Here is a 144,179-nt window from a genome sequence, read left to right on the forward strand (position 1 = left end):
CGTGTAAATGTCCATCTAATATGCATCTTACGGGACTATGCTGTACCAACAGTTTCGTCTGATTAGCTGATTAGTTATTTAGAGCATTACATATCTGATAAAAGCTCTCCTATCTGCCAAATAACAAAGTCAGGGCCTTTAATACCAGTAAGTTTTTGGTAAGATTTCAGCGTGGAAAGGAGGAATGTGATTTCCAGAAAGTGAAAAATTTGAAATTTGACCCATTTATACACTCAGCTTGGGTATATTGCATAGCAAAGGTTTAAGTACTGATATTATTGCTCTCTGAAAAGCCCTGCAAGGGGCACTGAAATTTATTTTCTGTGATGTGGTACGCTGTGGGAGTTGCAGTTTCGCTATGGGTGATTTGCAAGGTACAAAAGTCTCACACTGACTGAACAATATTTTATTATAGAAGTGAAGTGAAAGACTGGAACTTACATGTTTAAATTCAGCATTTCTACTTTAAAGTGGTGAGGCACAATGCAATTTCAAGTGTTTATCTCACCCTATAAGGATGCTTTGAATTTATGTCTCATAAGCAGTTCTGCAGTGTTTGCACTTAGTAATTCTTGAAGTCATGGCTATTGTCAGATTGAAAGTCAGATATACAAAATGAGTAAATAACGGTTAAACAGTTGTAGGCCTGCTTTCAGGGAAGTCTTATTGTTTGCCAAATGAATCATACAACTCTACAAGCAAATCAATTCAACTTTATAACATACAAGCTGACATCGAGGTGAATCACCTCAGACAACTTTCCGAAAACAGCACTTGTGACTGGGCTTTGGTATTTGACAGTACAGTGTTTCAGCGTAATGTGGTGTAGCTCTATGGAGTTTGAAAGATGCACGCTAAGCAGTAAACTAAAAGCTTTGTTTTGTAGATAACTTTTCAGTTAAACATTGCACTACAGATTCTGTTGTACTGCATCTGATCCCACCACCTGGATTTGCCATCATTCAAGAATGAGACCCTGATCTTATTCTTACATTCCTTCACTTAATACATCTACTCCACCTCGACCCTATGGAACATTCCTCTTTTTTTCCCCCCACAAACAACTATCCCTTGGGATTTTGTGCCGATCCTTAAACCAATCTTGTCACACTCTGCTGCAAACCGCCTGAAGCTACAGTCTGATGAAGCTAGAAGGGCAATTTTCTCTGTAAATTGTATAAAAATTCGGATGAATTTCTGTGCATATTGTAGCATGAAGGGATGCCTCCATATTTATTTATTTATTTATTTTTTGCAGCTTACTTATGTAACCAAATCCTCCCTTACCCTCTCTAATTGTTTAGTTGCCTATCTCTTCCAACGTATGTGATTTCATTGTTTATTTCTTATACAACAATACTATTAAAAATATAAGACTCCTGTCATAAAAAAAGTTCAGTCTATTAAATTTTTAAACCACTAGAGCTGCTTTTGACAAGCGCATCTTAGTACTTAAAACTGTTGCCTTGTGTACGTGTTCTCCTCTGCACAAATGGTCAAACACGCTTCTCAGTAGCTTCGCTGCCTTTTGCCCCTTGCACCTCTTTTACACGGTTTACGGTAGGAGCGTTTCCTGCCATAGAGCTGGGGCTGACCTCCTAACAAAGAACAGGTTCAATCTGCCTCCCCTCCCCCAACGCAGGAAGCTGATGAGGGTCACATGACCTTTCTAGACAGCACTGAGGAGCAATGGTAATATGTAAGGGTGGGGGAAGGGAGCAGCTAGTCACACCAGTCTTGTGTTGTTATTAGGCTGGAGAAGTGTGGGGAAAGCCTAGTCAGTTGCAGGGGAATATCCAGTCGAGTATCTATTTCTCATCGTGCTCTGGTGTCTATTTACATACTAGATTTAGTTCCCTAAACCCTCCTTCTTTATTCACACTATAAAAGGAACACGAGCATTGGACCCGGTCTGGAAGAAAGGGCTCCCTTATTTATGATTTTTGTGTCTATATGTTGATGAATAGACAAACGTACAAGCTTGGGAAATTCAATAGTAGCAAAACAAAAGAAAACAAACAACAACAAAAAAACCTTGTGTATGTGAATACACTGTAATACACCTCCTCCTCCACTGTCTCCCTCCCCCAACCATCCACACCAGCTAGAGAGAAGGCTTTTTGTGGTGCACTGTTATGTCATAACCTACAGACCTATTTTTCAGACAAAGCAAAACAGACTGCGGGAACAAACATCTCTATTTGCAGCTGAAACACTTTGGTTTCACTTAAGAAAAACAGATGTAACAGTTGACAGAGCGGCACTCCGATCAGCCATTCCGTTTGAGATCTGCTCCAAACACGCTGCTTAAATATGCCACTTGCTCACTCAGCCGTAATAATTTTCACAAGAAAAACTGACTGTTTAAAAAAGAAAAATATTTGTGTTACTTTGGGAAGCCACATTCCTACACTCCTCAAAAATGAATTCAGGGAGGGGAGGGAGGCAGAGAAGGCGGGAAAGCAGACAGATATCAGAGATTCATGGATCGAGGACAAAGGTCAAGGGTTGCTGACCTGCAACCAACAGACTTGCCTTGCCTTTCCTCCCCCTCTAGCACAATAGCAGTCAATGGCTTTACAACGTTTTGTTCTTACAGTGGCATTTAAGCCTTTTTAAAAGAAATTCCCCCTTAAGCTCCTCAGACCATAATGGTTATGTTGTACCTTAGTTTCAATCTAGTTTTACATTTTAGACATATTAAAGTCTACATTTTAATAAAACTCGTACAAATTAAAAAATATATTTTATATTACACAACAATTATACAGTCACAGACACAAGACTCAACTACAGTCTTAAGTCTGAGACTTAGAATTAAGAGAACCATTTGTTCTCTTAACTGCCATTGCAGCTATTTGTGCGTTCTATGTTTACAGGATATACCAGCCTCCTTACCTTCTTTAAGGCCACTGATGAGATGACCAGACATAATGAACACAGCATCCTTAAGGTATAAATATTCTTGTAAATATGTCCCCAATATACACAGTTTGATATCAAAACACAGCTTAATAATTTATAGCAATTTTATGGGGGGCACTGGCTATTGGTCATGGACCCTTTGGGGTCCTGAGACCTCCATTTGAGAACCAATGAGCTGTACTACTTTTTTGTGTTTGTTATGTTAACCGACTAAAAATGTCAATAGCTAAAATATAATGTCATGTTATTTGATTAACCATGCTTTTTCTTGTTTTATTTATCCCCTCCTGCTTTTTATCATTACTATTTAAGTTAGTCTAAATAAAATCTATGGAAACCAGGCTAGAAAGCCCAGCATATATATGAACTCTTGCCAGGAGGTTCTCAGATGAGCTGTGTCTATCTATCCACTGTATTGTTAGCTTAGAAGCTTGTGGATGGGGATGTCTGGTGTGTAGTGTTTTGCTGGTTTCAGCCTCTTGCTTTGTCATGGCAACATAATGGCGTGTAATGAGCTACCACTCGCTTAGACACCCAATACACCTTTGTGACTTGTCATGCTACATAATTACTCTTCTGACCCACGGATTTCAGAGATGATGGCTGTTGCAGTTGTCTCTGCAGTTGCTGTCGCCTCTGATCTGCGCGAGACAAAGAGCAATTTAGAGAGTGATTGAATTGTATTTCAGACAGGAAAGGGTTTCACACGTCACAATAAAAGTCATTCATGTGAAGCTGATATGCAAAATCATAACTGAGTGCATCCCTAGCACCTCTCTACCAAATTAGGTTATAAAACTTTGATAAATCCTGTAGCATTGTGCGATAGTTGGGTACATAAAAAAAGCATTTAAACGTTTTAGCGCGTGTGCATACATGCATGTGTGACACAGACACAGAAAGATTACATTGAGTTTTGACAATGTGTTCTATTTTTCATCATATCTGATAATTGTTTGCCTCAGACAAGAGAACAAAATCCCCCCTGATAAATTCTCCATTGTTGGATATTAAGGCTGGATCATCTCCTGGAAAATATTGTGAGAAAAAGATAGATAGAGAGAGAAAGAGAGAGAGGTTGGGCGGGGGAGTGGATAAGAGAGAGAGGTCTCAAAGGCCTGTCTAGACCTCAAAACTTGCCTGTGGTAACATTGCCATCTAGTGGTACCAAAAAACCCTCCCACAAATTACAGATATTGAGACGTCCCTGTTTGGTTAACATGGGTTAAACACACAGGTTTCCTGAATGTGTCCTCCTTATGTCCTCTTAGTCTATTTATTGTATCCAGTCTGAAAATAAACACCACCCTATGCGGTTATTATCATCCAACCTGCTAACAGCTGCAGAGGGATGGTCAGCTGTCAGTCAACCATCACTGTCTAAACTGAGACCAAAATGCAACTTCAGCTCTGAGTGGGTGGTTTATATGTGAATAACAGTTTTTGCTGGACTATCACCCCCGAGTGATTGCACAATGCTGCATTGTTTTGGGATGTGGCGAAAGAAGGAAAATATATCATGTGGACTTGTGTTCAGAAGTCCTGCACGCCAAGTAGGTTTTTCCAACCTCATATACAAGACAAATATTTTCACTGGGAATGTTAGAAAGTCTTGTGAACGCACCAATGAATAGACTTGATATTATGAACAGACAAAAGGGTGGCTGTAAGGCCAATGGGTGTATTTGTTTTTATCAATGAGACGGACTATTTTTATTACTTTAAAAACATAACCATTTACTCGTGATTCACCAGAAAGAATGTCTTTGTGCATGTGTATCATGGGGAGATACTCGGGGCCAGAGACAATGCATAGATTTCACGTCCAAATTGTGAATCAATATTCGCCCCCTTTTTTTAATCTGCAAGAAGAAAACATGACATGACCTCTTTTGCATGTCATATCAGTATTTGGTGAATAAGAAATTGAATAATTCACATTCCTTTAATGCTGGGTAACCAGCTGCAGTTATCACAAGTAATATGACAGATCCTGAATTAATATACAGTGTGATAGTGATATTGTGCTGTGCTAACATCTTATTTGGCTTGTTACAAAAAATTAGAAAGGTGAATGTTTTTCTCTCCTCTGCTGCTTCTAGATTTATGATTTCTTTGCTTGACTTTGTAATGAAAGATTTTTTTTAATCAAAGGCTGGGTGAGTCTTACAGATAATAGCTCTTGCACTGATATCATTGTTGTAGCTTGCTTTTACAGATAGCCAATGTCTTTTTGATGAAATGTGGCAGCTGGTTTCCCTGGAGACTTGCTATCAGTTAGAAATTTGATTTATATTCATTTAAAGCAGATTAATCAGAAACCATATTAATTGGGGAACAAATGCAGACTCAGTATCAGCTAATATTACATAATCAAACTCCTCTATTATTCTATCTATTATGTCTCATACGCTCATTTATTCCGTGTGCCCTTTTTAACATACATTGCAATACACTGAGCATTCCCCTGATTAACAATGCTTTTAGATCATCAAGGACAATTTACTGTTTAATCACAAGTACCCAGGCAACACTGATTCAAATGCCTGCCGACATCTACAGCATTACTCCACTTCCATGTTCAAATGCTCCCTTAAGCTTAACTAACCTCCATCTCTTTTGTTTGCTAGTGATCACAACAAAAGCCGGTGGTCCCCTCTGATCCGAGTGCCTCCCCACCACCACCATCAAAAGCGTGAACCCTGAGTCCACCTGCCCCTTTACTCATCAAAGATAGGCAAGTGTTTGATCGTCGTGCACCTTCTTTGTCAGTGAGTTTGCAGGCTGAAAACTGACACTGGTGTGTTGTCTTCTGAGATGTTTTTGTGAGCTCATGTTACAGAAACCCTTTTTTTCCCCTCTTTGCTTCGAGACTGCACCCGGTCCCTCGCCACACCGGCATATCCAGTCATCTCTCAGAACAATGACTTAAAAAGAGAGCAAAAAGGCTACATTGTTACCAAGGGTGTTCTTGAACAAAAGGTTCCACTGTGAAGAGAGAAGTCATTTTATATAATAATTCTATGTGAAGGTGAGGTTATTGATTGGCTGTTCAGCACATAATGTTGATGTTATTGAGAGAAAGGACACAATGACCCTTAAGGGTAGAGTACAAAGATGAGAGGACTCTTTTATTAAAGGCAGTGTTAGGGTTGATGAAATGCTATTTACTTTAAGTTTTATCCTCTAAGCCAAGCATGACCTCATTAAGACTATGTGCCCTGAGTGCTATGTTGTATATGACTGATGAACATATACCTTGAAGTCTATTTGCGGAGGTAAACACATGTTGCTAGTGGAGACCCATTGTAAACATGGGTGTGTAAAACAATTGTGTGATATGTGTCAGAGATAAAATCCAGTCAGACAACCATGGCCTCTTTTAGATAGCTTTATGGTCTTAGTATGCGATTAGAAGAGGCTTTTCCCAGTCAATGAAAGCAGTGAGTTGGAGGAAGATGTGTCCCACAGGCTGCAGGAGACATCAGGACCGCACACAGACAGTGTGTTTCCTTCACCGCTTACTATAAACTCCCCCCCCCCAATTCATCACACATGGCTGTAATAAGCCAACAAATTAAGCCATTATACTGTTTTTAAGGTACACAGACATCCGCGTTTAAATGTTTTAAGAGTAGCAAGGGATATCTCACCCCAAGTTCCATTGTATGTCTGAGACCACCAGGGAAATGAATGCACATCCATCTTATCATTAGAGAACTGTGGGATGATTTTTATGATTACAAAGACATATTTTTAGCATGACAGGCCAGAGCACTCGATGCTGCAGCCTGCTTACGCTCACTGAACAGATTGTTGACTTTTTATCATTGTCAAGGGACCTTTTTTGAATGGGAAGAGATATTTTTTTCTTTACTGTGTTTTCATGATCCCCATCATTGCTCTATGTGCAGTGCCTGCTATTTAAGATGTGTAAATATGGGCATATTACTTTTTCAGTGGCGAAACGGGTCAAACTATTTGGCATGTATAACTGGCCCAAAGCAAGACAGTGATTTAAGCCAAAACTAATGATGGTGTGCGAGTGCGTGTTCACTCCCACTCTGCATACAGTTTAAGAGCAACAGCTATAAAAGTTCATTATGCTGTTGCTGTAATGGGGTTCAGGAAAGTACTCCAGGAGCTGACAAAAGCTGGAGTGTCTTGTAAACCCTTGAGGGAACTTTCTAATTAAATACTCACTCCTTAACTTCAATAAATAGCAAAGATTTCAAGCTTTTCCTACATGTCATACTTTCTCCATACCTGGGGCGAAGAAATGATGCCAGAAGTCGGGAGTCCATATTGAGGAATTTAGTCAGGATGGTTTTAATAGTTTTCCATGTAGAATTGTTTTTCCAAGCTACTGTGAAGCATGTAGGTGAGAGCTGGAGGGGAATGGGCTTCCCTGGGATGTTGGCAAGTGTGTCCAAGCCCATATGTGGTGGTTTAATACAGAAGACCATCTATGAAACAGTCAGATGAGTTGTATCATCAGTAAGTTTAACTCTTCTACATAATGTAGCGTAAACAGATTTATGTGTGCACACGAGCTGATATGCTGCCAAAAAGGATTTCATAAATGAATTTATAATGGCAATCCAGACCTGGGGTTGGATGGATGAATGGATGGATTGTTTGTATGGATGGATGGACAGATTGTTTACTTGTCACCGAGAGCTTCCAGGCAAGAGGAAAAGACCACAGAGAAGATTCATTGATGTGGTAAAGAAGGATTTGCAGAGGGTTTAGTGCAACGGAGGAGGACGCGAGGGACAGGTTGAGATGGAGGCAGATGATCCGCTGTGGCGACCCCTAAAAGGAGCAGCCGAAAGAAGAAGACCGAGTATATCTTGTAGCCTTTTAAAGTTGATGTCAAATGAGGTTATCTTTAAGACTGCTAAATTAAAACAGAAACCCTGCATTTCAAACTGGAGCTTTAAAGACTTGAATGTCTAATGAACATTCAATGATTCTGGGAGATTAAGTCAAGATATCCTGGCCTCAAGCTTGAGTCTTGATCATTTTCCTTTTAATATGTCTCTTATCCAGTTTAGCGATAGATCTAAAACCGCTTAAATACTTTAATTGTGTTTGGCTTTAAAACTTGTAGACTTGTTCTTATTATACAAAAAATATAATCAGATCAGCTGTCGTACACTTAGGCTACTGGTCAGAACTACAGATAGAATATAGATCTGTCATAGACTAGGAATCCAAAGCTATGTCCAGTACAAAAATACTTAGGTAGATGGAAGGTGCTGGATTGTGCTGATTAAATAGACTACAGTTTCCATAACATCTCTTGTCTGTTGTTTATTTATTTATTGATCTGCCCATTCCAAGTTTTGATTGCCGAGTATGACTTCTACTCAAGCCCTTCCTCCTCCTTTGCAGGCCTGCTCCCTAAAACAAACAGCCTTTGCTTTGGACAGAGTGAAGGACTATGCAGCAGTCTACCTGTTTTAACGCTCCTCGTGCCTGTCAGTCACCGCGGGATCCTCCAATAGCAGGGCTCGTGAGCCGTTGACTCCTCCCCAGTGTATAATTGAAGTTTCCTTAGTTTCTTCGCCGGAGCCTGCACGCAGTGTTGTCCGATCCGCGGAGGGGATTAAATGCAGAGCAGCAGGGACAATGTTTTCCAGGAGCCTGAACGTGTGTGTGACCCTGTGTTTGTGGATTACGGCGCTAACGAGCCCGGGGAGTGTGTCTGCGAGGAAGCAGGACGACTCTTTCTTCACTGCCAGTATTTATCGAGCAAGATGCGCCTCGAGATGCCTCAGTCTGCACATCACTCGCATCTCTGCGTTTTTCAAGCACTCCCAGGTATGAGCATGTGTTCACGGGAACTCCTGACAATATGCGGGGAATCAGAAGCGAATGCGATGCCGTGCCGCTGCATGAATGGGAAGATGTGCCGGTCGATGATTTCCACACAGCCTAAGTCAAACCTGTTTATCCTGAGCCCATTGTGAGAAGGCTGGAGCAGGTCACTAATGAAGCCCGTGTAGTTCATTAGTTTGGTGCTCTGTTAGGAACAATCACTGTCACCAAACAACCCTGTCACAAATTTGGAGATTGAGCTTCACATTAATTATGACAGCTTTGCTTCCTTACAAAGTTGCTATATACAGAGTGTGGCCGTCTGTGTGTGTGTGAACGTGTGGAGTGGGAGGCTTTAAGCTATATCAAGCCTAATTAACGCATCTCAGTGTTTTGAGACAGAGACATTATGAATGCCTCTCAGTTGAGCCAGCTTCCATTCATTACTTGCTAATTACTGGAAAATGAGATACCTCTCACTCATTTGAAATGTACTTGCTGCTGTTTCTTTATGTAGTGGGTAACTTTTCTCTTACCTTGCGTTTGGAGACTTTTGACATTGGTTGTCCCACCAGCAAGCGTGCTGTGACCCCGAGCGCGTTTGAAGCTCCTATATAAAATAGATGTATGCTTTGGATGATTTGGCATGTGGTGTCAGAAGTTGTTTTTCACCCTCCACCGGACACACTGTTCTCTCCCAGGACTCCAGAGAAAAGAGCTGGTCACTGATCCCTCTCCCCTCTGCTCCTTTTCACCAGCTATCTGTCTGCTGACGGCCTTTATATTCACTTCATTTGCATTTGCAAGGCATGTCTTTCTCAAGGTGCATTAATGAATCCCTGATTGTCAGGAAACATTCTGGGGCAAGGTAAATTTGTAATTAGGTCTAATGAATCAGCAAAGCCCATTGCTTTATTTCTTTGGTACCAATTACTTTTACACTGAAAGCACTTATTGATTTGGTGTAGTAATGCAGGTCCGTGGGACACAGAGCTTCTGCAGTTAATTTAAAGGAATTATATTAAGGGATAATAAGGCTGATGGATGAAGTGTCTTTATTCCAATGAAAAATCCCACACGGATGGAAAGTAGAAGACCCAGTTTGTATTTCTTAAAGTGCAACTTGGCAAATAGTGTCAGGGATTAATTTAGAGAATATACAGTGTGTTGCATCCCTAGCTTGCAAAGTTGGGGGGATTAAATTAGTGACCAGCCAGGAGGCCAAATAACTGATGGAGTCTCACCTCTAATGAACAGCTAACAGTCAGTATAATTGACTGCAGAGCCTCAGAGTCTGGGGCGCTCTTCAGCGAGGGGAAGATGAGAGGAAGGTGTTTGTCTAAAGAGAGGGGCGTTTTGTGGTTGGTGATAAGCAAGGGTGCTGGAGCAAGCTTGTGGGTCTAAGAATAGACGGCAATTGTTGATAATTTGCACGAACTGTCTTATGCACTGTTTTCTCAACAGTCCTTTTATGTGAGGATGGGGGGTCTGGTCAGCTGCAAAAACATATGCCCTGCCAATCTCCATCCCCCACCCCCAACCTCTACCCTCCTGGCCCTGCCAATAAATGCCAGCATCACACCTCATAGGCATGCACAGGATATATACATCAAGCTACCAAGTGCTGCTCCAAGGAGGTCACCTTCCTGCTAAATGCTGGCGCCCAATTGTGCTAAATGTGATAAGCTCTAATGTAATGTTGCCACAACAGTGGGGCATGCTCAGTCAGCACAACCCACAGGTGGATCTGCTTCCTCTGCCAGATCTTATTACAGCAACGGCAGCTTGGAGCTCCACTCCAAGGATCGACACGACAGACCTCTTAATTCATCTCGGACATCCTTCAGGGGTCATTTAATACTCAGTGGGAAAACCAAGACATGCAAGCCTTTCCATTTTAATGGAAATGAAAGACCTTGGCTGCATGTCAAACGTTTGCCTCCTGTTTCTTAATATTTTACTGTGTCTTCTCAATATCTGGTAATCTATATGGGCTGCTTATTTTGGTTAGGGTACAAGAGACAAATTTTCCTCTTAACACATTTTGCAGCTGGAATTTAAGACTGGAATGATACTTGGAGAATTTGGATGTTATTACAGATGTTATGAACACCCACGCGTCTTTCCTTTCTTTATGTGGCTGAATCAGAATGCAAATCAGAGACTTTGTTTTAATTGCCCCAGTTCTGAATTAGTGTGAAATGGAAACAAGCATAGAGTTGCTGAGTTAGGAAACTCACGGGTTGTCAGATTTATAGCATCACTAGATTTATTGATGCAATAGTATTTCCAAATAGAGATTTATCGGCATTTTACTCCACTTTTGGGGAACTTGTCACCCTAGTACAATAGACAGAGGGGAACACCCAACCATAAATATTAGCCTCGGACACTTTAAAATATTAAGAGCGAGCTGGGAGCCCCGTGCAATAATGTATTCTGAAAGCATCAGCCTTGTAGTGGATTATTTATGTGGGGACCTGTGAAGCCAAAAACAAGGTGTGTCCACGAGGTCTTGTTATTACATTCGGAGCAATAAAAATCTAACATCTTAAATTCAGTCATTCATCGCTTGTGTGCTGCATAGTAAAGTCTAAGCATCTTGCCTGAGAGGTTTGTGTTTTAAGTGAAGGCAAGAAAAAACATTGGCGAGTGGTTTTTCCATGTCCCCTTGTTTTCGCCTTTGATATTAAATAACCTGCGGTGGAATCAAACCTCAGCCAGTGCTCGTCTCATGTGTGGAGTTTTTCATTAGTGAAGACAGCGGATGAATAAGGGGTCTATGTAGCTTGGCCTCACCTCTCTCCATAAATGCTTTTAAACCATGACAGTCATGTCTGTAAATCTCAGCCCAGAGTGCTGCTACACCCTGAGCTACCTCATTTGACAAATAAGCCTCATTCCTAAGTGGAGACAACTTTACACTAGTGTTGCTTTACATTTCTGAAACACCCTTTAATGTTAACACTGAACACGCACTGAACGCATTAGCTCACTTTCAGAGCGTCTGACAAATTATTCATATAATGTGAATAATTAATGGGCAGAATGACCACAGCCCTCACACCCACTCGAGTCGAAGCCTAAATCTCAGGCTCCTATATTTTGCTGCTGCGTATGTTCCCTTAAGGAGAAGTTATTTTGGTGATGCCTGACAACTCCTGAGATGTCAAAGGACACAGAGAGAGATCGTAGTCTGTCCTTTGAAGTCCAGTCTCCAGTTGACTTGGCTAGAAAAGTACGGGGACCTGTAGACCAGCTGGATTAAATGCAATTTGAAAATGTGATTAGTGGGAACCGCAATGCTTTTAATCCAAATCAGACGCCCATAGGAGACAAAGATTTCCAGTTTCAAAAGCTGGATTGGACTACTCAAAGATCAAAAGGCCTTTGTACATGTTCGTCTCAGTTTGTCTAGACAATGCAACACGCCCTTGCCCACCTGCTTTAATTCTCAACTGACAATGCCCATAGTGTATCTTTGTGATAGATACCCTGTTTACATGCCTCATCTAGTCACTCCGCTGTCATCAACAAAGCATGGTTCACCTTCGTGCGTTTGTGCGCCACTGTCTGGTCTCCTCACACAGGAGAATATCTGGAAAGACTTCATTCACTTGAGTCCTTGACAGTCCTCAGGACTGCATAACGTTCAGACTGCAGAGGAATGTCATGGTGAGTCAGAGGGATGAAGTCCTGACCTATAATTATTCCCCCGTTGGTCCCTGAAATGGTGGGGTCAGGCCTGGACAGCTGGGGCAACATCCTGCTGAGCCTCTCTGCTACGGGGATGCTGTCACAAAGCAAAATTAGCTCCTATGTGGATCTGGCTCTGTCTCCATTGATGGATGGGTAAAGAAAGGTGTCAAAAACAGGATTGATGATTTAGGACATGGCCTTGAGTTGTGACAAACTGTATAAATTATCTGGAGGCATTGCCTGCCAGTGTAAATGTCAAAGTTTTATTGATGTGGTGACACTGATGGGGTTTGTTTGGTGGGATTGATGTTTAAAAGGGGAAAAAAACACATCCTGAAAATTCCACATTGATTTTAATCAAATTATTCAGACAAGATAAGGCATCTTTGAGAACTAAGTCGTAGTTTAGTCAACATTTTGACAAACCACGTCAAAGACTTCAGAAAACCCGCTGGTGCACACTAAATTTGAGCCAATTAACTCCCATTTTTTACTTCACATGGTAACAAAATTAAACTATTCCAATTGTCCTTAGTACTTTTTCATCCTTATCTGAATAGTTTTTTTCAAGAGATTCTCTGAAGACATGACTGTCCAATCATGGCTTCCTTTGAAGTCTTTTCAACCATTATCCTTGACACAAAAAGCAAAGCACCTACTGGTACTGGATGTCAAATTAAAGCCTTTAATGATAAGTTCTCAATGTCTCATGGGAAATTTCTTCTGGATTACATTGTGAGAAAATGCTTTGAACTTGACATTGAACTTAAGCAGACCTTTTGCCTGCAGACCCCTAAAGTTTGGCTTTATCTAACCGCTTCATTTCTTCCACTGGGATGCAAAGGGACCATCCAAAACTCAAGGCCAGATTTAAGTCAATGACTACACATTCCAGCAATGTAACTCTATAAACACAGTCTCCACTGAGAATACTGTCATGATAATCTGTCAGTGATCTTAAGTCTAGGAAATAATCAATGGTCAGATGATTATTTATAATGTCATGGGTGATTAAACCAACTGATGTTGCAGTTCCCGTGTGTGCTACACAACTTTACAGCTTCTTCGAGTTGAGCTGTAAGGGAGTTCCGGTTACGAACCAACCAAAAACGTAAATCCAGATGAATACGTCATTTGCATCTGCTGAATGTGGAAATGTATGAAACATTGTCATGTCAGTTTATAAGGTGATGACATGTCAATGTTGCTTTGCAAGTGTGCAGAAAATCAGCTGTTGCTGATCTGTCTTTCGCCATAATCACCAGGTCATTTATGCCAAAGCTCGAGCCTTCCTCTTGGTATCCAACCAAAATAATGTTCGCAGAGAAAAACAGCATAATTCTCAGTCCTTATGGAATAAGGGAAATGGCTTGAACAAGTCATTTACCTCCACTAGTCCTTCACTTGATAGTCCTCTGTATTCACACATCGAAGCTTTACAAAAACACGGCTCTATTAGGACCAAATGTTTACCTTGTCGGAGTGCCGAAGGTGGCACTTCGACCGCAATTAGAGCAAATTGGCTATATCTGCGGTCTGTGCAGGAGTGCTGACATTAGTTCCTCCTTCCGTGACCTCTGAGATGTCTGTTGAGAGATCAAACAAATTCACAGAAAAGCTGGGGTCACCATGCTCCGCTGAAACTGACCAGAGGTTTGCCCTCACCTTAGTGTGGTGACCCTGCTTTCCTGCTTGGGCTGCATGCACTCAGCACACAAAGCTGACTCGCAGTCAGCCTTTCAGATTTCTGTGCTGTTAACATTATTGTTAATCAAAAAGGCCTTGGCCACCGCGGACGTATATTGTGAGAGGGAGAGGAAAGGGTCAAAGTTGCACATTGACTTGATGAATTGGTTATTATAAATGTTCTTTCAGCAGTATGTCTGATGACTGATGATGTTTTTCCTTCTTTTCAACAGAATAATGGATCCTTGGTGTGGTGCCAGAATCACAAGCAGTGCTCCAAGGTAACACCGTTTCATTTCTTCCATGAGTGAGACGCATGCTACATACATGCCTCGTTATCAAAGAATAATACAACATAAAGTGTACGAGTCACGACAGGACTAGTTTTGTCATGCCTGCGGGATTCACAAGCTGTTGACATAGACTGTCATGAGATAAAAACCATAGTTGATTGCTCCTGCTTTCATAGATACCCATTTGCTCTTGTAATTGGAATACAATTGAAGAAGATCTGAAGAGATTAAAGGTGTGTCAATTTATGAAAGCAGAGCGTGATTGTTTTTTTCTTTCTGCTGTCATTTGGAGTTTCACTCGGATGCATTAAAGTATGTCTCCCGCAGGGCTTGTTTGAGTTCTGTGCCCTGTCCCAAAGAAGGTTGATACAAAGCCTGTGTTGACAGCTCCTCTGAAAAGATGGTGCTGACATATTCTATCAGACTCTCCTGGAGATGTTGACAAGGTCCTCAGAGATGCGCTGTATAGACTGTGGACAGAGAACATGATGGGGCTGAACTAAGGAGGATGTGCTAGCGGAGGTCCAAGTAGAAATGCTTGGAAATGCTTTTGGGATCTGTCAAATGCTCTCATTTCCCGCGCGCAGGCATTGAAACCAAGATCCAGCAATGTTAGACCTCTTTGAATCAAAATAGGGCATACACAACACGCATATTTGCAAGAAGACAGGTTTTCCTTTCATGAAGCATCAGATGTTTCTTTTTTTCCTCACTTATATGTCCGCCTTATATGTCAAGGTAGCTTGGTGAGGACAAATTCGATAACTTTTCCTCGCATGCCTTTATCAGTCTGCAGTTAGAGAGGAATGCATGCTGAGAATTTGTGTAAAACGCATTATTACAATGACTGTGATTAATTGAAAACTCATTAAAATACAGAGCGGCGGCGGTTATTTGTGCTTACTTAATGTGGCTTCATGTGGAGTACTTATTAATCCCAATCAGTGTCTAGTATCAACAGCCTTGCAAAGTGAAATTCCCTTTTTTGAATTTCAAATCGTTTCTCGAGCAATTTGAATTTGTCTTGGATAAAGCCGAGCTATTGCAACAGTGCTTTGTCATGTGTTCTGTACGGGTTGTTTCACGTGTCCTATTTATCATGCACTTACAGCACATTCTTCTGCACTGTTAACACCACTAAATCTGTACTAATTTGGGGGTGAAATGTCATTGTATAGTGCTCCCCCAGTTCCAACACAGGCACGGCCTTTCTGTTTGGAGTTTGCATGGTCTCCCGAGAGCTCAGGTTTCTCCTGCCATCGAAAACACGCCAGGTTAATGCTGCTCTGACTGTCCTTTCCTGCAAAAAGTCGCACATCCTCTTTGAATAAAGTAGTCAAATTACATTAGTTATATTAGTGAGTACAGTCTGAAGCTCGTGTGATCCAAGTTCATTCTAAAACGTAATGTGTGATTAAGAAAATATGTCATTTATTTTATTTTAAAACTTTGGTGACATTTTGCTTCAGTCAAGCAGGCGAACCTTCTTTGTTTTCACCATAATGCTGTGAAACTTGTTCCTCTCCTTTCCACTGCGATAGCCAACAACAGCTCTTGGCACCAGCCATCCCTCAGTAATTCAGAGTTTTATGTTTGAAAAAAAAAGAAAAGAAATAAAAAATCTTTTGCTGGCTGCAAGTCTAAGACAGCATACTGTTTTCATAATCAACCAGCTAACATTGCTGAAACTCTGCAAATATCCCAAAAAACTCTGTAATGAACTTCTTGGTCTCCCCGCTGAAACAAACATGCCAGTTAGCACTTCTTTATCCTACTTGTAGACTGTAAATACACGAGGCTGGATTTGATGTAAGCCCTTAAAAATAATGATATGTTTGTGTTGCTGTTCTACAGCTGTGATGCTCTGCTACTTTCCGTTTCAAGGGCTCTCCAAATCGAATTAATTTAATTCTAGGCTTCAATTCAGCCATTCAGGGTGCGGGCCAGGGCATGGTGCTTAAGTTTAATTTGCACCAAGAAGTCAATATTTTGGTAGCAAACATCACCACACTTCACATCCACATCAATGGCTCGAGTGTGCTCTCAGGGCCTGTGTTTAGCGTGTCAAAACAGAGAGCTATTGTGGCCACTCTGACAATTGCACCAAATGGGCCCATGCTGTACAGTGGTTCCCCGTGAATAGCTCTACAGCCGCTGATTAGCCTCTTCACTTCATGAACAGCTCACAGTCAAACAGAGAAGACAAAGGCAGCAGCTTCGGGGGGAGTGCGTTAGGGCAGAAGGCCTGTCCACCCTGGAGAACGGTTAAAGAGCCACTGAGAGCTCCCTGCCTGTGAAGGAAATGCAAGGAAGGGCTGCCTAATAGTTTAGACAAAGATGCTGTGACCCTGTCCATCTGTCTGCGTTTTAGGAAATCAAAGCCTCCTGTTTCCATTTGTGATGAGAAAGTCATCCCGGTCATCTCGTATGCAGTGTCCAGAGTTGGCCCTGCTCTCAGTTTCCCCCATTGTAATGGTAATTAACCTGCTTGCCCTCTCTCCAGAGCCGAGCGAGGTGGCATTTGAAGAGCTGGGGAGTCATTATCATGCCACAACAGTGGGCCAGCAGACAAAGTCTATTCAGCAGGGGAATGCCAGGGAAGTAGACGGCAAGCAGTTGTAGGAGCTATTGTCATTTTGTTTCCCTACTGTTAGAGCTCGCCTCTTGAGAAGTTTGGCTGTATTCCCTAAAAGTTAAAAAAACCAAAAAAAAAAACAAAAAACACTCCAGGGTGTTCTCTTTTTTTCTTCTGGTGGGGCAAAGAAAATATATTTTGTGTGCCCACAGCATGGGAGAGCATGCAGAAGAAGCCAAGAAGCTTTCCATGTTCAGAGCGTAGCTGATATTTGCAGGGTGTGCTTCCCTGTGGGTGTGATCCAGGCTCCACATCAAATGCTAGGATAGACTTAAGGCAACTAAATGTCTGCAAGAAAGCTGTGCGCTTCATTACTCAAACTTCTATCAGGGAAGGATGAGAAGAAAGGGCATACTCTATATGCCTAGATAGGTTGGCCTGCAGTAATTCACTGAAAGGCGCCAATCAGAATAACTCCTCAGGAGGAAAGTGGGCTATTTTTTACTTTTCCCTCCATATAGGATGATATTTAAATTCCATATTTAAAAATTCCATCCTTTATCGGGGAGATGTTGACTCAGTCCTGCATTTTTCTGTGAGCCAATCATAGCCCCATATTTACTTATCAAGCATTTGCAGGGAGATAAATCTTTAGAGAGCAGCATTGTCTGGCTGCCATTCGACGCCAATGAGTCGTGCATGTCTTTCATAGATGCCTTGCGTGTACCAGGTGGCTCCTTTGAGTGATCTTTCCTATCACTCACACCCTAAGCTTCAAATTCCAGAGCAAGAATAAGAAGTGTTTACTCTTTTGGATTACACGCGCCTTCGTCTTCACATGTTGGAAGCTTTGGAGCGGTTTTCCTGAATAACAATCGCTGGAATGCTACTATGTCACATTCAAAAGTGTCTTTCAAAGACACTATCAACCACAACCCCCCCTTCTACCAACCCACACATTTTCTCACGCCAAAATAAAACGATCACACTTCCTCATCACTTGTTCTTTTTTTTTTTTCCAGAGTGAAATGAACCTATAAAATAGATCCCAAAGTCTCACCTTATTATTATTTCCTGGTTCCAGTTCATCTTAATTGAAGCACTAAATGCATATTCATCAGAAAAGTGTCACTTTCACTTGAAGCTTTTCTTGGTGGTTAGGACATTTTGAGGTGCACTGAAATGATGTGATACAATGGGTAAGGGTTAGCAGTTTTACAGCTGGGCATGGCTGGGATTGTTAGGTGCTTAGACAGACTTCAAAGCACCTTTTGGTCATGTTGAGGCCAGACATTCATCGCACTTCCCCGTGTTAGTCACATTACCAGCACCGACACCTCAAAGCAAGCCAGGCTAGAAATCAATCTGTCAAGTAGACTGTGTCTGGATTGCCCGCCAGCGTACGTGTAAGCAGAGTGTAATTTTTTTTTCCCGAAACAGCCCTAGCCAGTCTGACTTAATTCACTTTCCCATTTCACGTAGTCATATATGTGACCCGAGTGTTCAATTTTGAGAGATCATGTAAAAAGACAGCCATGTATTTTGCCTTTTTTTCCCCCCTTGTATTTTATGTAGTTTGAGGCAGTGTGAGTGTCTGTGTGTGGGTGGTAGAGGAGTGTGAAGCAAGGCTGGTCAGTCCCAGCAGGAAGGACCTGATCTGGACATGGTTGTTAAGTTTCATTGGTTAACGGGGGGGTCGCTTCATTGGCTGCTATCTGTGGAGCTCATTATTCACATGGTGGGTGGCAGGGAATGAAAACCCCCACAGAAAAAAAAAAAAAAAAAGAAGAAACACCAAAGACGTGGCCACAGGAGAGGAGGCAAAGAGGCTGCGAGGCTTGCAGTTGAGACTTTTTCAGCAGTGAAAGCTCAATCCAGAGCTCGTCTTTGCAATCCTGTCTGCTCAGCATCTGAGTGATGAGTGCGCCAGGAAATACTTCAGGAAAAAAATATGCTCGCTATCTTATACCTGTCTGTTTTTATTGATCCGGCAGAGCATAAGGGGCCTTTTTATTTTTTTCTTAAAGATAATCAAAGTTTCACAGATAGCCTGATTTCCCATGTTCTCCCTGTCAGAAAGGATTTAATTCTCTTGAAGGATTAATGTAATCAAAGCTGCAGTGAAATCCTCTTTTAGCAATAATGACCAGTCACACTGAGACAATCTGCCATCATCCAAGTGTTTATTCTCAATCTGAGGACGTATTGGCTGAACATCACAGATTACAACGTACTTATCACATTAACTTTGCCATCATTTCCTTTCCTAAGATCACGTGTTAAGAGGTGCTGTAGCAAGAATTCATTCGGTGGCTTTATTCGCGGTTGTTGTTTGTATTTTCGTTTCCAGACCGATCGTGCCAACAGTCGCCTTGGTGAAAGAAAGATTAGAATTTAAGAATCTTTAAGCTGATGTACTTAGTAGATGGGGGCTTATCAATTTATTCCAGCTGCACTCAAAGCTGCTACATCCCGCAGATAAACCCCACACTGAGTGCTGTGTGTGATGGTTTCAGAACGATTGAAAACCAGGGCCTCGATGACCGATGTATCTCTTAACCTTCTGACTTGGAGATGACTACTTCAGTAAAGTAGATTATACTTCAGCTTTTCCAGTCTGAACTTGTATCAGAGATGAAGAGAAAGTCTATTTTTTTTGTCTTTTGTTTGCTCTCCACAGCTGTATACTTTATCTTACGTACTCAACATGCCCAGGTTTGCCCTCTGTTTGTGAAGTCTTTGCACTGCTTTTTGAATTACATGTAAAAGAAAATTCAGTCATCACATCAAGCAAAGAGAATGCATTATATCACTACTTTTTTTTTTTTTTGTCTGCATGTTATTTCTCAATCTGGATGTGTTGCAATTCAAAGATGCCGATAACGCTGAGGGGCTGTTTAGTGAACACTAGAGAGGGCAAGTAGGATTAGTGAATTTAAAGTGTGTCTGAAACTCAAATAAACAACTGGAGATAGTGGTGGAATGTGACTGAAGCATGGGATTAAGATGGCTTTCCTCCCCTCTATGGCATGTTGTGTTTTATATGTATTTGGCCTACATTGTCACAGAATCTTCAGGTCTGGTCTCATTTGATTTGAGATGAAGCAGGAAGGGATTAAGACGGCTTGAGTGGTCATTTTATGGAACAAGCCAGCAGAGCTAATGCCTTTTGACTTGTTTACCATGTCCTCAGTCTACAATGGCAGAAATTCATTTTTCATCCCATGCATGGTAAGCAGGAGTTCACTGTTGTCGCCATAAATCAACCGTGTGAACAGTCTGAATAAATGGCTTTGCCGATGAGGAAGTGTTTTTATCGTGCGATCCCGCTTTCAACTCTGCTTCTATACGTCTGTCATCAACACATTATGCGTGATTGTTTGGGTGTAAATACAGTATATCATGCATTGGGCAGATCTGACATGCTTTTCGGAAAACCGTGGAGAGGGTTTGGCTTTCCCATGCCATGTCACAGCAAAAGCTCATGGCGGCCTCTTTATCACCAATCTGACCCCACATGATGGATACATCCTGTTGAGTCTAATTGTCATGAAATGTAAACTGAGCTCAGAAGTAGGTGATAACTGAAGGTCTGGTTACAGCCACTGTAATTTTGACTCCTGTCACTGCAGAACATAACGTGAGACGCCCGTGGACCTGTAAGAAAAGGAGCCCTTTAAAGGGCAGTGGGGCATTGGTGTGTTTGTGTGTCTGGGTGAAACTTCAGAGTCATTAAGTATTAAGTGAACTCCTATTGCATTCCACAGTAGACAAAGCACAATTCTGGCAAAGCTGTGCGGGCTGTTTTTGCTCATAAATAAGGCAGGCACCTCTGATTGTGGGATAAATGTATAATTCATGCATTGCCCCCCCCCAACTCCTCCTCTTTTCCTTCTCACTTTCTGCCAAGCTATTGCTATTCAGCTCTTTGTTGTCTGCGCCCTCAACTGCATTTAAATTAATAATTAAAGTGATCCTCAAAGAATGTCTGTGACACCACCTGCTAGCTCACTCAACGTCTCTGAGCCTGGTTTGACAAACAAAATAGAAAGTCTCGAATCACATAAATTCAGTTTCACCCCACTGGACCTGGAAAACAACATTGTTTTAGTTGGTTGTATTGAAGAGGGAATTATGACACTTTAAATGCTCGCAGCATATGTCCCGCACAGGGCTGTAAAACACACGGACATTTGGAAAATATGTCATTATTTGTTTAAGAGAAATTTGAAGAAGCCTTTGCAAATCCTAGTGTCAATCACTTAATAGAGTTGTCACATCGTATACTTATGACTGATGGTTTGTTGTGATAGTGGAAAAACCCACATTTCCATGTGGTATGGATGTGCCTGAAGATAGATGGAGGAGGGCAGACAGCTACCAGTTTGCTGGAATCATAGATTACCTGGTTTGGAACAAATGAAGTGCAGAAGCACTAAACATGCCATCATTTTTGTCTTTCCTGACTAAAGTAATTCTCCACTGACACTGCTAGCCCTGTGGGTTTCCTGTTAGTTTGCAGAGGTTTATGTAATCGCGGAACAAAACACCTCACAGTAACTGCTACAGCATAGTTTTCTTTCTTTCTTTCCCCAAAAATAACAGGCCAAAACTTCATATGAATAAAAAATGTACTTCCATCCCAGCAAATAGCTTTTCTGTTGCCTCTGAAACAATAAAACCAACATAAATCTTACAGCCCTAAATAGAATTAGTGGCATTTACATAAGCAAGCTCCTGCTTATGGGGAAAAAAAGAAAATTGCAACTCTATACAGCCTCACAATCTCACATCTCAAGTCAGCACACTGAATCTTTTTTATTCGACACGATCCACCCACTGTCTGCGCAGCACACACCTGTGCTAATTTACGGCGGCGCAGAAATTAAATACGCGATATCTCATGGACTATAAGGTCACATTAGGTTGAGGAAATGGCGTGTCTAGACTTCATAACAGCTCAGGACGAGGATATCTTCTTCCTGATTTACTCGCTGTATTTTTACAGTCACTTTGAAACATAATGGCACGTCAGAGATATATTGGAAGGCTTTACTAGTGTATTATTTTACAGTCCATCAGATCACAGCTTGTGCGCTTGATGAAATATGTTTTAACCTAGTTAACGTGTAATGTGAATCTCGCTGTTGCTCTCTCTCTATCTCGCTTACTGTTATTTTTTTCATTTTTATTTTTATAGATTTTGGATTAGAATGAAGCTCATTTTTAAAGCAGTTTAAAGGAGGGTCAATGTTAGAGAAAACAGGAAAACCCTTAAGAGTAATGGTCGGTATTATGGCTTTACTGTGAGAAATAGTGATGCTCAGACAGAGTATGCCAAGTCATGCTTGCTGTCATGTAAGAAATTTGAAAATATTTATATGTTAAGATTTTTCTTTTTGGGAAGAGGTTTTGAGGTTTGTTAGCTTCAGCAGCCCACATGTGAACATTTTGAAGCACTACTTTGTAATTTTGAGCAAACTAAAAATCTTTTTGGTTTAGAAGGTTTGGACTAGAACACCAAATACATTCACCGTAATACAGTTAACTACACAGAAATATTATAACACCACAAACACAGTCTAGTTCAGTAACTTACGTTTAAGGTCAAACTCCAGTTGCTAAAGTTAAATGTGCATTCCCCGACTGGTTGGCGAGTGCTGGAGGCTCCTGGCTGACACTAGATGAAATCAGTTGCCAAGATCTAGCTGCACCAAAAACCTCCTATTTATCGGTTTTCTCACTAGCAGATTGCAACCATCACCTGTAGTTTGCATGGAAAATGCTAACTTGTCTGCAAGTACTGGCCAACTACTTGGCCAATATGCTGTGTATATCTCCTGATGTGGTGACACAAACTGTAAATGGAGGATCTTTTCCTGCAAATTGCATGTTTAAAAGGCACGATTCTGTTTCCAGGTTGTGTCGAACTTTAAGGTTTCACTTCTGCTCAGCAAGTAGTTTGCAAGTCTTTGCAGTCATGTTGTCGTCTTTCATGCAAACTGCGAGTAGCCATTGCAATCTGTCCCTCACCAAAGCAATTCCAAGGAGTTTTTTAGTGCAGCACCACACACCTCTTTACACCTAGTCAGTGCCAGCAGCCTCTGGCAACCAGTTGCCAAACAGTCTGGGAATACATGTTTCCCTAGTTAGTGCTAGTTTCAGGTTGGTTGCTGACCAGTCTCTAGGCCTGTGTGACTGGGACCTTAGCTCAGGTGAAGCCTAGCAGAGAGCTAACGTCTGTAACTATTTGTGTCAACATAGACCTGTCACTCAGTGGCCACTTAAATGTGAGACTTGGAAATATATTTAAATGGATGAAAAAAAATCACATAGTTATGTAGGGGGAAATCTGCAACAGAGATTATTTTGTTGTTGTTATTGTTGTACCAGGCTCTAATGCTTTTTATTTCTCCTTTAAAGCTGATCATGTTAAAATGGGAGTCAGTGAGGATTGACTCACTTTTGAAGCCAGCTTCATGTGGCCGTTTGAAGAACTGCAGGCTTCAGCACTTTTGTGTTGTCTGTATTTTTTTAGCCCTGGAGGCTGCCTCTCAGCTTCGCCCTTCCTCCAACTTGATTAAAATTGTTTTTCTAGATCTAGAGAAGAATTTTCAGCCTTATACCAAGATTGTATAAAAAGTAAAAATGTGATCCAAGCTGCACAATGTCACTTGAGGCCTGCTCTTTTTGTCTCTTGATTGACATTTGTTTAATGACTTTTTTTTCGTATCGGTGCAGTTGCCTTAGAGCTGGCACAAAAAGTGTCAGTTACACTGTGCTCGGTTACAAGTACGGCTTGGAAAACACACAAAGATGAACCCAGACAAAAGCTGGAGGCAAGTAAAAGTTCAGTGGCCATGTTTGCATAAGATATCTTACATAATTAAAAAAAAAAAAAAGCTAATTCTTTGTCAACACTGCAGTGCGAGTCTCATGTTTTCTCATGTTTCTACTTTGGAGAGATTTTTGGAAAATGTTGATGTGAACATTGTGGCTTAGTTCAGATGGACGGCCAAAAATGAGTTTTCGAATTTATCAGGTCTTACCTGGCCCTTAGAGTGAGAGGGAGAGAATGAAAAGCTGAGATAGAGAATTGAGAGGAGATATAACAATTTAGGAGAATCTGAGCAAGCTTGGGGGAGGGGAGGGGGGGGTGACAGCTGAATAAAAGTGAAATAGAGTGAGTGAAGAGATGGAGTACGTGCCTGTTTCGCTAGAGGAGAGAGCAAACCCAGCAACTTACTCCTGGATGGGTCGATAGATATGAGCCGGGAGCTGCTGGAATAATTGAGTACAGTCATTGGGAGTGTGAAAAGCACCAGGGCAGCAAAAAATAGCCATAACTCAATGAGATTGGAGGTGAGATTTACAATGTGTGTGTGATCAACAACAAAGAATCCACCATATCTGAGTCAACCAGAGCAGGTAAAAAAAAAAGCTGTGGCTTCATCCCAAGGAGCAGCAAAGGCACCTTGTAAATATTTGTTGGCAGCACTCAAGCTATGACACTCACCATCAGTGCCTGGATCAATACCTTCATCTCCCAGATGTCATCTCTAAGCTTTTGGGATAGCGGTGGGAAAAAATCTACAGGGACCCGTGTTATAGCAGGTTGATTGGAGGGAAAGCACAGGTACCCACATAAATTTGTGTCTGCTGAATTTTCATTTACAAAATGACAGAATCAGTCATAGCTGTCTCACACAGCTCCACGTGACTGTACAAATATGTTCGAGCAATATGGGAAAATGTCATCCACATCAGTTTGAATTATGGCTCCTGTTTTGTGTACACTGTGTATTGTTAAGCCTGGGGCTACCTTGACTGGTAGCAGTTCATGCTTCATTAACTAAAACAATACACTTGTGTGACATTTTCTGTATGCACTTTTCATAGTTTATGTTATTCCAGTTACTCACTTGGGGCAGTAAGCATTTTACAATGGGTGGAGATAACCATACGATGACTAAGAAAGGCAGTTCCATGCACGGCAGACCCCCCTCCCTCGCTCTATCTCCCTTCCCTTCTCAGTCCCCGTGTCGCCCCCCTCCCAGCCTCGTCTCAGGCATGAAAAAGTGAAGATGGGCTGTGGCATTGGCTGCCATTCAGCCCGACTCTCTCATCGGCCCCACAGAATGCCTTTCAGGGTCCCCCAGAGTAACAACTGCTGCGTTTTATTACAGCGTGAAATGGGGAGTGAAAGAGCGCTCTGGATGTTCCTACTTAACCATGCAGAATGTGTCACCATTGGGCAGGAAGATAAGAGGACAAAGGGGAAATCAGCCGCCCAAATGCTTTTGTTAAGGCTAACAGCTCAAGTCCATTGAAACAACCCCATGCTCTTGTTTACATCTCTGAGAAAAGGAAAGCATTTGTGTTTTTTGGGGGGTGAAATTTGTCCTGAAATATGTTAACATTCCATAGAATAATTACATGCATTTCTTGTGATACTAAAACAGATGGTAGCTCCGATGCCAGCCTGAGAAATTTGCTTGAGGGAGCCCCGATGCTGGCACCCAGAACCAGCACATACACTACGCCCAGGTCAATTATGTTCTCCACTCTTGTTCAGTGGTGTAGCTTTTCCAGTTTATGTTTCGGAAGTTAAACATTAGCTGGTGGTGGTGCAAGAAATGTAAATGTTTGAGTACTTCAAATCTCCAGAGGATCCACTGATACTCACTGTAAGATCATACCGTGGCGCTATTTATATAGGAACTTTTACACAAGTTCTAGATATAGATAGACTGTCCCTACAAACCACAAACCACTGTGATGGCACCCACTCATTTATGATGTTTGGAGTCATAAGCGGCTATTTCTGCATCAGTTAGCATTCATAAACTGTACAAGTGCATCTCAAAGACACAGATACCAGCTAATGAGGGGTGAGTAACATACAAATACAAAAAAAATTTGTTGGATGAACCCCCCCAAGTCCATTACACATGGACTTGGCTTCCAGGATAGAAAATTAAAGCCATAAAGCATTCTATCAGAAGGCCACCAGATGGCGATAGCAATGGTTGCATAAAGACTCTCAATCCTATAGAAGTCTATAGAAATATAGCTTTCTGCCTTTACTTCTGTACGTGCTTTCCTGCTAAATTTATCGGCTTATTTACTCATTTTGGGGTCATAATGAATAGAAAATGTAATTTATTTTGTAAGTTTTAGTCATATTATTTTTCAAAATGAAGGTAATGTTTGAATCACAACTCACTGGCCAATGAGTGTGCAGTTTGCACGGTTTTAGTTTAGCAAAAAGTGTCTTTGCACCTAATAATGCATACTTTTCAGGATCCAATACAGTTTTCACACAGGGGGAAGTAAGACCACATAATTTTTTGTATCAGGCGGTGAACATGTTTATTCCTGCATCCAAGTTTGCATTTCTAACCTGGAAGCTGCAACTGATTGCTTTTTTTTTTTTTTTAACATTGGCGTCATTTTCCAGCCCTAGACATTTCCATTTGTTAGTTGAGTTGGGATTTTTTTTGCTGTATTTAATATTTAGTTTAAGAATTCCCATTGACTAAAGGTCAGCAAAACAACATTTTTAAAAATCAATGCATTTAAAAATGAACCTACTTTCATTTTTCTTATTCACAAAAGGTCACCATAGCCAGTAGCTCTAGAGGATTGATTTGGCAGACTTTTACACTGGACACCCTTTCTGAAGCAACCCTAAAAGCAATTATGTCTCCTTCTGGGCTTTTAACTGGGGCTCTGGTGCTTGTTAGTCGAATGTAGAAAAACAGAAGAACTGTTTCAATAAGGTGAGTGTGTGTGTACCAGCCTGGGATGGGGTGGAGGTGGCACACCTTTAAGAAATTACACAAGAGTTTATAGAAAATAAGTCTTGGCCCATCCAAAGGATTAGTCTGGCAGCATCAGTAACATGGTTTAGATTGAGCACCAAATTGTGTAAATAGGAATCAGGTCTTTGATTGATGAGCGCACCTTTGTAATTATATCCAGGCATCCTATTTGCTTTGGCAAGACATCTGTCGTCGGTCCTCATCTTCCCTCCTTAAATGTCAGGTTGGGAGGTGTGGCTGTGGAGAAATGCTGACAGACTGTCAGTTTTCAGCACACCTGCAGGGAGCTCTGCCTCAACACAGATGCTTATCTTTGTGTCGTTTATGATGCAGCCACTTGTACAGCAAAAACAAGTTCCCAATAGAACTGTGCAGCTTTTTGCTAGTTAAGAACTTTTGCCCCGAAGAGTTACATTTCAAAAAAAAGGAAAGAAAAAAGACTGAGGGTGAGACAACACTAAACCCACAGCCAGCATTCTGATCTGTGTTGCAATATCCACGGTACGCAATGTGCTGTGTTAATTCATGCTGCTTGGCATGCTGCTCTGAGCATCTCGGGGTAACGATGATTCTATTTTCACTCAGTGCAGTTGTGATTGTGGTGAACCAGAGAGGGTTTCATCCTCAAGAAAAGTCAATGGAATGCATTCTGGCCATGCACACAAGATCGTTCAGTGAGTAAAATGAGCTTGATCCCCAGGCTTATGTGTGTATGTTCAGTGATTTGTAGAAGGGATTTTGGGGGCTTTAACATGTGCGTCTACTGGCAGAATATCCTTTAGACACCGGTGAAGCACACAGTTATTGCCTCAACACCTCATTGGTGCAGCGTGGGGCTCGTATATGAGCCTGGGATGCTGAGGTTTGCTGCTGCTGCGCCACAGCCTCTGCTCCCGCAGGACATAATTGAGAACAGAATTAATGATATAAGGTCACCATATTATGAATAGCAGATGATTTTAAAACGGCATAGAATGAGGCATGACTTGGACAGCGCAGCTAAGCTCGTATGTCATCTTAAGTCTCCGAGGTGTTACAGCGGTTTCACCTGATCAGCTCTGTAGAAACCACATTAGTTTCTCTTGGAGCTCTCTGCTGTCATAACCCGACAGGGTGTCCAATTTTTTCCTCTTGGCACTTTATATTTTATATTGCTGGAGTGATATCTATATTGCTATGAAGTAATTAAGAAAATACCTTCCCTCCCAGCCTTCTCCTCCCTCGGGAAATGGCCTGTTTAGCACTCAACACACTGTCCACACAGAGGTTGTCAGCTGCTTGAGACAGGGTTGGGTAAAGGAGAGACCCGGCAGAGAAGCAGAGTGCTGGCAGACGTGCGCATGGTCCTGATTGCAGCTTGCTCCTCCAGAAGCAAGGTTTATGTTTCATCATGCGCCCGTCCACCACACTCCATAAAAAGCAAATAAACTGTTCTCTGGCAATGGCATAATAATGACAGAGCCGGCTAATGAGTGAATTAAAGAGTAATAACTAAAACTCTGGCTCCCAGCCTGAGATGAAAAAATTCTTACCTCAGCTCCAGTGTTTAATGCAGTCACTACAGTAGGTGCCCTGATTTAATCATTCTGTGTGCCTTACTCTTTGTGTTCTTCTCATAATCTGTATTCAGGGGTCTCCTTTTCTAACAGAAAGTGGACTTTTGCTAATGGCAGGTATCCATGTTATATTTGCCTCTATTACTTGCCGGCATATTGAACTGTCCTAGATGATGAATGTAGGAGAAAGCGTTGAAAATGTACTGTTGTGCCTACTTTAGCTGCACTGTAGCTGGTGAAGGAGTCTAAATTAAACAGGGTTGAATGAGTGGCTTTGGCAGGTCGTTGGTGCGGTTTGGGCTGCTCCCAGTGCAGTACAGAAGCAGCCTGGCAGCGGTTTGACTGAGCTCGCTCTTCTTTTTCACACCAGCTCTCAGCGGCCAGGAGCAAGAGCACATAAGACCCTAGCTTTTCTCAAACCCAATCCGAACACATTCCTTTTTCTGCAGCGGGATCTGCCTGATTCTATCGGACACGCATGGACCTTTTTGTTATATTACATTCACCTTTATTGAATTTGATTCGTTCGGGGTGAGCAGCTGCGTATAAAAGAAAAAAGGAGTATTGACTGGAATCCTGAACTTTAATTTTAAACGTTATCATCCCGAATTATGTTTGGCAAAACGACTTAGAGCTACACTTTACGCTGAAGTTTTTCTTTTATCCCGCGCCTATTTCGAGCATTCAGTAAATTTGTTCCGCGTGTTAAAAAAGGGAATCCCAGGAACATTAAACCAAGTGTATCATTTATTAAATGCTCTCTGTTCAGCACGGTAAAAAGTAGGGAGCTTAGTGCCAGTGCCAAAGTGTATCAAGCCCAGACATGTACAGGGGAAGTGGCAGGACGAGAAGGAGGCGTAGACAGCATGGGAGGCTACTAGTGTTAAGGCGTGAAGAGAGAATCTGTCAAGGCCTACACCAAGCAAAACCCAAGCAAGAGCAGAGTTTTTAAGAGACAGCCTGCACCTGACAGACACACTTTCTCCCATATCTGCTTTTGTAGAGGACTGTTTGTGCCCTTTGACGGTTTGGCCATTATCCGTAGCAAAAAGTGGTGTGTTTGGTTGCTGCAAAGGTGGTAGGGGAAGTGCCTAAGCGAGGTGCCTGTCAGCCCACCACAAGTAGGCACCATCTCCACAGCACTAACACTTTGATGTGGCTGGTTCTTTGAAGAACTGACACCCTTCTCCTTTTCACAGTGCCTGGAGCCCTGCAAGGAATCCTGGGACCTGAAGGAAAACCAGTGCCAAGATTTATGTGAGGTATGTCACTGCCACAAATGCTGCGGTTGCCTCAGATTTTGAGCTTTTGAGGGGGTTTTTTTCAGGCCCAGTGGGAAGATTTAGTAAGAGGAAAGTTTGAAAAGGGGTGTGAAGCAACTGGTTTTGCACTGTAACGACACCCTCTGTGAGCCTAAGCTGTTTAATGTACTCGCCGCTCCAGTGAGTCATGAGCAGAAATGTAAACAGGAGAATCACTGTTAGCTCACAGCCCTGCCTTAAAAAAGTAGTCTGACTTATATTTTTTTTCTCCCCTTCTCCTTCCCTCTTCTTCCTCAGCCCCTCTTTCCCAAGAAACACTACGAGTGTCTCACTAGCTGCGAGTTCCTAAAGTCTGTGGAGGGAGTGAAGCAGGGTGACTGCCCTGCCCCGGAGAAGGCCAGCGGCTTCGCAGCTGCCTGTGTGGAGAGCTGCGAGGAGGATGGAGAGTGTTCAGCTGTCAAAAAGTGCTGCTCCAATGGCTGTGGCCACACCTGCCAGCTGCCAAAGAATCTCTACAAAGGTGATGCTGAAGGCAGATAAAATCAAACATTAGTTTATCGTATTCTGCAACAGTACATCGCCGTGTAAATCCTTAAGAAGTCATATATGGTTCATTTGGCAGCCCCTGGTTGTTTAATGAATACAACAGCAAACACTCCTTGAGCTGCTGCTTTGTTAAACCTCTAACCGGGGTATCGGTTTACAGTAAAAGCAGCCATTTCGAAACAAGTCATTTTGTTTGACCTGGCTTCGTCCCGGCCACGACACAAGCAGTTTTCCAACCACAGCAAGGCACATTAAAAGTTTTTTACCTTTCCGAGGAGCTGGAGCGGCACAGCATGTTGCTTCTAAGTGCCGCTGCTTCCTGTTCCATTACCGAAATATTTAACAAGATTTACAAAGGAGAAGACATGTCTTGGTATATTTTTGGTAACTAATACAGGTGACAAATGCACTGCGTTTCTTGTGACGGCTTCACGTTTAAAGCCTGCTGTGTTTTCCCATGCTTTAAATGTGAAGCACCACTGGTGGGAGAGCAAAGTGTAATCAAAGACGCTGTTATCATTCAGACAAAACCAAATCAGTCAAGCCTGATTAAATGTAGAGCATCGCTGGAATAACTAGACCTCCCACCAACAATCAAAGCGACTGCATCAGAGAAATCATTCCTGAACGTAAATAAACTGACTGCCTAATGCTGACAAATGTTGTCCACAGATATAAACAAGGTTTGTCAGAAATGGCAGTCTTAAGGATCGTAACTTCCGCATTCCTAAATTGCCGCATTAATAGCAGTTTATAATAAGTCAGAACATAAGTATTAAAAGGTTACATACTGTGTATTGTAAACAACTGTCTGTGATTTCCTTATATATCAGCACCTTTATTTGCTTGTTTCAGGCTTGCAATTAACTGCGGTTCTGACTACACACATTAAACTCTAAACATCCAAGTCCCCAATTTAGTTTCCTTTTAAGTGGTATTTTGTATCAGCTTGTTCCAGCTGCTCGTTGAAGCCATGTCATGCTCACATTGAATTAAACATCGCACCTAAGACTTAATGTTTTTCTGTTCCATTTCAACTGATTAATTCTTTTCCAGATGTCTTGTGTACATTTTTATAAATATCTCTGTAAAATCCAGTGAATTTGAAAGCTGTTTGATTGCGCAGCATTGGTTTAATTAGTTGCCGGCAGAACATTTGAGATCAATGAACAGAGAAACGTTCCTTTAGAGTTAAAATGCTCTATGACAATTGAGAAGGCTCTAAAAATAGTTATTTAATAAACATTGTTCTTTATTTAATACTTAATTATTGACAGGGTAATAGTCAGCAAGGTTGACAGACCTTAAGGGACAGTGTCTAAACATCAGGTTGTAAGCACAGATTAGCTAACTGTCAGTCACTTGGCACACAGTACTATGGAAATGCTCGAGCTATCCCTCATTTCTTTCTATTTTGCTACAAAAATGTGAAATAAATACAACGATTTCTTGAAACTTGCAAACTTGAAGGGAATTAGAATATATTAGGCAAAAGCAAATTTTGTTTAATTCTAACAAGCTTGAAGGTGCATATTTGAAAAAATTCAAATTTGGATTCAAAACTCCATAAAACCTGTTGCTACAGGTTTTATTGAGTTTCCAGCTCAGTTCTTGTATAATCTGGCATACCTCAGCCTCTTCTCCCTGTTTCTCTTCCTTAAGAATGGCTTCTTGACATCTCTCAGGTCCCGATTTTTAAAGACTTTCAGATATTATTCACCTGCTGTAGATAGCGTTTGTTATTATCATTATTATTATTAATCGATTTTTTTAGGCCTTTTTGCACCTCCATGTGTCCTGTTTGTTTTAAGGACACACTCCGCACCATGATGGGAGAATCACCTTTTTGTGCCTGTCAAATTGTGATTTTTGTAGATTCAACTAAAGAAGAATAAAAGCGTTTTTGTGACTGTCTGCTAGTAACAAAGACACAACACTAGTCCTTCCCTTGAGTTAGGGGCCTTTTTAAATAATGGAATCATTCATAGCCACAAACAAACTGTAAATATGGTGAAGTACAAGGAATGGAGAAAAACTTTGCAAGGAGAAGTATTGCAAGAAAGTCTCCTTGGAAGCAAAATATAAAGAAATGAGAAGTGGCTCAAAACTTTTGCACAGTGCCGTCTTTATTTATTTAATTATTTATAATAATTGCTGAGTATATGGCTTATAAGAAGGACTAGATTACATAACACGGTTCATCAGCCTAATCTTGCATACGCTGCTTTTCTACTTTTCCTGTTCGTTATGTGGAGTCTCATATCTGGTACCGGTTCAATGCAGCCGTCGTGTTTTTTAATATGATTAACTGCTTCAGGTTGCATAATTTTCATAAATACCGTTGAACCAATTAATCCCTCCCTGTTAAACATTATTTTAAATCTCAGTGACGCAAACACAGATAATCTTGCAGGGTTTTTGACAACTGCAGTAAGAACCTGAAAATCTTTATTTCATCTCTTTGCATTGTGCTTCACCCACACATCCCTCATGCCATTTCAGCTGTAAATGGGAATGGATATTCAGCATTGAATTTGCAGGATAAGCTTGAGTGTTTCATAGACACAGATGTACCCAAGAATCTTTGCTCCAGTAAAATGGTTTAATAGTGCTGCCCAAGGCGACTTGATGTACCGCGGGTGCTGAGTCGTTATGTGAGAGAACCCAGGGCCCTTGAACTCAGAAGATTGGAGCTGGAACTGCATTATATACGCTGTCAGCACACAATTGCTGGCACCCTGAGGCCATAACAAAGTTCAGGAGATGAAGCGGTGGTAGGAGAGTCTAAATTAAGCTTTGAACCGCTCCACTGATAGACCGTAGTGCATGCTTTGAATCACACTTTAAGCATGGTTTACTGTGTAGCACGCTTACTATTGCATGGCAGGAGCATGTGATATGTCAGTTTGAGCTTGTGCACACAGTAGAACATGGAAGCATTTATATTTGATTTGATCTTGAGGGACGTCATGGTGGATGTCATGCACTAAAAGGTGTACAGCACCCTAATCTGGGAAAGATGAAAGCTGGCGTGACCTTGAGAATTTCTGTACACTGACCGAGTCAATGAAAACCATTCACAGCACGGCGAGACCTTCATATCGAGCAGCCTTCCTGCTGATTTAGCCCAAACACTGAGCTCATGATGGGTCGCCTTCAGCGCTGCATTTACACTGAATTACACCAAGTATTCTGGTGAAAGTCTGGATGGAATTCCTGTCCCGGTCCTCAGTGTTAAAGGTCTAATTAGATGCTCATGCCTTCAAGAGTGTAATTGTTTCTGTGTGTGCGCAAGTGTGCATGTAGTCTTCACCATGATGAGCCTTGATGCTGGAAGCCATTAGCAAACATAAGCAGGGAGAAATGGAGCGTTTCGCCCCCACTGAGATCACTCTCAGCTGTGTGTGTTTGTGTGTGTGTTTGTGTTCAGGTTAGGGTCCCCAGTTAATGTCAAAGTCCCTGAGAGAGACCCCCCCCCCCAAAAAAAAAGAAAAAGAAAAAAAGAAAAAACTTAAGTCTTGAAGACACTGGACCCCCTGGGCTTTTGATGTTTAACAAACTTTCTTCTTCTTCTCCCATTTTTTTTTTATGCACCAATAAGTTCCACATTTGTGGAGAAGTTCCTCATATAAAATATGCAGTGCGTATAGAAATAGAAATAACTAGCTTATTAGACAGTCTCTCCTTTTATACTTCTTTCATTTTCATATTGTTCTCTCTAGTTTTTCTCATTCCTGGGAAGAATTGGCTCGACATGCGACACAAGCATGCACGTTTTGCATGTTTTCTATTTCTGAGACGGAAAAAAAAAAAGAGAGAATGTCAGAATTTAATTAAATGTAGCCATAGTCACGCTGTCACAACAAGTCAGTCAGTCCGCAAGCCCCCCTCGCATTACTGTAAATCATTGTGCTACATGGAGTATTTACACTGTTTTCCTCGCCCCCTGTAATTAGGGCAGTCATTATGACAGTATGTGCGTGAGTATTGAGAATTATATTCCTGGAGTGTAATTGTTGGCATGATTAAGACATGAATGAACGCTGTACCCTTGATCGTGCTTCAGCAACAGTTGCATCATGATTTGGAGTAAGTGTGTGGCAAGGAGAAGAAAAAGAATGAAGTGTGATTTTTCTATTTTATTTATTTTTTTGGACCAAACCTGTCTCGAAGGTTATCTCACGGAAAAGCATTAATTGTCCTCCTACGTATTGTCAAAGAGACGTGCGGCGTGTGTGCGTCTTTGTATTTTCGTGTGTAGCTTTGCGAGCACTTGTGTGACTTTGTGGGAAGATGAGCGAAGACAGAAGGGGAAGAGGAATGCTGCGGTTACCTCGGTGTTGATTATTGCGCAGGAAATATGACACGTTTGTTCGCGCACGCTCTGCTGTGGAGCTGTGAAACCACAGCACAATGACCCCCAGCTGTTAGTATGCAGAAAGCTGTTATCAACGGGACAAAACAAAGTACTGAGTCCTTATGCATATGACTCAAGGGGTCCTCCTTCCATGATTCTTGCGCATCAGTCACTTTTTCATGCTCTGCAAGGGGGCTGAATAGACATATAATCTTATCAGATGCTCTGAATGCAAATCGCACTCTTATGTTGTTTACCGACATGATAGCCTTGAGCGTGGAGTGATGCCGATCATAAATGCGAAGCAGCAGTGGGCCGTTCGGCAGCGACAGAGGTCCAACATAATGTTCTGAAGTGCTAGGTGATTTATGGAGAACTGTTGGACGTGTTGGGCCTTCTCCTGTAGTTCCAAACTTGCTTTTCCAATCTCCATCTCATTATCACCGTGCCCGACGCTCAATCAACAACTCACTACGTGTCCAGTGCAATAAATTTACTTGAGAGAGTCAGTCTGACTTGGCAGAATGTTTGGCCGGTCCCGCACTTAATAAATCTCTAATTTATTGCACATGGCCGCACTGACTTTGACTGAAAGGCTGAATGTAAAGTTCAGTGATGCAAATTAACGCTGCATACATGTGCGCGGATGCTTGTACTGGATTATTTTGCGTCTGCGAGCGAGAGAAAGAGAGCATACCTAAATGCAAACTGCGTGTATCATCACTAAGAAACGCAGCTACTAAAACACAGGAAATCTCCCAATCTGCCACAGTAGAAAGACGACGTTGTTGACCCGCAGCATGTATTTAATCTTTTGCGATGAGATCATGTCTCATTTTGAAATCTGTATCTGTCCAATTCAGAGTCATTCATATTTCCAACCTACATTAGTCAGGAGAGGAAAACAAGACATATCACGTATAATTTCTCCAACAATGTTCCACACAAGTGGTGATATTAATCCTTGTCAGTGTTTCAACATCCTTTCTTGTACTTTTAGGAGTCCCTCTGAAGCCGAGGAAAGAGCTGGTGTTCTTGGAGCACCCGTCCGGTCAGCTGGAGATCCGCTGGTCCTCCAAGTTCAACATATCCGTGGAGCCTGTGCTCTATGTGGTGCAACGCCGCTGGAACTACGGTATTCATCCCAGTGAGGATGATGCCACGGAGTGGCAGACAGTCGCACAGGTAGAAACCGATACACCACACAGATAAAATACTGGAGAATCCCATAAATGCATGAGTCTGTCGTGCGAGGACTCCTTCTCGTCACATTTGTATCCGAATGAATTTACAGTTTCACGTGTCCCAGCATGCCACAGCTGCGAAACTGCTGCTCTGCACTGCAGCATGCGGTTGCACGTTCCTCACAGTGTCTTTGATAGTTTGGCAATGAGAAACACACAGATGAATGATGTGGCAGCACACTCACATGGGGCTGTGACCCTGTGTAAACCCTGACCCCTGTGGTTTGCTCCCCCCACCCCCATCTGTCCCTCAGACTGCAGAGGAACGCATCCAACTGGCTGACATCAGAGCTAGCAGATGGTACCAGTTCAGAGTTGCAGCAGTCAATGTCCACGGGACCCGCGGCTTTACTGCACCCAGCAAACACTTCCGCTCCTCCAGAGGTCTGTGTGTTTATCTGCATATCCAAGTGTCTGTGTGTGTGTGTGTGTGTGTGTGTGTGGCCTTGCCTTGTGTGTCGGTTCCTTCCCTCCATTTGTTATGTTTGAGACCTTGGAACAGGTGAAGCCTCGGGGAAGTGTTTTAAGCAGGTCTATTTGGTAAATATTCCCTCTGAATGTCAGCTTACAAGCCTTCTGTATTACCGACTGAGACATTTTTCGGTTTCGTGTATTGTGTGTCCTAAACACTTCAGTCCCGCAGCTCCATTAGGCAACAGCAAATTGATTATGACTGAAACACGACTGGTTAAGCCAAACACACATTTATTAAATTTGAATTATAGCCTTAGACTGTTTAAATATGTTTATTTAAAACTAAATTTGGGATTTAAAACCGCTGAATTCTTTCATATACTGCGTTAAACCTGAATTGTAAATAAATGTCCCCCGTCCAAAGTTTCCACACATTTACCCAGCGAGCTAAACGAAATTCACGCTGATGCCAAGTGGAATGTGAGTAATGAGGAGTGCCTGGGTGCACAGAGCATTCATTTTCTGTATTGCAATGAGATCTTTACTTACATCTTCAAAGCAGGGCTTTCCCCTTTTTACAGTCATATAAAATGTAATAAGTCTGAATTAGTCAGGATACAGCAGGTTTCAAATGAATGCAAGTGTTGTCTTGCTTCCAGACAAAGTGATGTAACCCAGGCACATTTCAGATCTTTGCCACAGATTAGTGAACTCTGATGGCATCCCGTGTTACTACTGGGACATTTTAAATAGCCGTGTTGTATTGCAGATGGCATTTGTTAAAGTCACGGACAGTTGTTTTGTGGTTCTTCAGGGATTACAGGATTGTGAGTGTAACACTGTGTCTACAGTGCATCTGATTTATATCAGATACTGTTTGTTGGCAAGGCAGCAGGTTTTACCGTTATGCCTTCATTGGCCTTGAGCTGAGTGTCTTTAGATGTATATCGTGAAACATATACAAGGCATAAACTGTTCTCTAGTGGAGTATTCACCATGTTCTGCCAAATCCTAGAAATGGTACCAAGTACAAAACGTATTAGTGTGTTTCCTGGTGTGTTGACCTGTCCTGTCAATCCTTTGTCATGCCGTAGCTCCCCGAGGCATTTTGAAAGGCTTTCAGACCAGGTGGGATTCTGCTGCAGGAATGGAAGCTGACCTCCAATCAGGCCAATCACTGCGAGAATGTTGATAGATTGATGAGAGCTGCCACGGCTTTGATGAAGTCCCGACCATTCTGTCATGCCGCTGTTATTTATATAGTTCGGTCATATCATCTGAATGCAATTTCACACTACTATAATTTGTTAGGGCAATTTGTAAAAGCTGACTGCTTATTTATATTTCATGGCCAGCATCAGCTGGTTTGGAGAACCGATGTGTCCGATTGTGTTTTTTAGAGTGGATTAAATGTGTTTCAGGTGGGAGAGGGCAGGAGAGAGGAGAGCCAACTGGGTTGTGGCATGAATCATTTTCTCATTACAGAAAGACCGTTCCCCTTCTGCTCTGTCATCTGGCATGTAGCCCTGCCTGTCCTCCTGCACCAGGCTGACATCGGCCGACAGCAGTAGGCTGGGTCGCTGCACATACGGATAGGTTCAGATCCAGCTTTACGCTGGACACATGCATATTAGTAGGAGTACTGGCATTCTAAGTGTGGACCGTGCAGCCAGAGTGAGCAGCATGTGTTTGTTAACCCTTGACCTGTACTCTCAGTCCTGCCGAACGCTGTCATAGAAATGACACGACACCTGTCATAACACCTCACGACAGATTGTTAATAGGGGACTAATTACTTTGCACAGTGCCATGCGTGTTCCCCTGCTCAGCTGTGGAGGTGAAAGGTATCTTGGGTTGTAATACTTTCTACCTGAAAAGTGCCTTGGACCAAGATTTGCCATATCCAAGAACTAGAGGTCCAGTTTGTTTCCATCTCTAAGTGTTAACAGATGTATTTAGAATCAACACCAACTCACAGTGTTGTTTCTATGTCTGCGTTGTTGCTATGTCTTCAGATCCATCTGCCCCTCCCAGCCCGAGCAGTCTGTGTGTCACCAACGTGACTCTGGGTGAGGAAGGCCTGGTGACAGTTCGTCTCAACTGGACATTGCCAGAGGAGCCCGATATCCCCATACATCACTACAAAGTGTTCTGGAGCTGGACCGTGCCCACCAAGTCCATGGTGCCATCCAAGAAGAAAAGGAGAAAGACCACCAATGGGGTAATCTTCTCACTCTGTCTGAGTGATGTGTTCTTTTTCTTTCTTTCCTTTATCCGGTCTCTAAGACTACAAGGGCTCTTCCAAGATTATTTCAGCATCTTTTCTCCCAGTTTCGGTACAACTCTGTAAATATGCTTGGGCCCGCAGTGGGGGAAAAGATAAACATGGAATCGGAATGATATTTATTTATATGTGTAGGGAAGATCACTTATCCTCAGAGTGATACAATAAGTTCTTGATTGTTTTAATTCCTTACGCTGATGAAAGAACCCTTAAACACAGATTTAAGATTTGAGAGAAAGCACATTTAGTGTGATGGATAGCCTTGTTTAAAGCAATAAATCACAATTTCAAGGTGTGTGTATGTGCTTCTTATATCGATGTTTGTACATTTCATTTTCTGCTGCTCATTATTTGATTGTGTAATGTAGTTATTTTAAAAATCTGTTTTCTTACACATGTTTTAGCTGTTAAATCCAGCTGCATTCAAAATTCTTAACTTATTACTTTCTTTTCAATCATTGCAAAGTATATTTAAGACATTCTTTAATAATGACATGAATAGCATATTTAGAACGAATTGTGCTGATCCTCTTTATTAATGCCCTTGTTATTCTTTGGAGCAGTTTATTTTGCATGCTAGAACATTTTGCTCTCAGCTGTTTGTACCAGCCAGAAACAAGAGTTTCTTTGGCATCTTTTTAAGCGTAGACATTACACATAAATCACATGACCAAGATCACTGGCTGCTCTCAAAAATGGAATACTTGTTTGAGCTTTTACACAATATTTCCATTAGCATCTGACCTGATATGGTATAGATGTGGCTCAGGAGGATGTCATTAAGAGACTCGGCCAAAAGATTGGATAGTCCAGACCTGCTTTCATAGAGTCTTCTCCTGAATTAATTTTTGAAATGCATACCAGATGTGCCACAAAGGAGATAGAGGTGGTAGACACCGGACACCTATTGACACATGTACTACTGGTTTCCACTTTGGCACCTCAGGGCTTTGAAAGCAGCCTGCTGGCAGAGGAATGTCAAAACACCCACAGTCAATAACAAGAACTCATCAAGTTCATGCTGATGGAGGAATGCTAGAAGCCAAACACAGTGAAGAAGCCCTGGGAGGCTCTGATAACATGGCTCTGTCTTAAGGCCCTAAAGGCTATCTCCTCACCACCATCCCCTTTTTCAGCTCCACATGTGTTCTTAATAAGTAGGGCTTTCCCACAGGCCTGTGTTGTCTGGCATTGAGCTGGGCTGGAGCTGTGGCTGGTACAGTGACTTTAAATATAAGCTCATGTGACAGTGTGGTTACATACAAATGGCAAAAGCCAAGTGGGTTTTTTTTTTTGTTGTTGTTACAGGCTCAAAACTGGGTAGATCTGGAGGGACTGGAACAAAACAGCAGTTACACTGTGGAGCTGCAGGCTGTCACATACTGGGGGCAGGTGCGTCTGAAGAGCTCCAAGGCCTCCCTTCACTTCAGTACCAGTCAGAATAATGACTCAGGTAAACATTATTATCCTATTCTTTACCCTTGCTAGAAGCGTGGCTTCGGGAATGACAGACAGAATGTCAGTCGGTTGATGAAATTCTGAACAGACATAAGTCACATCGTGAAAATCCAAATAACTGATTCTGCCTTGATTCTTGTGACTCTGTGAGCCTGATTAATTTTGGTGCCTGAATCCCTGTCAAATGTTATTAAGCATTTAATCTGCACCCAACTGATTTTTAAATGCTAAACAGCACATTATTTTGCACATTATTTTGCACATTTTAGCACGTAAAGGGACGTTAACATTTAATTCAAACTACCAGTGTGCCTGAGCGTAGCCCCTCAGATCTGCTAGCATGGTCGGCATAAATCATGAATTCATTTCAAGCACGTTTATGAGATGGTCCTAAAGGAAGAGCAGCTAACAGAGAAAAATGGCTAAATTAAAAACCTGCTGTATATATTTAAAAAAAATTGTAACAGTTTCACAATTATAGGATTGAAACAACAGAATTCTGCTAATGCACATTTTTCCAAGATTGCACCCAAAAACTACAACCCATGATAGAAGTATAGTTATCAATATGGAAATTTGCACGTGTGCATAAGAAGCAGTTGGTGTAGTGGTAGATATCAGATGGCTCATATGATGCATGAAATCAAATGTGTAGTAATTGGCTTGTGGTGCATGGCATCATAATTGCTTACATAAAAAAAAATTTCCCCATAACTTTTGTAATAAATTTACACTGAAAAGAAAAAAGAATCTTACATTATTTGGGGGTCAGCACAGACAGTGAGCACTGTTGCCTCTCAGCAAGAAAGTCCTGGGTTTGAATCCACCATCTGGATGGGGACCTTTCTGTGGGGAGTTTGTATGCTCTACCCATTTTTGTCTGGGTTTTCTCCGGGTACTCCAGCTTCCTCCCACAGTCCAGAGACATGTAATTAGTGGGGTTGGGTTAACTGGCGATTCTTAGTTTCCCATAGGTATGAAGGTGAGCTTGAATGGTTTTCTGTCTCTGTGTTGGCCCTCCGACAAGCTGGCAACCTGTCCAGAGTGGACCCTGCCTCTCACCTTATGCTAGTTGGGATAAACTTAAGGCTCCCTGCAACCCTGAATTGGATAAGCAGAAGAGGATGGATGGATGGAAGGGTGGAAGGATATTATTCTGATGCCTTCTGTTGAAAACAATGAAAACTGGAAAAACAAAAAAGCATTTTTGGAATTAAACTCCTGAGAGTCCAATATTAACCAGAAGTTACAGGAGTGGAACTTTTACTTCTATTTACAACATGTTCGAATTGATTATATTTTAATCATAATCTTTGTTTAACCAAAGCTCCTTTGAAACTGACACAACTGAGGTTAGGCACTCACTGTTGATGCACAAACAGGGCCACCCCTATCTGAAATCAAAAGAAACTTGGATGAAGCTGCAGCTGTCTAATTGCTGAGCCATATGGGATTTGAGAAAACCATTTTAGCTGAATCCAGTTTTCTTTTTTGTTTGTTTGCTTTTCATGATAGCTGAATTTTCCTAATTTGAGGTAAACAATCATCATGAGATTTGCAACAAAAAAAGCTGGAAAAGCTAAGATACACTGACAGCACATCTGCAATCATTTGGAGTTCTTGAACTCCTGGGAAGCGCAGGCCAAGCCTCAAAGCTATCTGTGTGTGTGTGTGTGTATGAGTGTTTTTCTTTTTTCAAATGTACACGAGGTTCTAAAATGAATTGAATTGCCAACCTGCTTCTTTGTGTACAAATCAAGTTACAGCACATTTGTGCATAAAGAACATGTTGTTCACTGCCATGATCTTACAAAGAAATAATAGTGTTTCTGTTACCATGCTGGACTGTTTTCTGCAACATAGTCACTTTCATGTCTTAGCTAAGAAACATTTCTCATTTCTCATCCCAGCAAAATCTGTGCTCAAGTCAAAGAAGGAAGAGATATCCCCTCTTGGTTCGACCCTGGCCAAACGCCCTTCTGGCCCTCTAGAAGTAGGCACGCCCTTTTACCAGGACGGCCAGCTGCAGGTCCGTGTCTACTGGAAGAAGAGAGGAGGTGAGCTCCCTACTGTAGTGATTTATGGCTTCGTTAGAATCTAATTAGCACCCCATCATGCCCATCAATCACTATGACTCATGTGTACCATAATAAAATGTTATGACTGATTCCCACTTACTCAAACAATCGAAATTTCCTTCTTCTTTTTTTTATGAATGTGGTATCAGATGGTGTAAATGAAACAATGTGTCTTTGTGAGAGCTGTGTAATGTGAGTACTGGGCAAAAACCGCACACGGACGGGTAAAGCAGAGCCACCGTTTAGTAAAGAACAATAAACACACAGAGTCAGAGCTGTGCAATGGGATTTATTGACAGCTGTATTTAATAGATTCTTGCCTTCGCATTAGCGTTGAAGCGGTCGATTTTCTTTTTACGAGACTTGATGTCATAGAAAGCGGGCTTGGTGGTGGATTGAAGCACTGTAACGGGTTAAAAAAAACCTATAGGAATGGCTGTCTCTGCGGCATTCACTCCCAAAAACTTTCTGTTAATACCAGAATGAAAATATGGAAACCTTGAAAGCGATGCTCTCAGGGTAACCTGTCAAGTCCCATTCACTGGTCTATGTTATGTTACTAATATATGTCATCGCCCAAGCCAAACTCCACATCTTGGAGTCAAGAATGCAAACCCTGGCTGAAGGAGAGGCCTGGTGAGACACCAACTGCTGAATCAGAATGAGGGGGGGAGGTTATGGAGTTGGCCCAGAGCTGTTAGCAAGGTTGGCCTGGTCTCAGAGAGCTGAGTGATGCTGACGGGATCAAGCATGCCGGGGGAATCACGGTGTTGCAGAGCAGAGCTAATCCCGGTCCAGCTTCTCTTTCTGTGTCTTGTTTCGTGGGTCCCCGTCCGCAGCGTGTGCATCACTGCCACTCATTAGTCTGAGTGATGACCCTGGCTTGGACTCTGACAACGTGCGCTCCACTACCGTAAACACACGGACATACGGATGGCCTCAGGAGGGCTGAAGAGTCTCTGGACATCTGGCTTGTGTGACAGAGAAAGCGACAGGTTAACTGAACCATGATTAAACTCTCATTCATTGTCTCTGTGATTCAAAACAGCCTAGCCTCTGGGTTGTGTCCAGCAGACGAAAGAGAACCATATTGTACACAAGCTCAGATAATATATCTGTCTGCCTAACACCCAGACAATAGACGGCAGATCAGCTGTGGCGGGACTTCAGAGGCTGGCTTCCAGTCATGATTTATCGAACGCTGCTGCGGTTCTGTTCTCTACCTGATTTCCATGTCCTATTTCTTGTTTTACATACCACTGCCCTCCTTCAGTCAGACCGGGCTAGGCATATCTTGTTTATGTTCTTTCCCCGATTTCCCGGTTCCCTGTAATTCCTCTCTTCTGCTTCCAAAGAGCTCTGGGGCTTTAAGTGCCAGATCTGTGTCTAAGCCTTCAAAGGACCCCTTTTATCTGCAAACTACAACCCAGGCCCCTACTGAGGGGTGAACATAGCACAACTCAATTATTAATCAGAGAAGTATTTCATATATTCAAGGGACACAGCTGAATGAATAATAAATCCAGTAACATAAGATGAGGTAGATAAATATTGCTGATGAGGTTGTGCTGGGCTACTGTACAGTAATGAAGTGAATGTTGCTAAATGTCAGGAGCAGCTGCTGTTTCGCAGAAGCAGGATTTGGACCACGATGAGCTTTTCAGCAGACAAAAGGGCAGATCTAGGAAGCTGAAAAGTTGTAATTGATAATTGCAAAGACAACAAATGGAGTTCACTCTTTTTCATGTTAGGAAAGAGATACCAATAGTATCTGATCCCAAACAAGGAAATCAGTGATTTCAGCCTGTCAGATTTGCTTCTGATGTCAGATAAATGTTTGATGGCTGCAATGCAATCCTAAGTACAGTTGCTTAAATACTAATTTTTAATCCACTGGAATATGTCATATCCACCACTGGGAGTAAATCGAGTGTTTCTCAAGCATGTGGCCAAAAAGTTCAAGAACTGAAAAAACATCAAAATCAGCCATGGTTGCATCTGAGCTACAGCCACTTAGTTACTCATGCTCTTACTGTGCTTGTGTGGGTTTCCTTTGGGTACCCTGGCTTCCTCTCACAGTTTAAAGACGTGCATGTTAGGTAATTGGTGATTTTTAAATTGGCTGTGGATATGAGGTAGATGAAGTGCTCAAAGTGGGCAGAATGACACACCGGATGAATATCTGCTTAAATGTGGCTTGTGCTCTGAAGCACTTTGAGTGGTCATTAAGCCAGAAAAGTGCTAAATAAATGGCAGTCCATACGTGCTGTAATAATACACCCATAGTTTTTTGTAATGTTTTTTTTTAACACACAACTTCCCTTTCTTTTATATACACATCATAATTAAATTATATTAAAAAAAAATTACATGTTACATTCTTTATTCTCCTCCTTTCTTTGTTTCAGACTCCTCTGTGAGTCGCTACCATGTCCAGTGGATGCCAGAGTACTGCAGCCACAATGAGACCCAAGGACCACAGAAGTCCGTCACGCAGGTCAGTCCCCAGAAGCTGTTACACACCACTTCCAGCTGGGGGTCCTTTCTCATAGGGCAGCGCATTAGAGCAGTGGCGTGGTCAGCAGCTTTGTGCTAAGCAAAGCATGTGCCTAAGCCTTTGTTTGTTGCTCAGGAAGAATAGCTCCACTAAGGAAAACAACTGCGCCGAGTGAATCAGGAGCCCTGTTGTGTTAGATTTGCACTAGGCAAACCAGTGGCTGTTGTTTTGAATATTATGAGTCAGTCGTGTGGTCACGCATGCGGTGTGTTGGCCAGTAACTTTTATTTACTCAAACAATGTTTCCCAGAATTCAGCAGCCCCAGCCGTGCGACTGTGTGGGGCTTTGTTTTAGGATGCAGTGTTGTCTGTGTTGGAGAGCTTGACACAGAGAGGGTTAATTGTTTGTGCTCAGGCTGATACGTGATGGCAGAGGCCTGGTAATCAACACATTCTTGAGAAACCAGCACCGCGGTTGCTAGGAAATACATTTCCATTTTCTATAGATCACCAGGAAGGGTTGCAGGCTTGTGCTTTTATGTGAGCACAGTGCCTCATTCACTTTTAATCAAAGCTGTTACATATCAGTGAGAATATATATTATATATCTACACACACCCTTTCCCTAAGGGCTGTCTATTAATGGAGGCCCTGTTCTATTACTGAAAGTCTAAATCCACTACTCACCGGGTTTTTTTGTTTCACAGAGAGCTGAGAAAAGCTTTTCTCATTCAGATCAATAGATGATTAAACGTAGAAATTAGTGTCAGTGTTACATGGCTCCAAAGAACCCATTAACATGGATTTACAGGCCGTCTCAAATTAGGCATGAATTCGCTTTGATCGCTGCTTCTTGTTGAGGTTCTTGTGTTTATGCTGTGCCACATTTGGAAGCTATGAAAAAATCATTTCTATTACAGTTTGAATAGGAGAATAGTAGCCTAACCCCTACCATGTGAGAGTTCAAAGTAGTCCTCCAGTACGGTACGTGTTCCTGGGGCCTGAGTGGGAACGTGATCTGTGCCGTGTATTTAATTATCTCCCAAGCTCCATGGGACCTGACCTGGGTGACATGTCAAAGTCATCAGAACTGAGTAATGTGTTTCTTTGCACAGGAGAACTACATCAACCTCCCAGGCCTGCTGTTCTCCTGCAAGTACAAAGTCACTGTTCACATGCTGAAGTCCAAGAGGCGCTCGAAGGACGAGAGCACCACTTTCCTCACCCCATCCTGCGCTACCATCCGGAGCAAGACTCACAAACACATCCCCTGCCCAGGAGAGGGAGGTGAGTAGTCTGCTGTTTGGGGGATTTTAAAATCGACCCACATTAGTGGAGACAATACAAAAACATTTGTTAGAATATCATTATTATTATCATGATGATGAGAAAAATCTCTATAGACTTAAAATATAGGTTTAACACTTTCAGGATAAATAGTTTCTCACATAACCTTTCTTACAAAACCAGAGTAGCTGTATTTCTTTGTTACTTTGTCAGTCTTCACGGATGTTTCCCAAAAATGTTTCCATAATAATCACACCAACTTTGTCCTAACAGCTTCAGGGCTTCCGAAAGTTCTTGCTAAACCTGAGAACCTGACGGCTTCCTTCACGACCAATGAGGGAAACATCACCGGCAACTTCCACTGGCGCGTCTCTAGGCTGGCTCCCCATCAGCGAATCACAGGCTTCCAGGTCACCTGGGCTGAAATCACAACTGAAAGCCGGCAAAACAGCCTGCCCAACAGCATCATCTCCCAGTCCCAGATCCTGCCACCAGTAAGTCTGTTTTACTGAAGCAGAATTGGAGTTTAGCTAAAGTTTTGAATGTTAATATGGTTTTTATGAAACCACAGGAGATCGTGTTGTGACAAGACTATTAGTGTGTGCAACAGGAAAAGAAATGTATCTGTCAGATGTGACCGTGATTTGAGGATAACGCTGTTGTGGCTTCTTTGCATGAATCGTTTGATAAGCGGTAGTATGTAGACAGACACGGGGATAGATCTGAGGAAGTTTTTTGTCCTGCTGGAAGTTCTCCTCCTCTGCGTATTCATCTCCCTTCACGTCTGCCTCTTTCATCCTCCGTGAAAGCTCTGAAAAAGCTGCTCTTTGACATAATCTGTTCCATCAACAACACGTTCCGCCTATCTGCACCTCCCAGCCTCTAGAGCTTGTCTATAAATAAAACCACCCACCGCACACTTTATCAACCTGGCAGTGAAAAGAGAGACAGACAGCCTTATGAAAACAAAGTCTTTGTTTTTGTCTGTGACTTGTGCAAAGACGGCTACACTCCCCTCTTTTGCGGTCCATTCACATTAAAGTCCTGTCAGAATCAAAGGCGTGTTCTGTTGCATTTCATCTGATTGCATGTCGTCTCCTGCTCCCCTCCTTCGTTTTGCAGGATCATAACTTGCTTGTAGTGTCCAACCTGCGGCCGTCCACTTACTACAGACTGGAGGTGCAGGTTATAACAACTGGAGGAGAAGGTCCTGCCACGGTTAAGACCTTTCAGACCCCGAGCATACTGCCTGTCATACAACATCGTAAGTAGCAAGTCACTGTCAGCTTCCATAATTTATGAGCTGCACCTCAATTTGCTCAGTTGAAATGATAATGCCAGCGATTCAACATTTGAAATTCATATTGAGACTCTTTTGTTTGGTGTCTGTTACTGTTCAGTCCTAATAGCATACTGTAGATCTTCTATTTGTAGCTGCTTAAACCATGGTGCTAAACAGTTATGTTTTGTCTTTGCAGTAAATATATGACTATATATGGTATTAATGCCTAATAAAATGTAAGAACATTTTTCTTGTGAAGTAATGAATCTACCTATTTTCCTCTGCTGATTGTGTAAATCAGCATGTTTTTGCTGTTACTGAAAGTAAAATGTAAATGTTAAGGTGTTATGTCAACAGTGGCGTTGTCATAGCTACATGAAAAGCAATGTAGGTGTAATATACACATATACACATCTCATTATTAGGGCTGTTACAATATCAGGTTTTCCCATCATAAATGCTATGGCCACAAGAGTTTAAGATAATAGTATTATTGAAAAGTCACATTAATCTTCAACTTGTATTTTTTATTGTAGGGATGCCACTATATCAGAAATGTAGTAGTCAGTACCAATATAAGTAAAACTACATGATTCTCAATAATCGGCTTCAATACCAGAAATAAAATTATCAATCAGTCAAATCAATTATATAAAAAAGAGCATTTACCGAAAAAAAGCAAACAAATAAAAAGAAAATTAAGTAAACAACACAATGTTAAACTGTACATATAGGGACGTGCCAGCACAAATCCCTGTCCTTCTCAGGGCATGTGCAAGATCAGCCTTTTATGCGCCTTCAATAAACCACAAAGCAGCCAGCAGAGTTACAACCGTCAAAGCAATGCAGAGAGGCACCAAGCCTCAGTGCTCGTCTCGGAAAATCAAGGTGGCTAAAGGCTGACCTGCCTAAACATAAAAAAAATTAGAAACTATAGGCGATTAGCAACAGTAATATTACTGAACAGTAATTACATTACATATGTTGCAATAGGGGAAGCTATAGTTAAACACCAGGTTTCATACAAGTGGCAAAAAGAAGCACATTGCTACTCCCTGAAAAACCAATTCAAAGTGATTCAATCTGAAGTCGTATCTGACAGTTCTTTGAATCTGTGTATTTTTTGAAGGACCAAGGCTGCGGCAGCACCACTCTCATCACCAGAAGCCGTCGGTAGAGAGACACTGAGTTTGAAGTCGAGGCAAACCCAGTAGGAAGAAGTACCAGTGGCTCTCTGCTCCTGTCTGTCAAAGAAGGAATGTGTGGAACCAAACAGAAACACAGCGCACCAGACCATGAACTGACCCCCCCTTCTTGTGAAATATGGGTCTATCTCCTCCAGGCTCCACAACACGTCAGCTATTCCTTCATAACCCCTCTCTCTTGACTTCCAAGTAACCGGAAGGGGTTTATCTATAGAGTGAAATTTATATTTTGAGGTCTCATATTCCGCGTTGGTTAGTACACAGCTCCCCAACTTATCCCATAAGGAGTTCATGTAATAAGTAAAACTAGATCCAGGAACCCCAGAATTGGTGATGAAGCAGTCATTGTAGACAACAATGACTGATTTAGATTTGGCTATTACACGGTTGAAATAAACAAAATAATTTGGGAACATGTTTGAAGATGATGGAATATTCGATAGGAAATGCAATAAATGTAAAACAATTAATGAAGAAAGAAAAGTAGAAATTAAAGTATTTATTTTGTGTTACCAGTTAAAGAGGCTCTTTGGCACACAGTCAGTACTGATGGTCAATGTAACTAAAGTCATCGTTGTCTAACCCAGAATATTTCGCGTAGTATGTTGCATGTAGTACATTTGATTTTAGAACTGTAAATGATTTACTTGCTTCAAATTGAAAGCTTGTAATGGTTTTGCATGACAGCCGTTAGCATTCTGTTGGCATGAAATGTCTGTGTTACCTCTTTTCAATATGTTAGCAATATTTCATTAACAGATTAACAAAGAATTATATTGGAAGTAATATGTAATGTTTATTAATGAAATTATAACTTGTGTGGAAATGATGAATTGTACATGTTCTTGGCTGTAGAAATATTTGTCGTGACAGTCAGTGAATGTCTATATTTATTTATGTGTGTATTACAAAGTTTGGTTTGGATGTGTGTGAATGTGTATGTTTTGTGTGTTTTAGCCTCATTTTTCTTTTTTTTTTTTTTGGGAACTGGCAAAAAAAAGAAAAATCTTGTAAAGACATTTTGTAAAAATGGAAATGTAAATACGGTCTTATGTTACATGTTATTTTTCCATGGTAGAAACTGTACAAACTGCTAAGTAATAAAATAATCCTTAACCTGTGCCCTCTCTGCTGTTTGCTTTAATTGAAGCTGCTAAGAGAAGTAAATAGACCTGCTTCCCCTTCCAATACTCGAGTATTTGGCAATTACTGTTGCTTATTTTGGCTGTAAACTCCATCGTGGCAGGCTCTGTGTACAACATATTCACTGATCGGTCCAGGAGCCTGAGACATGTGCTCTCTAAGTCTAAATAAACAGGTCATCTAGCTCAGCAGCTCAGCCTGAGTGAATTTGCCATTGCCGAGGTTGGTCAACATAATACGCTGCTTCTCTGAGCTCTTGTGAGTTTGAAAAGCGTTAAACGCATCTTCTGCTCAGCAGCCTTTCACCGTCATAAAATGAGAAGTGGGAATGTTTACAAGAAATTAAAGCGTGTGACACAGTTGAGCCTAATGTACTGTACATGCATGGAGGGTGTGATTTCTGAGTGCGTGTGAAAACCTCATGCTGAGTTATTTGTGTATGTTGGATGAAAGCCTTGTGAGTGAATTTTCGATAATCCTAAATGCAGTGCATGCTAAACGGTGTTTAATAGTTAAAGTGTGTAGAAGTACTTTAAGTTACAAAAAAAATGCATTTTATCGTATCTTTCCAGGCCTGGAGGCATGCATTGTATTCTACTCAAATTAGTCTCAGTGATTTCTCACTTTTTAAACTTACAATGAGCCATCATTGCATTAAGTGCATCTTCACTAGATGGTGGTTCAGTCTCCTTAATGTCCTTTTCACAGAGTCTCAAAACATTCAAACCACAGGATGTGTTTGACATGTAAAATGTGATGGTCTGGAAAAGGGCAACTTCTCATCAGTTATGTTGTTCCCATTATAAAAACCAGAGACTAAAAAAAAAAACAACCCCCAGAAATGTGTACAAAAAATTAAATGCAGGCTAATTGGACTCTGTATCATGTTCTGTTATTATATTTCTGAAACTCATACAATCTGTTGGAGGGGCAGAGACAGGGTGCATGCTAGACAGTTACAGAACTAACAGAAAGAGACAGACATCCATTTACAGCTACAGCCAATCCAGAAACACCAATCAACCTAAACGATGTGTGTCTTTGAGAGGAAACTGGAATACCTGCTTAGCACCTCAGAAAGGCTCAACCCTGGATTCAAACCCAGGATCTTCTCCCTTTGAGGTGACAGTACTCGACAATTCAAAGCATTTTAAACACAATTTTCTATTAATATATAAATAGTCCTTTAAGGAAGTATGTGCCCTGTTCTCTAGGGCTCTGTTCTTGAAAAAACAATAAAAAAGTGCCTTATTTTAAAAAACGTATTGCGGCTTCATTCATCTTTTATATATACTCAGTGTCGACTGGTAAAACACAACCTTAGGAGTTGTGCACGCCTTCAGGCCGCACGTTTGAATTTGATAAATGGACAGTTAGTGTCTTCTTTCAAGGCTGCTGCTGGCAGCTTAGATTCCCAAATTTGCTGTTGCAATTAATCAGTGTGATTAATTATTATCGCAAACGCGAGCTTATTAATGCAAATGTGGCTATTATACACTGGAGAGCTTGTGTCTGTATAAAGGGGTTGCGGTGTTTGCATATTTGTGTTTGCTTGTGCTTGTTTTTCTAAGTGCGGGTTTGTAAAGGGATGATGCCGTCCAGATGTTCAAATCTCTGGATGGAAGTCGATTCTCATCATCATTTTCCACAGCAAACAGCAATTTATTCTGAGCCCTTGTGTTCACACGTTCGGCCTCTTCAGTCAGTCAGTGCTTCACCGCTCACTTCTCAGGGATGTTGTTTATGTACAGTTCTATTATGTCGAAGGAGATTAGTTTCTTGGTCTGTGCACACTAATCCCTCTCTCTTTTCTAGGAGCCGGGCCAGTGTTTAGCGAAAGGCTCCTTTCTGTGCGAGCCAGCCCAGCCTCTCTCTCTTTCAGGCTGTCACAGTCTCTCTCTACACACACAAAATACCATGGCCCTCAAGTGTGAAAACCTCAAAACAATAGGGCCTCCAGCCTCCTTTGAGGCATGTTGCAAGATGTCCAAGTCTCAGAGGACATAAAAGAAATGGGGAAAAAAAAATGCAACAACTAAATAATAGGCCGGTCGTTAGTACCAAAGCTTTGTCTCTGATGGTAAAAGGCCAACGAGGGCTCATACACTTTGCATGACATTGCATCTTTATTGTAAAAGTCAGGCAGGGAAATATTGCTTTCAAATGTAAACGCATTTCTGAAAACAGTTATATTTACTTGCCTCTGTGGATAATCCCACGGAGTTAAATATTTGCCCATCTTCTGGTTGACATTAGGGACTTTTTTTTTAATAGGATTGAGAATATCACAGTGAGTCCTTTCAGAGGAGCACAAAGATAGGCTGTTTCTCCCACACATTTCCTCTGACCTCTCGGCACCCGTTCTGCAGATTAACATTGCAATGAGCCATGCATCGCTATTTATCGATCTAAGCAGCTTTTATGGGTCATTCCACGATACTTGACAGAGCGACTGTAACACTACTCCCTAAAGGATGGATGGAATTTAGTTTTAGATGATAGGTACAATCCTAGCGTGACTTTGAAGTATGAAGCAAAAAAATAAAATTGATGGACTTCACTTTCCCTTTTGAGATCACACCGATCGTAACCTGAACAATTTGAAAGCTCCAAATTTCGCTCTCATGCGAGTTTCGGGTCAGTGAGATCATCGAGCAGAGACAAGCGCTCCCTCCAGATTACTTCCACCTGGACTTTCGTGCTGCTACTCCATCAATATGATGAGATGGAATATATTGTCTGTGAGACTGATGAAAAATAACCAGAGTGTTTTCCCCCTCTATTAGGAAAAGCAATGTTGCTTTAATGCTGTGGTATGGTGAGAAATCTGACCTTGCCCTGGGCAGTGGCATGTTTCTGGTTAGGCTCTGGTGAGTGGGACCAGGCAGGGGACACATGAAAGGATCTCTCTGTCAGGCCGCAAAGATGTTCAGTCTGAGTCTAATGAAGACCAGAACACATATCCAGATCGGAGAACATGCATGCCACACACTATACAAACACCAGGGCTACAACACTGTTGACAGCCACAGTCTTCTTTCCCTGTTCTTTAAAGGTGGACAAAGTGAAAAGCATGTCTGTTCTGTGATTAAAAGGCAGCAGGACACTGAAGCAAAACTGCCACATCCAAAGACAGACAATATTTTTCTCCCTCCCTTTTTTTCTTTTCCTCTGCGGCTCTACAGGGAACTTGATTTCCTGGATTCAGTGCCTGGAAAATGCTTCTTCACAGTATATTTTGGATAAAATTTGTTGAGCTGGGGTTGTACAAAGGTGCAGAACTGTTTTTATTGTCAGGTACTTCTGTGCTATCATTTGTGAAACAATGCAAAAGCTCTCCAATAGCCTCAACAGTGTAATGTTCATATTTGTCGACACTTTGGCAGAAAGATGTTGATTTAGGGTCATTTGGTGGTATTTGCAGCAGAGATACAGTATGTTGGACTGCTAGAAAAAGATTTGTGAACAGATTAAATGACATCAGTATCACTGACCTGTTATTTTAATTATGGTAGTAACTACATAATTTAATGTATTCTTCTGGAGGTAGTAAAAATGATCCACAACAATTTAAATATAACCCCCGCACACTCTTTCTTAACCCCGATACATTTACTAAATCACAATATGTCCACATACATGTAAGTGTGGACATTGTGACACATACACACACACACAGACACTACATATTACAAATACTACTGCACAATATGAGATAGATATACTGAAACAAAAATTATACAACGTTTTTATAAGATGTTATAGGTGCATAAATGTTACATGTTGGTCATTTTAGCCCGTTGCTAGGCGGTTGCTAGGCAACATGATGACGTAATATATGATAAAGACAGCAGCCATCAGGGGCCATCAAAGTATAGCAGTACATCACAATGTATTTTACAATCTGATTATACTACTGAGTGAGGTAACACAAGACTACAATATAGAGATAATAAAATATGAAATATAAATCTGAAGTGTGAACCGATGATCCTGACAATAAATTAACACGCCGCATAAATCACATGTCTATCATCTCTATCATCTATGGGCATAAAATTATGGACACTCAAAAAATCTGGTTCTTTGCAGTTTGGGTCAAAGGTAAGCGAGAGGTCCGATATGTTTGTGTTTACAAAGAAAACGTCACCAGAAGAATCGTTATCTAGATGCTTATTTCCAAACCAAACATCATTCTCTGCAGGCGTACAAAGTGAAGAGATCAAGCAAGAGTATCATCCATCTGGGTAAGAGCTGTTTAAAATCCCCCCTGATTAGTGCTAATCCCCTTGATGCGCCTTCCTGAGAATAAACACATACTGACCCAAGTGACCCATTCCTAATTAATGAAGTTAGGAAGTTTGCTATGCAATCATCAATACACTGTGGCCAATCCTGCGCTAAGGGAGCTCGCACTAAAGCTAACTTTGCTATATGATGATATATTTAAAGGTAATAACTCAAATTACAACAGCTGACATTTTAAATTGGGATCAATGGCTGGTGTCAGCTTTTCACCATATAATATACCCCCAGGCATGACTAGCATGACTAGCAAAGAGGGGAAACTTTCTGTCTTGTCTTCTTTTCTCCTATGAAGCCTTTGTGTAGGGTCGCCTCAGAGGCGAAGCGCAGTTCACAGGTCAGCCGTACCCAGGAGGATGGACGGCAGTGTGAGGGCAGGACCCAGGCTCGAGGACAAGGAAAGGGTCAGGGGTTGAGTTCAGAGGGAATCCACACAGAGGATGTTGAAACAGATATTGTTGGGGGGCAGAGCTTCCTCCACTTTTCCCACTGGGTTGCCACAAAGACAAGGCAGGCACAGAGAGACACACATACAAACGATCCAAAGGTGTTAATGATAGAGCACATGTGCTCTTCAAAGTGCGTTACAGTAAAAGAAGAAATTATGACAGACATCACTTGTAGTCTAAACACGGCGCTTCAGTGCCTCTGTGTCTTCAATATCTCAAAATAAACTCGGGTGACAGAACAAAAGAGCAGTGAAAATATGTTTTGAGGAGGTGGTTCACACATTAAAATCAACACATTTCATTTGCCTCTTTTTAGAAAAAATAAAACCAAAATATTGAAAAGCTAAGTAAAATGTAAAGAAAAGGTGAATGAAATGAAAATAACGCAAAGACAATATATAAACTGTTGAAACAGGTATTTATAAATCTATTTACTTCTTTCTTAAAGTCATTATTTTTAGTTTAAGTGTTAAGTTTTTAATGAAACGCATTTCAAAATAGCAAAAAAGACAAAACAAAAACCTGGTGGAACATCTCACAGCTAATACGGTTAATTAGCAAAACAACCTGATATATATATAAAAAAAGAGTCCCAGAGAGCAAGAGGTTTTCAGAAGCAAAGATGAGGTCTAAGCCTATTAAAAATAATGATTGCCAATGGAAAAGTGAAGATTTCTCGTTTGAGGTGCACGGTATGGTTAAAAGATTCCGAGAATCAAGAATTCCCTAAGTGCAAGAAACAAATCTGAACAGCAATAGTCTTTAAACTCACAGATGGTGCTTTAGTATAAAAAGAAACCCAGTTCTATCACTGTAAATCACTGCATGACCTCAGAAACACATCTGTCATGTGAACATCGTTTTCACCACATCCACAAATGGAAGTCAGAACCTTTCTATGCAAAAAATATCCTCTGTTCTTTCTTTCTTTCTTTCTTTTTCTTTAAGAAATCATGGACACCATGTTTTTAAAGCAAATGACAAAAGACACCACCCAGGTTGTTATCAGCACACATTTCAAAAGCTAGAATTTGTGATGGTACGGGGTGCATTAGTGAACACAGCATGAGTAACTTGCACATCTGTGAACCACCATTGATACAGGTTTGGAACAACATATGCCAAGCAGACATCTTCTTCAAGGAAAGCTGCATTTATTCCAGCTAAGGAAATATTTCTTCTTCGAAAATCTCATTCAATATACATCAAGATAGATTCACTGGCCACTTGATTAGGGACACCTGTTCAACTGCTTGTTAATGCAACTATCTAATCAGCCAGTCGCATGCCAGCAATTCCATCAATGTTGGCATGTAGACATGGTTAAGATGACCTGCTGAAGTTCAAAGCAAATATCAGAATAGGGAAGAAAGGTGATTTAAGGGACTTTGAACATGTTATGGTTGTTGGTGCCAGATGGGCTTACTGGAGTATTTCAGAAACTGCTGATCTGGTGGGATTTTCCCACAAAACCATCTTTAGGGTTTACAGAAAATGTCCAGTGAGCTGCAGGTGAAAAGACCATGTTGGTGACAGAGGTCAAAGAAGAATGTCCAGACTGCTTTGAGTGTATAGAAAGTCAACAGTAAGTCAAATAACCACTCATTGAAAGCAAGGTATACAGAAAAGCATCTCTGAATGCACAACGTGTCTAACATTGAGGCCGATGGGCTTCAGCGCCTGAAGACCACACCAGGTGCCACCCCTATTAGCTGAGAACAGTACATTATCTCTACAATTTGCACAGGCTCACCAACATTGGACATGGAAGACCGGAAAAACATCACCAGGGTCAGCATGAGTTCATCCTGCCTAGCGTCTGGGTCCCTTTCCAACATAACAGCCAACCTGAGTATTGGTACTGACCATGTGGACCCCTTAATGACCGCTGCTTCTGGTAAAATTACACATCGTGTGGCATCACAAAGTTCAAATAAACTCAAACTGGTTGATATGAAAGTTCTAGCTAGAGATCTGCATCATGGATGTGCAGCCAAAAAATGTGCAGCAACTGTGTGATGCTGTCATGTCAATATGGACTAAGATCTCAAAGGAAAGTTTACAGCACCTTGCTGATGCCACAAGGAGTTAGCAGCTATCAGTGGCCAACTCTTTGTGATAGTAGCACTGACATATTTGTCACCAATTCTATTAATTTTTTCCCTCCTGATTAAGTCATAAAAGCAGCATGAGACTGAAAAGGGAGCATGAAACAGATTTTAATAGAACAAATTATATCTGCAGTGACTGCTCATAGAAGCAAAAGCTTTGAAACCTCTGAGAACAGCATATTAATTAGCACCTGGAAATTTATTTATTTATTTAGTTATTTTATTTAATTTTTATTGTCTATGAAGTTGTCGGTGTCAGTACACCGGGAAAAAACCTTGCACATGGCTCAGCAAACCAGATTGTTTACATAATGAATGTGCAGTATTTCATCCTGTGCGTGTGCTCCAAGGCTAAGCGCTCATTTCCACCCTTGATGATCACAGGCACCATTGATTGTAATGCTGACGAGCAGGCTAATACTGCCCGTGGCGTACAAAGGAATCTGGACATGTTTAAAGTTCTAACTTTCATGTTTTTTCATGCTGGTATGAAGGAGAATGCTGATGTTGGGGGCAGCTGGCTCTCATTAAGAAAACATGATGTCAAACAGAGGGGCTCGCTGGTGAAAGTCAAACGCTCTTCTGCTCCACGGTCGTTGTCATCTTTTGGCATATCCCAAAGACAGACAGACAGACAGATACTCCACCTGGTGAACTTAACACGTCAACATTGGTCAGTAAACTTTTACATACAGACCAGAAAAAAAAGAATAAGGCTGTTAAAAATATACAGTCTAAAGTATAAAGCTATAAGTCAGCATGTCTCTGAATATACAAAATAGTAATTTATGTTCTCCTCAACCTAATAGGTCATGTATTTTTAATTTTGTAATTTTCTTTCACTCTTTATGAGACATTTATTAAACATGCTTGACTAATTGCTTCATAAACATTTTAATACTTAATGAATAAACAATAAACACATTTCAGCATAGAATCTTTTATCAAAGGTCTCTTAAGTTTTATAGTCCTTTTAGCAAAAGGCCCACTTTATTTTAATCTCTTTACTTATAATAGACCATAGTGTAGTGGTTTGCACAGTTGCCTAGCAGGCAAAAGATCACCAGTTTGTCTCTGGAAGGAAGGAGACACAAATCCCTGTGGGGGTTGTGTCAGGAAGGGCATCCGGCATAAAAACCTCCCAGTTTAAACATACTGAGCTACCTGCTGTGGCAACCTACTGTGTATAAGGGAGCAGATTAAATGTAATAGAATTTTTTATGTTGATTAGATAAAACATTTTTATTAGTTGCTTACCCTCTCTTAATCCATAAACTCTACATGTGTAATTGTTTACAAGTCCTGTCACTAAACTTTCCAATAAACTATCAAGTTTGCCCAAACATTGGCCTTATTTTCCCTAAATAAGTAAAGATATGAATGATGAATTACACTGTTAGCTAAAACTTGTGAAACCTTCATAAACTCATTAACAAGGCATGCAAGCAACACCCAGTGCTTTCATTTCTTCAGTTTACAACCCCAGTTAAGACTGACCATTTCCTGCACCTCAGCAAGCTTCGGAGGCACAGGCCGGTCTTGTTTGCCTCAGAGGGCGAGGACAGTGGTGAGCAGCTCAGGCTGATATATCTACAAAAGCTTCATTGTCATAGCAAAGAAGCCTTTGTTGGTGACTTAGATGGAAATATCTGGCACAGACTGTCTTCAACCTGCGCTGGGCGGATCTGGAATATTGCTGACGTCCTGGTCGTAAATCCCTTGTCTAAATGCACCATTACACGTGTGCTTTTTCAAGCCTGTTTGCAACATAAACAGTTCCGTTTGTGCTGAGGTGTTGAGTGGAGCCAAGATTTAGGTGAGCTGAGGGAGTTCTGTGATTCACTGTCAGGACGCTGTGCCTGCGCAGCCTGCAACACGTTTATGACGCTCAAGAGGGGCAAAAAAACATATGGTGTACATGTTAGGAAGGTTTTCACCGCACAGCTTAACAAGGGATGATCTCTCTTTTTCCACGCTTTGATGGTAAGTGCCTGTTAACCACGTCCCACCTTTGGGATAAATGACATTATCAGCTACTTAGCTGATACTTTTTGGGACGATCTGCTTTTCATCGCTTATAACGAAACCCTACGGCATGTTTTCCAAGCTCACTTTACTCCCGGACTCTTATATTAATGTGTGCTGCCTGGAACACACTCACGTGTTATTTTAGAGCTCGATTTTTTTGATTCCATATTATCCTACTCAACATAACTCAAGCCGAATCACCTGGCGAAACACCTCAAAGATATGACTCTTGCAAAACCACATGGATCGTCCCTGGAGTTTGACCCACAGTTCACACATGAACACGCTGCGGTTGTCATTCATACGTGCTAAAGAAAACAAACATGTTCCTTCTTTCAATTCATAAATAATTTACTGCTCCATATAATTTGTGCCATGTTTACCATCACTCCCTCCTCTCACATCTGGGATTGGATGATATTGCCAAAGATCTCGCTGAGCTCAGTTCGTCTCTGCGCTCATCTCTTCTCATACTCATAGCCCTTAAAAGCAAAGCTCCAAAGACAATGAAATATTGTGCAGATCTGATTGGAAACAGCCTGCATAATGTGAGTTTAGCAATCTCCTTATGTCATTCCACTTTTCAAATAGACCGTTTGAAACATCACAGTAATTTGATTAAAATGGATTGACAGCCTGGTGAGTTACTGTCAGTGAGCCAGTGGGAAAAGAGTGTTTCTGATTTCTCCTGAGGAGAATCCTTCACCTCCCCAGAAGTTCTTTTAATATAAGGGCAGCGCCTTTCATCTGCTCCTCGGAGCGAGGCTCTTAATGCGTTGCAGATTCTTTTCAACTCTGACAATCTTTTACCATCATCTTTTTAGTGGGTTTCTGCATAACATTTCAATTAATATCACATGAAAGTGAAAATATTACCCTGCAACGAAGTCAGTGTAATGTCTGATAATGAATACGCTCATTCCCATTCGTGGGAAAATAACCAGTGAAGAAACTGCAGAATTTCAAAGCAAAGTGTAGCCGATTATACTGTAAATGTATTTACTTACTTTGCAAAACATCAGAAGCTCTTCAGTATTTGCCTTCTTGCTTAGAAGAAACCGACTGAAAGCCTGGAAATAGTAAGAAACAATAAGAAAAGATATGATGATTAATGAGCTTAGCATTGATATATTAGCTCTGTTGCTAGCTACCTTGGCTAGCTTTTAGCCTCGCTATCACTTTTTATGCTATGTTAGGATTAATATCTCCTTTCTTTTGCTTTACATATAGTTGCATTGATCCTTCTATTTAGCTCTTGACAACAAAGCGGGCAGGCGTATTCCCAAGATGTTTAACTATGGCTTTGAACAGTGTGTTTAGTGCAATGTTCCTCTGGTCATTGGTCCCACTGCTGTGTTGGCAAAGTCTGGCGTTCTCATTCCTATAAAACCAAAACAGCCATTTGTTACAGGATACAACGCTGTGATCTTTGATTAACCCAATTAGAATGAATAAAGATGAGGAAGTAACAATTTTTAAAGATAATACACAACGTAAACATGATGTTAACCAAGCACTGCCGTGGTTGCTGTAAAAATCCCAGTCCTCTGGCCTCTCGCTGCACGATCTGTCTTTCATAGACGACCGGCGCTGACTGCCAAAAACAGCACTCTGGCTGATGTGCCTGGCTCTTGTTAACAGAGGATAGGTTTGTGTCAAGCACAGCTTCTCAGCAGGCAGAGCCAGTTGTTGTTGTGGTTAAAAAAGATTGTGGGAGCATTGTGCAATCGCTCACTGACAGAGATGTCGGCCCGCTATAAATGACACACCTCCGACCAACTGATCCTCTGCCAGCGTGACTCATCTTTTTCTCATGGTGGAGGCCTGACAGAACGCCTTTGAACAGGTGTCCAAAGCTGTTGTTTTCCTTTCTCATCACTATCATCATCATTTTTTACATTGTTATTTGTGTATCTGATTTCATCTCCTTTCTCTGTATCCACACACACCCACGCACGCACGCATGAAAACAGTTTCAATTGAACTTTTCGAATAAAAAAGAAACACTGCTAGCCCTCGGTATTTATCATGGCTGAAATGTGCTTGGAGACAAAGTGCCTTTGAATTTGAGCCTATTCAAAATACTTCATGAAAAAATATTGAATTAGATGTTTCATACCGCCTACAGTTTTTTTTTTCCGCAAGACAACGGGGTTATATTTCCTTATTGGGATTATACTTCTGTATTCTGATCCTTATTCAATGGACTTAAACTTTCTTCCAAGCTTAGTGTCACTGAATAAATATCCAGAAACTTTTCACTCTTGAAAGTCTGCCAGCCATTGAGGGGCTGTTTTTAATTGACTGATCGTCCACATGGTTGGAATATTCACGGGCATTGCCACGGGCAAAATTTCTTCTCATCAGAAGCTGCTGGTTGAGCATCTCAGATCTGAAGCCAGTAATTGAATAGATGGGGTTTTGATTGATGCTTAGAGGAAGTCCCTTTCCTATTTAAATATTCATGGCTTTGTAGCCTAAGGGTGAGACGGGAATCCAAAGCAAACCTGTGCACAACAATAGCAGCTCAGAGTTCCTTCTGTCTGCTTCTCATTACAGTAAACACACTTTAGAGCTACCATCCCTCTCCACATTCCTGCTGTCCGCTCCAGTGGGCTCCACCTAACAGAAGGTATTTGGCCTCTGAAGGCAAATCTAAATGTGCAGGATAAATTTTTTTTTAAAAAAAGACAAATTACCCATCATCTTATTATTTCACCACATAAATATCCCCAGAAAAACATGTATCATTCAATTAACTGAATTTCACAAGACACAATGCTTTGTTTTGTTTTTTTCTAGCAGAGCTTAGATTAAAAGTGACTATAATGCTGCAACGGCTGAAACATGCAATTCATGTTAAAGGTGTTTCCTTTGGCGCCATGTCTCTACTGCTAATGCACTCTTGGTCTCTGATTCCCAGTCAAGTCAATCATATCATGCATGTTCCCTCCACAACACGAACTGCCATGGACTCCCTGCGCCAAAAATATCTCTTACCATGAACCATCCGCACACAAAAAAAGCCGCATTATTCATGATTCATGATTCAATCTGTGGTTTGGAACAAATCTCCACTGTTATAACACAGGAGGAATAGCTTTAACAAATTGTAACAACCTGTATTAGCATTTGATGGCATCCAAAAGATACATATTTTTCTTCTTGCCTGTGGTGCTATTTATACATCTACGGATGAATGTGGTGTGAGTTTCTCAGTTATTAAGCTGTGCAAGATTTGATCAAGATTTACATGCATAAACCAGCAAAAGAAAACAACCAAACAAATAAAAGAAATTCACAAACCTTGTTGCTGGTGGTTTAATGTAGGCTATCAAACTACACCAGCCAACCATAGCACAGTGCAGAAGGAAGCACATATACCCATGACAAGAGGCCTGTGCTGATGACAGCGTGACAGGATGTAACATTTAATGGCATCCCCCTGAGGTTAGATGTCATTTTAGCACCACACTTTCTTTTCTTGGTGGGTGTACATTACTGTGCAAAAGTCTTGAGCCGCCCCGAATTTCTTTATATTTTGCTTCTAAAAATGCCATAGATTACACAGTTTGAGCAGGATAGTACTTTTGCACCAGTATCATGAGTCCCAAAGAGCTATTAGCTAAAAACTTTGCATATCTCAACATGTTGTGCAATGTGTCCTCAAAAAATCAGAGGAAGCTAAACGTACAGAGGAGAAAAAGAAAATTTGTATTCCTAAAAATAAAACATCTATATCAGAGTAGTCATACAGGACCTGGACTATTTAAGTTCTTCAGCCCATCCATCTACTGTTTGCTGAGGACTCATTAGACATGATCTCAGTAGAGGGGATGCTGAGGTATGCCAAATTACACAAGAACTGGACAGAAAATCAGTCACAACAGTTCTTATGGAGGGGGAATGTTTGGAGGTCAGGAAAGAGGTACAACATTGAGTGCTTACATTCATGGTTTGGAACTGGATTTCAACCAGAGTTGGGGACCTTGTCAAAATTAATGTTATTATGAACACAGAGAAGTAGCATCACATTTTGATCCACCCTGCAATACCACCTGGAAAGGGTCTCATTGGCAATAACTTCATTTTCCAGCATGACAATGATCCCAAACACACTTCAAATGCAGGAAAAGCATACCTGGATCAAACACACAATATAACACTATCAGAGCCTGGACCAAACACTATTATTATTATTATTGTTGAAGTAGTGTGGGGACATCTTGAAAGAAAATCTAACACAAGGCAGCCAGCATTCAAAGTAAAGCTTTGAAATGCCCTTCAAAGACCCGAGAGAACTATTTCTGAAGGCTATTTAAAGAAATGACAAGAAAGCTTGCCTAAGAGAGTTCGGGCTGTGTTGAAGAATAAAGCTGGTCATACCAAATATTGACTTTCAAGCTCTTTAGAATTGTGCAAATTTTGCCTTAAATACTGTATTTCCATGTATGTTTGGCCACATTTCAGTGAAACACTGCACTTGCTTCCCATTTTCTAGCAAAATATTTTTTTTTTAAATGAGGGGTTGCTCAAGACTTTTACACAATACTGTATTTTTAGAACTTACACCAGACAAAAACATATACTGGAATTTGCGAGCTGTCTCTTAAGCATACTTGTGTAATCTAATTTCAAACTGAAACAGATAAAATAATGTTCAAAAGAAATCAGATATATTATTATTCAGCGGGTGTCCTGCAAAATATTGGTGTTAAAACGGATAACGATCAAACACTGTTTATCATTTCATCCCAAGCAATCTCAGAAAAACATTATCAGAGGTAAAATTACAAATTTCAGCATCACAGCACTCCAACCATTAACCAACCATCCTCAAAATATGAGCTGCCAACAAATCAAGACTGTCTTTCCAAGAAAACATCTCCTGACCTAAAAAAAGATGCCTTATTAGTCCAGTAAAATCCCAGCACATTGTCACGTGCAGAATACTGGGTGTCTTGCATATTTTAATCGCTCGTATTAAATTGGGTCTATGACTGTCAGCTTGCAGCGATATAAAAATACACCACAGTCTAGCGAGATTCTGAAAAGTAGAAGGAAAAAAAAAAAAGTCAGTTGGAAATAAATCCACCGACTTATAAGCCAACAAACACAGACACAATCTGGGTTGGAGTGAAAGAAGCCCTCGTTGGGAAAACAAAGGGCCATGAATTGTCTGCAGAAGTGTTTTCTGCATGGAATATCTCTTTTCTTTTCACAAACACGTTTTCATTCGAGGATTTAATTAAGTGGGTTCGTTTGAGGAGTACTGGGACGCAGCAGAATAATAAAAGCTCTGTCGTATGGCCAAGAGTCAAACAGCATGCTGCTAAATAAACTTCTCACATTTCTGTCATCTAACTTTTCCTTTTTTCGCCATTATGTATAGTTTGTCTGCAGATTTTAACTGATGACTTCTGTAGATATTTTATTTTTTAATGGTCTTTTTTTCTCTCACTGTGCCTGTGCCTTAGCCTAGCATGACAAGTAAGATCAGTGAAAAATGTCGCTTGACTACCAGCTGCAGCTTTGAAGTTAGAGACAAAGTGATATGAAACATAATATCCCCAGGGTCCCATTTAGTATTTGGCACAATAAACATTTGCCAAGTCTAATTGTGTGTGACTGATTCTGCTCATATAGGTCTGGCAAAAGAGTCAGTAGTATTATAATTAAAATGACAGGTATTCAGGGAGATGAGTAGGTCTTTGAGGAGTAGGGATGATTTCATTATTCAGTCTCATTGACTCCAGAGAGCACAGATCACATTGCACACACCACAGAGACTATATTACAGTAAAGCAAGTCATGCTGACGAACAAAATAAAATAAAGAGACATCATAAATTGGACTTCTTTTACATTTTTTTGCCTCCTGTTTATGAAATCATTCTATTATTTTCACAACATATTTCCTCCTTTTCCCCCCAGAAAATAATCACCACAAGGTCTTTTTTGGAACTGTTCTGGAGATGTAAATCATACAAGATCTTCATCAGCAGAGTTGTCGTAGAATTGCAGCTGTGCAAACTCTCGTTTTCCCCACTAGAATACAATTTAAATCAGAGGTGTGCGTATGGAGGAAAAAATGCATCATAAAACATAATACATTTTATTTGAGCTGGGTAGAAAGCATCAGAACAATTCGATTTTATCATTAAATCTAGATATGAAAAGGAGAAAATGAAGTAAGGCATTTCATCAAGCCTTATCTTAGCGTGATAATGACAAACTTGCTTCTTGGAATTTAGAGTTGGAGTTCTCCTCCACGAAAAGAAAAAAGAAGAAAAATCGTTCTTGTGACTGAGCACATTTTTTAATCATTCTCCAAAGCCCACGCTTCAGCCACTTATTATATCACAGCTAAAATGTTCTGATTTATTACATCTTCGAATTTCACAATCTGAGGACAAATTGGTCTCCTCAAAAATGCATGAACATGGCTGAGAAGCACCACATGAGATGAAAATGCATTCCCGATGTTGCAACATGAGAGAATGTGGGCACGATGGTGTCACTGCTGATTAGAGGAGATGGCATGTTTTACGACCTGCAATACTGTTACTAATTAGTGGACACTTGATATGGTGCGTTTCATTAGAGGGAGACACAAGCTCTGAAACCCACAGTGTCATTTCTGTCGGTTCAGTTGCTGTAGCTCAAGGTGAAAGAGACACATGGCCCACAGAGTAAATGGGATAAGCATCTCTTCTAACAAGAGGAACAAAAGTGTTGGGAGACGGAATAAGGCTTCATGGCAAAACACTCATAAAGAGGCATGAACTGGCAAGTCCTCGATCTCCACATCTTGAGAAATAATCACTCCCTTCTGGATGTGTTTATGAGGGCAGAGGGGCCTGTGCTATGACGCCTGTACAATATACTGAAGAAGAAGCATGCAATGCAGCTGATCTGAGCCTTGGACTCCTGCAAAAGGGCATGCCTGAAGTGACACTGTGCTGTTGTTTTTGACAGACATGATTTCTGTGTTATGTCACAGAGATGAATGCATTTACAGTCTACTAAAGGGTGAAGGCAAAATAATTACAGTGAGCCAGTGTGTGAATAAACCAAAAGCACCATGCACTGTTTCACTTTACAGCTATAGCTTTGTAACAGTAGGTGTCCACAATTTTTTAGTACAAATACAAAGAGAGAGTGAGCGAGAAATGAAGGAAGCAGGTATAGTAGTGGTCAGAGTTTACATCCGCTCATCGTGGCCAAACATTTCATGGTAATTTGGGGCTTTTAATGATTTCTTTGAACTGCTATCTTTCCAGTGTGGGATGATTGTACAGCATACACCTTTAATGGCATTAAAAACACAAACTGGGTGCACAGGTTTAAATTTTTTGAGGGAATTTTCTCTGATCCACACTGGATCAAAAGTATACATACAGACTCAAATATATACATACCCTCATATAAATGTTTTAATAAGTGATGCTGAAGGATCTACAAAAATGTTCAATTTGGCAAGGCCAAGGCCTATTAACTTCTCATTATTGATCATGATTGACTACAACTGGTAGTTTCTTTCTTTAATACAAAACTAATTTATTTTGTAGCATTCATTGAATTGACCAATAATCAGAACAATAGGAAAGGAAGGAACTCGGTTATTTAGATAGGTCACCACTTTTCCAAGGTACCACTTTTCCAAGAAGACACAAACTAAGAGGAAATCAGATGTTCAGGAAAAACCCAGGAAACCCCAAAGCTCAAGCCTGCCATGAACTGGAAACTGCTGGAACACCAGCATCGCTGTCACCAGTGACATTGCTGTGGACTAAGACGGTGCTGACCAAGAAAGAATCCCCTGCTGCCCACATAGATGAAATAGATGAGGCCATAAATGAAACAAATATTGAGCTATATGGCTACAATGACAAAAGGTTTGTTGGATGAGTAAAAGTGAGACTTTCACACCTGAGAATGCTGTAAAACATGGTCGTGGTACCGTCATGCCCCGGGTCTGATTCCCTGCCCGTGGGACTGGTACGCTCCACAAAGTGGATGGAATAATGAAGAAGTGGGGCTATCTCCAAATTCTTCAACAGCTAAAAAGCTGAAACTTGAACAGAGTTGGGTGTTCCAACAGGACAATGATGCCAAACACTCAAAACTCAAAACAGGTTTTGGAATGCATAAAACAGGCTAATATCAAAGAGTGATCAAATATTCAGCCGGAATAATACCAGACGTTTGTTCACGGCTACTAAAAGCATCTGGTTGAGGTGCAACTTGCTAAGGGACATTTTACCTGCTATTAGTGGATGTGTTTGAACCCTGTCTGGATTAGAGAAGATTTTAAGTCACTGAAGATCTATGCTGTACAAGTATTCCACCCTGGGAAAAGAAAAAAGTCTAATGGAATCACTAATAGCTTCAAAATTATCATGACATCCATCCCTGTGATGAGTTAATGAAACCAACTTTAAATTTGCACAAAAAAATCATATCCAAGATTTGCAGTAAAAGAAAAAAACAAAACATATTTGTCCCTTGGCACATACTTATTGTTAAGTCCAAGAGGTGAGTTGAGTCCAGCTCCTCTGTGACTGCAGCAGATTCCAGTGAAAGCTCTGATTCAAATGACTAGAGCTATGCTCAAGGTCATGGATTCTGGACATCAAGCTGCATGCAATCACCGCTTAAAACAGCACCAAACACATGTTTTTCTAAAGGAGACCAGTGACGGGTAGAAAATTTTCAATCAGGGTCCCCAGACTGAAGCAAGGTTCTAGATATAAGTATATCTGTAAAATTAGCAAAAGGGTAGGAAAATTTAAATTGTAAGCCCCAGTTCTTGGCAATGCTGAACTATATTTTATAAATAGCAGCATTATTGTTTTGCTGCTATTGTGGCTATTTTTCATGTCTTTGTTCCATTCTCTTTTTTGGTCATTTTCCATGTTTTTCCCTTGTTTGTCTTCATTTGATTGACTTTCCAACAAGAAGCTTCAAGTGCCACTTCAAACAGATGTATGCCTGTTTGGTCATCCATCCATGATACTAATAAAATAACTACCGTGCCATCTCCTCCTTCATAGCTTAAAACAGAGAGGGAGACAGCACCACAATGCTGTGGAATGTTGGGATTAAAACCACAATCTGTTGACTTTACAATGAAATTATATGGACACAGATTTTCAAAGCATGACATGTTGCAAAACAAGAAAGAATCTGTAAAATACTTCAGCGGGTATGAGGTATTTCATGTGAGCAGCAGACTGTTTACAAGTTACCACAGGATTAGGAGAGGGTGGATTTATTCACCAGTGGAGGTTAGAATAATTTCTTGTCAAATCCAGGGATGTGTATATTTTGTCTGCCCTTTCTAAAACAGCTCGTTCAAGCTGATGGATATAGTAAGAGCGCATGACATGCAGAGGATTTTCTATTCTCTTTTATGATCGCTATGGCATTGTTTTCCATCTGAGCCCCTCTGAGCCTCTAGGGAAGCCAGGCATGTGTTTATTTGTCAGGAGCCCATTTGTAATAGATCCATATTTCAAAACAAAAGCAACCCATCAAAGTGTTTATTTTAATCGTTACATCCTAGTCAGGAAAGCAATCGTGTTACAATGAGGAAATGAGTTTTGAAACATGAAAGAACAAAAGAAAAGTAAGGATTTTCTGACACCTGATACAGTGGAATATGAATTAGGATCCATTTAGAGGATAACTGGCTCATATAAAAACAAGTATAACTGATTAGTCTGTATCCAGACTGGTTTTAGGAATTGAAGCCTCCATACATGATATGAAGATTACTTTTTAATTTACTTTTCTTGCAGTCGGATTTACATTTGGATCCGGAGAATTCCTCTGAGAATTTGATCAGAAGAGTTGCATTAACCTTGTTCTAGACGAGGAGGGCTTTACGTGCCGCTGCCAGCTTGTTAAAAAGTGAGGGAGAATGTCAAGGAAAGGAACACGTGGATATACTATTCCCAGTGGAACAGCCCAGACTTTAAGAGACGAATGTGCTCCATTTTTTTATTAATGGCTTTTGCTATCAATATATTTTTATTAAATATGAAAAGTTCTCTAACAAACAGTGCCAGTGACCTGAAATGCCATAAAATTTCCTGGAACACAACTCGGAAGTGAAATAAAACTGTGTTTGCTATTGCTGGTTCAGAGTCTGTGCTATTGTTCAAAGGTGTCTTTGACTTTGTTACCTGAACTGGTGCCAAAGCAAAGCTAAGATTTTGATTTATTTCCTACATATGACCTTTGCATAATATATTTAAGGGCTGTTACAAATAGATCTTCCATTTTAGCCAACGTTACGCAAGTGGAGCAACAGCAGAGCCCGAATGGAAGCTGGGGCAGGACGCCACACTATGTACTGTAATGGAATCCAGGTTATGACCTATTTTTGTTTATATTCACCTTTGCATGCCATGTCTGCAGCAGTTCCTTTGCTGACATTTATGAGGCCTGTGATGAATGTGAATGGCTGTTGCAACTTTTGTCTTCTGCTGAGAAGGGCCTAATGTTAGTCTGTCTAGTGTCTGTACCAACCACAAAGCAGCCTGACCTGTGCAAACCTGGGGACATGGCATCCAGATTTCCATCTCCAGCTGCCTTGTAGAACCACAGGACTACTTCCTCCACTTAGTTTCCTAATTTATCAGCCACCCCCTCCCTCATCACACACAGTGATCCCCATAACCAAAACCTCTCCTTTGATATTGAAAAACCAGAGTTCGTCACTTCCACCACTTCCTATCACACTGAGGCAAATGACATTGACGGTAATTGTTTGCCGTGTGAAGGTGTTCTCTCGAGTTACTTCTGATCTGACTTTAATGTGAATCTAAAGGTGTGATCGCAAACAGGCCGAGAACGAGCCAAAATTTCACAGGGATATCTGTGGAACTCATTTATGCCGGTGCCTGGACTTTGCTTCAAGGTGTGGATGGGAAACGAGAAATAACATTTAGCGGCTGCAGCTGAGAGTAGATCTATCACTCTGCCAACTGTGCTCTCTCATCCCTCCTTGGGCTCGGATGAGAGCTTTAACCTTGAGGGCAAGGCGGTGGTGAACATATGCAAGTAATTTGTACAGAATAAATAACAGGATGATCTTTTGACAGTCAGCGCAGCCGCTCTGGGCTTTATTATTGGCACACAGCTCTCTGGGGACAACAGTGCCAAGCTTCGAGGTGTCACTATGGAGACCTGGAGCTGCTTTTGATACTCATTACAGCTTAAGTGCTTAGTGGATGGAGCTCACACATCACTATATCATCGCAGGTTTTGCCAAAAAGAAATTTATATACAGAATTGTTATTAATAAGATTTGATAATAAAAAAAACAATATGATTTAGAAGTTCTTTTACTGTACAGAGGTTAAAACATACGTGTGAAAATGCTCACTCGGTTAAACAAGACTTGACATTCACACACCATTACATATGATGGGTGGGGAGCTATTTGGGAAATGTCTAATACCATGTGAGAAGTGGATCAGTGGAAACAAACATCTCTTTCCTCCCCCACCTTTTTTTTCCATTGATTGAATCATTCCTCTCAGCTATCAAAGCCAAGCGAAAATCTCATAGAAAGATAAACCTTAACACCAGATCAGTCATTCTCGTCACCGCGTCGGATGACCTCGCCAGCGCAGGTACAGATTATGGATCGGCTCATTTCCCGTATATGAGGCAAAAAACAGATGGATTGCATATTAAAAGACTTTAGACGTGCCAGTGGTCATTTATAAAAGCTTAAAAAGTGGGTTGGAGGTGACATTCTTTCAGGAAGGAGAAAGATTTAAAATGGCATGATTTCCCAAAGGCCTCAGTAACCAAATCTCACTTGGAGAGAAAACTCGGAGTGAAATATAACCATCATAGATTTGTGTGATTTGTTCTGTGTATGGATTCAGAAAAGTTCGGATCAGCGAGGGGTCTGTGCAATAAAACCTCAGCGTAGCTCAGGGTTGAGATTCTCATTGGATAATGTTGGCTATGGAGGACAAAAAAATAGCCCATTAGATAATTTAATTACCTGGACAATGGATGCATGAGTGTTTGCGATTAAATGCTCAATTCAGCCAGCATTTTGAATATTGATATAGATGTAATTCTTGCTGGAACCTCGCTCTGGCTCAGTAGTTGGAATGAAAACATTGCCTGATGCTTTACAGAGATTAATAACAACCACCACCGCAGATTTACACTGGATAGATGGGAGAAGAACATTTTATCAGACATCTGTTCAACCCAACCAATCGGAGACACTTGGACCTGAAGCTCCCTTGCAGAACCAAATAAAGCCGTGAATTGTTGCTAACACTGAACAGTGACTCGTGGTGGACTGTCATCCAAGAATACCACATAAAACCAAATCATTCATATAAAGCTCTGCTGTCCCTGCGGCTTTGAGCTGGGCCTTCAGAGCTTATAAAGGGGATAGCAAAGCCCTTTAAGAGACTTTGTGGCCTCTGGGGTTAAGGTAACAGCTAATTGTTCTGCTCGGGTTCTGAAGATATTCGCAATGAGCTCATGAATCGAGCATGTAACTTATGCAGCAAGCCACATCCTCTCATTCTTCTCATGCAGCATGCACCCTGTGATTTATGGCTGGACAGTGGCCTGTAGAGGTGTTGGATTCAATGAAATACAAGGGAGAACATCTGGAAAGCCCATTAGCTCCAAATCACAGCTTGAGCCACTTTGATAGTGAGATGCAAGCCTGGAATTGACATGCTGGTGCACACTGAGGGACACTGAGGATTTCTAATCGAACAGACATGAGAAGAGAGGGTTGTTCATATTTTAAGTAGCTCAATATTAATGGTCCTACTTAAAGCACCAGGTGAGCTAACAAGAGCCTTAAACGAGCCTCTTCCATGTGTTCCTAATGTCTCCCAGATGTGGAATACTTCAGTCCTGTTGGCGTCCTTGGTTGGAAGCAAGAGCGCCTCCTAATCTGAAAAATGAAAAGGCCTTGATAGGATAAAGAATCCATTCTAAAGCTGCGTGACACAGCCAGTGTTACACAAGTCATTCTAGTCAAGGATAATTGGGTAAGGAGAGCATCGGCAGGGTGTGTCTGAACAAGGTACCTCTGCCTCCACTCATCTCAGGCCCGTCATAAGAGCGTGGGGAGGTGTGTCGAAATACAACCCCGTCACCATTCATCCTCACCCCCTCGGTGCAACAATGACTCGCATGCAGTCTGCTTTTCATTTAAGGGAATTACCTTTGGGAGGCCAGAAGACGTCTTCAAACTTGCTCTGTGTGTGTTCTTCTCATCCCTGCAGAGCTGTCTCATTAACACAGGCTTGGTTTAGCAAAGCCATCTCTGTCCTGCCGAAGCCTGCAGCCTGCCGAATGGAAGCTGAATGTAATGACTCACACACAGACACACACACACACACTCACATTATAAAGATCCTGCACACCCTCCCCGGTTACAGCAGCACTCCTCCGGTCGTTGCAGCTTACACTGCCAGCCTCTCAAACGAGAGGACTGTGATACTGAGGCCACTTAAGGCTGAGAGTGAGAGAAGAGGCAGGAGGGAGAGCCGGTGTTGTGTGAAGGGAAAAGAGTAGCACTGGATTAGTCTAAATTATGACTTTCATGAGATTTTGCGATGATGTGCGCAGCTTACCTAATGAGGTTTTTGACACGGTACATAAGTTCTTATTGCTTTGCAGTCTGAAGTCTGACCTGTTGTCTTAACTTCAGTTTGGAGTGGAACAGCTATTACTCTTTTCCTGTGTAAAACTTGTTTTACTGCCGCTGAAAAAGCCCTAATTAGTCAATCATCAGTAGGGTGGCTACTTCCTTAAGAGCACTTAAGAGTTCAGGCGTCGTCTCACCGGGGTGTGGCTCATATCATTTACATTTCATTAAAGCATGCTGCGAGACGTCACCGATTTCTCCAGTAAACCGTGAGTTTCCATGAAGCAAGCACATGGGTGGGTTTGGGGGGGGGAACGGTGTACGTGTCACCCATCAGGAGCTGTCAGAGGATAGAATCCAGATCCTTGGCCAGGAGAGGCCAGGCCAGCCAGCTGTCACCTCGCTGACACTGGCTGAGACCATCCATCTGGCTGAGAGAGGCCCACCATGGGTGGGTGGAGAGAAACTCGCCAGATCCCAGACTGTATGCACACGAAGGTAGGAATGTACACATACAAGCAGACATTTTTTGTTAGCGCACAGACACGGGGACAAACATTTAAGGGCATTCATGCAAGCGCTCTTCTACGCGTGCACGCCCACGGGAACTTGCACAATGTGGCAGAGCTATTTTGAGTAATCACCAGCCACCAGCGCAATCTGTGCTGCTGTCCACATGAATCACTCCCTCACAGACAGATCCAGGAAATAGACGTGACACGCTGCCATCAAGCTGAACAGAGACAAATAAACAATTGTAACATGTAGCGCTCACTTTCACATACAGCAACACCCTGTATCAGAGAGTGATTTTCAACAACAGGAGGTTTTTTGGGTTTTTTTGTTCTGCACACCTATGCATCATTATAGCTTACTTTAAAGCTCCTCTGCTGGCGGTAATGATTGAACGAGTGGCAAGCTTCTTCTAATCCAAATTTAGACACGCTACAGTCGTAGATCTACCTCTTTGTTAGGTTTTTCCTGGAATTTTTAGTACAGTAATTTGCTTGAGTAAAACATCTTTGCTACACATCGGATGAGAATGTAACTCATCTACCCTGGCACACCAAAATAAAAGGGATCACTGAAGTTGCCAGACATATGGAGAGCATTTGGAGATATTCAGATTCCCTGGCGACCACAGCAGAGACAGGAAGAGTGTTGTACATCTTGTTTCCGTAACAACTAATTTCAAAAACTTAAATGGCCGCAATTGTTCCCAAAATTCTTTTAATCAAAAGAAGCTTATGATTAATTTACTGTTTTCAATTTTTTTTTAAGTTTAAAATCAGTTTTGACTTGACATATACACGGATTTTGACTGAAAGGCGTATCATTGATGATTGCCTTTAGCATTCATAATGACAGCAATTTGAATCAGAGCTGGGTTTTTCAGTAAAGCTCTTTTTTTTCTGTGAGGGAGAAAGAAAAAAAATCAATTGCCCAATACAGGGTTTATATGCCAGTCATCTCTTTAGCTTTTTATCTGCTGTGCTGTAAAAATCTTGATTTTCAAGACCTTTAGATGTTTAGATTCTTATCCATCATGTAATACAGCGTGGGAGATGTTTTTTGGCCCTAAATTCACCCTTGCAGCATGACAAATACACAGAGAGAGTCATAAATATCTATTATCAGTGATATAAAGGACAAGGAGTTCAGCATCAAATAGTATGGATTCCGCAGAGGCCTGATCTCAGCTTCATTAAGTCAGTCTGGGATTACACGAAGAGAGAAAAGCAAGAGAGACAGCCTGAATCCACAGGAGAACTGAGGCAAGTTCTTGGAACAACTTACCTGCCAAGTAATTTTAAAGCAAAGTGCATCATGGAGAACCGGTGCTGTATTAAAGGCAGGGGCAAACAGGCAAAATATTGATTTCATTATTTGCTTTCGCTGCCCTTTGTTTGAAGTTAACTGATAGATCAGACCTACAGCTTGTTGCATTATTTTTACTCGCTCTACTTCTAGCCCCCAAAACATTCACACAATGCTACAGTCAAAGCATCTGTTACATTTTTGTTTACTGCAACACAGAATTTGTTGAATGATTGCTCTGAACGATGCTCCTTTATGTGAGGACTTCATTAGAGGGGCTCTGGTATTGTAGCAAACAGCAGGGTATGAAATGAAAGCTAAAACAGTATTAAAGTAGAAAAGTACAACATCAGACTAGCAGTGCTTACCCAGCGCTATAGCCCTTAGCACATTATTTCTAATAAGAGAGGTTATCAGCAAGAGTACAGTATATGACTATTAGTATTACTGTATAATAACAGTCGTATAAAGTCAAACATATGTATCATTATTTTCTAGCAATAGTGTATCTCAGCCCTGTTTTGTCCAATCACAACCGCTTATCAAACCCTGAATTGGATAAGCAGCTGAGAAAATGTTAGAAAATGGACTGATGTAAGAAGTGCATCTCTACACACTTCAATCCGGATGTTCTTCTGGTGAAGTCATTGCAGTTTCTTATCACACTATCGCACACACTGAGACAAGAGGCACCACTGAGCCATGGGAAATGTTACGGAAAACACACAGGGCAGACTGGAGAAGGTAAAGACAGACAGAGGACGAGATTGGGAAACAGAGATCAATGATAATGTGATCTGATGACATATGCAGTTGAGTGAGTCGTTCCCCTCTGGTGGTCTCGCCATCGACCGACTCCGAGCCGAAGACAGTGAATTTTGTTTGGCTTGGCTTTAATCTTCCCATCAGACGATATGAAGCAGGCATTGTGCTGCAAGTGTTTTCCATTTTGCCACGAGAGAATTGTGTCAGGTTTTGCAAGTGCACAAGCAAAGATACGTCAGCGTGGCACTCTGACAGGCAGCTTGTTCAAATAAAGAACTGGAGCTTAGCACCTCTGCTGTTGAGAAACAAAATTAAAGCGATTCCCTTTGCTGTTTCTCAGAAACTGTCTGTCCATGGTGCTGAATTCATGCATTTATACATTTCTAATTGCTGTTTAATTAGCAATGGCTGCTGGAGAGTTTGAAGAGTTTGAAGAATGGTTTTTGCTTTGCAAAGTAAGCTTGGATGGACCTTATGTTTGACAAACAGTGGTGATTGTTTGAAACTGTGTGAAATCTGATGCGGGAGGTTGGAGTACAGCATGTAAATCAAAGTGCAAATGTGATAGTCATCAATTTTATTTTTCTCTTTCAAGGGCTGTTAATGCTTTGCAGCGCATTTGTCACTTTGAAATGCTTACATGCTCACAACGACAATGCTAACACGCCTTTGTTTTGAACGCCTCATGTTTCCCATCTTCACCACTATAAATATTCATCTGGTGATCAGGACCAAACGCGAAGCTTAGGCTGGTGGTAATATGTTTTTTAAGGAACTTTTAAACAATAGTATAGAAGTGCAGCTGAAAGTTTATACTAAATCAAATCAGGGTGTGCCGATTTCTTTAATCTACCACTTGAGGGTGACTTCAGAACAAGCCAGTCCCCATAAACGCTGATGCTAAAATACTGACCTAGCCAAAAGCTACTGTCCTTTGTAGCTATAGTTTTACATTTTAATAAGGCTTGAAGTTATGCATTATTTTATGTTTTCCTGCTTTATGTGACAGGTAGGTGCTAACTTTGCTACCAGCTGTCTGCCACAACTCACCCTTTGACCTTGTTTGTGTTGTTGGAGCATTTTTAATGTAATTTTCTTGCAAGTAATAAGACCTGCTGTGTGGTAACTACACAAACAGACCATCCAGGAAGTCTGTGCTCCAGTTTTTGTGTGTGTGCTAATACTTTGATCTTCATTTAGGTCTAATTTTTGGGTACCTGTGTAACAGATGAAAAGTCACGATGGTTCAGTCAAACTGTCACATGCAGTTTGTGATTTCTTCACCCAAACCAACACTGCTATTTAAATTAATGCTTTGAAATGGTTGACAAAAGACATACTCTTCATACCATATAAATGAGACATGTTTCTAAAGCAAATTATCCAAAGGAACCATAAAAAAAGCATTAAAGAAAATACTATCTGATTTCACTATAGATTTGGAACTCGGTTCCAGCTTCCCACAACCCTGAACTGGATAAGCAAAGAAGAAAACAGATGGATGGATGCATCAGAAGGCAAATAACTGGGAAGATCTATGACAGTGAAAGTGTGCATGTACAAAAATGCTTCAAAGTCTAGCCAGACCATAAGGACTTGCTCTAAGAATTTTTTTTCCTTATTTTTAAGTGTAACAGATGTGTGAAGGAATCCACCGTGACACTGCTACCATGCACACCTTCACTGACTCTGCAGGTCTAACAGCAATTTATTTTGATTATTAAAGTCAACAGTAATACATCAATAATCTGTTTGTGCTGTTCAGAGAAAAGCAAACAGCAGATAGCACTGTTAAATTAAATTCTTTATTAGCGGCATAATGACAACGTTAAACCTTCACAAATCTCTATGATCTGTATGTCCAATCCCTAGCCCCCCCCACACACACACCCAATCACACAGCAAGGCCTCATTCATTAAGAGACACCAAGATAAAGCTATGGGAATTATTCCTTACTACTGAGATCATTTTTGGTTCAGGGAGGGCAACCAAACAAGTTTCATTCTTCTACCTTGCACTTATTTTATCTCTCCCATTTGTAGCCCTTATAGGTATGTAAGTAGGATATTAATGAGTGTTTCCACTGTGTGCTTACTGCCGTGGGTATAATAATCCTTTTGCCTCGGGCACACTTGAATTTTACATGATGACCAAATGTTAGTAAAGCATAGAGGTTGAATTCTGCCAAGTACAGTCATAAACATCCTCACCCAAGAGGAAAAGCCTGTATGATGAAGTATAATAATAACAGTGAAAAACAATGCTTTGGCTTTGGTATTAATGCTGGAACAGCGGAGGGTCTGAAGACAAATCAAGCCTTAACAGAGGCCTTTTATAGAGATAGGCAAGAACAGGATATTATTTCATTATTATGTCTCAGCTTCACTTAACAATTTAGCCACATCATTACAGTGGCGCCCAGGTTGCAGTGTCACAGTAAAGTATGGCCCAGAGAGAGAGCCAAGAACTTTTACTGAGCTGATATTAATTGATTTGTCCTGATCTACCCAGACCTGGCCTCCCTGGGCTCAGCCTCCTCAGTGGAGCAGTGCCAAGGCTCTGTCCTAACTCTGCATAAAAATAAATGAGAAGCTCTGGGGCTAGTCTCTAAAGCCAGAGGATATTGTTCGATTTCACGTCAGCCCTCCAGGAGGCAATTTAAACAACCCAGCATGCTAATCAACCTGGTATAAAAAGCAGTTCTGGAGGGTAGCCCATTCTTCTTTTTTTCTCACTCTCTCTTACTGCAACAAGGCCAAAAGGACATAAACAATCCAAGGGGAAAGTGTAATTGGGCCAGTGTCTATGCAGGCACTATCACACTCCAGCGTAATCTCGCTATATGAAGTGACACAGAGAACGACTTCTTCTTACAATAAAGGGCATGCCTTGGCCAGTTGTACAATATAATAGGTTGACAAACCATTTTTCAAAATACAGGAAAACCTTAAAATGCCCTTCTGCTGTAACAATCAATACTGAGAATCAATTCCTACAAACAAAGACTGTTAGTGTGAAAAAAAAACAAAGCAATTCCACTAGAAGAGTGGAGGATGCGAGAGTCCGTGTTCCTGCTGCCATCACCACAGCATCTCAGTTGAACTCGTTCGGAGAGGCAGAGACCAGCGCCAACAAATAATTCAAACCTCTAATATTCCCCTGCTTTTTGTTATAGCCGTAGAAATATGATAGCGTTCATTCTCCGCTTGTGCCATGAACCCACGGGTCACATGGTAGCAGATCACAGACTTCTGTGTGACTCAGAGGTTAAACTAATCATGAATGACTTTCTCACATGGCCCACGCAGTGCCCTTAGAAATCTACACCAGCTTGTCATCCAGCGGTGGGTCGAACCTGCCTTTCATGTATTTGCATCACTGAGCGGTTTAGATGGCCTGATGGTTATGCTTCTCGTGTCACTGACCTGCTCCTCACTGAATTCACCGTTAGCTATGCAGTCCTTTATTTCCATGGAGTGATGAAACTGTCTATTTCACTGATAAGCTGTGAAAGACATCCTCTCAACATCAGTCTGGATTCATGCAGATCTTCACAATGCATTTATGCAACACTTCACAGGTACACTACCCTGAACTCAACCACACATCTGAATGTTTGAATGTTTAAAAAATGAAATTAAATACATTTCTGAAAATCAATATTTCATTGTTGTATGTTTCTCAGTTTATGTTTTCCTGCCTTTAGAGAAACAAATGTCCTTCAACCATCTCAATACTGAAGTCTAAAAAAGAATAATTTCTCAGAAAAAATCAACCAATGACTTAATGTAACAGCTGATAAACACTGCCACCTATTGACAGAACAATAGTTTTACAATTTATATCAACTGATGCAATACATGAGGGTAGGTTATATATCTGCAGTCTTAACTCGACAAACACGGAAGGAATTTTTTTTTTAAGTTTACTTCACTCAATAGGCATGTATAGCACATTTACATCAAAGTCAGATACTGCTGTAGTAACTTTTTGTGAAAAACTGAAAGAAACGTAACAAAGTTAATACAAAAAGAGCAGAACAAGAAAACCAAAATGCCACAGCACCATTCTAACTTAATTTACAATTAATTAATGAAAGATAGCAATTATATCATAAGTTAATAGAAATTTCAGTTGTTATTGCAAAAGTGTTAAAAAATTGCATAAAAATACTCTAAAGAACCTTTTGATCGCAGATATGATGCAGACAAATTGACATTATGACTTTATTTTCTTACAGATATGCATAACAAATACCCTTTTTCTTTCATTAATTTAATTTAATCCTGTCACAGTAAAACTGTACTGTATGAGATTGTGATAGTGCATCTTTTTATTGAATGAAATTTCCCCCTAACACATATACATAAAACTAGAGCTTTTAAAATACTTTAGAACATACTGTATCATCATCATCATCATCATCTTCATTTTTATCATCATTTAAAAAAGAATATATGTACATGTAGTTGTCAAACAAACACATTCACTAACTAGAAGTGCCAAAATACACAAGAATGCATTATTTCATGTAATTTCTGTTGCATAATTTCAGACCAGCCCTCTGCAGTGGTCTGTAAGATGACTAACTCTGTGGTATTTTTAGAAGCTGTTTTGTTAGCATAATAGTATTTGCTGATTTATAGGAGGTCTTGGATATCTTATCTACTTTGAAAAAACAAAATGAATGGTGACCTCCGGTCTTAAGTCTCTGATATAATTGTCTGCTTTTGTTTTCAGTGTTTCCTACCATCAATCTGTCTGTTTTTCTGGCCTCTCTAAGCAAATAACTGTTTGCCTTTGTTCTGACTCAGACTGAAGGACATCTACACTCTTTTCAACTGTAGACTGGATCTTTACAAAGATTTTACAATTTCAGTTTTGAGATCGGTTTCCTTCTGAACTACAATCAATAGGTTCACTTCTTTTCTGAAAGCCTTTCCACTATAGCCTTTCATTATGGCTTTTCCTGTCTGTTTTTTCTTATTCTAGGCCACACGGTGGACTTTACTATTATTCTTTGTGGTTTCACCTGTGTGTTTTATGCCTGTGTTTTATGCCTGGATTACATGTAAATGTACCCTGTGGATGAATGATCCAATCTAATAACATTTAGCAGGCACACACTCACTCACTGTAAAGGAATCTCATATACACAAATGGAAGCACTCACTTGAATGAGAAAAAAATCATTTTTTACTCTTTTTACATGTATGTGGGGTGAATGTAGCACTGTAAGTTCAGTCTGTTTGAAAGCTCAACTGAACCGAGAGAGAAAAAGGCTAACATTTGTGAAAAGACAGTACTTTTGAGAAAATTGTATGTAAATGACACAATGCTACTAGGACTGCACGTGCTGCATCAGAAACTTTAGAAAGGCGTTCATTAGTTTAGCCTTTTTTTGATGATCGGGCTCTGTTGCTACAGGGTTACAGTTACTATTGCCTTGTCCTGAGGCAGAATTCTTTGCTTTCATCACCTCTACCACCTGATATGATCAGAAACGTCTTGCTGATTGTCCTCTCCCAAGTGTGTAGCTTTTTGTGCTCATTTTTCTCCAGTATTCAGATAAGGAATGGTAGATAACTCTTCTTTCCCATTTATGACAGTAGATTAATTTCCTTCCCCCGAGCCTGATGACTTTCCAACAATTTCCTTATTAGGTTGTCCAGTAGCCTGTTCTTTGTTGGAGTCATCCACATGTTCCCCAGCATCATTTTTAGATGCCATCGTTGGAGAAGCTGGGGCCAAAGATGAAAGCAGCTCTGCAGCCGACAGAGAGGCATTATTTTCAGGAGCAGACATCTGCTTTTTTCACCAAGTCTGAAATAAACAGTAGAAAGATTAAAAAAAAGAATGTGCACTAGTCTGTTAATAACTTGTAGTCAAAGACACCAGTATAGCTCAGTTCGTTGAGCAGCTGACCCATATACCAAAGAGGTACTGCAGGGGCCTGGCTTTGATTCTGACCTGGGACATTTGTCATTCTATCAGCACTCTGACCCTCCTTTCCTCTCTGATCTGTACCTGTTATAAAATAAATCTTTAACAGGGAAAAATACTTTACAGTTAAAATAAACTAGTCCTATTCACTGGATGTTTAATCAAAATGGTCATAGCCAAAAAAACAGTTTTCAAGAAAGCCACAGACTGCATAAAAATAGTTAATCAAAATAAATGTCAACTGAATTTAGCGCATATTCAAAGTTGTAATGCGTATATAAACTAGAATTCGTAGACAGAAAGAAAATACTGAACTGTTAAGTATAAACAATAAAAGACAGTGATGCTGCCACATACTTTGTACTTTGTATCATGACACAAATACAATTGACCCTACACTAAACCATAAACTCTACAGGTTAACAATAAATGCTCCTCCCGTTGGTTACTTGCATTGATTTACTTGGTACGGCTGCTCTAATAAAGTGAAAGTGTTTGAAATAAGTGCTTCACAGTGCAAGAATGCACAGAGAAATCATGAAAGAAACATAAATTTGACAGCAAATTGATTTTGAAAAACTTATTTTTCGGTTTGTTTTTTATTGTTATTTTTTAGGCTTATTTATTTTTGTCCAGTTGATTATAATGTTATGTATACTGTGATCAACTTCGATGGCCATAGTGAGAAGCACATAAGTAACATTAGGTACGGAAAAACTTTAGTTCAATTTCTATTTAGTAATTAGCAATAAACAAATGGCCCTTTTTAAAATATGCATAATCTTCAGTAAAATGAGTAGGAACAAAAGGATTTCTGTATTGTTTTTTTTTTTCACATTTCTTCCTGACAATTCAAGTTCTTCCAACGTCATCCAAAACTATCTTTGTGTGATTTTAAAGGGAAAAAAATGTGTCACATTGATAAAATCTACATAAATTTTACTTTAAATTATTTAAAATTATTCAAAAATACTCAAAATACAAAAAGCACACTAAACAACAATGAATCATTTTGTCTGTTAGAGAAACAGTCACATATTTGGCACACTAACCCTAAACACCAAATTATATTTCATGTTCAAAAACTTGTCAGCTTTTGTCTTGCTAACCAATTTTTTTCCTGTGACTATTCTGAATCTAGCTTTCATGGTATACTTTCAAACCTGGATTTTTAGGAGCAGTGGATGATTGCAGACCAGATTCTGTGGCCCCACTGTGTTCTTCTTCTCTGGCTGGATTTATATTAGCTTGTCCTTTTCTGATTTTAAAAGACTTTACAGGCACAACGGGCTTAACTTTTTTGGGCTCGTCTTTGTTGTTTTCCACACCTGAGACAGAAAAAGGAAAAATATTGCTTCAGCAAGAAGCTGCCTTGGGAGTTGGGAGTTAGTAGGTGGTAGTGCTGCTAAGTTAGTTTGGTTAATGACGTTTTAGGTTAATGTATGCATGCTTACAATGTTTAATCTTTTCTATGTTCACTATTATAACTTTTCATCTGCTAATTAGGACCAAACATGAAGCTTAGGTTGCTGGTGATGAAAAGCTTGTTTCTTGACGTACTTTAAAAATATAGTTTAGACATGAAGCCACAAGTTTATACAAAATTCCAGCAGTCACCAAATGCTAGAAGGAAACTATCAACATTAAAGAAATGAAACCAGTAAGTGCCAAAAATGCAGTACGTTAAACTGCTGCAGTACTTTAGGGTGACTCCATGAACAAAATCCCCACAGATCAGTGTTTCATTTAACACTTTAACTTTGATTTAGTTTTAGTGTGATTTAGGCATTTCAGTTATTTCTGTTTTAGTCTATTTTTAGTTGACTGAAAATCTAAAGATTCACTTGACTAAAATATATAGTTTAAAGGTTTGTTTTGTTTTTAGCAGTTTTTGAACTGTGACAAATGTGTCCTTTGTTTATTGCATTTTCATGAGAAACAAGAAACATGGGAGCTACTTGTGCTGTACCATTTGCCAGGGGCAGATCAAATGCTGATCATTCTAACTGCATTACTTCTAACCTGGTCCCACCTTTCTACACAACTTAATTAGTTCTCATTGGACCTCGTTTCTACAGATCTTTTTTGTCATTGACAAAAAATGTCAGTATCATTATCATTGTTTTATTTCCCATGCATTCGTTTTTATTTAGTTAACATTTACAAACTTAACATCTGCACAGACCCTGATAATAAAGTGGTGACCGTCTTTATAGCTACTGGTTAAAATTTTATGAAGCTTGAAGTCATACATCATTTGATGTGAGGTCACTTTACATGATAGGTAGATGCTACCAGGCCTCGTCTCTTGAACTTGTTTGTGGTGTTGGCAGCTTTTGGAGCATTTTGGTAAATGACTTGTTTGTGGTAACTACACAACCGGATCATCAGCGGTCTCAGCTCTAGTTTTTGTGTGTGTTCTAACATTTTACACTTTATTTAAGCTCAAATAGCAGACATGTGACAGGTAAAGTGTACATGTATGAATATATATAGGACCATGCTTCAAAATATCAACCACATAATTTATTGTCTTAATATGTCATGACATATTAAGACAATAAATTGTCATAACATGGTGACAGGCCCAGCCATTAAACCACTTGTCAGTCAACTGTCTAATTACTTTTGAACCTCTGAAAATGGAGGTGTATGTTTTAAAAAACTTACTGAAATTCTTAAACAGTAATGCAATATGTTTATCCAACCCTTTAAATTAAAGCTGGATGTTTGCATTTCAATCACATCTTGATTGTTTGATTTAACATTCACTGTGGTGATATGCAGAGGAAAAAATTGCAAAATAATATTTCATGGGCCCAAAAAATAAACTTATGCACCTGAGTGTTTCTTCATACTATTTACTGATTTAAGACAAATACTGTCTGATGCCATCTTCTAAAATGTACATTTTTCTTTACTCTGTTCAATCCTATTAAAGAGCTAATTTTATATTCTCTATGCTTCACTGGATTTAATGTCAAAAAAATGTATGTTTGTCTGCCTCTAATATGTTGTCTGTCTGTCTGGATATTTGCCTATTCTTTCCTGATCTTTTGTATGAGGGACTGTATGTATAATGTCAGAGGAGTATTGAAAGGTACTGGTGTTGAATAGTTTTGACATTATGGCACTCCAAGACTACAGACTACATAAAGGCAGTTTCACTTAACTCTTCCTTCCTGGACACCTACACCATCTTATTCACTGTTATCTTTAGATACATGTTTGCTCATTATTTTCATGAAGTCTTTTTCAAAGTGTGACTCTTTCTGTACCAGAAAAACAAAAAAAAAAGCAGTTTATAGCTGTTGTTTCTGCACCTGTTTGATCAGGAACGGTCAGTGGATCTTCCTTCTTTGTCTTGTCATCTGATTCCTTTTCTTTTTGTTTTTCTTCTGTGACCTGTTCTGAGCTGACATCTTTCCCAACAACAGGTGGATTGTTGATCGAAGATGAACTTGGCTGGTTAGCTGAAGAACCATCACCATTTTCAGTAGAACCCTTTGGTTCCTCATCTTCCTGTTGCTCTGATCCTGAAACAAACGGGGGAAAAGTTTAAAAAAAAAATGCACTAGTCTGCTAAAAGATGGTAGTAGGGTTAAATAGTTTGGAGGGAAACTTGGTTTATTCTAAACCAATCTTTCTCCAGTGAGGTGTAAAAATGGGTCAAGAAAACAAAGAAGCCATTTCCCAATAAATATATTAAAATAAACCAAGTAAAGTAATTTTTAAAGACATATTTTGCATCTAAACTAGGAAATGTTATTGTAATCATCAAAGGATGACGACTGGTTCAAAGAGTAACAAAATCTTTTCAATGCTGGTTTTCAAATTCTTTTTTAGATAACAAAAAGACATTTTCCACTGTCACCCAAATTATGTACAATGCTCCAGACGTTATGATGATGTAGATGTTAATTAATATTAATAAGAATTCTATAATAATATAATCTTTGGTAAAATGAAGAGTAACAAAAAGATTTCTGTATTGTTTTTTTCACATTTCTTCCTGACAATTAAAACTCTTCCAACGTCATCCAAAATATCTATGTGTGAATTTAAAAGGACAAAAATATGTCATATGGATAAAAGGTAAAATCTGCATAATTTTACTTTAAATTATTTAAAATTATTCAAAAATACTCAAAATACAAAAAGCACACTAAACAACAATGAATCATTTTGTCTGTTAGAGAAACAGTCACATATTTGGCACACTAACCCTAAACACCAAATTATATTTCATGTTCAAAAACTTGTCAGCTTTTGTCTTGCTAACCAATTTTTTTCCTGTGACTATTCTGAATCTAGCTTTCATGGTATACTTTCAAACCTGGATTTTTAGGAGCAGTGGATGATTGCAGACCAGATTCTGTGGCCCCACTGTGTTCTTCTTCTCTGGCTGGATTTATATTAGCTTGTCCTTTTCTGATTTTAAAAGACTTTACAGGCACAACGGGCTTAACTTTTTTGGGCTCATCTTTGTTGTTTTCCACACCTGAGACAGAAAAAGGAAAAATATTGCTTCAGCAAGAAGCTGCCTTGGGAGTTGGGAGTTAGTAGGTGGTAGTGCTGCTAAGTTAGTTTGGTTAATGACGTTTTAGGTTAATGTATGCATGCTTACAATGTTTAATCTTTTCTATGTTCACTATTATAACTTTTCATCTGCTAATTAGGACCAAACATGAAGCTTAGGTTGCTGGTGATGAAAAGCTTGTTTCTTAACGTACTTTAAAAATATAGTTTAGACATGAAGCCACAAGTTTATACAAAATTCCAGCAGTCACCAAATGCAAGAAAGAAACTATCAACATTAAAGAAATGAAACCAGTAAGTGCCAAAAATGCAGTACGTTAAACTGCTGCAGTACTTTAGGGTGACTCCATGAACAAAATCCCCACAGATCAGTGTTTCATTTAACACTTTAACTATGATTTAGTTTTAGTGTGATTTAGGCATTTCAGTTATTTCTGTTTTAGTCTATTTTTAGTTGACTGAAAATCTAAAGATTCACTCGACTAAAATATATAGTTTAAAGGTTTGTTTTGTTTTTAGCAGTTTTTGAACTGTGACAAATGTGTCCTTTGTTTATTGCATTTTCATGAGAAACAAGAAACATGGGAGCTAGTTGTGCTGTACCATTTGCCAGGGGCAGATCAAATGCTGATCATTCTAACTGCATTACTTCTAAACTGGTCCCACCTTTCTACACAACTTAATTAGTTCTCATTGGACCTCGTTTCTACAGATCTTTTTTGTCATTGACAAAAAATGTCAGTATCATTATCATCATTTTACGTCCCATGCATTCGTTTTTATTTAGTTAACATCTTGTTTTTGTCAGAAAATCAAAGGTGGCTGATAAAAATAAAATGACAATGATTTATTTACAAAATTAACATCTGCACAGACCCTGATAATAAAGTGGTGACCTTAACAAGTGAACTAAAAATGCTGATGGTGCAGTAAACAGTTTGCGTCTTTATAGCTACTGGTTAAAATTTTATGAAGCTTAAAGTCATACATCATTTGATGTGAGGTTACTTTACATGATAGGTAGGTGCTACCAGGCCTCGTCTCTTGAACTTGTTTGTGGTGTTGGCAGCTTTTGGAGCATTTTGGTAAATGACTTGTTTGTGGTAACTACACAACCGGATCATCAGCGGTCTCAGCTCTAGTTTTTGTGTGTGTTCTAACATTTTACACTTTATTTAAGCTCAAATAGCAGACATGTGACAGGTAAAGTGTACATGTATGAATATATATAGGACCATGCTTCAAAATATCAACCACATAATTTATTGTCTTAATATGTCATGACATATTAAGACAATAAATTGTCATAACATGGTGACAGGCCCAGCCATTAAACCACTTGTCAGTCAACTGTCTAATTACTTTTGAACCTCTGAAAATGGAGGTGTATGTTTTAAAAAACTTACTGAAATTCTTAAACAGTAATGCAATATGTTCATCCAACCCTTTAAATTAAAGCTGGATGTTTGCATTTCAATCACATCTTGATTGTTTGATTTAACATTCACTGTGGTGATATGCAGAGGAAAAAATTGCAAAATAATATTTCATGGGCCCAAAAAATAAACTTATGCACCTGAGTGTTTCTTCATACTATTTACTGATTTAAGACAAATACTGTCTGATGCCATCTTCTAAAATGTACATTTTTCTTTACTCTGTTCAATCCTATTAAAGAGCTAATTTTATATTCTCTATGCTTCACTGGATTTAATGTCAAAAAATGTATGTTTGTCTGCCTCTAATATGTTGTCTGTCTGTCTGAATATTTGCCTATTCTTTCCTGATCTTTTGTATGAGGGACTGTATGTATAATGTCAGAGGAGTATTGAAAGGTACTGGTGTTGAATAGTTTTGACATTATGGCACTCCAAGACTACAGACTATATAAAGGCAGTTTCACTTAACTCTTCCTTCCTGGACACCTACACCATCTTATTCACTGTTATCTTTAGATACATGTTTGCTCATTATTTTCATGAAGTCTTTTTCAAAGTGTGACTCTTTCTGTACCAGAAAAACAAAAAAAAAAAAGCAGTTTATAGCTGTTGTTTCTGCACCTGTTTGATCAGGAACGGTCGGTGGATCTTCCTTCTTTGTCTTGTCATCTGATTCCTTTTCTTTTTGTTTTTCTTCTGTGACCTGTTCTGAGCTGACATCTTTCCCAACAACAGGTGGATTGTTGATCGAAGATGAACTTGGCTGGTTAGCTGAAGAACCATCACCATTTTCAGTAGAACCCTTTGGTTCCTCATCTTCCTGTTGCTCTGATCCTGAAACAAACGGGGGAAAAGTTTAAAAAAAAAATGCACTAGTCTGCTAAAAGATGGTAGTAGGGTTAAATAGTTTGGAGGGAAACTTGGTTTATTCTAAACCAGTCTTTCTCCAGTGAGGTGTAAAAATGGGTCAAGAAAACAAAGAAGCCATTTCCCAATAAATATATTAAAATAAACCAAGTAAAGTAATTTTTAAAGACATATTTTGCATCTAAACTAGGAAATGTTATTGTAATCATCAAAGGATGACGACTGGTTCAAAGAGTAACAAAATCTTTTCAATGCTGGTTTTCAAATTCTTTTTTAGATAACAAAAAGACATTTTCCACTGTCACCCAAATTATGTACAATGCTCCAGACGTTATGATGATGTAGATGTTAATTAATATTAATAAGAATTCTATAATAATATAATCTTTGGTAAAATGAAGAGTAACAAAAAGATTTCTGTATTGTTTTTTTCACATTTCTTCCTGACAATTAAAACTCTTCCAACGTCATCCAAACTATCTATGTGTGAATTTAAAAGGACAAAAATATGTCATATGGATAAAAGGTAAAATCTGCATAATTTTACTTTAAATTATTTAAAATTATTCAAAAATACTCAAAATACAAAAAGCACACTAAACAACAATGAATCATTTTGTCTGTTAGAGAAACAGTCACATATTTGGCACACTAACCCTAAACACCAAATTATATTTCATGTTCAAAAACTTGTCAGCTTTTGTCTTGCTAACCAATTTTTTTCCTGTGACTATTCTGAATCTAGCTTTCATGGTATACTTTCAAACCTGGATTTTTAGGAGCAGTGGATGATTGCAGACCAGATTCTGTGGCCCCACTGTGTTCTTCTTCTCTGGCTGGATTTATATTAGCTTGTCCTTTTCTGATTTTAAAAGACTTTACAGGCACAACGGGCTTAACTTTTTTGGGCTCATCTTTGTTGTTTTCCACACCTGAGACAGAAAAAGGAAAAATATTGCTTCAGCAAGAAGCTGCCTTGGGAGTTGGGAGTTAGTAGGTGGTAGTGCTGCTAAGTTAGTTTGGTTAATGATGTTTTAGGTTAATGTATGCATGCTTACAATGTTTAATCTTTTCCATGGTCACTATTATAACTTTTCATCTGCTAATTAGGACCAAACATGAAGCTTAGGTTGCTGGTGATGAAAAGCTTGTTTCTTGACGTACTTTAAAAATATAGTTTAGACATGAAGCCACAAGTTTATACAAAATTCCAGCAGTCACCAAATGCTAGAAGGAAACTATCAACATTAAAGAAATGAAACCAGTAAGTGCCAAAAATGCAGTACGTTAAACTGCTGCAGTACTTTAGGGTGACTCCATGAACAAAATCCCCACAGATCAGTGTTTCATTTAACACTTTAACTTTGATTTAGTTTTAGTGTGATTTAGGCATTTCAGTTATTTCTGTTTTAGTCTATTTTTAGTTGACTGAAAATCTAAAGATTCACTTGACTAAAATATATAGTTTAAAGGTTTGTTTTGTTTTTAGCAGTTTTTGAACTGTGACAAATGTGTCCTTTGTTTATTGCATTTTCATGAGAAACAAGAAACATGGGAGCTAGTTGTGCTGTACCATTTGCCAGGGGCAGATCAAATGCTGATCATTCTAACTGCATTACTTCTAAACTGGTCCCACCTTTCTACACAACTTAATTAGTTCTCATTGGACCTCGTTTCTACAGATCTTTTTTGTCATTGACAAAAAATGTCAGTATCATTATCATTGTTTTATTTCCCATGCATTCGTTTTTATTTAGTTAACATTTACAAACTTAACATCTGCACAGACCCTGATAATAAAGTGGTGACCGTCTTTATAGCTACTGGTTAAAATTTTATGAAGCTTGAAGTCATACATCATTTGATGTGAGGTCACTTTACATGATAGGTAGGTGCTACCAGGCCTCGTCTCTTGAACTTGTTTGTGGTGTTGGCAGCTTTTGGAGCATTTTGGTAAATGACTTGTTTGTGGTAACTACACAACCGGATCATCAGCGGTCTCAGCTCTAGTTTTTGTGTGTGTTCTAACATTTTACACTTTATTTAAGCTCAAATAGCAGACATGTGACAGGTAAAGTGTACATGTATGAATATATATAGGACCATGCTTCAAAATATCAACCACATAATTTATTGTCTTAATATGTCATGACAATATGTCATGACATATTAAGACAATAAATTGTCATAACATGGTGACAGGCCCAGCCATTAAACCACTTGTCAGTCAACTGTCTAATTACTTTTGAACCTCTGAAAATGGAGGTGTATGTTTTAAAAAACTTACTGAAATTCTTAAACAGTAATGCAATATGTTTATCCAACCCTTTAAATTAAAGCTGGATGTTTGCATTTCAATCACATCTTGATTGTTTGATTTAACCTTCACTGTGGTGATATGCAGAGGAAAAAATTGCAAAATAATATTTCATGGGCCCAAAAAATAAACTTATGCACCTGAGTGTTTCTTCATACTATTTACTGATTTAAGACAAATACTGTCTGATGCCATCTTCTAAAATGTACATTTTTCTTTACTCTGTTCAATCCTATTAAAGAGCTAATTTTATATTCTCTATGCTTCACTGGATTTAATGTCAAAAAATGTATGTTTGTCTGCCTCTAATATGTTGTCTGTCTGTCTGGATATTTGCCTATTCTTTCCTGATCTTTTGTATGAGGGACTGTATGTATAATGTCAGAGGAGTATTGAAAGGTACTGGTGTTGAATAGTTTTGACATTATGGCACTCCAAGACTACAGACTACATAAAGGCAGTTTCACTTAACTCTTCCTTCCTGGACACCTACACCATCTTATTCACTGTTATCTTTAGATACATGTTTGCTCATTATTTTCATGAAGTCTTTTTCAAAGTGTGACTCTTTCTGTACCAGAAAAACAAAAAAAAAAGCAGTTTATAGCTGTTGTTTCTGCACCTGTTTGATCAGGAACGGTCGGTGGATCTTCCTTCTTTGTCTTGTCATCTGATTCCTTTTCTTTTTGTTTTTCTTCTGTGACCTGTTCTGAGCTGACATCTTTCCCAACAACAGGTGGATTGTTGATCGAAGATGAACTTGGCTGGTTAGCTGAAGAACCATCACCATTTTCAGTAGAACCCTTTGGTTCCTCATCTTCCTGTTGCTCTGATCCTGAAACAAACGGGGGAAAAGTTTAAAAAAAAAATGCACTAGTCTGCTAAAAGATGGTAGTAGGGTTAAATAGTTTGGAGGGAAACTTGGTTTATTCTAAACCAGTCTTTCTCCAGTGAGGTGTAAAAATGGGTCAAGAAAACAAAGAAGCCATTTCCCAATAAATATATTAAAATAAACCAAGTAAAGTAATTTTTAAAGACATATTTTGCATCTAAACTAGGAAATGTTATTGTAATCATCAAAGGATGACGACTGGTTCAAAGAGTAACAAAATCTTTTCAATGCTGGTTTTCAAATTCTTTTTTAGATAACAAAAAGACATTTTCCACTGTCACCCAAATTATGTACAATGCTCCAGACGTTATGATGATGTAGACGTTAATTAATATTAATAAGAATTCTATAATAATATAATCTTTGGTAAAATGAAGAGTAACAAAAAGATTTCTGTATTGTTTTTTTCACATTTCTTCCTGACAATTAAAACTCTTCCAACGTCATCCAAAATATCTATGTGTGAATTTAAAAGGACAAAAATATGTCATATGGATAAAAGGTAAAATCTGCATAATTTTACTTTAAATTATTTAAAATTATTCAAAAATACTCAAAATACAAAAAGCACACTAAACAACAATGAATCATTTTGTCTGTTAGAGAAACAGTCACATATTTGGCACACTAACCCTAAACACCAAATTATATTTCATGTTCAAAAACTTGTCAGCTTTTGTCTTGCTAACCAATTTTTTTCCTGTGACTATTCTGAATCTAGCTTTCATGGTATACTTTCAAACCTGGATTTTTAGGAGCAGTGGATGATTGCAGACCAGATTCTGTGGCCCCACTGTGTTCTTCTTCTCTGGCTGGATTTATATTAGCTTGTCCTTTTCTGATTTTAAAAGACTTTACAGGCACAACGGGCTTAACTTTTTTGGGCTCATCTTTGTTGTTTTCCACACCTGAGACAGAAAAAGGAAAAATATTGCTTCAGCAAGAAGCTGCCTTGGGAGTTGGGAGTTAGTAGGTGGTAGTGCTGCTAAGTTAGTTTGGTTAATGACGTTTTAGGTTAATGTATGCATGCTTACAATGTTTAATCTTTTCTATGTTCACTATTATAACTTTTCATCTGCTAATTAGGACCAGACATGAAGCTTAGGTTGCTGGTGATGAAAAGCTTGTTTCTTAACGTACTTTAAAAATATAGTTTAGACATGAAGCCACAAGTTTATACAAAATTCCAGCAGTCACCAAATGCTAGAAGGAAACTATCAACATTAAAGAAATGAAACCAGTAAGTGCCAAAAATGCAGTACGTTAAACTGCTGCAGTACTTTAGGGTGACTCCATGAACAAAATCCCCACAGATCAGTGTTTCATTTAACACTTTAACTATGATTTAGTTTTAGCGTGATTTAGGCATTTCAGTTATTTCTGTTTTAGTCTATTTTTAGTTGACTGAAAATCTAAAGATTCACTCGACTAAAATATATAGTTTAAAGGTTTGTTTTGTTTTTAGCAGTTTTTGAACTGTGACAAATGTGTCCTTTGTTTATTGCATTTTCATGAGAAACAAGAAACATGGGAGCTACTTGTGCTGTACCATTTGCCAGGGGCAGATCAAATGCTGATTATTCTAACTGCATTACTTCTAAACTGGTCCCACCTTTCTACACAACTTAATTAGTTCTCATTGGACCTCGTTTCTACAGATCTTTTTTGTCATTGACAAAAAATGTCAGTATCATTATCATCATTTTACTTCCCATGCATTCGTTTTTATTTAGTTAACATCTTGTTTTTGTCAGAAAATCAAAGGTGGCTGATAAAAATAAAATGACAATGATTTATTTACAAAATTAACATCTGCACAGACCCCGATAATAAAGTGGTGACCTTAACAAGTGAACTAAAAATGCTGATGGTGCAGTAAACAGTTTGCGTCTTTATAGCTACTGGTTAAAATTTTATGAAGCTTAAAGTCATACATCATTTGATGTGAGGTCACTTTACATGATAGGTAGATGCTACCAGGCCTCGTCTCTTGAACTTGTTTGTGGTGTTGGCAGCTTTTGGAGCATTTTGGTAAATGACTTGTTTGTGGTAACTACACAACCGGATCATCAGCGGTCTCAGCTCTAGTTTTTGTGTGTGTTCTAACATTTTACACTTTATTTAAGCTCAAATAGCAGACATGTGACAGGTAAAGTGTACATGTATGAATATATATAGGACCATGCTTCAAAATATCAACCACATAATTTATTGTCTTAATATGTCATGACATATTAAGACAATAAATTGTCATAACATGGTGACAGGCCCAGCCATTAAACCACTTGTCAGTCAACTGTCTAATTACTTTTGAACCTCTGAAAATGGAGGTGTATGTTTTAAAAAACTTACTGAAATTCTTAAACAGTAATGCAATATGTTTATCCAACCCTTTAAATTAAAGCTGGATGTTTGCATTTCAATCACATCTTGATTGTTTGATTTAACCTTCACTGTGGTGATATGCAGAGGAAAAAATTGCAAAATAATATTTCATGGGCCCAAAAAATAAACTTATGCACCTGAGTGTTTCTTCATACTATTTACTGATTTAAGACAAATACTGTCTGATGCCATCTTCTAAAATGTACATTTTTCTTTACTCTGTTCAATCCTATTAAAGAGCTAATTTTATATTCTCTATGCTTCACTGGATTTAATGTCAAAAAATGTATGTTTGTCTGCCTCTAATATGTTGTCTGTCTGTCTGGATATTTGCCTATTCTTTCCTGATCTTTTGTATGAGGGACTGTATGTATAATGTCAGAGGAGTATTGAAAGGTACTGGTGTTGAATAGTTTTGACATTATGGCACTCCAAGACTACAGACTACATAAAGGCAGTTTCACTTAACTCTTCCTTCCTGGACACCTACACCATCTTATTCACTGTTATCTTTAGATACATGTTTGCTCATTATTTTCATGAAGTCTTTTTCAAAGTGTGACTCTTTCTGTACCAGAAAAACAAAAAAAAAAGCAGTTTATAGCTGTTGTTTCTGCACCTGTTTGATCAGGAACGGTCGGTGGATCTTCCTTCTTTGTCTTGTCATCTGATTCCTTTTCTTTTTGTTTTTCTTCTGTGACCTGTTCTGAGCTGACATCTTTCCCAACAACAGGTGGATTGTTGATCGAAGATGAACTTGGCTGGTTAGCTGAAGAACCATCACCATTTTCAGTAGAACCCTTTGGTTCCTCATCTTCCTGTTGCTCTGATCCTGAAACAAACGGGGGAAAAGTTTAAAAAAAAAATGCACTAGTCTGCTAAAAGATGGTAGTAGGGTTAAATAGTTTGGAGGGAAACTTGGTTTATTCTAAACCAGTCTTTCTCCAGTGAGGTGTAAAAATGGGTCAAGAAAACAAAGAAGCCATTTCCCAATAAATATATTAAAATAAACCAAGTAAAGTAATTTTTAAAGACATATTTTGCATCTAAACTAGGAAATGTTATTGTAATCATCAAAGGATGACGACTGGTTCAAAGAGTAACAAAATCTTTTCAATGCTGGTTTTCAAATTCTTTTTTAGATAACAAAAAGACATTTTCCACTGTCACCCAAATTATGTACAATGCTCCAGACGTTATGATGATGTAGACGTTAATTAATATTAATAAGAATTCTATAATAATATAATCTTTGGTAAAATGAAGAGTAACAAAAAGATTTCTGTATTGTTTTTTTCACATTTCTTCCTGACAATTAAAACTCTTCCAACGTCATCCAAAATATCTATGTGTGAATTTAAAAGGACAAAAATATGTCATATGGATAAAAGGTAAAATCTGCATAATTTTACTTTAAATTATTTAAAATTATTCAAAAATACTCAAAATACAAAAAGCACACTAAACAACAATGAATCATTTTGTCTGTTAGAGAAACAGTCACATATTTGGCACACTAACCCTAAACACCAAATTATATTTCATGTTCAAAAACTTGTCAGCTTTTGTCTTGCTAACCAATTTTTTTCCTGTGACTATTCTGAATCTAGCTTTCATGGTATACTTTCAAACCTGGATTTTTAGGAGCAGTGGATGATTGCAGACCAGATTCTGTGGCCCCACTGTGTTCTTCTTCTCTGGCTGGATTTATATTAGCTTGTCCTTTTCTGATTTTAAAAGACTTTACAGGCACAACGGGCTTAACTTTTTTGGGCTCATCTTTGTTGTTTTCCACACCTGAGACAGAAAAAGGAAAAATATTGCTTCAGCAAGAAGCTGCCTTGGGAGTTGGGAGTTAGTAGGTGGTAGTGCTGCTAAGTTAGTTTGGTTAATGACGTTTTAGGTTAATGTATGCATGCTTACAATGTTTAATCTTTTCTATGTTCACTATTATAACTTTTCATCTGCTAATTAGGACCAGACATGAAGCTTAGGTTGCTGGTGATGAAAAGCTTGTTTCTTAACGTACTTTAAAAATATAGTTTAGACATGAAGCCACAAGTTTATACAAAATTCCAGCAGTCACCAAATGCTAGAAGGAAACTATCAACATTAAAGAAATGAAACCAGTAAGTGCCAAAAATGCAGTACGTTAAACTGCTGCAGTACTTTAGGGTGACTCCATGAACAAAATCCCCACAGATCAGTGTTTCATTTAACACTTTAACTATGATTTAGTTTTAGCGTGATTTAGGCATTTCAGTTATTTCTGTTTTAGTCTATTTTTAGTTGACTGAAAATCTAAAGATTCACTCGACTAAAATATATAGTTTAAAGGTTTGTTTTGTTTTTAGCAGTTTTTGAACTGTGACAAATGTGTCCTTTGTTTATTGCATTTTCATGAGAAACAAGAAACATGGGAGCTACTTGTGCTGTACCATTTGCCAGGGGCAGATCAAATGCTGATTATTCTAACTGCATTACTTCTAAACTGGTCCCACCTTTCTACACAACTTAATTAGTTCTCATTGGACCTCGTTTCTACAGATCTTTTTTGTCATTGACAAAAAATGTCAGTATCATTATCATCATTTTACTTCCCATGCATTCGTTTTTATTTAGTTAACATCTTGTTTTTGTCAGAAAATCAAAGGTGGCTGATAAAAATAAAATGACAATGATTTATTTACAAAATTAACATCTGCACAGACCCCGATAATAAAGTGGTGACCTTAACAAGTGAACTAAAAATGCTGATGGTGCAGTAAACAGTTTGCGTCTTTATAGCTACTGGTTAAAATTTTATGAAGCTTAAAGTCATACATCATTTGATGTGAGGTCACTTTACATGATAGGTAGATGCTACCAGGCCTCGTCTCTTGAACTTGTTTGTGGTGTTGGCAGCTTTTGGAGCATTTTGGTAAATGACTTGTTTGTGGTAACTACACAACCGGATCATCAGCGGTCTCAGCTCTAGTTTTTGTGTGTGTTCTAACATTTTACACTTTATTTAAGCTCAAATAGCAGACATGTGACAGGTAAAGTGTACATGTATGAATATATATAGGACCATGCTTCAAAATATCAACCACATAATTTATTGTCTTAATATGTCATGACATATTAAGACAATAAATTGTCATAACATGGTGACAGGCCCAGCCATTAAACCACTTGTCAGTCAACTGTCTAATTACTTTTGAACCTCTGAAAATGGAGGTGTATGTTTTAAAAAACTTACTGAAATTCTTAAACAGTAATGCAATATGTTCATCCAACCCTTTAAATTAAAGCTGGATGTTTGCATTTCAATCACATCTTGATTGTTTGATTTAACATTCACTGTGGTGATATGCAGAGGAAAAAGTTGCAAAATAATATTTCATGGGCCCAAAAAATAAACTTATGCACCTGAGTGTTTCTTCATACTATTTACTGATTTAAGACAAATACTGTCTGATGCCATCTTCTAAAATGTACATTTTTCTTTACTCTGTTCAATCCTATTAAAGAGCTAATTTTATATTCTCTATGCTTCACTGGATTTAATGTCAAAAAATGTATGTTTGTCTGCCTCTAATATGTTGTCTGTCTGTCTGGATATTTGCCTATTCTTTCCTGATCTTTTGTATGAGGGACTGTATGTATAATGTCAGAGGAGTATTGAAAGGTACTGGTGTTGAATAGTTTTGACATTATGGCACTCCAAGACTACAGACTATATAAAGGCAGTTTCACTTAACTCTTCCTTCCTGGACACCTACACCATCTTATTCACTGTTATCTTTAGATACATGTTTGCTCATTATTTTCATGAAGTCTTTTTCAAAGTGTGACTCTTTCTGTACCAGAAAAACAAAAAAAAAAAGCAGTTTATAGCTGTTGTTTCTGCACCTGTTTGATCAGGAACGGTCGGTGGATCTTCCTTCTTTGTCTTGTCATCTGATTCCTTTTCTTTTTGTTTTTCTTCTGTGACCTGTTCTGAGCTGACATCTTTCCCAACAACAGGTGGATTGTTGATCGAAGATGAACTTGGCTGGTTAGCTGAAGAACCATCACCATTTTCAGTAGAACCCTTTGGTTCCTCATCTTCCTGTTGCTCTGATCCTGAAACAAACGGGGGAAAAGTTTAAAAAAAAAATGCACTAGTCTGCTAAAAGATGGTAGTAGGGTTAAATAGTTTGGAGGGAAACTTGGTTTATTCTAAACCAGTCTTTCTCCAGTGAGGTGTAAAAATGGGTCAAGAAAACAAAGAAGCCATTTCCCAATAAATATATTAAAATAAACCAAGTAAAGTAATTTTTAAAGACATATTTTGCATCTAAACTAGGAAATGTTATTGTAATCATCAAAGGATGACGACTGGTTCAAAGAGTAACAAAATCTTTTCAATGCTGGTTTTCAAATTCTTTTTTAGATAACAAAAAGACATTTTCCACTGTCACCCAAATTATGTACAATGCTCCAGACGTTATGATGATGTAGACGTTAATTAATATTAATAAGAATTCTATAATAATATAATCTTTGGTAAAATGAAGAGTAACAAAAAGATTTCTGTATTGTTTTTTTCACATTTCTTCCTGACAATTAAAACTCTTCCAACGTCATCCAAAATATCTATGTGTGAATTTAAAAGGACAAAAATATGTCATATGGATAAAAGGTAAAATCTGCATAATTTTACTTTAAATTATTTAAAATTATTCAAAAATACTCAAAATACAAAAAGCACACTAAACAACAATGAATCATTTTGTCTGTTAGAGAAACAGTCACATATTTGGCACACTAACCCTAAACACCAAATTATATTTCATGTTCAAAAACTTGTCAGCTTTTGTCTTGCTAACCAATTTTTTTCCTGTGACTATTCTGAATCTAGCTTTCATGGTATACTTTCAAACCTGGATTTTTAGGAGCAGTGGATGATTGCAGACCAGATTCTGTGGCCCCACTGTGTTCTTCTTCTCTGGCTGGATTTATATTAGCTTGTCCTTTTCTGATTTTAAAAGACTTTACAGGCACAACGGGCTTAACTTTTTTGGGCTCATCTTTGTTGTTTTCCACACCTGAGACAGAAAAAGGAAAAATATTGCTTCAGCAAGAAGCTGCCTTGGGAGTTGGGAGTTAGTAGGTGGTAGTGCTGCTAAGTTAGTTTGGTTAATGACGTTTTAGGTTAATGTATGCATGCTTACAATGTTTAATCTTTTCTATGTTCACTATTATAACTTTTCATCTGCTAATTAGGACCAGACATGAAGCTTAGGTTGCTGGTGATGAAAAGCTTGTTTCTTAACGTACTTTAAAAATATAGTTTAGACATGAAGCCACAAGTTTATACAAAATTCCAGCAGTCACCAAATGCTAGAAGGAAACTATCAACATTAAAGAAATGAAACCAGTAAGTGCCAAAAATGCAGTACGTTAAACTGCTGCAGTACTTTAGGGTGACTCCATGAACAAAATCCCCACAGATCAGTGTTTCATTTAACACTTTAACTATGATTTAGTTTTAGCGTGATTTAGGCATTTCAGTTATTTCTGTTTTAGTCTATTTTTAGTTGACTGAAAATCTAAAGATTCACTCGACTAAAATATATAGTTTAAAGGTTTGTTTTGTTTTTACCAGTTTTTGAACTGTGACAAATGTGTCCTTTGTTTATTGCATTTTCATGAGAAACAAGAAACATGGGAGCTACTTGTGCTGTACCATTTGCCAGGGGCAGATCAAATGCTGATTATTCTAACTGCATTACTTCTAAACTGGTCCCACCTTTCTACACAACTTAATTAGTTCTCATTGGACCTCGTTTCTACAGATCTTTTTTGTCATTGACAAAAAATGTCAGTATCATTATCATCATTTTACTTCCCATGCATTCGTTTTTATTTAGTTAACATCTTGTTTTTGTCAGAAAATCAAAGGTGGCTGATAAAAATAAAATGACAATGATTTATTTACAAAATTAACATCTGCACAGACCCCGATAATAAAGTGGTGACCTTAACAAGTGAACTAAAAATGCTGATGGTGCAGTAAACAGTTTGCGTCTTTATAGCTACTGGTTAAAATTTTATGAAGCTTAAAGTCATACATCATTTGATGTGAGGTCACTTTACATGATAGGTAGATGCTACCAGGCCTCGTCTCTTGAACTTGTTTGTGGTGTTGGCAGCTTTTGGAGCATTTTGGTAAATGACTTGTTTGTGGTAACTACACAACCGGATCATCAGCGGTCTCAGCTCTAGTTTTTGTGTGTGTTCTAACATTTTACACTTTATTTAAGCTCAAATAGCAGACATGTGACAGGTAAAGTGTACATGTATGAATATATATAGGACCATGCTTCAAAATATCAACCACATAATTTATTGTCTTAATATGTCATGACATATTAAGACAATAAATTGTCATAACATGGTGACAGGCCCAGCCATTAAACCACTTGTCAGTCAACTGTCTAATTACTTTTGAACCTCTGAAAATGGAGGTGTATGTTTTAAAAAACTTACTGAAATTCTTAAACAGTAATGCAATATGTTTATCCAACCCTTTAAATTAAAGCTGGATGTTTGCATTTCAATCACATCTTGATTGTTTGATTTAACATTCACTGTGGTGATATGCAGAGGAAAAAATTGCAAAATAATATTTCATGGGCCCAAAAAATAAACTTATGCACCTGAGTGTTTCTTCATACTATTTACTGATTTAAGACAAATACTGTCTGATGCCATCTTCTAAAATGTACATTTTTCTTTACTCTGTTCAATCCTATTAAAGAGCTAATTTTATATTCTCTATGCTTCACTGGATTTAATGTCAAAAAATGTATGTTTGTCTGCCTCTAATATGTTGTCTGTCTGTCTGGATATTTGCCTATTCTTTCCTGATCTTTTGTATGAGGGACTGTATGTATAATGTCAGAGGAGTATTGAAAGGTACTGGTGTTGAATAGTTTTGACATTATGGCACTCCAAGACTACAGACTACATAAAGGCAGTTTCACTTAACTCTTCCTTCCTGGACACCTACACCATCTTATTCACTGTTATCTTTAGATACATGTTTGCTCATTATTTTCATGAAGTCTTTTTCAAAGTGTGACTCTTTCTGTACCAGAAAAACAAAAAAAAAAGCAGTTTATAGCTGTTGTTTCTGCACCTGTTTGATCAGGAACGGTCGGTGGATCTTCCTTCTTTGTCTTGTCATCTGATTCCTTTTCTTTTTGTTTTTCTTCTGTGACCTGTTCTGAGCTGACATCTTTCCCAACAACAGGTGGATTGTTGATCGAAGATGAACTTGGCTGGTTAGCTGAAGAACCATCACCATTTTCAGTAGAACCCTTTGGTTCCTCATCTTCCTGTTGCTCTGATCCTGAAACAAACGGGGGAAAAGTTTAAAAAAAAAATGCACTAGTCTGCTAAAAGATGGTAGTAGGGTTAAATAGTTTGGAGGGAAACTTGGTTTATTCTAAACCAGTCTTTCTCCAGTGAGGTGTAAAAATGGGTCAAGAAAACAAAGAAGCCATTTCCCAATAAATATATTAAAATAAACCAAGTAAAGTAATTTTTAAAGACATATTTTGCATCTAAACTAGGAAATGTTATTGTAATCATCAAAGGATGACGACTGGTTCAAAGAGTAACAAAATCTTTTCAATGCTGGTTTTCAAATTCTTTTTTAGATAACAAAAAGACATTTTCCACTGTCACCCAAATTATGTACAATGCTCCAGACGTTATGATGATGTAGACGTTAATTAATATTAATAAGAATTCTATAATAATATAATCTTTGGTAAAATGAAGAGTAACAAAAAGATTTCTGTATTGTTTTTTTCACATTTCTTCCTGACAATTAAAACTCTTCCAACGTCATCCAAAATATCTATGTGTGAATTTAAAAGGACAAAAATATGTCATATGGATAAAAGGTAAAATCTGCATAATTTTACTTTAAATTATTTAAAATTATTCAAAAATACTCAAAATACAAAAAGCACACTAAACAACAATGAATCATTTTGTCTGTTAGAGAAACAGTCACATATTTGGCACACTAACCCTAAACACCAAATTATATTTCATGTTCAAAAACTTGTCAGCTTTTGTCTTGCTAACCAATTTTTTTCCTGTGACTATTCTGAATCTAGCTTTCATGGTATACTTTCAAACCTGGATTTTTAGGAGCAGTGGATGATTGCAGACCAGATTCTGTGGCCCCACTGTGTTCTTCTTCTCTGGCTGGATTTATATTAGCTTGTCCTTTTCTGATTTTAAAAGACTTTACAGGCACAACGGGCTTAACTTTTTTGGGCTCATCTTTGTTGTTTTCCACACCTGAGACAGAAAAGGGAAAAATATTGCTTCAGCAAGAAGCTGCCTTGGGAGTTGGGAGTTAGTAGGTGGTAGTGCTGCTAAGTTAGTTTGGTTAATGACGTTTTAGGTTAATGTATGCATGCTTACAATGTTTAATCTTTTCCATGTTCACTATTATAACTTTTCATCTGCTAATTAGGACCAGACATGAAGCTTAGGTTGCTGGTGATGAAAAGCTTGTTTCTTAACGTACTTTAAAAATATAGTTTAGACATGAAGCCACAAGTTTATACAAAATTCCAGCAGTCACCAAATGCTAGAAGGAAACTATCAACATTAAAGAAATGAAACCAGTAAGTGCCAAAAATGCAGTACGTTAAACTGCTGCAGTACTTTAGGGTGACTCCATGAACAAAATCCCCACAGATCAGTGTTTCATTTAACACTTTAACTTTGATTTAGTTTTAGCGTGATTTAGGCATTTCAGTTATTTCTGTTTTAGTCTATTTTTAGTTGACTGAAAATCTAAAGATTCACTCGACTAAAATATATAGTTTAAAGGTTTGTTTTGTTTTTACCAGTTTTTGAACTGTGACAAATGTGTCCTTTGTTTATTGCATTTTCATGAGAAACAAGAAACATGGGAGCTACTTGTGCTGTACCATTTGCCAGGGGCAGATCAAATGCTGATCATTCTAACTGCATTACTTCTAAACTGGTCCCACCTTTCTACACAACTTAATTAGTTCTCATTGGACCTCGTTTCTACAGATCTTTTTTGTCATTGACAAAAAATGTCAGTATCATTATCATCATTTTACTTCCCATGCATTCGTTTTTATTTAGTTAACATCTTGTTTTTGTCAGAAAATCAAAGGTGGCTGATAAAAATAAATGTGTTGTAAATGGTCTGATTCTTATATGGCGCTTTTCTACTCTCCCGGAGTACTCAAAGCGCTCTATACAACATCCCTCATTCACCCATTCACACAAGCGCAACTAATAAACATTCACACACATTCACACTCTGATGAATGCATCGGAGGGCAATTTGGGGTTAATATCTTGCCCAAGGATATTGCAGACTGGGAAAGCTAGGAATCGAACCACCAACCTTCCAATCAGTAGCTGATCTGCTCTGCCACCTGAGCCACAGCCACCCCATTTGTAAACCACTGATTTGTAAACACGCAAATCAGTCCATGCATGATTACATTGCCCCACCCATCAAAAGTCTGCGCATGCGCCAAACTATCGCCCATCTGCAATTGTTGGACTGATGATTGCCGGTTGGAAAAGTTTTACATATCGCCCAACCTTAGTTATTACTACTGTCTTTATGCATGCTCAATCATCAAGGTATGTAGAACCCAAAAAGTTGATTCTGTTCATGTGGACGCAGCATTTTCAGTGGGAGAAATGTTTTGTCACTCATCCAAGTGACTTCTTCAGTCTCAGCTGACTGCAGGTTTTCCCAATCTTAAACAGTACATTACTTCAATAGCTGAACTGAATAGAATTGTTCATTCAGTGGGCTGGTTTCAGTTGTCTCCGACTGAAAACACTACGTCCAGATGAATAGAATAAACCTATTGGGTTATTACCACTGTTTCTGCACTCAGAAATGGTGGACACACTCTTTTTTCACCTGAGCCAATTGATTGATTTTCTTTCTTTATTCCAGGGGCCTGTTGTGAGTTGACATCTTCCGCAGCAACAGGTGCCTCGTTGTTCAAAGGAGAATTTGGCTGGACTGCAGAAGGACAAATACCATTTTCAAGTGAAACCGGTGTTTGCTCATCTGCCCTTTTCTCTGACTCTGAAAGAAACGGTAAAAAGAGCTTTGGACTAAACCAATCTTAAAAATTTGTCAAGAAAGTCAAGAAGCCATTTCCCAAGAAAACAACGGTGTGACTCTTTTTGTATCAGGAAAAACAAAAGTAGTTTATTGTTGTTGATTCTGCACCTGTCTGTTTAGAAATGGTGTTTGTCATGTCATCTGATTTACTGTCTTCTTTTTTCCTATTATCTTCCACTTCATTTTCTATAGAGACTGGATCTGAGATGGCAGAGAGAGAGAGAGAGAGAGATAATAAAACAAGTTGTTTTCCCCAAAAAGTTGGTTATTATATTTCACTGGTTCAGTCAATTAGCATGAGTGGAAAAACAACAATTACCTATTAGTCCTTGTTCAATGTTTTGAACAATCTTCTTCACTGTAAGGAATGAATTACAAACAGAAAAAAATGAATCTACTGCAATATCATACCACTGATCAGTGATTATAAATAACAAAAACATTTTTGAAAAAAATAATCTTGAAAACTTCTCATCTTGTGTGGCTTTCACCATTAGGAGGCATTTAGATGGCTTAAAGCAGTGGTTCCCAAACCTTTTTTGCTAGGCCCCCCTTTGTTTTACAAGAAAAATGTCCCCCCCCCCCCCGCGCGCACACACACGCACGCACAAACACATCCTCCAACCATACACACCCATATTTTGCTCCATTGCGGATAAGCAAATACAAGTAAACTGCAAATAAATTACAGGTAGTAATAAAATAAACTACTAACTCTGTTATGCTACGTCCACACCTACATGGGTATTTTTGAAAACGCAGCTGTTTCGTCCACACGTAAACGGCGTTTTGAATCACCGAAAATGGAGATTTTTTAAAACTCCTTTTTTGCGTTTAAGTGTGGACGAGGATTACAGAGTTCGTCACGCAACGTCAAAGGTATGTGCCTTTTTTCATGTCACGCTGTGCGCCACGTTGCGGTTTATGTGAGATGAATTGCAGAATGGCAGATAGAGACAAAATACTGTTACTTATGAGGGGCCGTACAAGCCAAAATTCATTCTTTCACGCTCACACACATACATTCTTCTTTCACATACATATACTTTCACTCTCACATAGTTTTATTTTAATTTTTATATTTAGATATTTTTGTTCTCATGTTTACACATATTTAGCACACACATTGCAATATTGTGCTCTCTTATACATGTATTTTAATCTACATATTTACAAATTTTCACTCTAACATACATGCATTTTCATTTATGCATTCCTACATTTTTCTCTCATTTACATGCATTCAATATGCATTTAATCTCACAAATAATATATGTATGTAAGAAGAGAATGCATACATGTCTGAAGAAAATATATGTATGCAAGAGAATAATGTATGTGAATGAAAGAGTATAGTGGAAACGGAAGGCTGGGTGTCTGTACCGCTGTGATTGGCTGAGAAGCACGCGCGGGTCACTTTCAAGTGTCTGACAGCATGGAGGGGGGAGAAGAAACTCGAGTTCTTCAGCAAGCTATCGGGGTGTTAAGAAAGATTTTATCATCTCCTGAAACGGTCACATCGTTGTCCTTATTAAGCAATGGCTGGCTAGGTTACGATTAGCTGTACTCCAGGTGCATCAGCTGCATTTTTAGTAAGTGTCTTCTTATAGCTGCCGTTTTGGGTTTTTTTTTTTCAGAATATTTCCATATAACTGTGACCTGCTTTGTTTATTATAGGGAGAGACGGTGAAAATAAAAGGTACACAAGGTAATGTTATGTGTCAGCTTATACATATTATACTAATCTAGATATGTCTTCTACACGGAAGGTCAGTCTTGATAAATCAATGCAAATAAATGTCTGCAACAGTAAATCAGCTACGTATTTATAGGGCCACCTTGTGTCTTCCTTTTATATTTTATTTTCCCTTGCTGTAAGAGCTCTGTAACACCGAAATTTCTTATCTGTGGGATAATAAAGGTTTATTCTATTCTATTCTATTCTATTTGGTCCATGCCACCTATCCACCTGCAATGAATGACTTCATAGAAATTAAGTCCAGCCAACACAAGGTGAAAACTAATCCTTGTCAACTGTATCTGCTAGGAAAATGCTAAAGATGTTTAAAAACTGTAGTGTGGTGAGCTTCAGTGCAGTACCTAACACAAAATTATGTATTTAATAAGGTGACAAACTGAAAAACTGAGCTTAGCAGGGGAGAAAAGTGGATACATGTGAACTCAGACATCAGCAGCAAGATTGGAAAAACTGCAGAAACTTTCTAAGCAATTTACTAAGACAACTTACTAAGCTAAAGAATTTTGATAGTGTGTAACTGGTAAAGATTTTTTTTCCAAGTACTAGTTTGGTACATATGCTGTTTTCTAAAAAGTATGGAAATTAATCACAAGTAAGTCCTAGTCATGACCATACACATAAAGATAACTGTTGAAGTTTTATTTTTGATACTACTTCTAATCTTACTATTTTTAATCAATGTATTTCTGCACAAAAATATTTTTTTCTAACAAACTGTCTGCATCTTCTGTCTTTTAATCACTCAGCTGAAGCAAAGAATAGATTACATGAACCAGAAACACAACACACACACACACATACACACAGAGAGAGTGAGATACACTTTTCTGGCTTTTACGCTTCTTCACTGAAGCTAAAATTTGCGTATAAAACACTCCAAATCAGAGAACTGGAAAAACATTGAGCTACTTTTACTTTTACCTTTTCCAGTGTGTGGGTCCAACTTCTTGTGTTTTTCATCTTTGTGATCATAATTCACAGTTTCTTCCAAATGGCGAAGCCGTTGGGAAGAGGGCTTTGTCTCTCTTCTATGAAGAAGAGGCTCTGATGGTTGATCAGATTCATGATCTGAAATAGATGGAAATATCTTATATCTTAATAACTTACAGTTAAGAAAGAAAAGCATCCCAGAATAAAGACCTTTCATGCTTAATGGTAATTAATAACTAATACAAAATCAAAAATTTCCATTCATTCATTGAACTTTATTGACCCCGAAGAAAATTATTTAAAAGAAAAAATTAAAAGAAAAAATCATTTTCTTCCCAGGTAACCTCTTCATTGTTTATCTCAACAAAGTTGAAATAATCAGCTGATTATCCCCATTGGTCTAGTTATAGACCATTTATCATTTCTTCATTATTTAGGATTTTTTTTTTAAAGAGTGCTCATTTAACCTTCTTTTTTGCTGAGTTAGTTCATACATGTAAAATGTATGGTATTAATAAATTCCTCTAAAATCATTGATAACAGGTGATATTAAAATGATAACAGGTTTTAGGCCTTTGTCCGTTTGTTGTTCAGAACACCGCTGCAGAACACTGCATAATTGTCTCTCATCACTGAATTGTAAAAGTAATCATTAAATTAATGACGTCAAAAATATTTGTCACTAACAAAACAAAACACACAAGATTAGACATTTTTCCTTACCACTATGTGGCTGTTCCGCAGCTGTTTTCTCCTTTTTTGCAAAACATGCTGGAATCAAGAAAAAGGAGAAATAATAATAAATACGGAATGTGATTTCTTTCTTAAGTTACACTATGAAGGTTAAAGTCACTTAAACACAGAGGTTTTCAACAATACTCCACATAAATACATTTATAAATATCCAATTAGTATTTAGATCGCCAAATAAAAAAAACATCAGTCCAGTAGAATGTATTATACTATCAAGTCAAGTCTGTTAACCTTATGTTACATACAGGATATACAGTTTCTCTGAATCTACCATATATCCTGTGTATCACTTGGTTTGTCATGATAAGTTAGTATTTTTGGACCCATTCCTCTCAAGAAGTTTTCATTTCTTAAACTGTTGTTGTTTTATTTTACCTTTATGCTTTACTGCACAGAACACTGCACCCAAAACACACAAGAGTAGTGCTATCACGCCAATAATCAGTCCAGTAATGAGTCCAGCTGAGGCTCCAACTGCACAGAAACAAAGAATTCCAAATAGAACAACTTCCATAACAGTCAAACACATTTCCAATGCAGTTATATTTCCATAAAACCAGAGGTTTTAGACAACATGAACACTGCAGTCTCCCTTATTACCAAATGGATATGTATATGAATTTTCAAACATGCAATTAATAAAATATCTTTTTTCCACTAATATAATTGATAACACAGTAGGTTGTGCACTCTGCACATCATTGTCCAGGTATATTGTTATTTTTATTACAGTAAAGTTAACAGAAAACTGCATTCTTTGAGATTAAAGTCACTGTTATTATCAGTGCAGTAGTTTAGGTGTTGTTTCCCAATTAAACCAGTGGCCTTTGGTGGGATAAGCCCTAGAAGGGTCTTAACACACTGATAAAAGCAGTTTGTATCAAATGGTTTCTGAAAATGCCCAATTCAATCCATTAATTACAGCTAATTAGTAAAATCTTACCAGGGTAGCAATCCTTTGCAGTGAATATAGCTATTTCTTTGGACAATTGGTTGCTCGCAGTACAGCTGTATACTTTATCATCATGTTCTGTCCCTAGAGGTATCGATAATATCTGGCCAGGCTGAATTTTTCCAGGTTGGCTCCACGTGTAGTTTAAGGATTGTGATGAGTCTGCAGAGCACTTCAGTGTGGCTTCACTTCCTGATTTGTCAGAGCTGCTGCCATCGCTCATGTTACAGGTTATGGTGGGCTTGGTCACTGTGTCTATATACATACACAAATACAAAAAAGCAAATCTGAAATTAAAATGCATAAAAAGTAAATCTTCTGACAATATATATTGCATAGACTTGCAAATGTATTCATGAATTAATACAATCATCTGGTGTATCATCATGTTGCTGTCAATTATCCAAGTGTGAATAAGGCTAAATCATTTCAAGCTGATGCTTGTTTAATAATTTACTGGCCCTGAGTTTGAGATATAAACTCACCAGCTTCTGGTTTGAGGCTGAGGAAGCTAAGGCTGGACTGTCAACAAAACATTTGGTTTGAAAATGCATAATAGCAGCTTGTATATGACACTACCTTAATATTAATTAGAATTACAATCCAATGTAGGTTAAGTATATACTGTGTTAGGCTGCTTAGCAAATAACTAACTAGCTTTCTAAAGGGCAGAGTCTCTCTGAACCAAATATGAGTAGAATAAAATGCCCGATAAGTGACTAATTAAGAGATAAGCTGTTGTTATCATGATGAGCTGTGGGACGTTTTGGTGGAAGCACCAAGAGCTTTTATCCTTAAGGTACAATGCAACAATAGAGAAAGCATTCATAATCCTTCAGAATAAAAGCATATGTATCATATTTTTTACAGTTATGAAAGTCAGAAGCAGAGTTAACTAATTGGTGTTCAGCTGAAAATTTAATGTAGCTACAAATAGAACTAATAATTTGCCAGAATAGGTATAAAAAACAGTTGAATAGTTTAATTAGAAATGTATGATGTACAATCAGTACAATATAGAATTACCTGTTACTCCACATCACTGATGTTTGTTTTATAAAAGTGACTCGGGTTTTTTTGTTTTTTGTTTTAGAAATTATAAAAGAAAAACTTTTTTATCCACAAGTTCAAATGTTAAATAATATTAAAAACAACAATAATAAAATATATATTCACCAGTGATCTGTTTCATCTGTTCAACGAAAAAACAAAATGCACTGACCTTCTGGAAAGCTTTTTTTTTCAGCCTTGTACACATATCAACTACAATTTCATTTCATACTCTGACTGCCTTCACTCAAAATTCAATGAAGATTTTAAACCAGATTCCAGTAAAGTAAAATCTTTTGACAAGTCTGCAACAAGAGTTCCTCCAGCCTTCCAAGCTGCTACTATGCTTCATTTTAAGTGCTTTAGCTCCTGGGCAGTGTTTGGTTTGGCTGATGTATATATTAATGTGTGTTGGGTGAATGAGACTTAATAGAAAGCGTAACAGAAAGCATAATAAAAAAGCGCTTTTGTTGCTCATATTGAATAGGAAATTGGAAGTACTACTCCAATTGTCATTATGACGTATTTGTTTGGCTAGAACATGATTTCATATTTACACTGTTAGACAAACACATGTCCACAGATATGTGAGCAATTTCACTTTAATGCACACTTATAAACCATGATTTTTATTGATCAGTGTTCTGCATTAAATATCAACTGTAATCACAAAGAGATCCAATATTTTGTAGCTGCATAACATGGAGTTTTTCTGTAATGAAAGTACATTTTATGCATGCATTTCAGTCATGTATACAATATTTATTGCAATAGGTTAGAGTTAGTATAGCAACGCATAAGCATATAGAACACGGATGTCATTGTTAGTTATTAAAAAGGTAGTATAAAATGAACTTACCTAGGACCTTCAATTCAAAGTTAAGACGAATAACACCACTTTCCTTTCCCGCATCCAATTCATATTGTCCACTGTCACTGTGTGTCAGTTGGTTGATTTCCAGGTCTGCAGAGCCCCAGTCGAGGGTGACCCTCTTTTGAAATTGACTGTATTCAATTTGCTCTTTGCCATCAAATTGTACCACTTTATTCCCATTGTGTTTCCACAGAATGTCATCAAGGCGGTCTCTGATATCCGTCCTGAAGTTGACTGTCTCACCCACGAGTCCATATTGTGTTTTCTGTTTTCCAGCAACTAGAAAACAGAAAAGTGAAGAAAGACGCAAAATACAAATAATTTAGACTATTATGAACATCACAGGCATGGTGACAGCTCAGTATCAAGACTTCAGCAATATACGCCAACATGCTAGTACAGCATATACAATTCTATATGCTTTTATATGATCCATATATAATTGAATCTCATTTTATTAGATGAAATATTTTATTTAATACCTTTCAATGAAAGTGTTTAAATAGTACTTACTAGAAATATCTGTCAATGCTGAAGTTCAAAAGATAAATTGTTAAAAGAGTTAACAAGATTTTTTTTAAAAATATGATTAAAGACAAGTCAGCATGTAAACTTTACAAAGTTTACATGCTGACTTCTAAACATTGTACAGTGAGAGGTAGCTAAAAGAAATGGACATATCTAAAAATCAGATGTAAGGACATGTTATGTGCCATGAGGATTGCGCTACAAATGTAAATGAAACCAGAAAAACCTACCACATGAGAAAATAATGGAAGACCAAAAATATTTTACCTCAGAAATCAGGAATATTAAAAAGACTAACACTGAAATGCTTAATGTCTAATAAAGTCTAATGTTTCTTAAATGAAAAAAAATGAGGTTGAATGAGCTTTCATATGTGAGACTGAAAATTAAAATCCTGGTCAAAAACAATACCAAGGACTGATTTAAAGACTGAGCTTCACAGAGAAGCTGTCAGGGCCAAACACAAAAACCTCAGTTTTTTTCAGAATTGAGATGCAGGAAATGTGATGACATCCAAATTGAAATAGCAGTGAAGCATTCATTGGGGTAGGAGAGGCTATCGAGGTTAAGCTTAACACAGAAGTACAGGTTTGTAAGGAGCTCTCTGAGTATTCTCAATATATCAATCAATCGGCCACTGTAATAAACATAATAAATACTGAGAAGAATCCCTTTCTATTTCCACAGTGATGAATGTATTGGTGTATTTTCCACTTAAGAAGGTCAGAAACAGGGGGGGCAAATTATAGCTGCACAAATCACAGTCACTCCACAGACGTCTGTTATCTCTATGCACAAAATGTTTCATACCTGCAGACTAGTCAAGCTTTAAAAAAAAATTACCTGGGCAGGAATTAAACATTCAAAAAACCAGTAGGAAATAGCAGTCATACCCGAGTCTCGCCTTTCTCAATAAGTTTGGGTCATGGGCGTTGAACACTTAATATGGCATAGAGTATGAACAAATCAGTGTGCGCATACTAAACGTTAAACGTTTTCTTCGCGTTTAACTGCTCTGCTTTAGTGCCAGGCTGCTTTTACAACTTGCAAGCAGCTGGCCTTTGTGTTAATGTGTTTAACTACACATTAATGTAAGCAACATTCCTGTGAAGCTTTTTTTTCCACGATATAAACTATGTTAAACTGTGAATTACAATAACTTACAGTTTACAAGTTGGTGAGAAAATACTGAGTCGTTGTGGCACACCTTAATCTCTGCCTGGTGTCCTCAGTCGGACCTGTGTGACGAGGTCTTGTGCACTACACATTCACACAGAAAAGTATCGAACCTATCAAGTTCCGGCTATTCAAACTCACCTGCCGAGGAGGTAAGGATCCAAACGGCGAGGAAATAACAATAAATCATTTCTAAACCGTCTGAAAAGGCAGTAATGTCGCCTCCGTCCCTTATTTAGGGATACTTTCACTTTCTTCTCCCAGCTAAATCAGTCTCTTCTTATCGAACAAGTCTGTGTTGGCCCACAGCCTACCAATCTATTCACAGCACCTGCATCTAAACCGAAACCTGCAGTTGGACTGGCTGCCAACTCCCATAAAAACAACACGCAGGTGCAGAGTACAGGTACAAGCACCACCCCATCTAAATGTTTCCGGTGCCTTGGCGCGACAACGGTGACAATGAAACGCAGGTGGTTTTCAGGGCCCGTTAAAGAAGAACCAGGAAATAAATACGGCCAATAGTTCGTCTTTAAAAATATGTCTTTGACTGTTTTCGTGTCTTAACAGTCGCATTGTTTTGACTTTCACAAAAAGTGTGGAACTCTTAATAACGACATGAGTACTTTTCACCACTTGATGGCAGCACTCACAAGGAAATGGATTACAGGTTCTGTTTGACATGTCAGTTTATTTGTTAATACGCAGGTAACCTGTGTTGCGTTCAAATACCATTGCATTTAATAAATCAGCATTAAAGTGTAGTGTTCAGAGTTAGTTTGCTAATTGAAAACATAAAAGGAAAATCCAAAAGTTAATTTAATTGCTTTTGCATTGCTCTTTCCTTCATTTGCAACTTTAAATTTCTCTGGCAGTTAATAAGAAACTTATAAGATAATGATTTAGCAAATGTTTAATTTTCGTTTTTGTGTTTGTAGACTTATTGTGACGTGTTGTGACGTTGTAATCCACACTTTTCTGAGAAAGCTTAACTACAAACGCAATGTTTTCAAAACATCATAGTCATTAATTTATTACAAAACGGTAACAAAGATAAAGTAAACATTGAAATGCATGCAAAAAACCCCAAACATATTTCTTATCTTTGAACATGTTTTTACTGTTCATGCATAATCCTACAACCACTCTTAGCACCAAAATAAGTCCTGTTCACAGACGCCTGTGTCACTGGCTCTCTGAGGCAGGTGTTATTCTGTGTATATGTGTGTAGGACTTCATGAGGGTCACACTGCCATGGTGCGAGACTCCCATTGGTAAAACGCACTCCTCTGTCAAAACCCCTCGGGCGACATCCCAGCACATCACTGTGGAGATGACTTGGTTTTTATTATCTCTTCCTCCAGTGATGAAAAGTTTGTTGTTACAGGCAGCAATGGCACAGCTTGCCCTCTCCCCCAGACGAGTCACAAGGGTCCAGGAATCAGATAGAGGAGAGTAGCAGTACATGGCATGCATGGCACCGCCTGAGACCACAAAGAGAATTGGACAGATGTCAAATCAATATACTATATCAGTACGCAGAATCATAATAAAAGTCTGAAAATAGATTAAATATATCAAAACCAAAAGCAGTCGTGATGGAAAAGGCTCATGTCAATGTTACTGCAATATTCTAAAAGTTACATATAAATACCACTAACATTAAGTAAGTAAATGTACTTAGTGGGATTTGACAGCTTACCAACTACATAGATGCAGTTCTTGAATGTAACAGCATTAGTGCATTTAGTTTCAATGGGTATGGGTGCTTTCAGTTCCCAGCCGCCTGTCCCTGGCTCCCAGCATTGGACCCTATCGGTGGCCAGCTTTCCATTCGGCCCACCACCAATCACATAGATCCATCTGTCAAAGCTTGCAGCAGCAAATGAGCTCACACCTACTGCAAGAGGTGTCACCTGCAGTAAATAAGAGGTGTATATAAGTATGTCTGAATCAAAACAGTAAGGCAATTTAAAAAGCTAAAAGATCTAAACAAAAGACGCTAACTTAAAAATGATGTTAGCTGCAACTGATGATAGAACACCACAGGCAGGTGAAAGTCCAAAACTGAAAACTTTACTTTCAGGTTGGAGATCACACATAAGTCAGTTATTGAGGTAAATAAAATAGGAAGGCAACAGGCATAGGATCAAAAATTAAATGGGATGGAATTTCTGAACAGGAAAAGAAAACACATAGAATACAAATGCAGATAATAGCAGGAAAGCTGAACTCTCGAAAGTAACATAAGTAACTTGTGTGACACGTGAGGTATAGTAAAACCTAAGTTCTAAAAAAAACTGGGCCACTATGTAAATTGTAAATAAGAAACACATTGCAATGATTTACAAATAGCACAAACCCATATTTTAATGTTTAAACTGAGAGACTTTACTATTTTGTCAAAAAATATTTGTTTATTTTAAGTTTGAGCAACAGTTATCTAAAAAGTCCACAAATGCTGTAGAATGTAGATCTGAAAGAAGATTTTGCAACAAAATGGAAAATAGAACAAACAAAATTCCAATTTGAAATTCTTTTTAGAACATATGGGCGCTGTGACCTCTGATTTATCAGCACTCTGTTCAAAAGCCTTCATCTCTGATGGTATGCTGGGGGCAATAGTGGCTATGGAAATGGCAGCTTACACAGATTGACACATGTTTTAGAGCAAAGTGTCTCTTCCAGATAGCCTTTTTTTTCACAGAAATTCTTGCATATTTCAGCAAGACGATGCTAAACTGCAGCCTACGGCAGCATGGGTTCACAGTAGAAGAGTCAGTGTGCTGAACTGGCCTGAATGCAGTCCAGACCTTTCAGTAACTGCAAACATTTGTCAGATTATGAAATGAAAATTACGACAAAGAAGATCCTACACTGTTTAACAGCTTTAACCCTCTATCAGACAAGAGTGGAGGAAAAATTCTTTCCTTTAGGTCCCAAAACTGGTGTCCTCAGTTCCCAGACATTTACAGACTGATGTAAAAAGAAGACGGGATGCTACACAATCACAAATCTCCTTGCCCCAACTTTAAAAAACATGTTGCTTTCATCAAATATGTTGCTTTTGTGAAATTCCACATGATCTTATTTTTATCTCAAGATCTTACATGTCATAAGTTTAAACATGCAATATGTTTTCTGTGTTCTGTTGTGAATAAAACGTGTTATTATGAGAGTTGCAAAACATCAAATTCTGTTTTTATTTATGTTTTCCACACCTTCCCAACTTTTGGGGGCAACTGGAGTTGTATATACTGCACTAGGTTAAAGAAGAATATATTAGATGAGAAATCGCTCATCGAAGGTGGTGGTGCAGAAAACTGGGAGCAACACTCAGAGTACATGATAAAAACAAGACTGTCCAAATAAAACAGATTTGAAAACATGAATTAAAATTAAAATGCTTTTGAAATGCATTAAAATGCTGCGCAGATTGAAGTTGTTGGTAATTCCCTTTTGCTTACTTTTTATTAGGAACTACAAACAATACCCTTCACATATATACAGTTATAGTTAATATGAAAATCTAGCCACTTTGAGAAATTGTGTTTACCTGCATCCAGCGATTATGAAAGGGATCATAGGCCTCAACACTAGAAAGCCTCTGAACTCCATCAAACCCTCCCAGTGCGTACACTTTCCCACAATGAACTGCCATCTTGTGTCTCCAGCGCCCAGTCGACAGGGGCTCGATTTGGATCCACTTGTCCAGGGCACCATTGTATTTCCAAACATCATGCTGTGTCTCCTTACCTCCTACAGCAACAAGACCATTAGAGAAAACTGTGATTATCTGTACAATTATTGCATTCATTCCAAAATACTGACATATCGCCAAGTCTTTAGTAATAACTCTGCACTAAGTTATCATGCTGTTTAAAGATGTAGAAATCCTGCGTGCTAGTCATAGCATTTACAGTCTGCATGTTCCACTTAACTAGAATTGTCAGTTCCTGCGTTGGGAAACACCTAAAACCACAGCAACTGTTAGAGCAGAAATAATGTCACGACTTCCTGTTGTTTTGTTTTGTTCATACCATAAATTCCTAAATTCTCATTACATTTGAATACCAGTGAAGTGCACACTTCACGGGTAATAACAACAAAGAGCAATCATCACAATTTCACAAGTGAAGCCTTTCTATGAAGAAAAGAATATGTTCACTCACCAGATATGTATACTTCATTGTGGAAAGTGATACAAGCAAATTCCACCCATTTTCTATTTTGGGACTCGTCCTCTAACTCTGTCATTGGCATCCTGGCGACCTCCAGGCGGCTGCGTCTGAGAGGGTCCAAACATGTGACAGTGGAAATGAAGCGTTCGTCTTTGGTGCAGCCTCCAATGATCAAGAATACTTCTGACAGAAAGTGCTGCACACGTGGTTTGGTTCGTTCTGAGACCACCTGTTAAAAAGGTCAAACATATATGAAACTTGGACATGAGACAAACAGTGATTAACAACAATAAAACACAATATGCCCAGCGGTTTATACTGACCTCTCTGCCAGAGAGATGATAAATGCGGGCCTCTTGCAACAAAGGAAAAGCTTCACTGCACCGTCGTATCAGCTCATCTGACTCCACTTTCTCAACAAAGTATGCCGGCTCCAGCAGCGGCAACCGTACGTGCGTAAGCAACCTGGCCAGTAAGGGATAGCGTTCATCCTGCCGGGCTCTCACCCAGTGCATGAGTGCTTCAAAAACACACTCCTCACATTTCACATCCAGGTCATCCCTCTGCAGGATAGTCTCCAGAGATTCCACTGGCAGCTCCAGGAAGTCCTGCTGCTGGACCACTTGAGAGAATTGAGTAGTAATATAGTCCTGAGCTCTGGCGCGCAGGGCTGACAGGGCATGTCTGTCAGCCAGATTTAAGATGCCAATACAGGTGTCTAGCTGCATAGACTTGCTGAGAAAGCTAGAGCATGCATCTACCACACGAAGGAACTAAGGAGACAAAAAGAACAAAGGCATGGGTTAAAGCTATTTGTAGCTGATTAAGCTGCTCCAAATTGGCAATTACAGCTATAGTTGGATTTTAAGGGCTTAGAATTTTCTTGTTGGTAAACTGGCTGTAAATCAATTCTGTCCCAGTGCACTTCCATTGTAAGTGATGGGGGACTTTTTCTGCAAAAAAATGCCTTCTAAAGTATAACACAGTCAAACATTTGTATGCAGTGAGTCCTCAGACGTCTGTGAGCATCAGACCAAACAACTGTTTTCTTATTTGCAGCTAGAAAACAATCCAACAGTGGACAGTAATAGAATTTTGGACTAAAGAGGCCCACAGTTTTCCCCGGTACCCACTTTGCTTATCTAATTGCCATAGCCTGAATTTATATAAGCTTTTGAAAACCTGCGTTTGAAATTCAACAGAATCGCTGTGGATATTTTTATCTATTACTTGCAGCAAAAGCATTCACAAAGCTCTTTCACAAAGCCAGAATAAAATGAGATACCTGATTAGTTTTTTTAAGAATATAAAATAAAATAAAATTTAGCCTCATATGATAATCTTAACCCTAACTCTTAACGTGATCTTAACCTTGCTTCTTAGTTACGCTGAAAATCCAGTAAGAGTGCCTGAAGTAATTATCATCAAAATTTAACACCCTAAGCGTTTTTGCAAAAATAGAAGCACACAAACACAAACACCTGCCTCCTCTGCAGTGTGGCACAGCTGTGTAGTTAATTTAAGCCCTTATGGAAAAATGATCCTGAGTGTAAACAACTGACCAACTTTCACTTCCCTCTTAGCAAAACCAATTTCTCATCCAATCATGTGTTTGTTCCCTTTACGCAAGGAAAAACTGAAGTAAGAAGCTGATAGCAGTTTCAAAAATTTAATTACAGTTCCACATCACAACACCAAATCCATCATCCCGATTAGAAATAAATGGTTTGCTTTCTGCTGCTAACTCAGCACGAGGCGTCTTCATTCCTTTGATGGCCTATTTGTTCCAACTGACTTTACATGCAGGTGGTTAAAATATAACAGATATAAAAAAGTTTGTATGAACCGATGGTGTTGATGGTTTAAAAATTAATTGAAAGAGATCGTTTGCTGCCAAAAGCCTTTTTCAAGTTAAACTCGACTAAAACAAACTTTCAGTCAGATTAATTATAAACTTTATGGTTGATTTATTTTATGGACTTAAATTCAAGCTGTGCTGCCTTTATGTGAAAAACATGTTAAGGTCAAATGTCTTTGTAAAAAATGGTTCACTTGGTCTTTAAAGTCTAAATTCACACCTCGATTTGTAGAACTTTTTTGCCTCTGCTGTTTGATTTCACTACATCTTTACATTGGTGTTAAAAAATGTCAATGACCTGGCACCAGACAATGATTTTGCAAAACAAAAACCCTGATTGAGCAACAAAGATCAGTTAAGCTGCTTTACCTGAAACTGACTGGCAGCCTCGAGTATTCTCTGGACATTCGAGTGTGTGAGAAGAGCTCGGCTGGTGTAGGTATACTCCAAGAGACAGTGCATTGTCCCGCTGTCCAAACCTTTCATTTCCACACGTTCCTCATGACTCTCCTTGAGACCGCTGCAAAACATTGCCCTGTAGAGACCGGCCATAATTTATGAGTAAAACAAGTAGGCCCGAGATCACGACACAGTTAAGACCAGATGATGATTTACCTGAAGTAGTGACTTGCAGCTGCCAGAATCGCTCTATGGCAAGCGAAGTCATGACCCTGAACGTGCAGTGTCACATCAGTCAATTCTCTGTTCACTCGTAGGGTTTCCATCCCTTTCTGGAGCTCCATGGGCAGACCTCCATCTTCCCAACGTAACTCACTGGGTCCTGTTACATTCCCTTTCTCATCGTTCACGTTGGACTCCTCAGCGAGAAGCGGCAAAGGACAGTCTGTAGTCCTCTCCAGTGAGTCACTCATCTTTCAAACCAGCAGAGCTTCAAAACTCCCTTTCTGCAGATGAGCAGCATGCAGCCACCTTCAGAAACACCTGCACACGTAGCCTACATAGAAAGTGCACAAACATGTGTGGTTTACGCTTGCAGCAGTTCTTTTACGTTGAGAAGTGGATTTGTGTTTTTTCCTGTCTTCTTCATACTTCCTATTCCTGTTCTGTAAGGGACATGCGTATGCATAACACTTCCCCTTCGTCTTCAGCTGAGTAAATTTCTCTCTAAGCTAGACAGTTTTTTTTGCCTTTCTTTGTTTTTTTTTATCACAGACAATGATGGCAGGTCTCTTCTATGAAAAAGATGACTGCAAAAAAAAAAGGAAAAAAGAGAAAGAAGTCTGCTCAGCAGCTTAACCTAGGTGGGATAAAAGTATTTCATCTCAAACATAAGCGGAACGCTCCTGTGAACTCCTCATCTTGAGTTTTCTTGCATCACGCCATCACACTGGCGCCATAAGTCCAAGTTTAACTAGAAGGCTACCTTTTTATATCTAAACCAGCAGGTTGTATCACGCTGGGAAACATGAAAGATGACGTGCTTGTCTTCCCATACGTGAGAAAGTCCCTCAAACCCCTAGAGGCATTCATTCACGACCATTTTGACGTATGCTAGTCTAAAGAACTCCGTGGTTGCGTAAGTTTGTGATTCATCAGAAGAGGAGCCTTAGATTGTGACATTTTACCAGATTTAAAAGCCTGAGATGGTAAAAGTGTCTCAGTAAACACAGCAAAAAGCCGAAAAACAAAACAAAAAAAAAACACATTGTTTTTTTGTTTTTGTCCTTAATTAGTATTGACAACAAAAAGGCAGCACTCTGCCCTCCAATATACATCACATGTGTTTTGGTATTGTGCAGTCATTCAAATGCAAAGTAGTAAGATAAACTCACTGGTAACTCTATTAGATGCATTTTGCTCATTCTGGGTTGGACCTCCTCTCTGCCTTCATAACTGCCTTGATTCTTCCTGTAGATTCAACAAGGTGCTGGAAACATTCATCAGAAATTTTGGTTCATACTGACATGATGGCACTATCCTGTTAGAAGCAGCTATCACAAGATGGTCACATTGTGGTCATGAAGGTATGGACATGTTCAGCAGCAATACTCAGGTAGGCTACAACATTTAAATGATGTTTATTTGGTAGTAAAGGGGCCAAACTGTCCCAAGAAAATCTCTCCTGCATCATCGCACCTCCAGCAGTGTAAACCGTTGATACAAGGTAGGATAAACCCATCTTTTCATGTTGTTTATGCCAGATTCTAACCCTACCAGCAGACTCATCAGACCAGACAGCATTTTTTTCCCCCATCTTCAGTCTTTGTAAACTCTAGACACAGTTTCCTGTTCTTCACTGACAGAAGTGGAACCTTGACACGTTTGACATGTTCAAGTTGCTCTTATGCTTACTTTGGTTGTAACGAATTGTTCCTGTCAGTTCAAAACAGGTCTGACATTCTCCTCTGACCTCTGCCATCAAAAAATACATTTTCACATACAAAAAATGTGTGGTTGATGTCTCACTGGATCTCTTCTCTTTTTCTGATCATTCTTTGTAAATGCTAGAGATGATTTTGTGACAAAATCCCAACAGATTAGCAGTTTCTGAAACACTATAACCCATGCCATGTTCAAAGTTACTCAAATCATATTTTTTCTCATTCTGATTTGTTTGGTTTGTTCATAGTTTGTTTGTTTGTTCAAGTATTTTTAAGCAATAGTTATATAGTCCTTCTTCAGCTCTTTAAAAGTTTTTTTCTCCTTTTTTTCGACATGTTGATGTTTTTCCCACTCCCCAACCATTTTAGTCCAGTCTTTGTATCTGACCATTTTCACAGCAATTCTGACAAGTTTGTTGAGCCACTTGACTTCAATGAATCACTGAAGCATTAAAAAAAGGAACTTCAATCAGTGTTGTGTCTACACAACAATGCTTTATTTATCCCCATTTGTTTTAGTTGAAGACAACATCTTTTAACAGGCATAAAATTTTGTTTTTGCACCAACAAAGTGATTCTAAAAGAGATATCATATACCATATCATATACCATATACCATATCTCACCATATTGTATAGTATGTCTTTAAAACTTTTAGGGAAAACTGGACAAGACTAAAACTTACAACACAAATGAACCTTATTTGAAGATCGTATCTTAACAAGAAAAAAGTCCAGGGGTGAGGACATGAAGGACCTGCCACAAAACCTGAAAAATGCATCTGGCCCTTCACCTGATCATCTACTGTTCATTGAAGCACCATCAGAAATGGTATCTTTGAAGGGTGGATGTCAAGAAGCCATTCTTAAGGAAAGGAAACAGGGAGAAAAGGCTGAGATATGTCAAATTACACAAGAACTGAACTGAAAATCAGTTGCAACATGTCATATAGAGTGATGACTCCAAATTTGATTTTTTTTTTAATTTTTGGTTAAAAGCTGTACAACAGTAAGTGTTATACATGTGTCATTACACACATCTGTAAAACATTGTGGAGTTTTGGGGGCTGAACTTCAGCCAGTGGTGTTGGGAATCTTGTTAAAATTGATGGAATTATGAACAAAAGGTTCACTGTCAATACAGTAAAAGTCATGGACTGGCCTCCCCAAAGCCCAGACCTGTACATTACTAAAGCAGCGTGGGATCATCTTGATACAGAATGGAGAAAAAGGCAGCCGACATCCCCAAAAGGGCATTGAATGTTCTATAAGAAGCCTGGAGAACTATTCCTAAGATCAACTTGTCTTGTAGAGAGTGTCGAAGATGATCATACCAAATATTGATTTTCTAGCTCTTTAGAACTCTATTTATGACCTTAAATACCATATTACCATTTATCTTTGCACATGAATACCTTCCTGCACCTATCTGTCATTTTCCAGTATATACCACAACAACCATCAGCTTAATATTGGCCACTTTGGGATGTTGTTAAAGAAATGAGGGGTGTTTTAAAACTTATGCACAGTAATGCACCTAACAAAGTGATGGATGAGTGTAGATTATAACAAAATACTGCTACTTTATTAGTTATTAATAAGCTACATCATGACATCATTTTCCCCCACTGTTTTTGAATTCACAATAGTCATTCTGGATTGAAATATCACTTATGGGCTTCTTAAATCCTGTATTTCCTCTGCATACATCATTAAATTTTCTTGTTTGCATGAACTTGATAAAATGTTTACCCCTTCTCTTTCTTAGCTTGTCTCTATTATATCATGTTTAAACAGTCTAAATGTTGAAACGCTGATTTAACTGTGTAGAACTGTACGTCTTTCTGGTCTCCACCAGATGGCAATATTGCGTCATTAATATACAGGATCGTTCAAACAGATGCATTCAAATTATCACTGTTTGCAAAAACTGGGTCAAACTCAGATGGGGACCGTTAAAGGGACGTTTCTACGCAACGCAATTTGACCGCAACCACGTTATCTCACAAGTCGCCTATGCAACAATATGATCATGCTATGAAAAATATATTTTAAAGGAAGTCGATGAATAATCGAAAAGTTACATATGTTTTCCCAAAAAGTTTATTCCGTTCATCTGGAAGTCTCATCTCAGTCGCAGCTGACTGCAGGTTTCCCCCCAGCCTTGTAAACAGTATAGCTCTGCACAATGACTGAAACTAGCACCAAGTTTCAGTCATTATGCAAAAGTTGAGACTGAAGAAATCGCTTGGGTGAGTGACGAAACGTTTCTCCCTCTGAAAACGCTACATAGAAATGAACAGAATGAAGGGTTTGGTGACCTACTTATGAGCCCGCTCGGCATAAGGTTGTCTAACCACGCGTGTAACCATCCAATGTTTCGATCGAGGATGGGAAAAAAAAACGAGCGATGTTACTGATCTCCACCGATCCACCTGTACACCTACACAAAAGTCATGAATAATGTGCAGTGTGCAGGAAATATCTCAGACTTCCTCTTGCTCTAGGTCACCGACAGGAAACATAAACCACTTTAACAAGTGTGAAAAGACAAAGGCAGATTTTCACACAGACTAAGAGCTTGATCACAGAGGCTATGCTGAGGACGTAAAGCTCTGAGCCTGAAGCTGAAGGTTCATGATGAGTTGTTTCCTGCTCTCCGTTTGGAGGTCCAGTTTGATTCTCTGCCTGGGTCAGCTTTTGCGTTGTGGTAAGTGGTACACTGGCTTCCTTTAGCTGGAGTGGATTCTAGTCAGTGACCTCGAGGATACACTGGAGATGTCAGAATATTAACTGTGTTAAAGTTAGCAGGTGGTAAGAACACACTGTATGTCCATTTTGAATATAATAAAAATATATAATTACTATCAGTACATTTTCATGTTAAGCTCTTCGTCTTTGGTAAAGCTAAAATATTGTCTGTGTTGTTTGCGTCGTGATTTTTGAAAAGCTCTGAGATTAAACTCACTGGTTCATCTCCTTTGGTGTCTCTATATTTAATATCAGTGTAATTGCTACACGAAAGCAAATTAGCTCCGAATTATTTTCATGCATCATTTGCATCATGAAATAGGAAGCAATAAATGGTTCATGGGTCTGGATTTTGACCCAGTGTTTTGTTTTTAAAGTGTGGAATTTAAAGTGTTCAATCTTCCCCTTGTGTATATATTATCTCAGTCTCCCCCCTGTAGTCTGAGTGTTTCCTCAGCTACCCTCATGTCGTTTAGGTTCCATGTTTCCTCGTATTTCCCAGTTTAATTTGTTCCATTTTGGTTTGTCTTATTTTATACCTTTACGATCAGTCTTAATAGAAAGCTCACTTTATGTTAACTTGTTCCTGCCTGTCAAGTGTCTCCTGCATTGAGGCCCTCATTCAGTTTCACATCATCTGCAGGCTGCAGATCTTGACAAAATGTTTGCTTTCTCTGGGGAAAAAATATTTCCTACATGAGGGAAAATAAAGTGACTCAAGAAAACAAGCAGTTTTTACTTGGATGAAAAGAAGACGATTGTGCACATTATTTGATTTAATTAGATTTCTATCACGGTCTGAATAGCACTCCTATCCTCGTAATCTTCGTATAGACTTGTAAGACTACCTCAGACAGTTCGTGACAGGAACCCACAGTTTCCTTAAAAAGGAACTAACAAAAAACACAGTCATATGGCTGATTGTGGCCATCACCTGGAGGGTGAATATATCTTTTTTCAAAACTTGCAAACATTTTTTCTTTTTTTATCCGAAATGTCATAAAAACCATATTTTTGCAGAAAATAACTTAACAAATAAAAAACTATATAAATCTTTCTGAAAATATTGTGTATTCATTCTATCATTCATTTGTAACATGCCTGCAACATATATGTTAGATACTTTAATACTTATAAATACACAAGTGGCACTTTGAAGTTGCAGGATTCAGATGACTTCATTTGTGTTTGTCTCTGCTTTACTCAGGAGAAGCCAGAGTGAAAACTGAAGCACAAGCTGGGCCTCTGTATCGTGTGTTAGGCTCTCCCCTCTACATCACCTGCAGTGTGAGTGGCTTCAGAAGTGAAAACACTGACAAACATTTTGAATTCCGTATGACGAAGCCTTCAAACCCAAACTTTGAGATCCAAATCATCAGTTCACATGAAGATAATTTTGGATATTCTTCTCACCTAACCCGTGTGATAAAAAATGAAATTACTTTGAAACATCTCTCACCAAACTCAGTCCGCTTCGAGATAAAAAGCCTGCAGAAAACTGATGAAGGGGAATATGAATGTACTGCAGTCAACTTAGAAGGTGCTTATGATGGAGAGTATTCTGCTAAGACAGTCGTTAAAGGTAATCAATCGCCATCCTGATTTTCAGTCATAAAACACTTGAATGTATCTTCATGTAGGTACGATACAGATGATGTCAGAGCATTCATGACTTTTGATTTCTCTGATGTGGTTTCATAGTGATTGAAGACTCCCTGAGTGTCTCATCATCTGCTTCCACACCACTGAGCTTAAATGAGGGTGAAGCTCTGACTTTAACATGTCTGGCCTCTAGCAGCACCAGCCAGCACACCCATCTGTCTGTTGCCTGGTATCTCCATAAAGATGGACAGGAGGACGCTCAGCCTATCATTTCTCTGAATAGAGATTTTACACTGAGGCCAGGCCAGGGGTTTGAAAGGCGTTACCAAGCAGGTCTCATACGCTTAGATAAATGGGGAGAGGCCTCGTACAGCCTAAAGATGGCTGAGGTTGAGCCATCAGACCAAGGTAGGATCTACTGCCAGGCTCAGGAGTGGATCCAAGATCCTGATGGCTCCTGGTACATCATCATACAGAAGAATGCAGAAGAAATGACCCTGACAGTTAAAGCCACAGGTGGGAAGCATTTCATTGATTTTGCTTAGCAATGCTATATTAAATTACATGTATTGATCAGCACATTAATGTTAGACAACTGCCTTCATGATTTAATGTGTGGATGTCTCACCGTTTTAATTTTTTATCTTGAGTAGAGGTGGTAGAGCCATCGTCTCCGTCTCTGGCAGTGGACATCTCAGCACAGCCAGCAGCGCTGCAGGAGGGGCAGGAGCTGATGCTGTCCTGTAATATAAACACACAGGACGTGGAGAAAAGATTCTTCTCTGTAGCATGGCTCAAGGGAAGTGTGGAGCTGGCCCGCATTGGTCCCACAGGCGTTCTCACTGTGGCACCGGAGTACAGTGTTCGACAGAAAAATGGAGAGCTCAGAGCCGCCCGAAGCGGGAACAGAGATTACCGTCTCATCTTAAAGCCTGTGAGAACTGAGGACCAGGGAGAGTATATCTGTACAGTCTGGCCTCAAGAGAGAGGCCAAGATGATGCTTTTATTGAAGGAGAACCCAAAGACTCCAGCTCACAGCGGGTCAGCGTCTCAGCCACAGGTGTGTCAAAGTGAACACATTCCGGGTTTAACTCTTTTCCCTTTTTCATTGTTAATTTTATCTGTAGTTATTAAGGATTACACAATGTGATTTTTCTTATTTGTTTTTACTGTTAGTGAAATTTAATTATTTTATTATTAACTTCTCAAACACAGCAGTACTATTTGTCTGTCGCCTCATCTCCTCACAGAAAACAGGCTGGCAGTCAAAATGCAGCAGGCTGTAAATGTGGCCGAAGGGGGCGGGCTGCATCTCTTCTGTAAAGTGGATGGGGTTCAAGGTCAGCTCTCTGTCACCTGGGAACACAAATCAACACCAACGGCCCCGTTCACTGAGATCATCAGTATAAGTCAGGAGGGTGTTACAGAGATAGCAGAGGAGTTTGTGAGTCGCAAAGTGAAGGTGATGCGTCCAACTACTGACAACTTCACCTTAGTGCTTGATGAGGTCACACTGTCTGATTCAGGAGTGTACCGGTGTGCTGTGTCTGAGCGCAAACCTAACAGCAAGACTCACAACCAGGCACAAACTACCACCGTGACAGTGATTTCTATAGGTAAGATGTGTCTGTGTGTTTGTGTAGTACAAACTATTCAAGACATGATATTACCTTCATTGTAACAGGTGTTTCTATCATAAATTCTAACACTTCTTTGTTAAACTACACTTCAAATATTACAGAAGAAATAGCAAAGTAAATAAGTGGATTTTGGTCAGCTTGACTATTAATCTGTTTACTTGTAGATATATTCATTAAACCATTTAGCCTATAGTAATATATTACAAGATAATGGCATAAAACATCCAAAACATACTGATATTGAGAGTCTCAATGTAATCCTTTGGGAATCCTTCTTTTGTTTACTGAACAACATTAAATCAAACTTTACATTTCCCCACAGGAAATCTAGATGGAATACGTCTACAAAGCAAAATCACGTTGTTTAGTGGATTTACTCTTTGCATTGTCATAAGTCAAAATTTTAGGTTTCCACATCTCAACACTCAACAATCAGATTGCACATTTATCACCAGCGAGCAAAAAATATTTTGTTTTATGTATTTTTTTTAGCTGAATTGCGAGTGCGGCTTTCAGAAAACGAAACTGTCTTCAGAATGTTTGACTGAATATTATTTGTTGTAGCATTTCAGCCCCAGGGTTTGTCATAGTGAACACATACACTGAGTTATTCAGGGTTTATTTCACTTTCCTTTTTACATTGTTGATTTTACCTGCTGTTATTAAGGCTCACTTGTAGTTTCAAAGTGTTAAGTTTTCTTATTTTGTGTTTTTGCTGTTTGTAAAATTACTTTTTCTATGAGTATCTTCTCAAACACAGCAGTACTATTTGTCTCTTGCCTCATCTCCTCACAGAAAACAGGCTGTCAGTCAAAATGCAGCAGGCTGTAAATGTGGCCGAAGGGGGCGGGCTGCATCTCTTCTGTAAAGTGGATGGGGTTCAAGGTCAACTCTCTGCCACCTGGCAACACAAATCAACACCAACGGCCACGTTCACTGAGATCATCAGTATAAATGAGGAGGGTGTTACAGAGATAGCAGAGGAGTTTGTGAGTCGCAAAGTGAAGGTGATGCGTCCAGCTACTGACAATTTCACCTTAGAGCTTGATGAGGTCACACTGTCTGATTCAGGAGTGTACCAGTGTGCTGTGTCTGAGCGCATAACTAATGGCAAGACTCACAACCAGACACAAACTACCACTGTGACAGTGATTTCTATAGGTAAGATGTGTCTGTGTGTTTGTGTAGTTACCTACATTATAACAGGTTTTTCTTCTTATTGAGTGTTTTGATTTGTTTAATAATAAATTAGCAAAGTAAATAAGTGGATTTTGATCCGCTTGGCTATTGATCTGTTTATTTGCAGATATGTCCATTGAACACTTTAGCCCATAGTGATATATCACAAGAAAATGGTAGACAAATATCCAAAACCTGATATTGAGATCTTGTCACCGTTGGGAATCCTTCCTTTGTTTACTGTACCCCTGCAATTAAACCAAACTTTACATTTACAAGCAACTTTCTTTGCTTTTACGTAAGAAATGAAGGGTGACATAACAATAGCCATATTGTGTAGACTGAGAAGCCAGTTGTGGTTTTGTAGCCATGTATTCACATCTCCTTTTTGCTTTCAACACTAATGATTGCTTGATCACCAGCTTCTCCTTTCTTACTTGCTGTCACTGACTATTTTGGATTTTTGTGTCAGACACGCTGATGGGAGTGTCTCTAAGCAGTCGCAAGACTCAGGTGACTGTTGGAGAAAAATTGGAGTTGATGTGCAGGGTCAGAGGGCCACACATGCCAGTAACAGTGACTTGGAGCGTGCAACGTGAGGCTAAAACACCAGACACCATCCTGAGACTTTCCCCTGATGGCACCATCAGTTGGTCTGCAGATCAGAACCACTACCAGCTACGAGTAGAAAGCAGAAAAACTGAAGTCATGTACTATCTGCTGGTCATTGGTACCAGCCACAGAGAAGGAGGAAGCTACCAGTGTAATGTGTCTGTCTTACTGAAGAATGTACACAAGGAGTTGAAAGCATCCAATCAGCTTTCTGTGATAGTAAATAACCCAGGTACTGCCAGCTGCAGCCATTTTGGGGCGTCATTAAATAGAAAGAGTCATTTTTTCCCTGTTTCCTCAGAAAATAATGAAAATATTGTCTCCTTTTCTAGTAAGCAGACTTGATGTGTCACCTATCCCTGCATTGACAAGAAACATGAACACTGACATAACAATAACATGCTCCATCATCACAAAAACGTCTGAATCATCACTCTATTCTATCACCTGGCTGCATGAGGAAAATGCAGGAAATAAGACCATTGTAAGCTTGGACCGGAATTCCATAGTAACGGAATCCCAGGTGGACCTGCGTCAGCGAATCAGCATGAGGCGCAGCAAAGGACCCACTTTTGAACTGATTATTCGGCAAGCTCGAATCTCAGATAAAGGTTTATATACATGCAAAGTGGGCGAGTGGCTTCAAGATCCTCGTGGTGAATGGTATCTGCTCTCAACAGTGTCCAAAAGCACAGTGCTAACAATTACTGAGCCTGGTGAATACATTTATTTTTCATACTTCAGAAACATGTTCACATGCCATATACAGTTGGCACAAAAATAAATTAAACAGACCATTTAAAAATATATAACTTCATATAAATTTTTTTCATTCTCTAGCCAACGACCTTCGTTTAGATAAGAAAGAACAGCAGCTGACTGCCAAAGAAGGAGAAGAAGTCAAGCTCAACTGTAGCATTACCTCAGGAGCTTCTGGTTCTTCGGTTTTCTATCGAGTCATTTGGCATTATGCTGCACACAGTTCTTCTTTGAAGAAAGCCTCCCTGGTGGAGCTTGATCACACCGGCCTAGTGAGTTACCCAGACAACAAAGACATCAGAGGCCTGCAGGAGCGGCTACGCCTGTCCAGACCCACTCAGAAAAGCTTTTACCTAAGTATTCAGAAAGCCCATGAAGAGGATAGTGGAACCTACTGGTGCCAAGTGGATCAATACCAGCTGGATAATGAAGCTCACTGGCAGCTGAAGGCCTCAGACAGTGGTGGTGCTATCAAACTCAGTGTAATAGTAACAGGTATGATCACACTTTTAGAAGTGTTCTGTTGGAATGTTAATGTTCTTAATGTTGTAGCTTATGTTTGCATGGATGTTTTTCTCCTCCTCTTTCCTGACTTTTCCTGATTTTTTTTCCTTCATTAGCCCTATAAGTCTTTAACACCCAAGGTAACATTACTAACTCATTCTAATCTCTTTATTTGTAATGAGAGATTATATCGAAAGAAGAGTTTTAGAAGTGTTCTGTTGGGCTCCTAATAGTCTAGCTATTTTGTGAGGTGTATGAATTAAGGATACTTGTAAGCACATTTTAAACCAATTAAGAAGCGAGTGATGTGTTTCCCTCAGTTACAAGTTCTGTGTCAATCCATTTGACCCTAATAGTGGTGGATGACATCAAACAAGACTTAAGTTTCAATCCTAAATTCAAGTCAAAAGCTCGTGCTTCAGGCCTTTTCTAAATCTGGGTCTGTATAAAGTCATTGAGAGTTGACATCCCTAGAACAGCCATATGAGAGCACACAGCTTTGGATGTGAGTAAAGCAGCCCCAACCATCCACACTTGTGACTGGAGACCTTTAATGGAGAGTTTCTAAAACAGCTTCAACTAGATGAATTTCAGTGGGCTGCCAAATATGACTCAAATCAAGATGTGTTTGCACTGTGAAGCATGCAAAGGTTTTTCTAGTCCCCTCACTGAATGAAGATGGAGCTAGAAATGAACAAGAGACTATCTTTAATCTTCTTGCTGTAACTTTGTATCAGCCATATATAATTTAGTGTTATCATCTAATTTAACTCTATAAAAAAGGAATCAAATGTAATTCCCAAAACCTTGACAAAATGTTCCACTCTTCTCAGTTGTCTTCTGGGCACCTCTCTTGTTTTGCTGTTGATTGTTTCATCTCTTCTGTTTGGCTGTTTGCAAGCTCTCCCTTGTGTGTCAGTATAACTGAATTTCATTAGGTCTCACTGATTAGTTACCTTAATAACCTAAAGTTTTGCCCTTGTCCTTTTTCACAGAAAACAATCTCTCTGTTTCAAAGGAAGATACAGCGATGAATATAAGCAGAAACCAGGATTTTACTATCCCCTGTAACATCAACAAACAATCCAGCAATGAATCCAAGTTCCAGGTCACATGGTTTTGGCAGAAAGAAATAGAAACTAAACAACGCCCCATATTTACAGTCTACAGAAACTCCATTCTGCAACACAGGTTTGGGGAGAATGTTCGCCTGAGATACGACCACCCTGACCCCAGCCAATTCAGCCTCACCTTCTTGAACCCTGGTCCTGAAAATAGTGGCCTGTATTTCTGTGAGGTAGAGGAGTGGCTGCCTTCTCTGTCTCGTGGGTGGAGAAAAGTTGCAGTGGAAAAGTCAGGGCATTTGAATGTCAGTGTTCTCACAGAAGGTAGGCATGTCTTAACACACTTAGTCATTTCTCTCAGTAAATATCACAAGATCATCTGGAAATACCTTTCTTTGTCTTCTTCTTTGCAGGTGATGCTAATGCTAATACCGTATCTGAATGCAACACAACAACCTATACAATCGTTATTGCAGTTCTGATCATTATGGTGGTGGTTATATTATTACTGATGTTCAAGGTGTGCAGAAGTAAAAGCTCACAAGGAAAAAACTCAACTTCATCTCTCTGGGCTGAATCAGTACCTATGAACAACAAACCCAGTGGAGACGATTGAACAGCAAAGACATTTTTTTTGGTTTCTTTTAGATATGATGCAAAAATATGTAAAATTTTCCATTTAAATAATTGTGTCCATTCATTTGTTTATAACATTCCATGAAGTAGCTCTGCTGATTTACTTTTAGTACAGGTAGGAAGATTTTTTTTCTTTAGGAGTTAATGAAACTACATTTAGAAAGGCAATTCTCATTTTATAGATACTTCTGCTCATTTTTAAGGCCCGAATGCACAAGCAGCTGAACTGTGGTGAGTCTGTGGCCTCACATCTGCGAAGATGTTGCAATGTAGCACGTTTTCATGCAGTTATAAGCATAAATTGTGGTGAATGTCTAACTAGTTCAGCAATTACTCAACCGGGAAGTGCTGTGGTAATGCTCAGAATGACTGTGTGGTCTTGAAATCCTGCTGAGTTGTCCATGTGGCAGACATTTAAATGTTAGATACTGATTGCCACAATGTTCTTAAGAATTTTCACAAGATCCTTACTAATGCAAACTTTTCCCTTTTTTTGCTATCGTTACAAAATTGTTTTGCTAAAGCTTACAAAAATTGTTTGGTGATGACAGTATTTCTCATTTGCATCTGAGCCATGATGCACAGTGTTATATATGTGTGTGTGTGTGTGTGTGTGTTTCATTTATTTTATGTTTGTCACATGCAATCTAGTATTACATTTTTTTCATTGCTGTGGCTTGAAACAATAATTCTGATTTAAATTTTTAACTGAAGATAAAAGCCATCTAAAGAATAGACCTTGACAGTTCATCATTAGATAAGATACTGAATATCAATGGATTGTAAAAATGAACTGCACACATATGGTGGACATAGGTATTGGTCAGCCATTTAAAGCATTTTAATTCATGGTTATTCATCTTGCATTTGTCCCACTGGCTGTTAAGTTGAGTGTTACTTTTTTATGGATTGTATTCCTCTATGAATTTTATTTTTTCAAAAGTTATAGGCTTGGGCAGGTCTACTGCCCCTGAAAGACTGCTTTTATGTTGATGTGAGTGCTTTCAAAGTGAAAAATAAAGTCAGCACTTTGACGTGTCAATGTGTCAAAATAAAAAATATATAAAAAGACATAAATAATAATAGTGTGTGGCTATGCAGGGGCTCATAGGATGCAATGTACTATATATGTGTGCTGTTTCACACTCTGTCATTCTTTCTCTATTTCACTCAATGTTTCCTTCATCACCCTCTATGAATCTTTAACAGTCCATCTGTGCAAAAGACTAGAATTGAATCAACTAGTTGCCTTTACTTTTCAGTGAACAGCTGAAAGGAAGGAAGGCTTTTGTGTGGTGTTTGAATACAAGTTGAGGTAAAACTTGCAGCGTCGCTCTGAAAGATGTGAGAGATTAAAAGAGCACTTTATGGCAGACTGTAGTTCTCTCGGCCTCAGAGAGATGTTGTTGTGCTGTTTTGAATTTTTGAATTTGTTGAATTTTACAAAGTGGTGGACTTGGCTCCTTGGTACAGCCTCCCTCTAAACGTTACTGTAATTTCACTTGCTTGTGTTGCCATGGCAATGACTGTCGGGGCAAACAAAAACCCCCACAAAATTTGGGAGGCAAATCACTGCACAAATGTTGCATTGAAGGATATGATTTTATATAATTTTATATGATAGAGGTCAGTGATATTAAAGCAGTAGGCTTACACATTTCCCCTTCTTTTTGTGGGAAATGACACTGAAAGAAGACTACTTTTACAAAAACAATGGCTCTGTTTGTCCGTACCTGCATACACAAACAATGAGTAGATTTCATATGTCAGTTGTGCATGCTGCCTGTCTGGTTGGTTAGCACACTTAAATGGCAAAGTGCCAGGAAGAATATTAGTGCCACTTGTAATGTTGTGGATCCTGTGGCCTCTCCTCTAGCACCACCATGAGGACATTTTTTGGGTGAAATGTCTAGATAATGTTGACGAACCCCTAGGTTTCCATCTAGCTCCAACAACAGGATGCAATATTTCTTTTCCATCGTGTTGGCAATAATAATAAAGACGATCTGATGGTTGTTAACTTCAGTACAGCTACTGAGTTTTGTGGTCCTTCGATATTGAGTCGAGAGCCATCATCAGCTCAAGATTCCAGTGTTCAAGATCCTAAAACTGCAAGAAAAGAAATTCCAATTAGTCCAAAATATAAATGTCAGCAATATTCCCCAACATTTAGACTGCAAACATGTTAAACATTAAGTCTGCTAAAACAACAGCGTGTGAGCACTCATAGAAGGTGACTGCAGTTTCCTGAAGGAACAGAAGATGTCCGGGGAAACTCGCTGGTCCTTATGGGTGGCTCCAAACTGATTCCATAGCCTCTGGTTCACAGCCAAGATCTCCATCCCCCCAATTTTCTTTAACCTCTTAAGCCCCAAGCCTACCTGATCTCCTGCCTTTTGCCCCCGTATCAGGGGGCGTTGGGGCTTAAGAGGTTAATCAAATCTATAATTCTGGAAAACTTAACCCTTATTTCTTTCAATGTTTCTGTAAGTGTGTCTTTCACCTGCATTTTGAGCAGCAGCTTGATGTGACAATGAAACATGCAGGTCTGTGAAACACTGTAAGTCTCAAAATAGGACTTTCGGACAAAGAGATGATCTAATTGAGATGTAGGAATATCATATTGTTCAGTCTATAGCTCAAAAGAAGACTCAAAGTCCTAATGAAGCTAAGAAAAGGTTTCGTGATACATGATACTACATGCAATTCATCCATTATTAGCAGGCTTCTGCTTAATTATGTGCTAACTTGAACTGGGAAAAAACTCCTGGTGTTATTTATGTATTGTTCCATAGGAGGTGTAAATAAATTGGGAATCTGTGCCATATATTACTTCTATAGATCCCTAGTTTCTGTCTTTGTTATGATTATAATCCATGCTGATTCATACAGGGACGAAGCATGGCAGTGCAGGGAAAGGTAAAAACACTTTGCATCTCTAGCTGGTTTTCTTTTTTTGCTGCTAATTAAAAACATCACTGATTGGCATGTGGCCTGCAGAAGCTTCACGGTTTAGCCTACAGAGCATTTCTGTTTTGTTTGCAGTTTCTATTCTGTCTCATTCAGAGTGAATTTCTAATATTTTTATTCTTGAACATGTCCTGAACAGTTTACACTAAAATACATTTTCTTTCATCATTTCAAGTCTCTTTTCTCTTAACCAGAATTTAATATGGTGAATATGGTAATAAGGATAGATGGATGTTTTCTGATTGATACTCACTTCATAACATGTTTTTTCCCCGTACTACTACTTTTACTCATACTACTACTCTGTATTTGTCTCACAAATGTGTATTTTGTTTAAGGACTAATACAGTCTCCTACCTAAAATACTTCCTTAGCATTTCTGTTGAATACATCCATTCATTCTCATCTGCATGTCCAATTCAGGGTCCTGGAGGGGCTGGAGCCTTTCCCAGCCACCACAGGGCGAGGTGTACCCTGGACAGGCCACCAGTCTGCAACAGTGCCAAGCTTTTTAAGAGTAGAAACTGCTGCTGTGAAGCTCTTTATGCCTTTTTTGAACATACCTAAGAATATTTTTTATGGCATCATGGTAGAGAATGACAAACACATAAAACGTTATTTTGTTAATTTTATGAACATTTAAAAATAAAGTCCCCAACTATTTTTAAGCAGTCTGCAAATTAAAATGCCGATTTGAATATGACTGGATAAACTGTACGTCTTTATGTTCTCCACTAGGTGGTATTATTGCCTCATTAATATACAGCATCATTCAAACAACCACATTCAAGCTTGCAAAGTTTGCAGTAAGTGGCCGAATTTAGATGGGGTGGTCCTAAGCAGCATAATTAACTACTTTATCTCAAGCTGCCTATGCAAAAATCTGATCAAGGATGTAAATGTCAATGTCAAAAACGTGCATTACCTGCTGGGAACGCGCAAAGACATGAGTTTCGTTTGCACGAATTCAGAGGTGGAAGCGACTTGCTGTCTAGCAGGTTTTATTTTTAAGACATGTATTTGTAATGTCTAGCGGTGGTCAGTTTTGCCCTTCTCTCTCCCCACTCGTTTTGGGGAAGCAAGAAAAAAAAAGAAGCCCAGTTATCGTTCCAGTTTTTCCACTTCTTCGTACACTGTTTGGCAATTTCCTGACAGGAATTCACTGACATGTACGAGGCCAGGTGTTCTGGGAATCCATCCTACCCGTTGTTTCTACGCATGCGCACAACACGAAATTCAGTGCCGAACCATCCTACCTTTGTAAATGTGACGTACAAGCATACTTTAACAGCTAAAATTAAGTGGCGAACAATCCTACCTTTGTGAATATGAGCTAGAAGCATAATTTTACAGCTAGAATTCAGTGGCCAATTATCTTACCTTTGTTAATAACAGCTAGACACATACTCTGACAGGTAAAATTACGTGCCAAACCATGCTACCTTTGTGAATGTGACCTACAAGCAGACTTTAACGACTAAAATGAAGTGGCAAACCGTCCTGGCTTTATAATTATGAGCTACAAGCATACTCTGATGGGCAAAGTTAAGTGTCAAACCGTCATACCTACTTACATTTGTGCTGGAATGACTCTGTGACAGCAGAAATGTGCATAAACTACTTACGGTAGGACGTTTTGCCAAAGTAGGACGTTTTGTCAGAACACCGGAAATGCACAGGAGCAGTCTGAACAGGCCAATCACAATAGTAGCCGTCTCCCTCAGCGGGACGCGGAATAACATTTCCAAGAAATTGCACGTCATTATGTTCCCATTTAAGCTTTCACAGAGGTTCGTAACGTACCTGAAGCGCAGGCGAATCGAGGCATGAAAAGGCACAGAGAGATCACACAGTACACATTAGCCAAGGGCTTGATCGCAGCCGACGTACACTGTTGAGCCTGAAGTTGAACGCTCACGATGAGTTTCGTGCTCTCTCTATGGAGGGCGGGTGTGATTCTCTGCTTGGGTCAACTTTTATATTGTGGTAAGTAGTACAGTGAATTTCTGTAGTTCCATAATATTAATTTTAATGTCTCAGATAAACCCAAGATGTTGTTTGTGTTGTCTGTAAATGTTTTTTCACATTTTATGAAATTATATTTAGCAGAAACCTCAGAGTAAACTCACTGACTGATAAATGTTAATTCTTTTTTGGTCTCCGTAGTTTAATATCAGTTTAGTTGCTACAGAAAATTAGCTCCTCCAAATTATTTTCACTTTTCACGGATCACTTTTATGACAAAGTAGTAATGTTTGCTTTCTGTGGGGAAAAATATATTCCTGCATGAAATAAATAAAGCCAATCGAGCCAACAGGCCACACCGTTACAGGTGATATCTGACAAAACTTGCAAACATTTTCTTTTAATCATAAATGTCATACAAACATATTTCCACAGGGAAATAAGACCTCAAAAAATAAAAAATGTCAAAATCTTTCTGAAAACATTGTGTGCACCTGTATATCAATGGATGTTCTATGCACAATTCATGCAGTGTGCCATAACCTACAGTATATGTTAGATATTTGTAAATATATGAATGAAACTTCAATGTTTCAGGATTCAGATGACTTCATTTGTGTTTTGTCTCTGCTTTACTCAGGAGAGGCCAGAGTGAAAACTGAAGCACAAGCTGGGCCTCTGTATCGTGTGTTAGGCTCTCCCCTCTACATCACCTGCAGTGTGAGTGGCTTCAGAAGTGAAAACACTGACAAACATTTTGAATTCCGTATGACGAAGCCTTCAAACCCAAACTTTGAGATCCAAATCATCAGTTCACATGAAGATCATTTTGGATATTCTTCTCACCTAACCCGTGTGAGAAAAAATGAAATTGCTTTGAAACGTCTCTCACCAAACTCAGTCCGCTTCGAGATAAAAAGCCTGCAGAAAACTGATGAAGGGGAATATGAATGTACTGCAGTCAACTTAGAAGGTGCTTATGATGGAGAGTATTCTGCTAAGACAGTCGTTAAAGGTAATCAATCGCCATCCTGATTTTCAGTCATAACGCTTGAATGTGTCTTCATGTAGGTACGATACAGATGATGTCAGAGCATTCACGACTTTTCATTTGTCTGATGTGGTTTCATAGTGATTGAAGACTCCCTGAGTGTCTCATCATCTGCTTCCACACCACTGAGCTTAAACGAGGGTGAAGCTCTGACTTTAACATGTCTGGCCTCTAGCAGCACCAGCCAGCACACCCATCTGTCTGTTGCCTGGTATCTCCATAAAGATGGACAGGCGGACGCTCAGCCTATCATTTCTCTGAATAGAGATTTTACACTGAGGCCAGGCCAGGGGTTTGAAAGGCGTTACCAAGCAGGTCTCATACGCTTAGATAAATGGGGAGAGGCCTCGTACAGCCTAAAGATGGCTGAGGTTGAGCCATCAGACCAAGGTAGGATCTACTGCCAGGCTCAGGAGTGGATCCAAGATCCTGATGGCTCCTGGTACATCATCATACAGAAGAATGCAGAAGAAATGACCCTGACAGTCAAAGCCACAGGTGGGAATTTTACTCAGTCGTGCTATATTTATAACACATCTTGATATTGGTCAGCACATTAAATTTACTTATCCTATAGACACCTGTGTGGATGTCTCACTGTTTTCATTTTTTATCTTGATTAGAGGTGGTAGAGCCATCGTCTCCGTCTCTGGCAGTGGACATCTCAGCACAGCCAGCAGCGCTGCAGGAGGGGCAGGAGCTGATGCTGTCCTGTAATATAAACACACAGGACGTGGAGAAAAGATTCTTCTCTGTAGCATGGCTCAAGGGAAGTGTGGAGCTGGCCCGCATTGGTCCCACAGGCGTTCTCACTGTGGCACCGGAGTACAGTGTTCGACAGAAAAATGGAGAGCTCAGAGCCGCCCGGACTGGGAACAGAAATTACCGTCTCATCTTAAAGCCTGTGAGAACTGAGGACCAGGGAGAGTATATCTGTACAGTCTGGCCTCAAGAGAGAGGCCAAGATGATGCTTTTATTGAAGGAGAACCCAAAGACTCCAGCTCACAGCGGGTCAGCATCTCAGCCACAGGTGTGTCAAAGTGAACACATACACACTCAGTTATTCAGGGGTTTAAGTCAGTGTACCTTTACATTGTTTGTGTGCTCCCAAAGAGAGGAGTGAAGAAGTTGTGATAAACCCTGCAGTCAAAATATCCACTTCAACTGTTGTTATAAGTAGCTTCATTGACTACATCCACTGGTCCTACTAAAATTCACTTGACAAGGGCACACACAGAGGTTGTGGCACAGTGTGAAGCACTATTAAAATTATTACTTATTAACTCAGTTATCACACTCCAAAACCCACTACACTCAATTCCATCACCTCACCAGGTCCGACCTAACACCTGACCACTTCCAGTGAATACACCAGCTGCTACCAGGAAACCTTAAATATAACAGCAGGACCAGGGTTAAAATCACTAACACAATATCTAAAACAAAAAAATTAAAATAGAAACCATTTAAAAACTCCAGTGGATAATAATTGGCACGTGACTGGAATTCGAAACAGAAGCAAGGAATAATTAGAATCACGCATAGCATTAACACATCATACACGACTGCATTGCTACAAATATGCTCAATAATTAAACATGTAAATCCCCACAGCTACAGGTTAAGGTTCCTGAGGAAGGGCTTTAACATAAATTTGCATCAATAAAATAACAAAATGGCTCAAAAGGTACTTCACTAACACCAGCTTGCTTTGTTTCATTTTTTTTTTTAAGTTTATGACATACTTCTAAAAGAAACATCCAGCCCCAGGTTAGTAATTAATCTGCTAAAGTGACTCATCTAGCTGATAGTACATTTACTGCACAAAGATGAGGCCGGTATTTAATCAACCCCGTTCACTGAACAAGACGAAGGCCTACCACACCTGGTGCACAGCCTTTTGTTACCTCAGCACCTCCCACTAATACACCCATTATTCTCAATACTGCTGATTCTCCCAGGAACCTGTAAGTTCCCATACACTAGGTTAATTTTATCGAACGTTATTAACTCTTTCTGTCGCCTCATCTCCTCACAGAAAACAGGCTGTCAATCAAAATGCAGCAGGCAGGAAATGTCACCGAAGGGGGCGGGCTGCATCTCTCCTGTAAAGTGGATGGGGTTCAAGGTCAACTCTCTGTCACCTGGCAACTCAAATCAGCACGAATGGCCTCGTTCACCAAGATCATCAGTATAAGTCAGGAGGGTGTTACAGAGATAGCAGAGGAGTTCATGAGTCGCAAACTGATGGTGATGCGTCCAGCTACTCACAACTTCACCTTAGAGCTTGATGAGGTCACACTGTCTGATTCAGGAGTGTACCGGTGTGCTGTGTCTGAGCGCAAACCTAACAGCAAGACTCACAACCAGGCACAAACTACCACTGTGACAGTGATTTCTATAGGTAAGATGTGTCTGTGTGTTTGTGTAGTACAAACTATGTAAGATATGATATTACCTTCATTGTAACAGGTGTTTCTATCATAAATTCTAACACTTCTTTGTTAAACTACACTTCAAATATTACAGAAGGAATAACAAAGTAAATATATGGATTTTGGTCAGTTTGAGTAATTAGCTGTTTACTTGCAGATATATTCATTAAACACTTTAATCCGTAGTGACATATTACAAGAAAATGGCAGGCAAATATCCAAAACATACTGATATTGAGAGTCTCAATGTAATACTTTGGGAGTCCTTCTTTTGTTTACTGAACAACATTAAATCAAACTTTACATTAACCCACAGGAAATCTAGATGGAATACGTCTACAAAGCAAAATCATGTTATTTAGTGGATTTACTCTTTGTATCATCATAAGTCAAAATTTTAGATTTCCACATTTCAACACTCAACAATGAGATTGCACAGTTATTAACAAAAAGCAAAAGTTGTTTTGTTTTGTGTGTTTCTTAGCTGAATTGCAAGCGCGACTTTCAGAAAACAAAACTGTCTTAAGAATGTTTGACTGAATATTATTTGTTGTAGCATTTCAGCCTCAGGGTTTGTCATAGTGAACACACACACTCAGTTATTCGGGGTTTATTTCACTTTCCTTTTTACATTGTTGATTTGAATCTGTTGGTATTAAGGCTTAAACAAAGTGTTAGGTTGCATATTTTTGTTTCTATTTTCTTTACTGTTAGGGAAATTATTTCGTCTTCTCAAACACAGCAGTACTATCTGTCTCTTGCCTCATCTCTTCACAGAAAACAGGCTGACAGTCAAAATGCAGCAGGCTGTAAATGTGGCCGAAGGAGGCGGGCTGCATCTTTCCTGTAAAGTGGATGGGGTTCAAGGTCAGCTCTCTGTCACCTGGGAACACAAATCAACACCAACGGCCACGTTCACCGAGATCATCAGTATAAATGAGGAGGGTGTTACAGAGATAGCAGAGGAGTTTGTGAGTCGCAAAGTGAGGGTGATGCGTCCAGCTACTGACAACTTCACCTTAGTGCTTGATGAGGTCACACTGTCTGATTCAGGAGTGTACCAGTGTGCTGTGTCTGAGCGCATAACTAATGGCAAGACTCACAACCAGACACAAACTACCACCGTGACAGTGATTTCTATAGGTAAGATGTGTCTGTGTGTTTGTGTAGTGCAAACTATTCAAGACATATGATATTACCTTCATTGTAACAGGTGTTTGTTCTTATTGAGTGGTGTGATTTGTTTTAAAGGTTAATTGAGCTTTTCTAAAACCACTTTGGGAAGTTTAACTTTCTATGAAGTATAATTTGTTGGCTCTGTCAAAACAGAAAAGCCTTGACGATGCTAAGGTTTTCATTGCATCTTGAAGATGGACAGAATTACAAATGAGTATATCACATGCGCAGCTCAGGATTAGCTGTTTGTTTGGAGATATAAGTTGTAGAGGCAACAGTGAGCAGCATATGTGAAAAGGAAGGTAGTGGTTATAATAGGCAAACAATGCTGAGACTAATAGGCAGGATGGTAAAAGGAATTATTTTAATTTCTTTGCATTTTCATAACTATATGACAGGAGACATTAACACTCAGCAGGTAGGTTACATATTAACACAGCGGTCCCCAACCTTTCTTGCGCCACGGACCGGTTTGTGCCCGACAATATTTTCACGGACCGGCCTTTAAGGAGTCGCAGCTAAATACAACAAAATAAAACTAGTACCGGTACCGAAAAAAGAAGATGTATTCATAACACATGTGAAAAAATCCAGGAAAACCAAGTTAACGAAAAAAACGATAACAAAATAATGCTAAAAACCGCTAAAAACCCTGAAAACCATACATTTCACACCCGAACCTCAATTCTCGCGGCCCGGTACCAAATGACTCACGCACCGGTACCGGTCCGTGGCCCAGGGGTTGGGGACCGCTGCATTAACAAACCAAATGTTTTTTTTAGCCAAGCCAGGCTTTCGGGGAAAAAAAGCTATCCTTAGAATATTTGTGTTTGACTGAATATTTTGTTTTAGGGCAAATGTGGTTCAGGGTTAGTTTACAGTTTTTAAAAAATGACACGTAGCTGCGTAAATATATGGCTAAAGCTGGCTAATGCATACATTTATAAGCTTGAGACATAGATGTCATGACGCATATTGGATGAAAGTCATTTTTGTGTATTCATTTTTATAATTAAGCTAACCTTTTCTTTTTTAAAAGATGAAATGATGCATGATTTTTTTTTTTTGCTTTCAACACTAATGATTGCTTGATCACCAGCTTCTCCTTTCTTACTTGCTGTCACTGACTATTTTGGATTTTTGTGTCAGACACGCTGATGGGAGTGTCTCTAATCAGTCGCAAGACTCGGGTGACTGTTGGAGAAAAATTGGAGTTGATGTGCCGGGTCAGAGGGCCACACATGCCAGTAACAGTGACTTGGAGCATGCAACGTGAGGCTAAAACACCAGACACCATCCTGAGACTTTCCCCTGATGGCACCATCAGTTGGTCTGCAGATCAGAACCACTACCAGCTACGAGTAGAAAGCAGAAAAACTGAAGTCATGTACTATCTGCTGGTCATTGGTACCAGCCACAGAGAAGGAGGAAGCTACCAGTGTAATGTGTCTGTCTTACTGAAGAATGTACACAAGGAGTTGAAAGCATCCAATCAGCTTTCTGTGATAGTAAACAACCCAGGTACTGACAGCTGCAGCCATTTTGGGGCGTCATTAAATAGAAAGAGTCATTTGTTCCCTGTTTCCTCAGAAAATAATGAAAATATTGTCTCCTTTTCTAGTAAGCAGACTTGATGTCTCACCTAGTCCTGCGTTGACAAGAACTATAAGCACTGACATAACAATAACATGCTCCATCATCAGAAAAACGTCAGAATCATCACTCTATTCTATCACCTGGCTGCATGAGGAAAATGCAGGAAATAAGACCATTGTAAGCTTGGACCGGAATTCCATAGTAACGGAATCCCAGGTGGACCTGCGTCAGCGAATCAGCATGAGGCGCAGCAAAGGACCCACTTTTGAACTGATTATTCGGCAAGCTCGAATCTCAGATAAAGGTTTATATACATGCAAAGTGGGCGAGTGGCTTCAAGATCCTCGTGGTGAATGGTATCTGCTCTCAACAGTGTCCAAAAGCACAGTGCTAACAATTACTGAGCCTGGTGAATACATTTATTTTTCATTACTTTATTACTTCACATGCCATATACAATAAGCACAAAAATAAATGAAACATGCCATTTAGAAATATATAACTTCATCTTCTTATTTCTATTTTCTAGCCCCCAATCTTCGTTTAGATAAGAAAGAGCAGCAGCTGACTGCCAAAGAAGGAGAAGAAGTCAAGCTCAACTGTAGCATCACCTCAGGAGCTTCTGGTTCTTCGGTTTTCTATCGAGTCATTTGGCATTATGCTGCACACAGTTCTTCTTTGAAGAAAGCCTCCCTGGTGGAGCTTGATCACACCGGCCTAGTGAGTTACCCAGACAACAAAGACATCAGAGGCCTGCAGGAGCGGCTACGCCTGTCCAGACCCACTCAGAAAAGCTTTTACCTAAGTATTCAGAAAGCCCATGAAGAGGATAGTGGAACCTACTGGTGCCAAGTGGATCAATACCAGCTGGATAATGAAGCTCACTGGCAGCTGAAGGCCTCAGACAGTGGTGGTGCTATCAAACTCAGTGTAATAGTAACAGGTATGATCACACTTTTAGAAGTGTTCTGTTGGAATGTTAATGTTCTTAATGTTGTAGCTTATGTTTGCATGGATGTTTTTCTCCTCCTCTTTCCTGACTTTTCCTGATTTTTTTTCCTTCATTAGCCCTATAAGTCTTTAACACCCAAGGTAACATTACTAACTCATTCTAATCTCTTTATTTGTAATGAGAGATTATATCGAAAGAAGAGTTCAGATCAAGGAGCACAAGTATGTTTAAGAGCCTATAGACAGCTGACATTAGTAAATCATTGGTGATTTGATCAGAACTGTGTCTATACTGTGAAGTGTCTGAAAGTTAGAATTAAATATTTGGTAAGGTGAGAATACATTTATAAAACAACTGGACAAAAACATTTTGAAAGGGTTTACATCAAGTTTCTCAAGAAATGGAATTATCAGGTCTTACTGATACCTTGTTAAACAAAAGTTTTATCCTTGTGCGTATTCACAGAAAACAATCTCTCTATTCCAAAGGAGGAAGCAGAGATGAATACAAGCAGAAACCAGGATTTGACTATCCCCTGTAACATCAACAAACAATCCAGCCATGAATCCAAGTTCCAGGTCACATGGTTTTGGCAGAAAGAAATAGAAACGAAACAGCGCCCCATATTCACAGTCTACAGAAACTCGACTCTACAGGACAGGTTTGGGGAGAATGTTCGCCTGAGATACGACCACCCTGACCCCAGCCAATTCAGCCTCACGTTCTTGAACCCTGGTCCTGAAAATAGTGGCCTGTATTTCTGTGAGGTAGAGGAGTGGCTGCCTTCTCTGTCTCGTGGGTGGAGAAAAGTTGCAGTGGAAAAGTCAGGGCATTTCAATGTCAGTGTTCTCACGGAAGGTAGGCATGTCTTGACACACTTCTCTTAACACGTCATTTTTCTCAGTAAATATCAAAAGATGTGGAAATACCTTTCTTTGTCTTCGTCTTTGCAGGTGATGCTAATGCCGATTCTGAATGTAGCACAAGGACTTATATAATAATAGCTATTGTAATTCTCATCGTCTTAGTTTTAGTCCTATTGCTACTCGTAGTCACGATGTGCAGAAGTAAAGGCTCACTGGGAAACAAGTCAGGGCCATCTCTGTGGGGTGAATCAGTGCCTATGAACACCAATCGAAGTGGAGATGACTGAACAGCAGAAACTTTTTTTTGTTTTTTTTTAAACGCACACATGCAAAAGTTTTCAGTTGGACTCCACCTAGTTTTAGACAAGTGGTCCCCCACACTTGTTTCAGAACTCGAGGGGACTGATCTTTCCAAGCTGTTGCACCCAGACTGTTGAATGCACTTCCTCTATCTGTACAGCGTTTGGACTCGGTGGAGACCTTCAAAAAGCAGCTAAAGACATTTTTATTTTGAAAATCTTTTAATTAAACCAGGGCTTTTATGATGTATTTGTGACTGTATTGTGTTTTTGATACCTCTCTTGTGAAGCACTTTGTGACATCTGTCTGTAAAATATGCTACATAAATAAACTTTTACATTTACTTTACTGTTCTTTTACTTTCTGACTTTACAAGTGTCCACTTTATTTGAAATAAGCAAACAAAAAGCATCTATACAGGCAGCTTACATTTGTGGATCTGTGCAAAGTTGACAGCATAAAATTTGCTTGAAAACCCCACGTGGGCGTGCAATATCATCTGTGAGTACCAGGTGAGTGGTGCACATGTATTCAAGGTTTTGTGAGCGAGGAGAGGTGTTACGTGTAGTTTCAGACATTTGTATGCA

At 39.3% G+C, this 144,179-nt stretch overlaps 5 protein-coding genes and 1 long non-coding RNA gene across 16 annotated transcripts in view; 3 read left to right on the top strand and 3 right to left on the bottom strand.

Annotated features, from left to right (window-relative positions):
• Positions 1 to 8,463: 8,463 nt before the first annotated feature.
• anos1 (anosmin 1) lies at positions 8,464 to 49,416 on the top strand. The gene is made up of 14 exons (XM_084954917.1): positions 8,464 to 8,751; positions 14,367 to 14,414; positions 29,581 to 29,643; positions 29,941 to 30,163; positions 35,547 to 35,731; positions 36,045 to 36,174; positions 38,220 to 38,425; positions 39,797 to 39,941; positions 41,857 to 42,003; positions 44,433 to 44,521; positions 45,637 to 45,808; positions 46,082 to 46,302; positions 46,931 to 47,072; positions 48,220 to 49,416. The coding sequence occupies exons 1-14, from the start codon at positions 8,560 to 8,562 to the stop codon at positions 48,276 to 48,278; spliced, it is 2,022 nt and encodes a 673-aa protein (XP_084811043.1). The 5' UTR covers positions 8,464 to 8,559; the 3' UTR covers positions 48,279 to 49,416.
• LOC146370708 (uncharacterized) lies at positions 42,294 to 71,771 on the bottom strand. Of its 2 annotated transcripts, none has more exons than XR_014802915.1 (3): positions 71,556 to 71,771; positions 59,339 to 59,401; positions 42,294 to 42,995 (listed from the first exon to the last, which is right to left on the bottom strand). It is a non-coding gene; the product is annotated as an uncharacterized LOC146370708 (long non-coding RNA). The 2 variants fall into 2 exon arrangements; XR_014802914.1 differs by lacking the exon at positions 42,294 to 42,995 and adding an exon at positions 52,466 to 56,958.
• Positions 71,772 to 77,895: 6,124 nt separating this feature from the next.
• Positions 77,896 to 111,427, bottom strand: LOC146370709 (uncharacterized). Of its 9 annotated transcripts, XM_084908037.1 has the most exons (23): positions 111,294 to 111,426; positions 109,434 to 109,727; positions 107,516 to 107,779; positions 106,948 to 107,046; positions 106,543 to 106,590; positions 105,811 to 105,957; positions 103,450 to 103,488; positions 103,239 to 103,331; positions 102,921 to 103,091; positions 101,129 to 101,293; positions 100,116 to 100,328; positions 97,855 to 98,019; positions 96,842 to 97,054; positions 94,580 to 94,744; positions 93,567 to 93,779; positions 91,306 to 91,470; positions 90,293 to 90,505; positions 88,121 to 88,285; positions 87,108 to 87,320; positions 84,845 to 85,009; positions 83,832 to 84,044; positions 81,672 to 81,836; positions 77,901 to 80,388 (listed from the first exon to the last, which is right to left on the bottom strand). In XM_084908037.1, exons 1-23 carry the CDS (start codon positions 111,340 to 111,342, stop codon positions 80,357 to 80,359), a joined length of 3,669 nt encoding a protein of 1,222 aa, XP_084764163.1. In that variant the 5' UTR covers positions 111,343 to 111,426; the 3' UTR covers positions 77,901 to 80,356. The 9 variants fall into 9 exon arrangements, with proteins under 9 accessions (XP_084764171.1, XP_084764168.1, XP_084764167.1 ...); XM_084908042.1 differs by lacking the exon at positions 97,855 to 98,019 and having other exon boundaries at positions 77,897 to 80,388; positions 111,294 to 111,427; XM_084908041.1 differs by lacking the exon at positions 94,580 to 94,744 and having other exon boundaries at positions 77,897 to 80,388; positions 111,294 to 111,427.
• A 404-nt stretch (positions 111,428 to 111,831) lies between these two features.
• On the bottom strand, positions 111,832 to 118,360 carry klhl6 (kelch-like family member 6). The gene is made up of 7 exons (XM_084908046.1): positions 117,807 to 118,360; positions 117,561 to 117,726; positions 115,657 to 116,106; positions 115,325 to 115,562; positions 114,709 to 114,911; positions 112,855 to 113,068; positions 111,832 to 112,636 (listed from the first exon to the last, which is right to left on the bottom strand). The coding sequence occupies exons 1-7, from the start codon at positions 118,061 to 118,063 to the stop codon at positions 112,338 to 112,340; spliced, it is 1,827 nt and encodes a 608-aa protein (XP_084764172.1). The 5' UTR covers positions 118,064 to 118,360; the 3' UTR covers positions 111,832 to 112,337.
• A 3,064-nt stretch (positions 118,361 to 121,424) lies between these two features.
• LOC146370711 (immunoglobulin superfamily member 2-like) lies at positions 121,425 to 131,329 on the top strand. Its single transcript, XM_084908301.1, has 11 exons — positions 121,425 to 122,242; positions 123,491 to 123,865; positions 123,985 to 124,401; positions 124,539 to 124,946; positions 125,137 to 125,502; positions 126,322 to 126,687; positions 127,178 to 127,549; positions 127,650 to 128,033; positions 128,158 to 128,571; positions 129,576 to 129,968; positions 130,058 to 131,329. The coding sequence occupies exons 1-11, from the start codon at positions 122,170 to 122,172 to the stop codon at positions 130,258 to 130,260; spliced, it is 3,771 nt and encodes a 1,256-aa protein (XP_084764427.1). The 5' UTR covers positions 121,425 to 122,169; the 3' UTR covers positions 130,261 to 131,329.
• A 3,634-nt stretch (positions 131,330 to 134,963) lies between these two features.
• The window catches only part of LOC146370712 (immunoglobulin superfamily member 2-like), a 9,582-nt gene continuing 366 nt past the window's right edge, over positions 134,964 to 144,179 (top strand). The window contains exons 1-11 of one of the 2 annotated variants that reach the window (XM_084908302.1): positions 134,964 to 135,236; positions 135,856 to 136,230; positions 136,348 to 136,764; positions 136,890 to 137,297; positions 138,306 to 138,671; positions 139,480 to 139,845; positions 141,028 to 141,399; positions 141,500 to 141,883; positions 142,004 to 142,417; positions 142,892 to 143,284; positions 143,380 to 144,179. The exon at positions 143,380 to 144,179 is cut by the window's right edge and continues 366 nt beyond it. In XM_084908302.1, coding sequence (XP_084764428.1) covers positions 135,170 to 135,236; positions 135,856 to 136,230; positions 136,348 to 136,764; positions 136,890 to 137,297; positions 138,306 to 138,671; positions 139,480 to 139,845; positions 141,028 to 141,399; positions 141,500 to 141,883; positions 142,004 to 142,417; positions 142,892 to 143,284; positions 143,380 to 143,579 — 3,762 coding nt within the window. In that variant the 5' untranslated portion in view covers positions 134,964 to 135,169 and the 3' untranslated portion in view covers positions 143,580 to 144,179. Of the gene's footprint in view, positions 135,237 to 135,855; positions 136,231 to 136,347; positions 136,765 to 136,889; positions 137,298 to 138,305; positions 138,672 to 139,479; positions 139,846 to 141,027; positions 141,400 to 141,499; positions 141,884 to 142,003; positions 142,418 to 142,891; positions 143,285 to 143,379 lie in introns of those variants that run through there. The other variant, XM_084908303.1, reaches the window with a different exon arrangement.

Source organism: Perissodus microlepis, chromosome 16 (genome assembly GCF_051167445.1).
Source record: "Perissodus microlepis isolate ML-2025 ecotype Zambia chromosome 16, ASM5116744v1, whole genome shotgun sequence".
Lineage (NCBI taxonomy): Eukaryota > Metazoa > Chordata > Actinopteri > Cichliformes > Cichlidae > Perissodus > Perissodus microlepis.

What these genes read in the sequence shown, in the direction of transcription:
- anos1 (XM_084954917.1), top strand. Translation starts at nt 8,560, where the DNA reads ATGTTTTCCAGGAGCCTGAACGTGTGTGTGACCCTGTGTTTGTGGATT. An exon ending in AGTGGCAGACAGTCGCACAG is followed by an intron (nt 35,732 to 36,044) that starts GTAGAAACCGAT and finishes TCTGTCCCTCAG; the next exon opens with ACTGCAGAGGAACGCATCCA. An exon ending in CACAGAAGTCCGTCACGCAG is followed by an intron (nt 44,522 to 45,636) that starts GTCAGTCCCCAG and finishes TTCTTTGCACAG; the next exon opens with GAGAACTACATCAACCTCCC.
- LOC146370709 (XM_084908037.1), bottom strand. Translation starts at nt 111,342, where the DNA reads ATGATTTATTGTTATTTCCTCGCCGTTTGGATCCTTACCTCCTCGGCA. An exon ending in CTGTGCAGTAAAGCATAAAG is followed by an intron (nt 106,591 to 106,947) that starts GTAAAATAAAAC and finishes TCTTGATTCCAG; the next exon opens with CATGTTTTGCAAAAAAGGAG. An exon ending in GACCGTTCCTGATCAAACAG is followed by an intron (nt 94,745 to 96,841) that starts GTGCAGAAACAA and finishes TTTCTGTCTCAG; the next exon opens with GTGTGGAAAACAACAAAGAT.
- klhl6 (XM_084908046.1), bottom strand. Translation starts at nt 118,063, where the DNA reads ATGAGTGACTCACTGGAGAGGACTACAGACTGTCCTTTGCCGCTTCTC. An exon ending in GCTGCAAGTCACTACTTCAG is followed by an intron (nt 117,727 to 117,806) that starts GTAAATCATCAT and finishes CGGTCTCTACAG; the next exon opens with GGCAATGTTTTGCAGCGGTC. An exon ending in CAATGAAGTATACATATCTG is followed by an intron (nt 114,912 to 115,324) that starts GTGAGTGAACAT and finishes TTGTTGCTGTAG; the next exon opens with GAGGTAAGGAGACACAGCAT.
- LOC146370711 (XM_084908301.1), top strand. Translation starts at nt 122,170, where the DNA reads ATGATGAGTTGTTTCCTGCTCTCCGTTTGGAGGTCCAGTTTGATTCTC. An exon ending in CCTGACAGTTAAAGCCACAG is followed by an intron (nt 124,402 to 124,538) that starts GTGGGAAGCATT and finishes TATCTTGAGTAG; the next exon opens with AGGTGGTAGAGCCATCGTCT. An exon ending in GGTCAGCGTCTCAGCCACAG is followed by an intron (nt 124,947 to 125,136) that starts GTGTGTCAAAGT and finishes ATCTCCTCACAG; the next exon opens with AAAACAGGCTGGCAGTCAAA.